Below are 117657 nucleotides of genomic sequence, written 5' to 3'. Positions count from 1 at the left end.
TATAATTTCTCTTCCTTCACCAATTGAAAGCTATCATTTCATGGTCACTATGCCCAAGACAGCCTCTGACCACCAGATCACCTCCAGTCCCTCTCTATTCATAAACAGCAGGTTGAGTGAGGTCTTCCCTCACTGGCTCTCACACACAGTCTGTGTGAGGAAATTGTCTTCTATGTGGTTCAGCAACCTCCCAGAATGCCTCTTCTCTGCTGTGCTGAGTTTCCAGCAGAGATCCAGCAAGTTAAAGCAAAGTCTCTCACAACAGATCACTGGCTCTTGTTAGATCCCACTAACAAGAGCCAGTGATCATGAGATATCCTCCAGCTGCCTGTAGAATGCTTTGTCTGCCTCTTCATCCTGGTTAGGTGGTCTTGAGCAGGCTACCACCAGGATATCTGCCTTGATGGCCATCCCCATGCTTCCTATTCATCAGGACTCAAACTTATGATATCACTATCCTTGAGCTCTGTACAGTTGAAACACTCCCTACTGTACAAAGACACCCCACCACCTCTCCCTCCTCGCCTAATGAGATGAAATATGAGACCAAAACTGTATTTTGGCAGACACTTGAAATGTGCTTTTATTTATAGTAGTGGAATACAAGATACTTACATGAGTAGAGTACCCACTCAGATTGTTAATTAAGGAAATACTACAGAAAAATATAGAAACATAATTAATTTCCTACTATTACACATTCTTGTGTCACTCCAGAAGATGTACAAAACACTTCATCTTTTCTTAAAAACCCAGTGTGTCCAATATACAACCAATCTGAACCAAAGGATCAGGCAGAAAGCCAAAATAAAAATTTCCATGTAAGAGGTTTAAATCTGATTAATACAAATTTGATCCAGAAAGCTTCTGACGCAGGGAGCCCAATATTTAAAAACGAGAAAACAAATGGCCACCTAATGCTAATAATAAAAATCTCAATTCTAATGTATGTTCTTCTCAGCAAATGATTATTTGTATAATTAACTCCTAAACACAGTGAGAGTTCCTCAATAAAACACAGTTCTAATGAACCATCCTTACTGCAAAGTTTTAAATATCTTTCAGCTGCATGTTCACTTCTATTTTAAGCAGCAAAATTAAAAGAATGGAAGCAGTATACAAAAGTGTACAACAACATCTAGTCATTCCTTATAATTTGCAGTAACGTGATGAACACTAGTGTAAAGTATCTGGGCTTGTCTATTTTTATGTATTATACCTTCCAGATAAGAAAGGTAAGGTGACTTTACCAATTTATTCCAGATTTCAGTGGATCTGTCTACATAAATAAGACAATGGGATTTGACTGTATTGAATATTTGGCTGTTATAATTTGCATTATATTATGTATAACCTCTAGTTATTTGATTTTTTCAAGAGTCCTGAGCATCTCTGCATCCAATGCATTTAATATAATAAGCAAGTACTAGACAGGTCTGGAAATTAAAACACAAGTGCTTATTGAGTCCTTAATTTCTGAAGAACTTTTATATTAAAATTACCATTGACTTTGACAAGAGCAGAATTTTGGGCAAAGACTTCAATAAAGCTGTAGTTAACAGTCCATATTTTGAAGTAATACCTCAGTATTAATTTTGAATTATATAAATTTGACCTATATTATTGAAATAAATTGATCCTTTTACCTCTCTCAAGATAATGTCTGTCCCTATCTCAAACAATCAGTATCTTGGTGACACTAGTGAAAAGCCAGGACAAAAACTGGGAGGCCATGCTTTTCTTTATGCTAATTAGAGACAGAAACTCTTTTAGGCCAAGCTTTTAAAAGAGCAGCTTCTCTGTTTCAAGTTTTTCACATATATTGTAACTGAAAATAGTCTGACTAGTAGTTTTTTTCCCCCTTCAACATTAGAACCATCCATCTCCAATAACACATTCCATAAACACTATGCAGTATGAAGCTAAGGGCTATTTGAAGCCAATTGAATGGTTTATCTCCATAAAGTAGTATTTCTTCCTCGTTATGAGAGATAATAAATAGAGGTTAAAAGGATGCAACTGTTCTTCAGATGTGTCCCATATGAACACTGCCTACATTACATTTCTTCTCTTGAAGGAAAGTCATGGTATACATCTTCTCCAAAATATTACACATCTGAATTCTAAGTGTACTAATCTTCTGCCACCCATGAAGTAACAGCAAGTTACTCACTGTTCGAAATTAAAAAAAAAAATAAAAATACTAACTCTTAATGACAATAAACTGTTTAGATTAAAAAGAAATTATGTTGAAGGAATTATGAACTAAACATTCAGTACCAAGTGAATAATTGGATGCTTCTCTCTACCCTACTCTTTTCTCTATAAAGTGAAATTTCTGTGTTTTTCCTAAAAGTAGCCTTGCCAACTTGTGAACATAAAGCATATTAAATTTGAAATAAGGAGACCAGACAACTGGCACGATATCAGGATCTTGCACATTCTTAAATATAAGCAGATCTCAGTTTAATGCTGTTTCGTTTCATTGCCAATTTTATTTGCTTTAGCCCTTTTTTCTTTACAAAATCTGTATTGGCACCAACTTATGCCAATCCCCCCCCCTTTTTAATTACTAGATTAATTTAGAAACTTGGCATATCCAAGTGCAGTGAAGAAAACTGTTTTTGTAAGGATTTTCTGCAAGTTTTGCCCATCAACGTGCACAGTACAGTTTTTGAAAGTATGTGTATCTTTGTGAACTCAGTGATGATACTTGCTGTGAACTTGGTCATTCAGGGTACTGAGGGAGCTGGCAGAAGAGATTGCTAAGCCATTCTCTATCACTTATCATCAATCCTGGCTAACTGGAGACATTCCAGTTGACTGGAGGTTGCCAAATGTGAAGCTCATCCATAAGAAGGGCCAGAAGAAGGATCCAGGGAACTAAAGGTGTCTCAGCCTGACCTTGGTGCCCAGCAAGGTCATGGAGGTGATCATCTAATGTGTCATCAGACAGCACACACGGGACAGCCAAGGGATGAGGCCCAGCCGGCACAGGTCAAGGAAAGGCAGGTCCTGCCTGAGCAACACCAAGCTGGGAGGTGTTCAAGAATTTACTGGACATGGAACTTTGCTCTGATTGTCAAGGTGGTGATCAAAAGTTGGATCCTATGATCTCAGAAGTTTTTTCCAGCATAAAGGATTCTGTGATTCTGTAATTATTACAAAGTGTCTCAAAAGAAATAGGCAAAACATCCTCAAAACACAAGCACCAGGCCTCCTGTTTAGGAAATACTCCCCCCCAATTCTCACAAAACAAAGGTATCTTACTACACTATAGCAATGTTGCCAGAAATAGGTAAAGACAAGTTTCTTGGAAATATTTTTTAAATTATGATGGCTATTGTGTATGCATTTAAAACACTTTGAGAGACACCGAAAAGCACAATGGGTTTTTTCCTTCATAATGTGTGACACATCTGCCAATGTTATAAAATGAAAACTAGCGATGTGCAATACTGAGGATAAACTGTTTCTTATTTGGCTGACAATTGTTTATAATTGAATGACATACCTACCTTTTCATTAAAAACTTCCTCCTTGATCAACAGTAGGGCATAGAGAGGAGGTACTTGATCATCTGTTTTTCTTTGCATAGCTGAGTTACAGTTGTCTTCACTTATACTGCAAGGGTAGTCCCATGTCAGCATGAAGATGATCAGAAGGATGCTTTCTCTAAGCAAGATGACCTTCCTGGGAAAGCTGTGCCTTTAATGGAGCATAGGGCTCATTGCCTTCACACCAGGGTTATCCATCCCAGAGGTGTTAAAATCTAAGGATGGCTGAAGGTTGCAGCCTAAGGTAGATCCCTGTTAGGAAGCCTTCCTTGGATGACCTCTGTAAAAATCTTCTAAAGTATTCACATTATACCAGCTCTTGTGCACATCTCTTGTGTAATTAACAGTGCTGTAATTATTTGCATGTGTAAGTCATATATCTGTAAGTCTGGATAAAACATCTTGCTATAAATATTTCCATTTTTGTAAGCTTCACCAAAAGTAAGCTCCTTTGCTCACTACTAAAATTCAATTGTTTTTTGTTGCTTTTTGCTATTTTTATTAGTTTTTTGTTATCATTAAATGCTTTCCATAGCCAAGGACATTTCAGTGTCCCATGCTCAGATGGACAAGAGGCTGGGGGAGCATGGCCAGAAGAGCTGACCCAAACTGGCCAAAGTTCCACATACAGAACGACATGGCCAGAATGTGAACTGGGGGGAGCTGTCTGGGAGGTATTGATTGTTGCTGCAGGATGACAGGCTAGAAATCTGTCATTGGGTGGTGAGGAACTACATTTGAGCATCTCTTGCCTTTCTGGGGTTTTATTCCTTTCTCTCTCTCTCTCTGTTTCATTATTGTTGTTGATGATGAAGATATTATTGATATCATTATAATTTGTATTATTATATTTTATTTTATTTCAATAATTAAACTGTTCTTATCTCCATCTACAATTTTGCTTTTTTTTCCAGACTTTTCTCCCTACCTGGGGAAAATGAGCAGGCAGTTGCACAGTATTTAGATGCCAGCTGAGTTAAACCATGACAAACAACTAGGAGATTTTAAACTTACTCAGAACATCCATTCTCTGTTGAAATAAAATTCTCAAATCGATAGCATCTGCACAACAAGAAACGTGATTATGAGTAGTAAGTGATATGCCTAATACACAGATGAGGTTCCTTTCATCCTCCCCTCTGAAAGCTCAAAGAATATGCATTGGTGGGAGATAGTGCCTTGTATTTTTATAATATTTCTTTTCCAGTAAGTTGAACACTGCTGTGACATGGTCGGTCATCCTTGACATCATATTATTAGGGTGGTTCCCATGTGTTTCATGATCAGCAGCCTTCCTTTTCATTACCCTTTATGTTACTAAGTTCAACTGTCCACCTAGAACAGTTGGTCTCTGACAGAAGTAGAAGTTTTGGCTGCAGAGATATATGCAGGTCTGGAGATAAATTCTGTGTTCTGGATAGAAGTTCTGTGCTTCTTGGTGGTTTTAGTGTCAAGCAAACATCCCTGAGCATATTTAATTTACTAGCACAGATACAGCCAAAAAAAGGTCTAAGACCAGCTCCATTTCCTGAACAAGCAGGCTTTGCTTTTTTTTCCTTATGCCTACAGAAAGGTCTATTTGGGGACATTACTCTAGGGCTTTGGGCAATGGTTTGCTGGAAGAGTGTGGACTGAAGTAAAAAAGTAGCACCATATCCACACGACCCAGACACTAACTAAGACTACAAACATGCTTATGGTAATGTCTGATCATCATGTGTCACTATGTTCATGACAGCATACACTAAGAGTGCAGGAAGCAAAAGACTAAATTTTGCCTTTCTTTAGGAGTGATGGAGAAAAAATTGCTAAAGATCAAGAGATTTTTTTCTAGAGCTTCTGTCCTCTTTGTCTTAAAATTCCCCATCTATAACTGCTCAGTTTCATTGCATTGTTGGGGTTTTTTGTTTCAGGTTTTTTATAACTAATTTTAGTAATTTCCACTATCTTTACTGTTTCAATTAATTGGAACAATTTTTTGTTTGATATTAAATCAGATGATAAAATATAGCCAAAACATGTATATAATGCATCATCTCCCATTACTTCATAAAGTACTGTTTAGGCAGATTTTTGTCCCATCTTCTTGATTCCAATACAAGAGAAAGGACGCCTTGAAATACAGAACTCCATAGGTTTTAAAATGCATGGTAGCTATGGAAAACTGCATCTGCATTGATGCAATTATTTGATTTTCTCTGTATATGCAGGTGTATTTTCTTCTGCCATGTCTAATTCTGAGTCCTTGTAAAGTAGAAAGAGCAATTTCACCTTGCCTTTCTATTCAGGGAGGCAGGGCAGAGGGCAGAAAAACACTTGTGATAGTACTGGGCTCCAGAAGAAGCTCCACACCAACGCCATACCAGACTCCACCAAAGTACACGATTTTGTTTCCAAGTTACATTTTATAAGCATTTCAGGTTCTCATCCCTGTTTCTGGAGAAAAACTGAGAAAGCAGTGATGCAACTGAGGAAGCAGTAATGCAATCACATCCCTGCTCCTTTCCATTTCCATTAAAAACAATTCTAGCCAGGTAATTCACCATCCTCACTCTTTATCTTGATCTGCACTCAGTAAAAATCACTGGGAGGTAAAACATCTTGTAACAGCATAGAATACAAGTGCATTATAGATATTACAATCCAACCCTCACTGTGATACAGGATCACAGCAGTTCTTTTCAAACCTTCAAGATCCAGACTTTTTTCCTTTTCTTTATCTTAAGTATTGGAATTTGCAAATATTTGTATGTTTTTCTGTACAGCTATAATTTCCAAGTACAAAACTAAATCCCAGTGAAAATTCTTTTTGCTGTTATGCTTTAGAATCCAGTGATTTTTATTTTCCTTGCAGCCCCCTGTCCACAGCTCTGAGCACTAGTTTCTCCAGAATACTTGCTGCACCTTATATGGCAGCTCTGGAAAACACATCATGACCTGCGTGATAGAGCTATGAGCTCATACTATTTTATCAAAGAGTACTGAATTAATAATAAAAAACTCAGTTTTTAAAAATAATTTAAAAACTCAGTTCTAAATCTGATAAAATATATTAACTAGCAAATTAACAATATATTTTTCTGTAAAATTGCACACAATTGAAAAGCTTAATCATGTTAAATAGTTAAATGACTCTGAAGTAATCTACTTCAGGAGTTAGGAAATAGGTACTTGCATCCAAATTGGAGAGCATTTCTATTAATAAAATGTATATAGTAGCAAATATGTACTTTCCTGAACTGAGATTTTTTTTCCTGCTGCATTTTCTGTGCAATTTTATTGATAAGACAAACGGGCCTGTGTATATGTTACACATTCCGAGTTCATGAGAAGCTATTTGCCTTACCCAACCTGATGCTCAAGAGAATAGGGAACTGTATTTGTTTTTTTAGAGGGAACAAAACTTAGGCTAAGTAGTGTTAGTGGGTTATAATGGCATTCTGGATCAGTCTGAGGGTTGAAAAGATTAAATCTGCTTTCTTAATTTTTGAGTGGAAAGGATCAGCTCTTTCTTCTGAATGTTTGAGCATGTGCAGTGTGCCCTGACATAGCTCACCTGTCTGTTGCTGACCATTTTTACTAGGTAACTTCAAAAAACACGAAGTCTGATCAGGCAACAGAGGTTGAGGTACTGATGAAGCTGCCAGTGACTGTGATAACTTTCCTAAAATATGTGTTTCTGCAAAGATTTGCATGATTTTTATGTTGTCAGCATTCTACTCCAGGTACATTGAAAGCAGTATGACTACATTGTAGCTGCTGTGTAGTTTGAAGGCATATGAGCAGCTTGAGTATTGGAATTATATTAGACTCAGCAGTGCAGCATTTCATTTACTCTGTTTCTCAGGGCAACAGGTGCCAGCAGAATGAGTTGAGCATTGTAGAACTCTCCTGCTCCAGTACCTAAACTAGCTTGAGATCTCTACACTGTCTCCAAACCAAACTTAGGATGCATCCAAAGCAGCCATTCACTTTGTGTACAGCCTTGAGCCTCCCCAATGCCCCATACGGGACGCAGCCTGGGGCACCACTGCCTGTGAGTGTTTCTGTGACACACACCACCCCTCCAGCAGAGCAATATTCAATATAGCAAGTATGGCCATTGAAATTTGACCAGAAGCAGGAACTTGTGAATCCAAAATTAAAAGCATCAGTCTTTATAGCCTGGGACAACGGAATCAAACTAAAGACTGCCCAACCCAACTTTACGCATAGAGGGACAAAAAAATGCCACTAAGAGAACAGGAAGAGTATGGCCAGCAGGTCAAAGAAGGTTGATCCTTTCCCTTTACTTGGCCCTTGTGAGGCTACATCTAGAGAATAGTGCTCAGTTCTGGGCTCCTCAGTACAAAAAAGACAAGGAGTACCAGAGAGCATCCAGTGAAGTGCAACAAAGATGATGAGGGGACTGGAGCATCTCTCTAATGAGGGGAGACTACAGGATCTGGGCCTGTTCAGTCTAGAGAAGACTGAGAGGAGATCTTATTGATGTGTATAAATATCTCCAAGGCAGATGCCAACGGGATGGTGCCAGACTTTTTTCAGTGGTGCCCAGCAACAGGACAAGATGTAATGACCATAAATTAAAAGAAAAAATTCCACCTAAACATGAGGAAGAACTTTACATTGAGGGTGGCAGTGCACTGGAACAGGCTGCCCAGGGAAGTCATGGAGTCTCTGTCTAGAGACATTGAACACCCACCCTGTGGCAGGGGTTTGGACCAAGGAATCTCCTGAAGTCCCTTCCAAGTCTGACAATGCTGTGATTCTGTAAAAAGGAGTAGATATAACTTGCATGTAACAGACATGGCACGTTTTAGATAAAAACACTGCAAACTAAATTTTACTTTCTCTGTTTGCCAGAGCAACCAACGCACACGAGAAAGGCTGAAGGCTTTGGAGTTCTGTTTCATGTTCCTGATACTTATGGCGTGGTGGTCAGCGTGACGCCAGCTCTCCTGCACACGAGCACCTGGTACCGAGGTGACACGGCCGGGTCCGCTCACGCTCGGCGCTCCCGGCCCGGGGCGTCCCAGACACCGGGCTCCGCCGGGCGCTGAGCGCTCCGCCGGCTGCTCCAGCAGCCACCCCGCCGGCGGGGCGGGCGCCCTCTCCGGGCGGGGCCGGGCTGGGGCGGGCCGAGCGCCGTCGCCGGCCGGGGCGGCGCCGCCAGAGGAGGGTCCCGGCGGGTCCCCGGCGCTCTCTGCCCCGCCTCCGCCGCCCCGCCCGGCCCGGCCCGGCCCGTCCCGTCCCGGTCCCCCCGCGCCCGCACGGACGGTCCGGCGGGCCCGCTGCCGCCATTGGCTCACGGCGCCATCCGGGCACTCGGCGCGGCGCCGCCGCTCGGCCCCATCGTCCCAATATGGCGGAGGTGAGCGGGCAGAGCGGGCCGGGCGCGGGGCTCGCCCGGCGCCCCGCGGGGCCCCGCGCCCGCAGCGCCTCCGCGCCGCCCCGGCACCCCCGGGAGGTGCCTCCGCGGCTGCTCGGCGGCACCGACGGGGGCGGCGGGGCCGGGGCGGTGGGGCCTGTGCGACCAGGCCGCGGGACGGGCGCGGTGCCGGTGCGCGGCCCGCGGGCGGCGGAGGGGCCGCGGGACGGGCCGGTGGCGTCGCCGCTGCGGCGCGGGCCATGGAGAACCTCCCGGAGGGAGGGAGGAGGAGCGAGCCGCGGGCTGGGAGCGCGGACGAGGCGGCGGCCGGTCCAGTCCGTGACACGTCCCGCCTGGCCGGGGCCGGAGGGAGCGGGAGCGCCGGCCGGGCCTGGCGCGGCCCCGGGGGGGGCCTTGTGCCAGAGGAGGAGGAGGGACGGAGAGCGGCAGGCGGGAGCGAGGGAAGAAGGGATGGGCGAGGGTGAGCGGGATGGAGCGGTCAGCAGGGCGGGACGCTGGTGCTGAGGCTGGAGCGGAGCGGGGCAAAGCAGGGTGGCGGGGAAACGGGGCAGCTCCGACGGCTGCGTGGAATGAAGGGCCCTGCCTGCTGCCGGGCCGCAGGGAGCCCGCTCTTATCTCGCTCTCTCTTTTCCCTGCAGGCTTCCTTTGGGAGTTCGAGCCCAGGTTCGTCCTCGCCCACCTTCTGCATCGACACCCGGCCTGTCGCCCGCACACCGTTCTCTCCTTGCTGCTCCTTCCCAAATTTATCCCCTCGTAGTTTTCCTAAGGCTTCGTGTGCACGCTGTTAACCGCCTACCAGGTTTTCAAGAGGAGATGTGCGCTACGGAATCCTTCACTTAAGCCCAGTTGCAGTTAGAAATTGGCTCCTCAGAACCAAAAATGATATCAAAGTTGTGTAGCACTTTTAAGTCAGCATCTCAGTAAAGCCAGATAGCCTGGAGAGAGACATCTTGTCTTGTTGCTGATAACTACAGGCTTGTCTAAATTTTTGACTTCTTGGTAATAACAGAAAATATTTAAAATCATAACAAGTAATTTTAAAGGCTGTAACTAAATGCTCTTAAGGTTCTTCGGAATACATTATATAACCAAGCATAATTAACATCAGCAGGGCTATTCTCAAATATTTGGGAAACATACTTGCTTCTATGTAAATGCATTCTGCAGTGTTTGTCATAATTTTTAACTATAGTGAAATTTGTTGAGCTTGTATTTTTCAGTATAGTTTTGAATATTTTAAATGGTGTACTGAGCATTCAGAACTACAGGAGAAGTGTGACTTTTTAATGTAAAGTCTGTGGAACAGAACTTCCCCTTGAGTTAAATAGAAAATGAGTTAGAAAGGCAATTATAAGAAATAATCTTGATCACAGCCTTATAAGTGCATGTTAGATTAAGGCACTTGATATTTTCTTAAAATTTGAGCAGGATGTGATACCCAGCAGCAGGACGATTAAACACATAATGTCATTATTGGAACTGTAGTAGTGTTGTCAGCTATGCTGAAATTTCTGTGAGACCATAATATGAATAGCATGGGAATAAAAAGCATTTTTGTCCTGAGTGTTTCTCTACAGTATGATATTACAAACTTCGTCAGCTTTGTCTTAGGCAAGCTGAACAAAGTTCAATTACCTGCATGTACAGAATGAATACTTAGCATAACTGATGAAAAGTTGCATTAAGTTTCAGAAGTGTTGGTATATACAGCTGTCTCAAGGCTGAAAACAGTGCAAAGAGGAATATTTTATTACTTTTTGAAGAGGGTTGAAAATTTGTAGTTACTTCTTTCAAAACTTTTGAAGAAGTTCCGTGATAGAAATAATTCTTGATAAACCTTTTATTTGATGCTTGAAAGCTAAGGATTGCAACAGACCACTAGTATATAAGGGGAAACCAGAAGTGAAAGAGAAATATACTAGTCTTTTTCCTCCAACCTGAAAGCCATAAAGAAGTGAACATTAAAGAGCAAAGCAACCCTGTAATTTGGTGATTCTTGACAATAGAACACTGACTACTGATGCAGAATATTTTAGTCTTGAAAACTGATTTACTCTAGTGATAATCTTCCACATGACAAAGTGCATTTAAAATAATAGTACTTTTTTGATTACTGAGTATTGTCTTCAGTAATTAAAAAGTGTCTGTTGGACTACAGAGATATCACACTGGGTTGTTAATTAATGTGATCCATTAGGAGCATTTTGTTATTTTTAGTGTATTTTCCATAGTATCTCTTGAAATTCTGCTGTTTATTTTTCTAGATCTAGTGCTACAAATTAATTTATTAGAAGATCCATTTGTGAGGCTAAAGCAATTGGAAGCGAGTCTCACTTTATTTTGCTATTAGTAGGATATGAATTCATAGCCTAAGTTACCTGTTTGCCAGTCAAAAAGAATGCTTGTTACCATATAAATCAGATCAATAAAATCAGAGTCTATAGATGACAGTCTTGCAGCTTCTGATATCTTTTGATCTGTGTGCTTTGTATCTTAATGACGATTTCAAGAGTGTTTTGAACGTCTTTTATTCAGTAAAATATTAGTTTGGGATTGTATTTCCTGCAACTTAGTTTTGCTCATTTAGGTTCTTCTCCCTGCTATTCTGTTTGTAGCAAGAGAGAAAGTGGTCCTTATTACTTAAAAATATGAAAAGGAAAGGTCATCTAAAGCAGCTGAATTTGTCAAGTAGTTACAAATTTGTTACTTCACTGAGATTTCTGATCTTGTTTGTAAGAGAATTAATGCAAATTTTTTGCTGGGATTTAATTTCTTATGTTGGTATAAGGGAAAAAAATCTCAAATTAAGTTTTTTTCTTGATAGTTGGCTCTTTATCATCTGAGGATCATGACTTTGACCCATCTGCTGAAATGCTGGTACATGATTATGATGATGAGCGAACTCTTGAAGAAGAGGAAATGATGGAAGAAAGCAAAAATTTCAGCTCTGAAATTGAAGATTTAGAAAAGGTAAGAGAGATTCTCTCCCTTGTGGATGTACATACTGTACTTTTCTATACATATTTGACTTTTCATATACACTGTAACTTTTCTAGTGAAAAGACCCTTCAACCTGCCCTTCAGTTTGTATTATATAGGGCAGTTTTCTGCAAAAATGCATTTGCAGCTAGTTTGAAAGACTGTCAGGTTAGGATGTAGCAGTGCATCATCACAGAAAAGGCTGAACGTAGCTTCTTGATGGTATTCTTAATGGTATTTTTTTTATTTAGTAGCACATTTGCTTTGGTAGAGAAATCACTGACATAGGTTTTAGAGGCCTGTTGTCTAAAGTCACTTGTACGTTGAAACTGTACATTTTGCATACTATTAAAATGACATTTAGCTGTGTTTCATTATGTCAGTCAGGTTTTACTTTTCCAGTATGCAAACAATCCTGGTTTAGGCATAATGGGTCCCATTGATTTGCTATATAAATGGTATTTCTAGATCTTAGTTTAATCAGTTTAGCATTCAGTGGATGTACAAAATGATCAGTGTGCTCTTTGGCTTTTCCTATTCCATTTTACACTTCTTAATAAGAAGTTTTTCCTATTTACACCTCTTGTTCATTTGTGGCAGTGTAGCATGCATTCTAAATGCCCACTGAATGCTGAACACCCAGAAATTGATGCTATTTGCATTACTGTTTGGAAACCCACTTACACCACTTAGCATAACTGCAGGTTTTGGTCAACATACTTCCAAAAAAGTGTGTTTTTTAGCATCAAATACAAGGCTGTATTTATGTAGTCCATGTAAAAACAAGTTTTCTTCATGTGGAGTTTACAGTGTTTGTACTCCTGATTTTTTTTTTCTTGTCTTACTACCTTTACAATTATATTTGGCTGATTATGAGCTTGCTGTTGTAGTAGTGAAGCAGTTTGCCAGGTCTAATGGTTAAAATGGAGTTTTTACTCCACAAAATTCTCTTACTGCTTCTGTAATAGAAGAAAGAAGAACTGAGAGACACTCATCTTAAACACTTTATTACTTTAATTCCTTATCCTGGAAAGACTTGGACCTGAGTTTCTGTTTACCCATTTTGAAAAGTCTTTGCAGGACTGAAACCTTGCCTGGCTAAAGAAAAAAAGGAATTTGATCAGTGTGTGAGTTCAGCAGTAAATTTTTAGAGGTATAACTTCTAAAGTTGTAAATATTTGAAAATATTTTTCATACTCTGATGTCTTGAACCAGGTAATGAAAAGAAATCTTCACTACTTTTATTGTTTTATTAATTGTATTAGGATGCAAGTATGATGATAGTTACTAGAATCACTTGATCAAAAGCTGTTGGAAAACACAAGTTAAAAATCAAGCCTTTCTCTTGATTTTTGCCTTTTCTTGGCTATCTCTCTCTTGCTACATTCTCAATGGTTAATATAAAATACATTGTGCAGGAGATGAAAGGAAGGGCTTAGAAATTGTTGTATTGGTTTACTTCTGTGGGGGTTTTCACGTGTGCAGCTGTAGCTATGTAGGAATGAAATCTTCAAGGTTTTCTATATTTCTCTTAAAGAAATATTGACAAATCATGTTCTACGGTATCAATCAGATAACGAGCAAATTTTTAATACTTTTTAGCTGCATCCAGTAAAATGTCTTCCCCAGCAGCTTGACAGAATTTCACTATATGCCAAGATACATGTTTATGAATTATTGTTATCATAGAATCACAGTATTTTAAACCTTTAATCATTCCTGTTTTTAGCTTAGTTTTTCTTTGTTTTTTATTTCTGTTCTTCAAAATATGTCTTATTCTCTTAGGCCTGAACTGTTTACAAATAATTGGCAATATGTTGAAGTATTATAACTCTTCTTGCATTAGGAAGGAAACATGCCATTGGAAGATTTACTAGCATTCTATGGCTATGAACCCACGATTCCAGTTATGCCAGGTTCCAGTGCAAATAGCTCTCCAAGTGAACTGGCAGATGAACTTCCAGATATGACTCTAGATAAGGTAAGTCAGAATCATTTTCACCTGAATTGTTTAAAAGCAGAAATCCAGGTGGCTTTAAATTACATGTCATAATCTCTTGATGTTACAAAATACATATTTTTGTTAATTTTGATATATATTGTCACTCTGGGATCTTACTTTTCAAGGATACTGGGCATCTGGTTCTAATAATGATGCACAGCAACTTTAGTGTCACTATATTAGTACAAAAGAAAACTAAATATGTCAATAGTTCTAAAACACATGCAAACTTTTAAGTAGGAGGTTTGTTAGTTGTTTTGTTTTTTTAGTTAAGAAGTGGGATTTTTTGATAATAAATGCAATGTCCAGAAATAACTTTGACTTCCACCACACATCAAGTACCAAAAAATGGTATGAAAATAACTTGAAAATGTACTCTTGAATGCTTTGGAATTTTATTTTCAAATGCATATCTTTTAGAAAGGTATCAGCCATGAGAGATTGTTTTATGTGTAGCGACTATATGTGTTGCATTGCTGATACAAAACCCTGAAACTTCAGCTTTTGTGGTTTGCAAGTTAACTTAAAATTCTGAGATTTTATTCTGATTTTTGGCCACAAAGCATGTGCAGCTTGTAGTTGAGCTTAAAAAGTATGCAAGTAATAAGTATATGTCTTTGTTTTTCCTGTGAGTATGATGTAATGATAAACTCCACAGAAAGAAGGATATAATGATGGCTCTGCACATCTGATTCTCATTAGGATTCACGATTGTGTTGAGGCTACAAAAATGTAGTTGGCTTGTTGTCTAATACAGTTCTTTCCCTTCCAGATCTCTGTTAGAGGGGTTCAAACATGTCTGCGAGCAGAGGAAGTGTGCCTTTTCTTTCTTAATATTTTTTCTTTAACCTATGAAAACGTCAGAGCTAACTTCTCAGCAAAAGTCTACAAAAAACTGGGCCGGGTTTTTTTTTTTTGTGGGATTTTTTTGGTTTTTGTTGTTGTTGTTGGTTTTTTTTTTTTTGGTTTTTTTTTTTTTTTTTTTTTTTGTTGGTTGGCTTTTCCCCCAGAGTTTAGGAGGCAGTAGTAGGCTTTTAAAGCTTCAGTATATCTGTCATGCAAAGAATGACAGAATGCTAAATACATGAGGCAGTTTACGTTGGTGTTTCTTACTGGAAGCAGTTGAAGGAACATCTGAGATTGATACTTGCAGAAGTTAATTCTTGTGCATTTGTTTTAATAGAAGACAGGGGAACCACTATGTTTGACTCTGAAATGAAAGGTTATATTCTTACAGTTAATAGTAGCAAACCAGCTTTTTATTTAAAGGGGTGTGGTCCGCTGAATTTTCTTATGGGAAGGTAATTCATTTTAATTAATGAGGCTTACAATTGGCTGAATCTAAGTGCTTACCAGTCTATATTTTATAGTCACTCTGAGGTTTCATTTTTTTTTAATTTTAATTATACAGGAAGAAATCGCTAAAGACCTCTTGTCGGGTGATGATGAAGAAACACAGTCCTCTGCTGATGACTTGACACCATCAGTTACTTCACATGAGGCTACTGACTTCTTTCCTCGGCCACTAAGATGTAGGAAACCTAATTTTATAATAGTACTCAAAAAGTTGTAGCATTATGTATAGCTTTGTAGCTTAAAATACCAAAATTGAGGAGTACAACTCACTGTACCAGGAGTTGAGAAACAGTGCTGTGCAGGATGTTGTACATGAACGTTGCCTTTGGTTGGCATTACTGAGTACCTAAAAGACTTACATTTGGTTCTCTGCTCAAAGCACAAGTAAAATTCATGTCTCTATAAATACAATGACTTCATAGGCAATGGTAAATACAGTATTGAGGAACACTCTTCATGATTTTCGATATGTTAGTGAATTATATGAACATGTAACCCATTCTTTTAAATTAGTGTTTCTGTACTAAAATTTTTGCTGCTGCTTTTAAGCCAGTGACTCCTCCGTGCAGCCTGTGGATGTGAACTGGGACGCAGTGTCTTTGTGATTATTTCCCTTCACACATTCAACACTTTTCCATAGGACTTCATGGGGTGAGCCAAAGTAGTTTTATATGGGATGGGGCCTGTAAACCCATGACCACCAAAATTTCACTATCCATGGAGCTGTGATGGGAAAGAACCAGTGGTTCAGTTATCCAACCTGGATGAGATATTCCTTATTGCCTGTTGCATCTCATTTGTTCACTGGTGTCCTAGAGTTAGAGCAGTGTGGAGGACTTATATCACAGTTCTAATTTGGCAAATATCTTAAGGTATTCCATGGGGGATTTCATTTTTGTAGAGGAGGGGGGAATAAAGGGATTGAGCTGCCTCAGTCACCAGCAATCATAACCCTTTGCATGCTGCTGTCTGATAAATGCAGGACATTTTTATTGAAAGAGAGATACAAAAACCTTAAAAATTGTAATGCCCCTTTTTCAGTTAAACTCCAAAACATGCTGGCACTTGGGAACTGTTAATGAATATGACATTTTAAGTGTGGCAGTTTCATAGAGAAATATGTTTAGCCCCTCATCTGTACTGAGGATTAGGAAACAGTCATCTTTGTTCTCAGCTGTCATGGTTTTCTTTCAAAATCTTACTTATTAGAACATTAAGCTGGACATTTTAAGATCAAGTATCCACCATTTCAGGGAAGGAGATGTCAGTTCTCTGTGCTGTTGGCAGTTCCATCTTTTTTCTGGTCTATGTCCATTTCCCAGATTCTAAGATAATGTTAAGTTTTAAGATATGCATTATCTAATACATAACACAGACTGTTTCCTTAAGTTTACATTAATTGGGCAAAATAATTGCCTGATTGTCCAAGCATATTGTTCCATTCAATCAGATTAGCTCCTTGCTTGCTACTTGTAAAACCAAAAAGAGATAGACTCGTGATTTTAGTAATTACTATGGAAGAAGACCCTCAGTCCATTCAGTCTTGGATATTGTATCTGATATTAATGGTGTTTTAGCTGTGATGAAGCTAAAATTTCAGCCCAATTTATGAGTATGTTTTTTCTGAAGTTGGAGAATACAATATATGTGTAATTGTGTCCCAAATGTAGATTCCCTTTTGCTGGAGATTATACAACTATAAAAATAGAACTGCTTCAGAACCCAGTGCCACAGCGTTCCAGATTCTAAAATATTAGTTATTCTATGGAGTAATGTATTTGAATTGTTTGGAGGGCTCTGCTGTATTTCTTCCTAAGGGAAAGAAAAAAAAATCTATAATAGGAATAAGGAGTCTTTTGCTCTCTTTTACTTACTCCATTTTGTATGTCTCTCCTGTATCTTCATTCTGTGCTAAGACAGCCTGGTTTAAAGGAATGTTGTGAATGCCCATTAAAACTTCTGTTGAAAGGTTTTAGCAGGTAATAAAGGCATGCCTTCAGCTTTACTCTCTTTGTAATTAACCTGAGGCTGTGTCACAGCCTTGGAAGTTTTCTGTTTTTTCTCTATGTGTAAGCTTTTACTGAGAAAATCAACCAAAAAAAAGTCGTTTCCTTTTGACAGTTGAAAATATAATAGATTGTGTCATTTGCAATGATGATAAATGTTTCAGTTCTGCAGTATATAAATAACAGTGTGTTCTGACTTCATTCTGGTTTGGTTTTCATATAAATCTGGATCAAAAGACACATAAAAAGTGTCTCCCTGAATAAAAGCAGGTGCTACTTTAAAAAGTAAATGATAATTTGTACTTCTGTGCTTGAACAGAAAATTCTTCATAGCTAAAAGCAAACTTCTTTGTTTCTGAAGCAAACACCACATGTGATGGAGATAAGGAATCTGATGGTGAAGATGTAGAGGCAGACAATGGTAATTCATCTGAAGACTTGAGAAAGGTAATATTTTTTTAAAGTTAGAACTTTGCTGTTAAAAAAAAAATCCAGTGAGATTTTTAGTATGTATCTAAAATTGTACCTTCATTCAGGAATTCTATGTCACATGCCAGGTTAATGATGTTTTTTATACTTGCGTACACAAAATATTGTTGATCACTTTTTCTCTTCATTTTTATTCCATTTTCAGGAAATAATGGTTGGTTCACAGTACCAGGCTGAAATTCCAGCTTACCTTGGCAGATGCATTGATGATGAAAAGGGTATGTTCTTCTAATTGTTTTACTTCTTATTTTTTGTTTATACATAGCTCTTGATGGAAAAATGTTATTTAAATTTGTAAGGTCAATTCAATTACCTAGCTAAAGTCTCAGAAACTATTAAAAATCGTACTAGAAAGTTGAAGTAGCAAACTGTATACTTATATCTCAGAAGTGTGACTCTCCAACATGGAGAGGACATTCTTAGGACAAAATTAGATGCTTAACTCTGAAGTGTCCAGTAATACCAGGTTTCAACTAACTGCAGGAGTTAGGAGTTACTTTTGTTGGAGAACCGTAGCTGGTCTATGAGCATGTAACTTAGCTTACACTGAAGTTGTTCAAAACAGTCTCTCCTTGCTTGTTTTTTTTTTTTTGGCAGGTGAAACCATGTGAGTTACAAAATTGGTGTGGAAAACAAAGCAATAAGCTATTTTAAATTTCCTTGTATAGGTCCTGTAATACTGTGTCTTAAAAATTAAGTGTTTTAAGTATAATGTTACTCCAGTGCAGATTTAGGTTAAAAACTGCAGTTGGGCTAGAGTGGAGAAAAAAAGCCTTATTTAATAGAGTTTTGTTTCTTTAGAAACATAGTACATATAGCTATGAAATTAAAAAGGCAAGTAATGCAAAAACATTAGCTCATGGGTGGAACAGCTGTGAAATTTAAAAATGGGTGGGGTGATGTAATAATAAATGAAGGGCATTCTGTGTTTTTTTCTGTAAATTTTTGATATTCTGTAAGTTTCTTTAACATTTAAGGGCGATGTTATTTTAGTGAATTGTATTAAATCTTTTCAACAATGCCACCTGCTCTTTTGATGAAAAAATCCTTTGCAAGAGAGAAGAAGAATGTTTGGTAGGGATGGAGCTGGAAGTGTTAGGAAGTGAGTATCTTTGTGTTGTTTAAGACCTAGGAAAGTCTCCAGTTTTTTAAGATTCAAGCATGGTGCTAATCGGTTGCAAGAAGTGGAGGAGGAAGGACTGGATTTATGTGGGTAGTTCTTTTACTATTTCCACATCTTGACTTATCCTTAGCCAAGAACTAAGGAAGTTCTTATAACCAGCAGATGACCAAAGTGGGGTTATTCTGCTGGTTTTCTCTGTAATGAACTGGTAGTAGAAAGAACCAATGAAAGTGTTGTCTGATAGCATGGCCAAGAGCAGAGGGGTAGCTGCCAGATCAGAGAGCTCAAGGAGCATCTTTTGAAGTCATTAGTAATGGACTCCAGTGAAAAGCTCTGCGATATCTTGGTGATAAAGAAAACTGAATAGGAGTATCACCAGCACTCTGGAAGGCTGGGCTTGGTAGTAGGGCTGGAGGGTTCTGTGAAAGCCTTTTCTGCACGCCTGGCAGAACTGTGATGGCAAATAGGGGCTTACATTTGTGCTATGTAGTCCAGCTACCAGAATTGAGCTAGAAAGCAGTTCCCGTACTCCTATAAACTTTATACTGGGAACATGTCTGACTGAAAGCTTATCTGTGTTGATAAGCCATTAAAGAACTCTCAAAGGTGTAGTTTTATTCTTCATCTTAGCCTAATGTTGTTTCCTGCATTTTTAGGCGAGCTTTGAGCATCTCCATCTTTTCTGCTGTAACAGCCATTAGAATTCTATGTTTGAATTAAGTAACTCAAATTCTATATTGCCAAGAGAGTACATGAAACATGATGTGCAATGGTATTCACATCTATTGATCAGAGTGAAGGATTTATAGTTTAATCTCGTATTGAAACATATGCACAGACTGACAAAGGTTCAGGTCAGCTCTTGTGTGTTGTATTGTCCTTGAAGTAAGCTATCTGAGAATTGCAGATGTCATTTCAATGTACTGTGGAGGACTGTACATCCTAATCACTTAAAGCATTCAACATACCAAGTTCTTAACAGCATTCAGTTGCTACCGAATGAAAAAAAAAAAAGCACCACATTGCCATATAGATTGCCATTTTGTTACATAATTTTTTGGCTAATTTTTCTTGAAAATTACTAAATAGCCAAAGTGATCTGCTGTTTAAAAGTGGTATGGCTTGATTTGATTATTTCTGTGTTCCTGTTCTTCGTATTTGTGAAATAGCTTTTAGTGTTATAGCCTTAAAAATGTTATACATGGCATGAATGTATTTCTGTTTTATCAGCTTATGAAAATGAAGACCATTTACTTTGGAAACCTGATGTGATCTCAGAAAGTAAAGTTAAAGAATACCTTTTTGAAACCTCCTTAAGAACAGGAAATGAAAAAATGATTGGCAGAATTCCTGAAGGACTACATACACGGGACAATGAACAAGTAGGTTTTATATCCTGTTCCATTTGTGACACAACACTCTGTAATTAACATGTGGTCTCTTTCTCTGCTTTGTATTATAAATGCAATACTACTCAATGTTGGCTATTATGGGGTCAAGATGTTACTTAAATTTTTTAAGTACATGCTTAAAAATCTTGAGTATTTGAATGTTGGCAGCCTTGTGATCTGTGATGTTTCTGATTGTCATACTGTTGATAAATTCAGCCTTTTTAATAATTGCATATAGTGTTTTACATTTTTTTAGGTAAATCTTGCCTCAGCTTTTGAATGGCTTTGGTTTTGGCTCTTATTTTTAAATTTTCATAATATGTAAAGATAAAGCCTCTATTTTTTTTACACTAGATATGTTCACTGGAAGATTCGTTTTGGAGGTCTAGATTGGATATTAGAAAACTTTGACTTTTTCTAAAGACTTTTTTTTTATTTTGTAGGCACTGTATGAACTTCTTAAAAGTAGCCATAATGTTAAAGAAGCAATTGAGAGATACTGCTCAAATGGAAAGGCATCTCAGGGTAAGAGAATCCCTGTTTTTTCAGGAAAGTGTGGTTTAAAAAAATAGTTGTGTGGAAAATCCTTGAGTAGGAATCACATTATCAAGCACATCCCCGTCATAATGATTTTAGCACAAATTAGGTATAATCTGACAGTTGGCCAATTGAAGGTTCTGCTATAGAAGTTTACAGTTTGTAGAAAGGTTGAGGGTATGAGTTTGATCTTCCCTTCTTTCATCCACAGGTGTTGTAACAATGAAACAGATTGAGGAGAAGAGTGGGGAGAGATGTGATTCTGCTGCTATAAAGCAGTTCTCACCCACTATTTAGTATCTCTTTGAGATAGTGATTGATTACAGTCTGATGGCATTTGTACCAAAATCAGGAAAATATAGGTGGGTATATAAATATGCCCCCACTCTGTGCTAATATTTTTGCTATGCCAGCCCTTAATGGGCTCTATTGTATAGTTCCATAGGGCATGGAGAGCTTTCCTTGAGTCTGCATTGTAAAATGAGCTTCCATCTTGATTGTCCTTAATATTTATTAATCCTTAAATGAAAACCAGAGTCTTGTCATTTAACAAAGATGGGATTTTGTCTTTTATTTTTGTATATGTATTGTGTGAAGCCACTGGGTTATGAGCTCTGCTATAAGTTGATGTTCTGGCAGATAGCCCTCTACTTAGAAGTGGATCCAAAGAGAAGTTGAGTGTATGCAATTTAGGTGCTGTGAGAGACAGGTGTCTTAAGTGGTTGAACGCCGGCTGGCAACTTAAATACCACACAGCTGCTCACTCACTACTGCTCCACCACTTCCTTTCCTGGTGGAGATGAGAATTAGAGGAAAAAAGTAGAACTTTGGGGCTGAGCTAAGAACAGTTTAATAATTGAAACAAAAAAAGAATATAGTATGAATACTAGTGATACTGATGACAATAATAATTGCAATGAAAGGGAAAGACAGAGGAATAAAACCCCAGGGAGGCGAGTGATGCACAGTGAGGCGGGTGCTCAGCACCTGCTGACCGATGCCCAGCCCGTCCCCCAGCAGCTCCTGGCCCCTCCCAGCCAGCTCGCCCCATTTCATCCTGGCCATGTCAGTCTGTGTATGGAACATCCCTTTGGCCAGGTCAGGTCAGCTCTCCTGGCCACGCTCCCCCAGCCTCTGGGGCACCTGATCAATGCAGAGCACAAGACACTGAAATGTCCTCAATTGCACAGTTTGGCACCAACTAAAACATCAGTGTGTTATCAATATTTTCATATGGGATCCAAAACACAGTGCTTTACCAGCTACTAGAAAGAAAATTATCTCAACCAAAATCAGGACACTAAGGTCAAGCTTAAGAGGGCAATAAGGACTATAAGAAGAATGCTTTAAAAACCTCATGTACAAGAAGAGATTGTGTAGACCTTAAAGTATCAGCTGCAGGGCTGTATCCTAAATCCAGTACCTCTCTGGAATTTAGGTTCCTCTTTCAGGATTGAAGAATACCTCTGTTCATTTGTGGCTTTGATGCCTCGTGAAGGCTGACCTAGAACAGAGGCTAGACAGAGTTAAAGAATAAAGTAGGGATTTATTAAAAGGCCTCACTGGATACACCTTGGGCAGTACAAGAGCCCAGCCAGGGCTACACACAAGATGAACCCAAAATGGTCACAAAATGCACGACCAGTCACAAGGTCTCTCACTTTTACAAGTTCTGGTCCATTTGCATATTGGAGTTAATTGTCCAATTATAGCTTTAGGTTATGAAGTCTTTCATCTTTCACATGAAAACATCTTTCATGTTTTTCTCTCTTCATTCTGCCATTGTTTATGCTCTTCGGTCTAGATTTGGCTTAGCTATCCTTGGTCCCCAGCTAGGAAAGGAATTGTTTTATCTGCCTACTCTGTGAAGAGAGCTTACCATCCCTTAATATGAAGCTCAGAATTACACACTAAAGCAGCACAGAATCTGTAAAATATAAAAGCTAAAACCTGAGGCATCAGCTTAGAGGCCAAAATTCCATCCTAAGGACTAGTAGTCCTTACCTATACCCCATCCCCTGTTCAAATGGAATTGTTATACCCTCATTAAAATGGTAAGGGATAGATGGAGGAGTAAGGCCTGGTAGATGAGGGAGAGGCTGTAGATGTTGCCTACCTAGACTTCAGTAAAGCCTTTGACACCATTTTCCTCAGCATTCTCCTGCAGATTCTGACAGCCCATGGCTTGGACAGGGGCGCACTCTTTGATGGGGTAAAGCTGTCTGGATGGCCAGGCCTAGAGAATGGTGGTAAACGGAATTACACCCAGCTGATGTGTTCCCCAGGGCTCAGTATTGGGGGCAGTTCTGTTTAATATCTTTATCAATGATCTGGATCAAGTGCACTCTCAGTCCATTTGGAGGCAAAACCAATTTGGGTTGGAGTGTTGATCTGCTGGAGGGCAGGAAGGCTTTGCCAAGGGATCTGGACAGGCTGCATCGATGGGCTGAGGCCAGTGGTGTGAGGTTCAACAAGGCCAAGTGCCAGGTCCTGCCCTTGGGTCACAACAGCCCCAGGCAGCTCCACAGGCTGGGACAGAGTGGCTGGAAAGGACCTGGGGGTGCTGGTGACAGCAGCTGAGCATGAGCCAGGGTGTGCCCAGGTGGCCAAGAAGGCCAATGGCATCCTGGCCTGGATCAGCAATGGTGTGGCCAGCAGAAGCAGGGCAGGGATTGTCCCCCTGTGCTGGGCACTGGTGAGGCCACACCTCCAGTGCTGTGTCCAGCTCTGGGCCCTCACTGCAGGAAAGACACTGAGGAGCTGGAGTGAGTCCAGAGAAGGGCAATGGAGATGGGGAAGGGTCTGGAGCATAAGTCCTGTGAGGAGCAGCCGAGGGAGCTGAGAATGTTTGTCCTGGAGAAAAGGAAGCTCAGGAGAGACCTTATTACTCTTACAACTGTGTGAAGGGCGATTGTGGCAAGGTGGGGATTGCCTTCTCCCAGGAAGCCAGTGACAGGATGAGAGGAAATGGCGTCAAGCTGCACCAGGGGAAGTTTATATTAGACATTGCAAAGAATTTCATGGACTGGCTTGTTAAACATTGGAATGGGTTTTCCAGGAAGGTGGTGGAATCACCATCCTTGGGGGTGTTTAAGAAACAACTGGATATAAGGCATTTAGTGCTGTGGTCTAGTTGACATGGTGGTGTTTGATCAAAGGTTGGACTTCATGATTTTGGAGGTCTTTTCCAACCTTAATGATTCTATGACTCTGTAATGCTGTCAGTGCCTGTCTCTTCAAGTAGCCATTATACTGTGATCTGCTCTACCCACTGAAGCTCACTACTGTTCTCAGTATGGAAATCAAAAAATACACCACTCCAAGGCGAGTTTCTTAGCAGTGAGACTTTACATGGGGCTATTTTCTCCTCTTCAAAGGCTGTGAATTCTGTAGTAAGGAATGCAAAATTAATGGGGCTAAGAAAGAAAAAAACAGCTCTACAGTGGAGTGATTATCACTTTTCATCTGGGAGCAGAAAGGTCTGGTTTTCAGTGTCTGGTTCCAGAGATATTTTGAAATAAGTGAATGCGTTTTCCCCCACTGGCTTTAAATTTTAGTTGAGTGAAAACTTTTTACATTATGAATGTAAGATATCTGAAAAAAATCTCTCCTTATTTATATATATATACTTACAAAGTTACAATCAAGATAGGAAATTAATAAGAGTCTTGAATTATGATTGTTGTTGTTTGTCAAACCAAAATCAGTTTTAGAAAATGTAGGCTTAATTATTAAAAAAAAAATTGAGAAAATAAATTTGCAGTTTCTGCTTAAGAGATCTGAAGGGGTTAGAAGAGATCTGTGGCCCTTTAGGACTAGGTAGTTATTTGGGTTTTTTTCTGGATTCCCTGATATCCCTTATTTTTCAAAAGCCTGGATCATGTTAACTTTAGTCCCAGTCAGTTTGTCCTGTATGGCTTTTTGACCTAGGCTTAGTGCTGAGGCCCTCCTCCGTGGTGCATTATGCCTTTTCCAGGAGTGCACTACCTCACCAGGGAGTTTATGATATCAGGCAAGGTGCTGTATGTTCTGGGCAGTCTGTCTCATGCTGCATCCCTTTGGCTGTCAGTGTCAGGTTGGAATTGCTCTCCTGATGACAGTTCATCTCACCCTGTGTCTCAGCTGTGATTTACAGTGCCATGCATCAAGGCTGGCATCCAGGCTGGTAGTTAGCTCCTGGGTAAGACGTGGCCTAGAATGCTGAGTGCCTGGGAGGGTATGGGCCCAGCACTGTGGTTTGCATAGCAGGGCTGAGCTCTGTCAGGCCTTCATGTCTGTGATGCTCACTCAGTCAAAACAGGGCCATCCGTCAAAACAGGATTTTCCTTTGCTCTTTTTTCCAACAACCACCTTTCCTTATGTCCTATGTAACAAGAAATATTGAGAAAAATTACCACACTTATCACCTCAGTGATGTTTATCAAACACTTATTTTTTGATGACAAACATATTAAGAACAATAAACGTTTGAAATATCCTTTGCCTTCAAAGATGAACGATTTCTGAAATCAAACTCTTCTGGATCATTATTTGTAAAAAAGAACGTTAAATTTCAGGTAGGATAGTTTCTCAGTAGGAGAAATAAAATAGATCTAAATAACCGAATTACTTTTTTTTAGAATGTATTTGGATATTCATTAGGAACAAAATTTTTATTCTTTGTAAAAGGTTAATGAGTGAAATCAAGTTTCTCATGCTACTTTTATAATTATCTAGAAGAGATGACAGCATGGACAGAAGAAGAATGCAGAAGCTTTGAAAATGCACTTCTGATGTATGGAAAAGACTTTCATCTCATACAGAAAAACAAGGTTAGTATTCTACAGTTAAATGGAAGAGTTGGTAAATATATGATACTATGTGAAGGCAATATGTTTGTCAGCAGCCATACAGATGAGGGAAATAAGAACTATATTAAAATAAATTTGGCATTTTTGAACTAATTTTTCGTTTCTTTGCACTAATATTTCCAAATGTCATTGCAAATACTAGGCATTGTGAGATGAGTTAATATATTATATCTGAAATCAGCTTAAGTTGACATTACTTCTATTCATGCATGTGCATTACAATTCAATTTAAATTCATGCCTTTCCTAGAAGTGAACAGTATTTCTGTACCATGGCTATAGGAGGGGAGAATGCATCTTTGCCGAATTTATTCTGTCACCAGGAAGGTGCAAGTTTACAGAATCAGGCTGAGTTCTGTGTTTTTATAAGGTATAGTCATCCATAATACTCTCTTTTCTGAGCCATGAGTTCTAATCTTGGTCTGGATTGCTTCTGATTGACTTCTCCGTGCCTGACGAATAGGCAGGCCTTTTTGTTACTTTTATCAAAAACAATAGTTAACAAATCAATGTTTCCAAATTTCTTGTATACCTCCTTTATACTTTTTTTCGTTAGGAGTCTGGTGTTTTTATTGTATTTCAGGTGAACTTTGTAGTGTTGTGGTTGCTTTTCAACTACAGTCTGCTGGTCTTGCCCAATACCTGCCCAATACCATCCTAAATAATTTGGATAGTTCAGATTTTAAATGGACTTTAACAATAAACATTAATACATCAGAGATTTAAAATATATTTTCCAACATGGAACAAAACACGTGTTGATGTGTCTGTCACTATGGACCAGAATTTGTCTAAGAAAATCTACTGGGTTTTTTCCCAGGCAAAAGGCAAGAAAGTTTAGGGCAAGTTCTGGGATCCAGCCTAAGGTGATGTCACTTGTATACAGCAGGTATCAGCTAGACAAGATTTAGTGTGCGAAGGAGCTTAACTAGATGTGTTTCCTTATCACTGCAGTGCACAGCTTTGTTAACTGGGACTTCATGCATTAGCATATGGCCATCTGTTAATTTCCTCCCCTTCCTGGTATGTCTGTACCTAAACTAGCAAGGTTTACTACTGCCCTCAAGGCATTTTGCATTCGCCACTGATGTTTCTGTATGTTTGAAAACACTCAAATATATTTTACTGCCAGACTGTATTGGATAGAGTTGTAAAACTGGAACTGTGGGTGATGTGATCATGATGTGAAATGTTTCTTTATCAAAAAGTACATAAAAGTGGAAGTAATGACTTTTTCTCCAAGAATCTAACTTCACATAGCACCTCCATTTTAGGGAAAGAGACAAACAATGAGTGGTAGATCAAAATAAGTCTTTTCAGTCCTTACTACCTTCTCAACAAGACTACGGTTTTATTTTGTTTTAAGCATTTATTGCTGTTCTGGTTTGACAATTCTGTTGCCAAAGCCTCCGCAATTCTGGACTTTCCCCAAAGGAATACATACCCAGAGTCTTTGGTTCTTCATTCTTCTTAGATCACTCATTTGGCTTTTTTCATCGTAAGAAAAGTTATATCTTACAGTTTTAAAAATGTTTATATATATGTGTCTAAATACTTCGGATGTAGATAGAGTTTCAACCTAGTTTAAAGAAAATCCAGTAATGCAATGAGTAGAACAAATGTGACACTTAAACTATAGGTCAGTTTGAAGTCTGCAAAGATTTGTTCCAGAACAATAAAAACTAACAATATTGCAGGAGTGGGAATTGGGAAGATGACAAAACCTAAGTCTTTGCATTAATCTTGTCAATTTTTCTTATTGTCCTTTAGGTAAGAACCAGAACAGTTGCTGAGTGTGTGGCTTTCTACTACATGTGGAAGAAGTCGGAACGTTATGATTACTTTGCTCAGCAAACAAGATTTGGAAAGAAGAAATATAACCATCATCCAGGAGTTACGTAAGTAAAATGTTCTTGGAATGTGTTTCTGTTGCAGATTGTAAATGCAGAAGACTTCCCCCCCACCCCACTTCTGTCATTGCAATGTAAAGCTTCAGTGGCTATGGCAACTGAAATTAAATCTATCATCATTTATAGGTCTTGTTTTCTAGTTAAATAATACATTATGGATGCAATATTATTTTAGGGACTACATGGATCGTTTGGTAGATGAAGCAGAATCCCTTGGAGGAGCAGTGCATTCTTCAGCCTTAACATCTAATAGTCGAACTGAAACCATTCCTGATCAACAGCTAAGCATTCTTAACTCTATCACTGCCAATGAGTTGACAGGTAAATCAAGGAAAAAACAATATCTTTGTTGGAACTACGCAAACAACTGTTTAATTTACATTTGTGTTCATCTGTTTTCCAGCACTGACAAACAGCGTAGCTACCGTCTGCCACACTTCAGATGTGAACTGCCTGGATGACGCTTTTCCTCCCATGGACAGCTTACCCCGAGCACCAGTTAATCATGTGCCTGTTGGAACAGAAGAATTGCTTAACTTGCCTAGCAATGGTGAAAGTGATTGTTTTAATTTATTTGAGACTGGGTTTTATCATTCAGAGCTAAACCAAATGAACATGTGCAGTGAGGAGGCAGAAAGACCTGCGAAGAGATTGAAAATGGGGATTGCTGTCCCAGAATCTTTCATGAATGATGTCTCTGTAAATAACCTTGGTGTGGACTTTGAGAGCCACACACACCACATTACCAATGCCAAAATGGCTGTTTCAGTGGCTGACTTCAGCAGTCTATCTGCAAATGAGACAAATGGTTTTATCAATACCCACACTCTCCACCAACATGCTGCCCTTCATTCAGAATGACTGTGGAAAACTAAACGAATAGTGGGTACTTTATGCAGTAGTAGTAAACTTGATGGGAGCTATCAGGTTTGCTTAGTCTTTCACTGGAAGTTTGAACTTTATGACATCAGTGATGTCTTTGTATGTACAGAACTATATCTTGATTTATCAAGAGTAATTTCTTTTTTCAGTCCATAAATGTGGAAATGTCATAGGATATGTGGCAGAGTTTGGAACTAAGAGAACTCTGTGATGCAGCTTTAAGCTCTGCTTCAGTTTTTTTTTTCCTAAAGCCTGTAGACGGAGGCCACCGTTTCAAAACCAGCACAGAAGTTCTGAACGTATTGGAGTGGCTTTTTTAGTGTAAGTTACATTTGCTGTAATGGATGCAGTGGAATAACAATGTTTACAGGTACTGATCCTGATCCCTGCTCAATGTAGCATTTCCCCCCCCCCCCCCTTATAAAGGCAGGGATGAGTTTGTTTATTTTAAACTGCACAAACATACAAGGATGTTTTTTAAATGGAACCTTCTCTCATGTGATACTAAACTAAAGCACTTCAGTTTACAAAGCAGCAAATTCATGTTGGTGGAAGCTAGCACAAGGGACTTAAGATGAGTAAAGTGAAGATCTACACTTGAATGCTGTTGCAAAATTAAAGATCATGGCTACCTTACACAGAAGTAATCATGCTGCCATAGACATCTGTGTACTTCAAACTTACTGGCTCAAACAGATGAGTTTTAGGCTATATTGTATTTGGAAGGGGTTTGTCCACAACTTTGGAGAGTGATGCAGTCGTGTACCTTAACTTTCCTAAGGCAGCTGATGTTAAAAGCTACAGTCTGCACAGCTTAGGATTTACCACTAAACAGTCTACATTTGGAAGACATCTTAAGTTGTTTGGAGCACTGCAGTTCTAAGTGTTACAGTTTTGAGGGAATATCTAGTTTATATAGTAATAGTAGAACCTTGAAGTACAAGCTTGAAAGTTTTTATTTAGCGTGGATTGCATTTACTTGTTTTGGCAAGTCATTGGATTCAAAATGGCACTGCACTTCTTTGGTCAAATAGGAATGGATGAGTGAAAATGCATACCATAAAAGCAACTATTTAACTTCATTACATTTTTTAAATTTTGAACCTTGAGTGCAATTTAGCCATCCAGGATTTTTGTCTTGCAAATGTTTGCTCCAATTACTGCAGGAACCAAGCATAGTATTGGCTTGTAACATAACATAGCATACAACTTGCAGGGTGTTCTAATGGAAGCCTGAACCTTCCTTCAGTAGGATTACTCCTGTCCCTCCATACTTTTTCTTTGCACTGTTTGTATTACAAGTTTAATTGCCACTAATTTGTTCTCATTATTCAAGCAATTAAGTTTGCATTGTTGATATTTTCAATAGTTGCTTCAAGGTTGTGCTGAGTAATTAGAAAGTAGTGACTTTAATATTTGAAAGGGAAGAGGGTATTTATTACGCATACTGTGAACTGCATTGATATCCCAAGTTTCAGATGCAGCATATGGAGTTTTCTTTACAACATTTTAATGAAGATTGCTTTGAAGTGTTTATGCAATAGCACATTTATCCTATTAAAAACAAATTAGTTTAGCACAGTGGACAAAGTAGATATGATTTTGTAATCAGTTCTTAACTTAAACATCTGAAATAATTAACTTTAGTAAGTACACAGTAAATAACGGGTAGCCTTGGCCCTGTGTTGTACTCTTGACATTTTTAGCCAAGTTCTCAGCTTGTTACTGCTGTGTTTTGTGCTGAACTTTGTACCTTGTTTCCTTTGTTTATGAATCAACCCATCTTAAGTAATTTTGTAGAATTCTGGCCATAATCCTCCATTGTTATACATTCAGGTTTATCTATGGGTTTGCAGTGAGTGGCTGGTCTGTATAAAAATCATACAAAGATGACTGAATGCTTATACCAGTTGCACTTAAATGAACATGCCCATTTTCATTAGTTGATGCAGTAATATACTCAGTTTATCTATGCATTGCTGGGCTCTTAATGTAGGCAGAGACTTGTCTAAGGTTTGGGTTGTCAGCAAGTTGAATGGACACTTTAGTTATTTAATAAAGACTTTGACCAAAATTCAGAAAATTATACGAGAAAAATGATTTCCGGGTAGTCTAATATAAATGCTGATCTTATTTAGCCTGTTGGCTAGCTGGCTGGTATAGTTTACTTTTAATTCCTTGTTAAAATGAGGCAATAATTTGCAAGATTTCGTAAATATGTAAATTCTTCATATCTTTTTAGATATCTCTTTCAATATTTTCTGACTACTTCTGTGTATAGTAACATTTTTGTGCATGCTTGATGTGACATCCATAAATTTGTACCACTATGACTTTATCCATGCAAAATAGATATTTATTGAACTTTACTTTTAAAAGCTGGACTTACTTTTTTTCTCTCAGTTTAAAACATTTAAATGGAGAACTTGTTACTGTTTATTAAAAGAATTGTGTTTTGAAAGTCAGCATGGAGATAACTGAATTGCAACCATGTGAAGAAATTACAATGCCTTGGCTATTACACAGTGAAGCACAATTCTTGTAACAAACTGTGATGAGTTCTTTGTCCTTTGCCACGTGTTTTCTTCATACAAACAAACCAAAAAAATCCATAATGGGCAATTGCAGTGTTGGTAAATGTATCCTTTTTATGTACAGGGAATCTGAAGAGGGTAGCAGATTCATGTAGAAGTGTAACTGGTGCTGTGATTATAGCAATACCACAGTTGGTCACACATCATCTTCCCATGCTAGGTTCTTAAATGTTTAGTCTTCCTCTTGTAATGGTCAAACTGCTGAATTTACTTGAAGGATGTACAATACTGTTTTAAGAATATGAAATTGTGTACAATTAGGTCAGTGAATTGTGCAATTGAAACTGAGAGTCAAAAATATAGGAAAACTTCAGTTCAAGTAGGACACAGTGATACTACTTAATTTAACCAAAGTCTCTAATGAGTATTTCAACTTTGAATGTAAACTAATGAATAAACTGACCAACAGGGATGCCATTTGCCCAGCATTACAAGCACATTGTCTACAGACAGGGAAATGAAAATACAGTTATTTGTAAGATAATGACAAGGTTACTATTTTTATTATTCCTATTTTTCATTGAAAGAAGGAGGAAGATGCTGTCAGTTGTACAATAAAGTAGTAATGGTTATAGTCTTCCTAATAAAACAGAGATACCAGTTATTCTCAGTTCAAAGTAACTACCCTGTGCATAACAACAAATCAAGTGACAATCGGAACATGTTTAAGTATCAGATGTTCAAGAGGAAGTTGCTGTTGTTGAATTGGTTTTAATATTTGTACATAAACACTGATTTTTTTTTTTGAGCATTATTTTGTATTTGTTGTACTTTAATACCTGGTGTACAGTTCCAGAAATAAATGTCTGGAAACCTTTCTTTATTTGTAAAGCTCTCCATGCATCTGCACTGTGTTTGCTACTTCATTTCCAGGGATATTTAACAGTTACTTTGAATGCACTTTTAAGAACTCTGCACATGCTACCATCTATGTAGAGGTACACAGAGGAGTGAAAAATGCAGCAGTTGCTCCTCATATGGCTTTCCCTCCAGAATCTTCAACGTCCTCATGGCCCTCCTCTGGATCTTCTCTAGTAGTTTAATGTCTTCTATTGTGGCACCCAAAAGTGCCTCAGCACTTGAGGTGAGGCTGCCCCAGAGCAGAGCAGAGCAGGACAATCCCGTCCCTTGCCCACCTGATGCCCCCAGGACACCCTTGGCCCTCCTGGCTGCCAGGGCACTGCTGGCTCATGTTCAGCTTGCCATGGACCAGAACCCCAGGGCCCTTTCCATGGCACTGCTCTCCAGCCTCTCATTGCCCAGTCTGTCTGTACATCCAGGGCTGCCCTATCCCAGGTGCAAAATTCGGCACTTTCCTTTGTTAAACTTCATATGGTTGGTGATTGCCCATCTTTCTAATTTTTTAAGGTCTCTCTGCCCTCAAGGGAGGCAACAGCTCCTCCACGTTTAGGGTGATCAGCAAACTTAGTATCCTGTTCATCCTTTGTCCAAGTCATGTATGAACATGTCAAAGAGCACAGGCCTGATGACAGAGCCCTGTGGAACCCCCATAGAGACAGGTCCCCAGTCTGATGTCACCCCTTTCACTGTAACCCTTTGTGCCCAGCCCGTGAGCCAGTTCTCACCCATCCCATGATGTATTAGTCCAGGCGTGAGCTGGATGTTTTTTCCAGAAAGATGCAGTGAGAGAGAGCAATGGAAGCTTTACGGAAATCCAAAAAGATCACATCAATTGGCTTCCCTACATGTGCTACCTTGTCATAAATGGAAATCAGGTTCAATAAGCAGGATTTTCCCTCGCATGAAGCTGTGCTGGCTGTGACCAGTGACTAAATTGTCCTCCAGCTGTTTTTCAATACTTCCCAGAATAGTCTTTTCCATGATTTTACTTGGCACTGAAGTGAGACTGACAGGCCTGTGTTTTCTAGGGTCCTCCTTCTTTCCCTTCTTGAAAATCAGGACATTTGCCAGCTTCCAGTCAGATGGAACATCTCCAAATCCCAAGACTATTCAAAAATCATCAAGAGAAGTTTTGCAACATCACTCAGCTCTTTTAGGATTCTCTGATTAATGAATCCTATCCATCCTGATAGGATGAATCCTATCATACCCCATAGATTTGTAGGGATGCAGCTGGAGCATCAGCTCAGGGTCAGCTGGGAGCTGATTATTCTCAAAGTCATGGTCCTTCAGCTCAGGGCACTGAGACTCCCTTGGTCCTATCAATATTATTCTTTGTTACTGTAAGAATCAAAGAAATCACTACCTGTACTCCTGATCCTTCAGACTCCCAATTGTCCCAAGGACCTGAAGGCTCTTTTGATGGGCCTCAGACTTCTCTTTGTTTTTTTTTGTCTCTGCCAGTTTGAACAACCAATAGCAGATAGTAATCAAATAGCCTGACTAGACTGGAGAGCTTTCCCATAACATCCTTTATCTGAGCCCCTGGGAGCCAGCAGACTTCCCTGTGCATTGGGTCCGATTGCATATTGGCCCTCTGTTCTCCTTAGAAGGGAGTCTCCTATTAAAACTACCCCTTTTTCTCTTAAAAGACATGGTTGTGATGTGGAGTACAGGTGGTGGTGTTTTACAAGGCCCCAGAAGGATCTTCACCCACCTCATCTGTTGTCTGGACTTCCAGTTCCAGGACCTCATACCTGTTGAAATAGGTGCTAGTCAATTGTTTTCAGGAGGAGGAACCTTCTTCGGGGTACATGCAGTGACTTGCTTTCAGCCTTCATCTTCAACAGACCCTTGGCTAATTACCTTGCAGGATTCTGAGTCCATCAGCTTCTCCACTACCATGGAGGTTTGAGACTCCTGAGAGTCTTGAGAGTGTAGCATCTCTGTAAATAACTGGTCAATCACTCATTCACTCAAATACTACTTAACTTGTTCATTTCTTCCTCTGCTCCTTCATCCAGTTACACATCTCTTCAACCACAGCACACCTTCTGCAAAAGAACTGTTTGTTGGCACAGCCTGAGAGGCATCAGACACTTCTGGAGAGATACATCTGTCATCAGCAGGTCTGCTGTCCAGCTGGAGGCCTCTGACATGGCTGGGTCAGTGACTCCAGCAGCTGCAGGGAAATGAGCTCTGTAGTGCAGCAACACTACAACTGAAGCTTATGCTAATATTAGCTTAGGTTAATAAGACTGAGGCTGAAAGGATCTTTTCATGGCTCTTCACCACCAGATACTGAATCTGTTTATCTGTCTCTATTGGCTCCTTCCAGATGGTCAAAGGAGCCCTTCCTGGTCACCCTGCTGTATCATGTTCCTGTTCACTGCACTCTGGGTTGCTGATGCTCCTTAGAGCTGATTAAATCTGCTGCACTGTTCCTGGCAAAGTGGCTGACTGGCTTCCCAGGGCTTCTGGGTGCAGAAAGGGCTTGGGGCTGCTGCTCAAGTGCTGCTGATCTTGGGAATCCCATGAACAGCATGACCTAACCCTCCAAATCTACCCAACCAGTCACTACTGCTGCCTCACCAACTGACTTGTTTTGTCCACAAGTTGCAAGGCAGCAAACACTACAAGCATAAAGCCTGGCTGTCAGTTTGATAAAACACTTCCTCTACTAGCTCTTGGATTTCTCTTCCCTCTCTGTAGCGGAAAGTAATTTTAAGCTCCCAGTTAGGTCTTGTCCCTCTGAGAGGGGAGGAGGGCAGGATGCCCCAGCAGAAATGTGCTTTCCTGCTCCCTTCACTGTCCTGTGCCATGGGCCCACTCCTGCCCTGCAGCATGGCTTCTTATCCCCACCTGCTCCTTTGCTGTGGCTGACACACACCTGCCTGCTGTGCCAAAAGGCTGACATGCACAGTTCTTTAAGGTGGCAGAACATCACCACTCCCTCCTGCTGCAGTTTCTGGTTTCCTGTGTTGCCAGGTGAGCACCAGAACGGGCACGGGGAGGAGAATGCAGTGGGGAGCTGAGCAGCCTGAAAGGTAGTGAGACCTCAAGCAAGTACAGCATCACCTTTATATGCAAAACAGAATTGTCTGAAAGCACAGCTTTGTAAGACCCAGGGAGTCAAATCAGCTACTCTGACACCACCTATGGGCTTCCTGCTCTCTGGGTCACTCTGGCCCTTCTATAAGCTGTTTTCTATGAGCTGTTTCAGCTCACTGCAATAGAAGAGAACAAAACAGCACAGAGAGCATGGGGTGGTGGTGGTGATGGTAGTGGTCTTACTGTGCTTAGCAAGTCAGATCAGCACATGGGAGGGTCTGACAAGCAGTGGCCAAGAAAGAACAGCAGCTTTAAGAGCAAAAGGACAAATAAGCAGCAGCATACCCACACACACCCATACCCCTCTTTTCCTGCTCTCCTTCCAGAGTGCCATGGAAGCTGCCTGGGAAACCACACCCCCTACACTAGGAATACTGCAATACCCTTGACATCCAGCTTTCTCCACAGATCAAGAGGTCCCCATAACCTCACAGAGAGCTGAGAAGAGTCAGCTCAGGAGAGAAGGGATCCTCAGAGTGATGGAGGATGAATTCCCTCTTCAGCAGAACGCTGATCACTGCTCTGATCCCTTACCAAGCAGTGAGGACACAAAGAATGTCACTAGAAGTTGCCCTGAGCATCATCATGAATCTCGCACAAACCATGCTGAGCCTGATGCCACTATCTCAGAACTCTGCTGGTTACCTCCTACTGAAATAGCCAGCCTCCTCTGGCAGTGAAAATTTCCAAATGAATGCGACAGGCAAGGTTCAGGCTTGGAAGCAGACCACGTAATGCAAACGCCACAAAGCTTTGTATTCTGAAAAGGAGATGATGCCTCAGCAGCTAAGCAGGGCACCCTGGCTGCCCCAACCACTACCCAATTTGTAACAGCACAGTGCTTCCCAGCTCCTCCTCTCTCATGAGCTTATGCCAGCCACAAATTCATTGGGAGGCTTGCTTGGACTTCTCCAGTTAAATACTGGTTTCCTCTTTCTGAAAGCAGCTTGCAGACAGCAGCAAAAATTAACATGGGAATAGCTGGCCCTGTTTATACCAGCAATTGATTAATGAAGTCCACTTGCAGAATAAAAGCAATGGAAGTTGCCACATGCCAGGACACTTGTCATGAATCACTGGAATCAGGACTGGAGGAGGCTTAAAGGCACACAGGACTGGCACAGCTAAAGCCAGTGGCTCAAGATGGCCTCAAGATGACAGTGCACTGTGCAGGTACAGCTGGGGGGCCCATCAGCATGGTTCCAAAATGGGCTTCATGCAAGATTAGGACAACTGCCTGCACTACCGTGTTTTTTAACAGCAAGCTGATACCAAAGGGGTCAACTTCAAGAAATCCAAAAAAAGACCTAGTAACTACTGATAACTATGATGATTAGCATTATATATATTGTTATACAATTCAAGAGGATAGTCATTCTTACAAGCTGTGTCCATTTTAAGCACAGGAAATTAATCTTTACCTGTGCATCACATGCAGATTATTTTCAGAGAAATTCAAGTCTACAGCTTTGCTCTCTGGGTGGTAAAACTACAGCTCTCCCTTACACAAAAATGATGATGAAGCTTGGAGTACAGGCACCACATATATTTTATTTCAGATGTCTTCAGTTTTGAATCTATTAATTCAGCTGACAACAGTGTAGTAATTTGAAAAAAGTTCTTCTCCTTCCTTGATGTCTCTGAGAGTGACAAGAACTACACACCTTAAGTGGCTGTAAAAGAAGAAGCAAAACGTGAAAGTGAACAGTTATATTTTCCTTTGAACTGTTTTCAGTTCATTTCAAGAAGCTAAACCAGTGCCTCATGCAGATTAGTTTTGAGTAATATGTGTAATGCAGGGCAGGGAACATGGGAAAACAACACTGGAATACAGACAGCAAATATAAGCAAAACCAATATAATTAAAAAACTCACAGCCTATGTGGGTATGCAAAAACTGTTTCCACTCAATTGTTCCACACAATCATTCAGAGATGAAAAGAATTAGTCAAGACTGCAAGAGACACACTTACTCAGACAGGAACAGAAGCTACAGCAAAGTTCTTGCAGAAGTCACTCCTGTGGACACATCTGTCCACAGGTGCCAGCTGGCTAAAGCGTCTCTCCTAAGGCCTACCACTACCCAGGAAGATGGCTCCTAACTGCACCAGAGACCTGCTGCCATCTGCAGAGATGGGTCAATTATCACAGAATCACTAGGTTGGCAAAGACCTTTAAGACCATGAGTCCAACCCATGTCCTAAACACCTCAACTGAACCATGCCACCAATCCAGTCTTTTTATAAACACACCCAGGGATGGTGACTCCACCACCTCCCTGGGCAGACAATTCCAGTTCTTTATCATTCTTTCAGTGATAAACTTTTTCCTAATATCCAACCTATATTTCCCTTGGCACAGCTTAAGACTGTGTCCTCTGGTTCTGTCAGTTGCTGCCTGGAGAAAGAGACCAACCCCACCTGACTACAGCCACCTTTCAGGGAGTTGTAGAGAGTGATAAGGTCACCTCTGGGTCTCCTTTTGTCCAGGCTAACAACTCCAGCTCCCTCAGTCAGCTGAAATCAGGGGCTGGCAGGCAGTTTCTCACACAGAAATGTAGAAATCCACCCCTCTAAACTTCCTTTTAGTGAACGACCATGCCCTAAAACTGAAGTATGTGTTCTGGGAAGGAGAGTGCTTTGCATACTGATGAACCAGGGAGTGGGAAACAGCATCAAGTCTCCACTATTCAAAATTTAGTGTGAGGCCATTTTGAAACATATGCAACAACAAGGTAAATAAGTACTGAGAACTGTTTCATAAGACATAAAAAGATCTAGAAAACAGATAATCTATGTTGTCACTATGGTATACATCAGTATCGAAAAAAGCACCTAGAAGCAGATGGGATTTTTTGCCTAGTGGTAGCACACTGGGAGAAAGGATGACCAGAAGACTGTATTTTCTTGGACAGGTTCCAAGCAAGAGCAAAATTCCCCCTTCCTCAAGCAGTCTATAGTTTATGCACTTTCACACTTCAAGTACAGTATCCAGGCTTCCTGAGAATTTAGTTCTACTGCTTATTTTATTAGCACTTTTTAAATTATCTGCAGATTCCAAATGCATCTTTAACCTTCACTCAACCAACTCTAAGTATAATCAGAAAAGATGTTTTTCCAATATGCACCACGACTTTCTCCAATGAAATTTGAGTACTTAAATAACTCCAGAATTATACTAAAAGTTCAGATATCTGCTCTAAAATGTTTATACATCCTTGAAATGAAGAGAATTATCTGAGAAATATTTGCAAGTATTTTAATTTCTGAAAAAAATGTGGACTTTCAAGTCATAAAGAGGATGTTGTAATTTTACTAACTGTACTGTAACTATATGCCCTTGTATAGCACACTATTTCACTTGTCTCAGTACAATTTTAGGTTTCTTCTTGCAAATTCACCTGCTTATTTGTCATATAAGCAGAAGGCACAGAGAACAGAGAGTAAGAAGCCTAAATCTGAATTATCTCAGAAGGGCTTTGGTCAAGGCTGAAACAGATTTGTGATACGTACTGAAAAGCCTCAGTACTGTAATACAAAGTACAACTACTGCTTTATGGGATTCAGAAGAACTGCACTATAGTGCAACACTGATTGTAAAACTGTGTCTTCAGAGATATGCTTATTTCATGTGTGAACACGTGGAAAAAAGAATGAGGCATCTTGTAATTAAAATTAAGTCTATTCAGAGAGGTAAGTCTCCCATTGCACACTTTTGTGCAACTCATCTTCATATGGTTTGTTATTTTTCAACCATGTCTGTCTTTTCTTTACACATGCAGTATGCTTTGTATCACACAAATCTACGAGCTCTTTCATTAGCTGCCAACCTCTCTATGTCATGGCTGTAGACGATGTTTGGAAGATATTGTTTCAATTCTACTGGAAAATGTCCTGGCACGTCAAACTCTTGGTAACACACGTTTGCTGTTTTTTCTAGGAATAAAAAAAAAGTTATTTGACAGGGCTTAGAGATGTGTAAAAACATCAAATGTACTGCTACAGAAGAACCAGATGCTTCACCAAGTCTGAAAACCATTCCTCTGCTGGGAGGTACTGCACTCCTCTGAAGGCCTATTTTGAATTACACAAGAGGTACACAATCAACTATAGGAGCTTTGCCCAGTTATCAACATGTCAATGAAGAGGCACATCTTGTTTAATGCCAGGGGTAGCTTACAGGACTGCTAAATGTTACAAATACACAGAGTTTGCATTTACAATTAAAAAAATTTGGAAAATATTTTTGCCTGGTGGCAAAACATGTCAGAAATACAGGCAGGGAGAAAATCACCACTTACATAGACAGGACCTGGAAGAAACAGTTTCATGGAACAGCCCTGTATCTCTGTGCCAATCCTCATGTTGCTCTTCCAGCAACCTTTCTGAATGCTACTTGGAGGCAGAGAATCTTTAGTGTAACACAGGCTATGAAAGCCACTTAGAATCTGAGTGAACTGATTACAACAGCAGTTTTCTAGATTTTGTGCATAAATGTAAGGAAGTCTAAAAAAAGGTCTTACAGTTCAAAGTGAGCAGTGACAGAACCTTACTGTACATGTCACTGTGTGTAGTTTTCTCAGGAAGCCTCCTAGAACAATACTGGGGAACTTGTTATGCAACTCTCTACTGTCTTAGTCTGGTGGTACTTTGCCAGATATCCTTTCCCACCATCTCACTTTTGGGGTGTGTGCCTTTCATTCTACATACCAGGAGGAAAACTGGAGCATCAGTGAGAAAAAGTGTATTTGAAGTGTTGCTGCATGGAAGGATTCTAACACTCAGTTGTGACAAAAAACCTAAGAAAAGTTTTACTCCCTAAGTGCTTGTTTTAAACAGTGCTACTGCCCCCCAAGATCAAATTCCTATTCTCTGTGTCACCTTCAAAATAATTTATACCCATAAAGCCAAACTCATACTTCGAAAATTTACCTGGCAACTTACCATGTGAGCAGTTGTTGACATACTGTCCTACTGCCAGTGGGTTTTGCAGGGTGGCTGTGAGCCAGCTCTCATCACTCATTTGAAAAGGGCCAAGTTGATCTCTTCTGCTGCAAGACCTGAAATGCCCAACCGTATTAGCATGGATCATGCTCCTCTGTCTAATAGGTTATCTTACTTCCTCTGGAGGAATGGCCACAGTCACTGCATAAACTTACAGGGAGGGCATGTGCATAGACCAACAGCTCCCACTACTCTGTGGTGTCCTTCAGACTCTGGTGGAAGGATCTGCACAAAACTACCACACACTCTTCCACAAATCAACACCTAATGTTACCATTACAGAAGTGTCAACACCTTTCACTCATCTCTTAAAATGCAAAGACTCATTACAATATTAGCTTTCAACCCATTCCAGAAATTAAAATCTGGCATTAGTGGGTATTACTATTCAAACTAGGTATTATATCAACCTCCTAGTTCTTTTCACATCATATTTACACACAAATTGCAACAAATTATATTTTAAGGTAAATCAACCAGTTAGGTGTGTCAGGTGAAGTTCAGACTGGACATTATGAAAAGATTCTTAACTGAAAGGGTGGCCAGCCACAGGGCTCCTCTGGGAAGTGGTCACAGCACCAAGTCTGTCACAGTTCAAGAACGTGTGCATGATGCTCTTAGTCACACGGTTCAGTTTTAGGTAGTCTTGCGTGGAGTAGGGACTTGGACTTAATGAAGTAAGTAGGTTTGAGGAACAGCTCAGAAGCATTTCAATACTTTTACACTACATCCTGCTCTAGTACAACTATCTTTTGTACCAGAAAGTCTTCTACATCAAAATGCATCTCACTGGTGTTACAGATCAGTGACAGAAGTACATAATGGATCACATCCAACATCTCTCAATCTTGTGCTGTTTGCATTATGAGCAATGCACAGGTGGATGACAATCAGGGTAAGAAACAGGGAACTAGGATGAGGAGTATCCCTGTTTTAAATCAGACGAGTGACAATCCTTTATTTCTTCTGCTTACCTATATACTGATCTTGACAGTCCTTTATCGTTCCCATCAATAAGGACACCATCAATGCACCTAAAAATAAAGGGATTGCCAAGGGACTGGAAAAAGATGGGCTCATGCTTTCTGTATACTGTACCTGTTGCAAGACAGATATTATTTCAGAAGTAAGTTAACTGTCAGAATGGGCTTTCAATCTCCTCCACAAAGAAACTCAAAGGAGAGACAGTGGGTAGGAGAGAAGTCCCCTCTCACTTAGTGACACTGACATCTGTAAACCTACAAGCTTCCAGACACAACTTTTTGGGATGTAAAAAATTCCCTCTCAACTAAATGAGCTGATATATTCCAAAGAGAGAAGCCTCACAGGAAATCATAGAAGGCCTGAACCAAATATCTTTGGGAGAGGTAAATAAAGCCTTACAGCCAACCAGTGTGCTTCAGAGATGAAAACTTCAGGTCATATCTGTTCAGGAAAGCACAGCTTAAGATACTAAGCTGTTTTATTACTACTGTGTTACAGGACCCTGAAAAACACACACAGATTCAGCAAAGAATCTGAAACACCTAGCTCCATTACCCCAGGAATTTTGTTTGGTCCAGGAGATGGAAAATGACAAATCAAGGACAAACTATTTCAGCAGACTGTTTCCCAAGTCTGAGAAGAGGATTTAACCTGCCCTGAATTCCAAGCACAGAAGTGCATCCAGCAAGCTGACTGGCTTGCCATTTTTCATTAAATCGTTGTCCTGCATCCCTCACACCCACTACATCTTCAGCACGTCTCTGCAGAAATCCTGCACTGTAATCTCACAAGGAGCCAGGCAAAGGCTACAGGCAGGCTACAGTCCCTGTACACAGGTCCCATTCCCAGCCTGGAGGTCATTACCCTGAGAAAGCATTTCAAGAGCCCATCCTCTTGTGTTTTGCTAGAAGAGCTATTACAGGAGACTCTGAATGAGCCTACGTTCATATCTAGCATGTGCCTGAAATTTGAAGTGAGCTGCAGAAGTGGCAGGCTCTCTCGCTGTCACTCAGCAACTAGTCAGTTCACGGGTAATCAATGGCAATGGCCAGGTACTTAAAAAAATGCACTCCACTGCCCAGTGAATGCTGGGGCTGCTCCCCATCCTGCATTGCTGGCATAAGCCAGAGACCACAGGGGATGATTCTGCTTGCAGATGAAACATAAATAAACACAAAGCAACTCAGCAGAGCTGCTAACTTAGCCATACTGATACAATTACAAACCTTTTAAGTACTGTATGCAAATACAATTCCAAGAAATGAGGAAGACAGAAGTGCTGATTTTTCCAAATACGCTTCATAAAATAATGTTCTGCTAAATTAAGGTTTTATTTTCATTCTCCATTTTGTACTTCTGTACTTGGAAGAAACTAATGAAATTGTCCACTGACCTCTGTGGAGATCTCAAACCTCATTTTTCAAATCCTGAACCAAAATGGAAACCCCAAGGAATTAAACTGTTCTGTTCATCTACTTTAAATTTCTCCTGTGCATTTACATTTAAAGAATCTGGAACAAATTTTGCAGCTGCAAGAAAATCAGGCTTTAAGTACTAAAATTTTTTTATAAACAAAATTATCCTTCCCAATATTGTTTTTTTGTATTTCCAAAATAACTCTCGATAGTTTATAAATATTCTCATGCAGCCTAACTGATGATTTTGTTAAGAAATGACAGAAAGAAAACCCACAGAATAAAAATTAGCGTAGATCTGGGGCATTCCATAATCGGATGGTTAGAAGTCCCATGTAACTTAATCAAAAATAAGAACATTCCATTACCAGGATACATAGACACAACCGTCCCTTTCGGTACAAAACCTTTGGTAACAAAGACTCCAGTACCAGCAGACACCAGCGAACTCCTGTCTCTGCTAATAGTGAACCCAAGTGTGTTAAACAAAACTTCCTCAGGACTAAATACGTGCTGACCCTGATGGTTACAAGAATTTACTTTCGACCGCTTCTGCTCCACAGTAAGTAATTCCAGATATTGGCACTTGACTTCTGGAAGTAAGGCCAGAATATCTGCTTGTCTACTGATGTCATTTATGAACAGAGCTTTAAATGTTTTCAGTAGTGTTTCAAAGACATCTTCATCAGCAATAATTTTGTCTCGAGAGCTTTCAGGAACATATCGAAGGGTCCTGTAAAGAAAAAAAAATTAAAATTAGAAACATATATTACTTTTTCTTCTGTATAGAGAAGAGCCATTTTGCAGCATCAGTAATTTTGACACACTGTTGTTTTTGAAAACCCCAAGCTTTTTTCATGCTTGTTCAAGCTAAAACCACCGTTCTTAAAATACTAAAAGACTGTTTAGTAAAAACCAGTACATGTTCTACTACAAATCATCATCTCTGACTATTTACCACAAGTAGGTTAAACCCTACTGAGCTCTAAGAGACAAAAGCACCAAAAATAAAACATAATTATCATGTTCATTAAAAAAAAAAACCAAATAGTTCAGTACATTTTAAATGAGGTAAAACAAATATTGCATGGGCAATATTTTGTTACTTATAACCATGTCATAGTAATTTAAATGCAAACACTACTTTCACTATTAGAATAAGGCATACACATCTTACCAACAAGAAATATCTATCTATCTATCCTTCAACGTTAAACACCATTTTTAGGTGTCTCACTAAGAACTTCATGACAGCCAAGGGGCGACCAAGGCCGAAGAACTTCTGAGTGACAAACCCGAGTGAGCTCCTGCGGCGCCCCAGATCATCCCGACGAGGGGCAGCGGGGTGTGGACTAGCGCCCGGGACCTTTCCCTGCGCCTCACCTGCGCTGGCGGCGGAGGTTGAGGGCGAGCCAGGGCACGAAGCGGTACTTATAGGATCGCCAGCGCCGCCGCAGCTCCCGCAGCATGGCGACCTCTCCCTCACGGCTCCGCCCCCCCGCCGAGCCGCGCCCGCACGAATTGCACCAACCAATCCGCGCTCCGGACACACGCCGGCGCGTTTGTGTCCTGAGCTGCCATTGGCGGCGGGCGGGCCGTGACGGGGGAGCCGCCGGGGCCGAGGCTGAGGGCCCGGCTGGCGCTCCCCGCGCGGGTGACGCCGCGGCACAGCCAGAGCGGGGAGAGCTGCGGGCACCGGGAAAGAAAACGCATAGCTCCTGGGTGCACACCTACAGACGAAAATACACACAGTTCTCTCGGAACAATGTTACATTGCACCTTCTGTGTTGTACTGAACAATCCAAAAAGACAAGATCAGAGGAAAAGGTGGTTTTAAAATTATCTAGAAGCGGCCGTTAAAGACCACTCCTTACGCTGTCAGATCACCTCCAAAATCATCCAGTGCCTGATTCTGATGCTAAGGGCCGTTAGTGCCTCAGATGGACACAGAATGAATTAGGTTGGAAAAGACCTCAGATCGAGTCCAACCTATGACCAAACACCACTCTATCATTGTTCAATCTTCCCTTAAACTTCTCCAGGGACAGTGACTCCATCACCTCCCTGGGCAGCCCATTCCAATGTCTAATCATCCTCCCTGCCAAGAAATTCCTCCCGATACCAAACCTGAACCTCCCACGCAGCAGCTTAAGGCCACATCCTCACATCCTGTTTCCTGGGAGAAGAGGCCAACTCGCACCTGGCTCCAACCTCCTTTGAAGCAGGTTACATCCGAACTCTTTTCTCCAGGCTGAGCCCCACCACCCCCACTCGAGCTCCCTCAGCTGCTCCTCGTGAGACTTGTCCTCCAGAGTTGTGATCCATGTCATAAAAAGAGCGTCTCAGTTATAGACTTAAGTCTATAATTAGTCTTTTAGCTAGTATGTGGCTGTGGTAACAAGGAGACGTGTACTTTGTAACATCATAAGCTACTGTAGATTTAAAGGTGCTTCCCACTGACTTATGTACAGCAAGCAGCAGCATCGAAGTACAGAGATTGAAGGGCTATATTACAAATCACAAGCATTTACAAACAGGGGAATAAGCCCTTTTGTTGCCACGTTCTACCATCACTTACCTCTAAGCTAATTTTAAAAAATCTAGTGAGGAAAACAATTGCTCAGCGATTGGTCTTCAGAAATTAGCAATGGCCCCCAAATCTACATACCACCACAGGTGTAAAGCTAAGGGTACTGCTATAATTTTTGGCCACTGTTGTATTTTGGCTGCTTGGATACCTAGTTTCACAAAACTTTTATCTTTGGATGCTGCTCCTTATCTTCAGTTTTAGTTTAACACTGCCAATGAGCTGGGAAAAGAAGAACACCTATGCATGTACTTTATTCAGAAAGCAGTTTTAAAAATGTGGCGCATTTGAGAGTTGGTTTTGGAGTAAACAGAGAAATCAGACCGTAAAACACTCTAAGGGGTTAAACGACTCCTTCCTCTGGACCTGAAATTTTGACAAGGGTTTGGGAATTTGAGACAGGCCCATCAAAGCAATGTAACTATCAGAATTAACTTACCATCTCAGAACTTTACAAATATTTAAAGTTGTGCCTTGATTTATTCCACAATCACTTCAATTCAGCCGTTGGCCTACCTCATCTTTTCCAAGAACAGGAGCTGATCGAAGGGCTCTTGGGAACTGAAGGAATTGAGGGAAAACGCAGGAAAGGGCACAGTGGCTGCCGCAAAGTGCTTCCCTGCCATCTCCTGGCCTTCCTCGGTAATCACAGGGAAGAAAGGTCTCACTTCTGCAACTCTGGTTTCAGCAGCTGTGTGCTATAACCAGAAAACAACACACATGTTCACCACATCACATGGATATTGTGGCTCTTAAAAGTCAGGCAGTGACAGCGTGATTCAGGTCATTAAGGAAGACAACGCAATGACTGAAAAGTTAGGAAGAGAAATGGAGAGCTTTGGGAGGTGGGCTGTCAGGTCATAACAGCCATGCACACAAGCTGCCCACTTTCATGTAATGAAAGGACATATGTGACATTCCAACATGTTCTGGAGGCAGTCCTTAGCCTCGAATGAGAACTTGCAAAGATGAAACACCATCAGACTTCAACCTGTGACCAAAATGCAGAAATGTGATTTTATTCCCACCGGAGAGGTCGTACCAGGCATAGAGCTTACCCTTTGCCTGTGAAAGAAGTGAACGTGCCCTGTGCACATACTTGATTCCCAAAGTAGGTGTCTTTGGAATTTACTGCCATCTGCTGGGCACCAGTGATCTCTGCCATCCTTCATTCCTGAAAAGAAGGCTGCAACATCACAAATTGGACACAGTACTGCAGGATTCAGAGCCTCTCTAGTAAATCAGATAAAGATACGTTACAGTAAGTTTATCTCCTACTTAAAATCCTTGCCATGTATTTTCCTTTCTCACATTTCAGGTAGTACATTTTTCTGATTTGAGAAATCAGGTATTAGGCTTTATTTGAAGATTTCTGCTGCCAGTTTTTTCTGAATTGATACACTTGTATCTGTCTGCAGAAAGTCTCATAGCTAATAAAAATGATAAAAAGTGCAGTCCTTCAAAATATAGAATTTATAGTCACAAGAAAGCCTATAGCTGAAACCTATTTCCATAAAAAAAAATATTAGTTTTTAAAATTTAAAAAATATCTGGAGAAAGACAAGAACTGAAATAAGCCCTAGTTTGCAATATATGGATTGCCTGAATAAGAAAAGGCTTATGTTTGCTATTAAAATCTCCAGCAACAGAATCATTTCACTAGAAACATAAAACAACCCATTAACTTCCAACACACACTTCAATGGCTCCAGAACTGACCTAACCAGCTCACTTGAATAGGTAATTGTTACATTTGCAGTAATTCAAAATTTAGACAATTCTTGGCTTAAAGGCGTAATCAAGTGAGATTCTTAGATAACAGTGCTGTCATAAGAAAGTTCCTTTCTTTATCATTTAAAATAGAATAGTCATTGTTGCTGCCCTTTATTAGAAACTAAGTCTTGATATGTCAAATGTATGAAATTGTGTATGAGCAGTAAAGTGTACCAGAAATATTTTATTTCCATCAGTTAAAGGTATGTGTTTGTCTTACAGTAAGCAAAGGACAAAGTTTGTTCAAAAACTTTTATTTACTATAAAGACAAAAAACACCAAAATACATACAAATTATACTATATAAAATTGGTTCAATGGGGTAAAAACTTTTAATTAAAATATCTTGATATATTTAAAATAACATAGGATACAATGAAGCCAAATTTCTTAACCCAGAGATTTCTGTAAAATTTGCTTGCACAGTAAGGTGCTAATAGAAGTTAGCCCTTAAGCCCTGGAAATCTTAGGAATCAGTCACATAGCAAATATAATTTCATTGTGAAAGTGAACTTTGGTAGAAGAAACTCTATAGGACACCTGAGGTAGTAGAAACTGGAATAAACAGCAGTAGACGTTATTTACAACTTAAGTACCAAATAACATTAAGAACACAAAAAATAATTACACATTACAATTTTCAGTCCAGCTTTGATCCAAAGAAAATAAGAATATTACATCACATCTCCATTTTAAAAACACCACAATTACCAGCAAGCCGAGGGAAATGCAAACTCAAACAAACGCATTTGGACACCTAAGAGGCAGTTTGAGTTTGAAATGTGGTAGGCATGGTGATCTACATAGTAATACTGATTAGCTGAGGTTCATCAGTTTATATAGTTTACATTTCTGCCAGAAACAGTATTAATCTGAAAACTGATCTTCCAGTACTTGAATTGGCAAGAGTGCATCCTTTAAAGCTTGCACATAAGAAAGACTTGGAAACAATCTTATTAGAATGAGAAATTCTAAAGTGGTCAAAAAAGAGTCAAGTACAAAACAGAGCTACCAAACTTCACATTTCCATATTATCTTTTTAACTCTTCAAAGTCTGCCAATCTTCAAAAACAAAGGAATGTAAAATTTCCAAAAGAAACACATTCACAACTAATGACATGGTTTGTTTTTTTTTTTATTAGTATGAGCACTATCATTCATGTAAACTTATCTTTAAGATGTCTTGCTTCCAATTTGTATTATACACTTTAAAGGTACTATAGCTTATTTAGTTTGTCCTGAGTCTTTGAAAATAACCAATTCTATTTGAGTCCAACAATCCAACTGGCTTCTGAAGAGTTATAACATGAACAGTATTTTTTTTCAAAATGGATTAAACACAATCATTATTAGATTAAAAAAGATCCCCATTTTTAAAAAAGCAAAAGAAAAAGCTGCCATTTTCCTTCAGAATTACATGCATCAGAATCTAAAAACCTGCCTTTAAAATAATTTTAAAAACCTATTAAAAAAAAAACTCCACATCTCCTAAAAACCAACAAGTTTTACACTACAGGTGAAGCTTTACTTCACATTTTACTTTATCTTGATCTTCAAGTCCAAGTTTGTTTCTTGTTAAAATAAATACCTTTCTTATGGTAATATTTTTAACATTTTCAAATTAAATTACCACTAATGGCTACAGTAAATAGATGATGTACGGCAGAAGGAAAACAGCAGGTAAACTTGTTATCAGTAGAGAATGTAACCTCAGTTTCTTTACACGAAGAATGAGATTTGCTCATTTGGCACCTGTTCACACTGAAGTGACATGCCAAAGTCTCCCATAAAAACTTTAATGGAAGCTGTGTTTGGGGGGCCCTTGACATGAAACTTCTCTACACCATTTGCCAGAAGAAACTGCTATATGAAAAAAAAGGCTCAACAACTTCTAGCATGGTTCAGACTAAGTTGCTTTATACAGAACAATCTTGTTTATTAAATAACCTATACTATCAGAGCCTTCAACATATCCTTGTTGAAGGTGGCATTTTATCCCAGATTTCCAGCAAATCTGGTTTTAAAACTCTTGTGTCAGGAAAATATTCCATGACACAGCTTGCATCTTTTTTTCTAAAGACTATTTTAAAATATCCCCTTTTCATGAAAGTTAAAAATACAAAAATTTCAAAAGAAATTACATGGCCAGCAGTAAATGCACAGTGAACCATGAGTGCCTGCTCTTACTTTATAGGAAGGCAAATGCTTTTTTTAAAGTTTCCATCAATATTTGGATTTGTTACTCAGACAGCATCATGTAATTAAAAGGGACAGATACAGAATGTCCTTTTAACCAGTATTGAAAATTTACTAATTGCAGAGCATCTACATGTGAAATTGAACAATGATTGCAATATTAAAATAGATCTTGAGCCTCTCAGCTTCTAATACTGCTGAAAAAGTGCTCCAAATAAAATAAAAATCACTTACCTGCTAAATAATCATGCAGATTTAAGGAAAAATGTTTTTATGTTAACATAGAGCCAGATGTTTGAAAAGGCACAGTTTATAAATCTCTGCATGAATTGTCAAATGTTGCATACTGAGCTTAGGTAAATATCTTGATTTGTCAATCACATACTTAACTTAGGTAGGGTCCTCCACTGGCCTTATGTTCTCGATGTATCTATCATTGAGGCCAGCAGCATAATATAATTTGCTGCATGTAACTGCACTGCATGACAGTAGCATTTTCTTCAGTATTTCAGCCTTACAAATAAGTAGCTACCATGTAGTACGGAAGACTGGGTGTTTCAGCAGCTCCCTTGAAGGTGGTCTGTCCTGAGGTTGAAGTTCTAAACACCGAAGAGTCACATCTTTCAAGCCTGGAGACAGATGTGTAGGGATTGATGGAGCAGTAGTTGCACTAGCAATCTGAACAAGGGGAAATAACTTTTTAGAAAACAGTGATTATGCCCACCTCTCCTAGCCTAAAAACAAACATTCTACAAACTGATAATTTCAGCTGGTGAGTTAGATTTATGAACTTCACTCCATTCAGCATGTTTCCTACTGCAGATTGAAGATTACATTACTACTTTCAGTTTATTGTCCTTATGCCTATTGCTTTTTAGTCTGATACTTTTTAGTCTGATACTTTTCTCTAGAAGTTCTCACAGCAAGATCTTGCAGTGACATGTCAGAGCAGGCCACAGGAGAAGCTCCTACAGCACACATGGACATTCTTTAGTCTACTAGCTGTCTTCACTGTTAACTGGCATGAGTCACCATAGAGAGAGATTAAGCTGTGCGATGTTACACTACAAGTTAAACTGGGTGTGCTTTCTTACACTGCCTTTACTGTATTTCTGCTACTACCCCAAAGGCAAATATTTCTCAGAAAGACAGATCCCTCCCAACCAAATTAATTTTAATTTTATCTAGCTGGATTAAAGCAGGATGACTGGGAACACTAGAGTGGCAGCACCAGATTCACAGCAATGCAGAACCAAGACAATTATATCTCTTAGTACAAGTGATTTTACTTAAAACATATCTGAGTACTGCCGTGCAATGTCTGTTTTCTGCAAAAAACTTCTACTTGCAGCAGTATTTTCTTCATTCATGCCTACAGTTAAACTGGACCTTTAGAATTAAATATAACTAACTGATTTTAGTAAGAAACATGAATGCCAAGATGAATGATCTAGCAAGCAAAAGAAGGGGCAAAAATCATATATAGCATGGCATAATGGAAAATATCTTCCAGCAAAATCTGATCGTGGAACATTAGGCTTTTATTGAAAGGACTTTCCCCACTGTGAAATATGAATACTTACACAAATGGTTTATGGAAAAAAAAGCTTCTGTATTTTACAGGATTGTAAGAAAAAGTTAACATCCCAATCTTCTGCCTAATTTAAGATCAACTTTATTCCTATTTTTTTTAGCCTGTTACACTGTATTTTTATATCTTAGATCAGACATTTCTGAAAAACCGGGTCTAGTGGAAGGTGCCCCAGCACATGGTGGGGAAGAACTAGATTATCTTTAAGGTCCTTTCCAACACAAACCATTCTATAGTGATTTTGAATATCATGTATTAGTATCTTTTTTTTTTTTTTTTTGGTATCAGACTTTTTTTTTTTTTAAGAAGCAAGTATGATTATATTGGTGACAGTATTGCTTCTGTACTAACAGCGCCAACATAAAAAAAAGCTATTGCAACAATCCCTGCTACATGCACACTTTTCTAAAATTCACATTGCTGTATACAAGATTACTTGTCATCTTTTGTAGTATATTGGTAATAACAAAATACCTTACCTTAAATATCAGAGCAAGATGATTGGAGTGTTTCTCTGCATTCCAAGGAGGTTTAGCACAAGCCATTTCTATGACAACACAGCCAACGCTCCACACATCACAGCTCCTTCCATATTGCTGACCTCTCAGAACCTGAACAGACAAACACCAAAAATCAGATTATATAATTCGAAGTATCTTAGCCCTAAGTTATTTAGAAGTAAATCTCAACACACCATCAAACAAGTGTATTCTGATTAACATTGCAGGTTAAGAGAGTGACCAGTGATGTAAATACCACAAGATTTACACAGGTCTTGAGATCTAGTAAATAAAATACTTGACCAAGTGGCAAGCAAAGTACCTTGCAATAGTTAGTTTTTGAGCAAATGGTCATTTGGGCATTAGTAACAAAACTTGTGATAACTGTATCTTGTAGCAAACTACTTGAAACAATGACAGCAAGAAAGAAACATTATCATCACCATGTTGGAAAAATTCCTAATCTTTAGAACAAAGGCATTTAAAACACATTTCAAGCATATACAGCAATTTTCTGTTATTTGGCTGCATCAATTAGCTTAAAGAGCTCAAACAAACTTTTTGAAGTAACTTTAAAAATTGTTTTCTTACCTCCGGTGCCATAAATGCAATAGTTCCCAACAACTGTCCCTGAAACTCCCCAGCACCAGTTCCTTTTGATGCCAACCTGGCTGCAGCTCCAAAATCAGCAATTCTTAATCTATGACCTGTGCTGTCAATTAGCAAATTGGCACCTGTCAACAGTACAATAAAAATACTACTAGTTGGTTTTCTATTAAAGGCAAAAGGATGAACAGACACTTAATACTTTTCCTCCCTGCACTTCAAAATTATAAAACAGTTTGACATTCCCCACCTCAGTATCAAGGAAATCTAAAAATCAAGGATACGGTCTAATAACCTCACTTTTCTCTTATGCCTGAATGATACTGCACACAGCTTGAGGCTGTTCGAGAGATTTCCAGAGGCAATCAAAATTTCAAAGTAGGGCAAACACACAGGATTCTGGAACAACGCCTGGAGATGGTATAATGGAAGAAAATGGTGACCCAAAGGCCCGGAGGCTTTCATTGCCTGCAGCTCCTCATGAAATTTAAAGTTATTTCATAATCAAGCAATCCTCAGTTGCTTTAAAGATAATTACAAGCAATTTAAAGTTTTACTGTTTCAAAAAGAATTAGTAAAGACACATTTGCCATCAATATGTTCTACTTATATAAATATACCTCCAGTTCATGGACAGCTATAGTGCCATTAAAGGGAAAAGTTCAGTAAGACTGGTATTTCCCAGTTAAGTTCACATGTTACTCAGAGTACAACTGTATTTATGTTCATTTAAGATGAAGGAAGAAAACTCATCACCACACGTTAGAAATCTGGCCTTGTTATCTTGGTTTGTTCACAGATTTTAGTATCATTTCAGTGTAAACATTTACATTCATTTAAGTAACAACAGTTTTAAAACTGTATGGCAGCTTTCTATCTTGTTTTAGCCATCTCAGAAAGACAATTCTTCTAAACTATTAGTACAGGTAGCAAATACCCACAAGCTTGCCACAAACATTTTGATTATGTCAGCAGCATTTTGATTAATTTCAGCAATAGAGTTTCTTATAAATGATCAGACAATCCCAGCAGAAATAACACTCCTGAAATGGCATTTGAGAGAATGAACATGTCTCAGGCCAAAGCATATGCTGCTTTCTGAATACTCCTTTTAAAAGAATTTATCAGGTTTACCTTTAACATCTCTATGGATTATCTGATTCTCATGGAGGTAAGAAAGGCCACGTAAAAGTTGTTCTGTGTAATTAATAATAACCGATTCTTTGAAGGCTCCGTATTTGCTTAACAAATGAGCAACCGAACCCCCTAAAAGACAAAATAGTACATTCTATCAACACTTACAAATTCTGTAATAGAGTGCAACACTGAATCCTAAAACTGGAACTTGGTATTACTATTTCTAATTAATATTCCTCCTTCTCCTACCCCCAAAAATTAAAATCATTTCATAGGCAAAAAGTGATTGTAGTTCATTCCTCAATTACTTTCTAAATGGAATTGTAAACATTAAGGACAAAAGTCTTCATGCTTACTAATGATTTTTTACTTCCTTAAAAACAGCACTTTATCCACACTTCACATTAACGTGTAAACAGCAGAACATGAACTGTTTTTTGAGGCAATAGGTTAAGTACAACCTCCAGCAAGTATTCCCTCTTAATACCTTAATTTACGTTTGTTATCATCCAGTACATAGAACTTCGCAGACAAGCAAGGAAAAGCAGTATCTTACTCTGTTCTCAAAAACTGGTAACAGATTATCAAGATTTTGGATTTCAAATTTTTCTCTCAAAGTATTGTAATATAGCCTGGGCTTGAATGAGGTAAACCCAATTCCTGACATTTAACTATCTAAATAATAATATTTCAGAAAAAAAATACACTTAAAAGGTTTAGCACTCCAAATGTTGAGAAAATACTTCTTGCAATACTTCTTGTAACGACACATACTTGAGGGCTTTGCAAGTTAACACTCTGACCATAATTTAAGGTGCAATGCTTTAATTTACAGCAAATAAGGATGTATAAAACATCACTTAGTAACTGGACAGCAGCAACATATAATCACATTCATAAAATTAATAAAACTACTTCTCAAAATAAAGACAGATTTTCTTGTGCCTGCTCTATACAATTATGAAAATATTTCAAATTTTTTTACTAGATTAACAGTTAAGAAAGTTAAAGTTTGAAATAATTCTTCCAAAAGCACTACTTACTATTTATTATTTGAAACTTACTTTAAATTTTCTTAAATGCCTCTGCATGTCATCTGACAAAATTTTTATGAAAAACCTCAGGACAAAAATAAATGACAGGTATTCCAAACTTTCTAGCAAATTTATTAAAAATAATAACCTATAGCTACAAAGATACACTGAAAATGCAACAGTTTGAGAGACAGTCACTTCAGCTGGAAATAAATCAAAATTTATAACTTCTCACTTGGAGTCAGAAACAGAAGGAAAAGTCAGGGTTTCCAACTGCTTTAACTGTATGACAGATTAGGTATGGAAGATTCCAAATCACAAAAGGATGCACCATTAAGAATATTGCTATGAACACTTCAGCTGTTCTGTAAGTACATCTTTATACTGACTGCAAACACAGCAATGAAAATATAAATCCACAACCTATAGCGATGCAACACTATGTATTTCAAGACTCAAATAGTATTGTCACCACTTGTTTACCTGCCATCCATTCAATAAAGAGGTTATAGTTGCTCTTCTCACATGTAGCACCCAACATTCGAATAATGTTAGGATGGTTCAGATGACTCATCATCCTTATTTCTTCCCTCAGTGCTTCAACCACCTCTTCTTGCTCAGATGATGTGTTCCTGACGTATGTCACCTGTTTTGAAATATGGTATTCAGACTTACTAATTTAAGTACAAGTCCTGTAATCACCTTTCAGTACAGCAACAAGAGTGGATGGTTTTCACCATCTGGAACTACTTTTTCACCTCAAACCCCATCAGCTGAGAACATATCTCCATGTGAGACAGTAATAGAAAATTAAGAGTGATCTTCCACGTACAAACAAAAACTTTTCCAAGTAGAGTGGGGAAACATCCCTCTTTTCACCTTTGCTTAAATTAGGAAAAAAACCTTGGTTTCCAAATATTGAGGAAAAGGAAGAAAGAAAAGGCCTGAAATGGGATCCTGAGTATCACTTATAAAGTTTTACCAGTTAAATGATCAAATGTTTCATAACTAAAGCTCTTACAGAAATTCAACATGACAGATCAGAAGTAATGGTATTGGAGTCAATCTCAGATGTGATCCATACTAAATAGGATATAATGGTATACTGCAGGGAATTTCCCCAGGCATCACCATCCTCATCTCTCCAGGACCACATGGACAGTCTCACTTTTTCACAAGCAAAAGAGTTCAAAGGGGGAAAGGTGGCACAAACTTTTTCCTTGTGCAACTTCAAAACATTTTATCTATTTCATAGCTGTAAGTTCATTGTAGAACTGGTAAGAGTGTTGGGACTAAAATTCCCTCTATTTTGTTACTACTGATTCAGCCCTAGGGCAGCTCTAGTGTGAACAATTTACCCACACCTGAAACCTTCAAAAATCTTGACTGAAGCATGTGCCCTCCTCTCAGCCATAGATACAACTTCTGTATCTATTAATTTAAATAGTAAGAATACTTGCCTACAAATTGCCTTTAGTTAGTTAGCAAAGTTGAATCAGAGGAAACAAATATTAAACTATATTTCCTCAATTTAAAGTTATAGGAAAAATATCCTTGACAAGTGAGGAGAAATTATCTTATATAGCTATCTTGTAAATAGGGCATTAATTTGGAATCAAGTTATCTGGGTTCTATTCTTAACTCAGCCACCATTTTATGAACTTGATTGAAGCAAAAATGCACTTGAAGAACTATGGAAGAAAATGGGCACAGAACAAATGACTTTTCACTCTAAGAAGAATTGAAAAAGCTTGTATATATTAAGTTAATTCATGCACATAAAGGTTTTTTTAAATTACGTATTATGTCAGAACACATGACAGGGAGTAGAAGCAGGAACACAAGAGGTCTGAAAGAGAAAACACAAGGAAGTGAGGTACTTTCCTGAAGTATTTACCTGTTTTACAGCCATTAATGTCCCTGTTCCCACATCTTGAGCTTGGTAACAGGAAGAGAAAGCTCCAAGACCAATTTGCTGACCTTTAAGCCATTCTGCATCTTCTCTATAATGATGTTTCGCTTTGGTATGTCCAGGCAGGGTTTCTGGTGTCTGCAAATTCAAATTCAAAATCAATTCCAAGTTTACTAACATGCATCTAAAATACAGACATTCTAAAGTGTTAGAAAATATCCAAGTTTATATGCCTCTCCTCTCCCTCACACTTCCTTGAACTGCTTGTTATATAGGTCTCAGCTAAGATGAGAGCACCAGAGTATTCTGTAACCCACATACTCTACTACATGAAACAGAGCTTCCTCTGTGTTACTATGTGAAGGTGAAAGGCAAGATTAGAGGACACAAGTAGGAGCACAACTTTTTTTAGTATTCCTTGTCTCACATCTAGTTAAGGTTTTAGCTTGAACCTACAGTAAACAGAACCAAAATCAGGTTGTTTTCTATTTAATTTATCCCTCCAATTTTATGCTTTACATGTTACCTCAAAGGATCACAAATATAATACCCCTTTTCTCTATTATTATTTCTTGTGCTTTTTGTCTATTTGCAAATATATATGTATTTTTTTCTGACTAATAAAGTATCTCTTATCTTCTCTCAAGATAGGAAGACAAGATCTTTTCCCATTCTTTCTTTCAAAAATTAGTTTGCTAATGTACAATTGCCTTCAAAGTAAATCAGCATTAGGACTCAATACAGTTCTACTCCTGCTTAAAATTTTTGGTTTATTTCCTGGTTTCCTCAGTTTTACACTTTCTTTTTTGTTACTTTAAATGTTGATACATGATATAGTTCTCTTGCAAACACCTTCTCTAGATTATTAATAACATGGGAGGATTCTGTTAGTATCCTCAAATTTATATTTGATTTCCTATGAAAGGGTACTGAACACCTTCATGTTTTCTATCACTTTTGAAATATAACAGCACTGCTTTATAATTTCAGTGACCCTCAGCTGAGACTTAACCTAAATTCTCATATGCATACTTACATCCTGCTGAATGATTATGATATCTTCACCATTTTCAACCTGTAGTTGGGGAATCACTGGCAAGGCATCTTGGGATGCTGACATTGCCATAGCAATAGCTAAAGCTTCCTCCTCTTCAGCTTCCATCTTTTCCTTGCATTTTTGATTATGATTGACATCATCTTTGTAAGTATCATCATTTTCTGCCCGCTCAGGAGAAAGAACTGCAACTTCAGACTTGAATGTAACTGTGCCATCACTCGTTGGCATGGAGGCCTCAAGTAGGTCCTCAATACTGGAATTGAGCTCTGCATTAACATCCAGCCGGCACTTCTCATCTACTGGTGTGAACACTGTCTCTTCACTTGGTATAACTGCACTGCTATTGCCATCACACTGTGAAATATCATTCAGGTCAAGTGTCATGCTGCTTTTTAAGGTTTCTCCTTGCTTGTTCATATCACTTGGGGTGGGTCGTGATGGCTTTGGCTTATGTACGTGACTGGATGGCAATGGCCTGGCTTGGGTAAAAACTGGAGAAAGTTTCTCAGATTCTTTATTTTCAGAACAGTTTCGCTGAAACTGGAGAGAAAGTTTCCTCCGTGTTTGAGGAGAAGGTGACGGGATTTTGCAGGGAACAAATCCCTGAGGTCTGAGTTTGGAGACATCTGTTACAGTGCCAGCTGGTAGAGATGGGTTTGATGGAGACAGAAGTGTTGGGAATAGTGACTGGGAATGACTGGATGAGGGAGAAGAGTTCACACACTGACTGTGGGGTTTTCCTTTTGTTTGAATGGCTGGTTTTGGTTGCTCAGTGGTTACTGATGAAACAGGAAGTCCCACAGCAAGACCAGCTATCATCTGAGAAATGTCATCTGGACTGGCACTCAGTTTTCTGTCACCTAAACCTTTCCCACTCTTCCCTGATAACTGGACAGTATTATTAGGAGTATTATTTTCTGTAGTTTCTGGAGAGTTATCTGGCACAGGTAGGTGTAAAAAGTCTTCATGTCGGCATTCCCCCGAGTGCATTTCTTCCATGCCTAGCTGAATAGCTTCTGCAATTTCCATTTCATCTGCTATTGCCATCAGACGTCGACGCATCCTTGCATAGTGAGTTGAGCTTGTCACACTCAACATATCTAACAGCTTTACAAAAATATGGGGCACTCTTGCTACCATTCTTGCTGCACTCAAAAATATTCTCCGTGACAGCTTGCCAACCATTGAGTGGGAATTGTCAATTGACTGCAAGGCGAAAGTTAAGAGGGAGAGAAGTTTCTTATACCTAAAAAAAGAAAAGAGGTCTTTTATAAACTGACATGCTCTAGTTAACTAGTATCAAAAAAGTAGTTTCAAGATAATGTATTTAGTTGTCAGTTCTGAAGTACGAAGGAGATTTATGGAAGCACTGGTGCTTCAAAAATGCCTCACAGGTCAGAAGTTTTTAGAAAGACAACTACTCACTCTGTAAAGCAAGCACACTTTGCATATAAACATATGTTATTTGTTTACAGGAATTAAAACAACTACTTCTTTCATGAAATCACCAATAAATTCAACTACAAAGAGTAACATTCACATAGAGTACAAAAAAGTACCTGTCAGCTATGATATCAGCCTGCAAGACATCTCCACAGACAATGTGGGGATAAAATTCACTGGGAAATTCCAACAGAAGTCTGTCTATTAGACAAAGTCGCCCCAGCAGTGCTTGCCAGTTGCTAGATTCTATTTCGTTTCCAAGAATACAGTTTAAGACATAATCAACACCTCCAATACCAATGGATCCTATAAAAAAGTTGATAAAATGAAGATTATGTATTATATTCAGAGTCCACACAAAGATCAGATCTGTATCATACAGAATTACTCATCGTTTGCCCAAATTAGACCCCTTCCAAACTGCTGACAGGACTACTGTTCTCTTTGCTGTGCTTATACTTGGTAAATTCCAGTATTATTTGCTTGTATAATTTAACTGTACATGAAGAGTTATTACCAGATTTAAGTATTTCTCTCCCAACTGCCAGCTCCCCTGCTTGACCTTTACACATCTCCAATAGCGTTGAGACTGAAAGTTGACTTGTTCGACTGTAAGAAAGTAAAACCAAAAAAAGAACTCCTTTAGCAAATGCTTTCAAGGAAAAACATCCTATTTGTTATACTTAAAAAAACATCACCTAGGAATTATGTGTAAAATGATTTCACACCACCTTATTCCAGTAAATTTCTATAACCCACTCTTTGTAAGCTTACCTGTGGTTGTGACATTTTTACAAACACACTTCCAGAAATGTAATGCCTATCACTAATGTACAAACAAACCCCCAAATTGCCTTGTTCTCTTGCAAAATGTGGCCAAATGCATAATATCAGTTCTATTTCACTTACTACTTTAGATATTCTCTTGCTAGACTGTTGCTGGGGGATCTCTAGCTGCAGTTTCAGAAAAAAATGCTGCTTAGAAACTAAACCTTGAGAGACAAAACTCAAGCTGGTGGAGTTCAGCATCTAGTTTACAGTACAGAAGAAATGGTTGGCCTGGAAGAACAAACAGGGTAGCCTAGGACAGGAAGACTCAAGCCAAGGGCAGTTCACCCTAAATAGTATCTCCTACCATTACACTCTGAACTACTAATCAGAAGTGTTATGTTACTGCTACTACTTCATGGCAAGGATGTGTTACAACTTCTGCTGAATTAGGAAGAATACTGAGGAGTACTTGCTAATAGCTCTAAGGAGAGTCATGAGAAATAGGCCAAAGCAATAAAAACAGAGATAGAAGGGATGGATTCATGACTGCACATAACATTTTCCTTTACTTTAAGCAGAGGGGGAAAAGCCCTTACAAAAGCAAAGTATACAATCACTTGCCTTTAAAACCTACATATTTCCAGCCAGAAGTTTGCCAGCAGCAGTTAGGCTAGCAAAACAATGATATATATTTACAATGATATATATTTACAATCTGCACATTTTATTTTAACACCAACTAGTTACACATGAATAGCAACAAATGAAGCTTTAAGATATTTCGGTAATAATCCAAAATTGTGTTCATAAGACATCATACCTGTTAGCATCTGCACATTTAATTAATATCGTCTCTACAACTGGCTTGAGAAGTCGCTGTAGTTTAGTCCTCTCTGCCAAAGTATGACAGGGAGTGTACACTAGCATGGCTCTTAAAGTTTTCTAAGAAAAAGGAAAAAAAACAATGTATATGAAATCCAACTAGCTACACAATGTTAGTTTTTTTAAAGATATGTAAATAAGCATTAAAAAGTTGTAAATTCAGTTCTACATCAATAGTGTGCAAAATGTCAGTGAAACTTTTAAAGGATAAATAGCTTGCTACATATTCCCTGCTAGAACTAGTCAACTCCTCTTTGAGAGTGAAAAGACAATACTGTCAATACTTAGCACTGTGGCAAATGCCAGGGAAATCATATCCTTTCACTTATGATGAGTATTTTGATCACCCCACTTTCAAAGTGTAGTTAAAAGTCACCAATGGTGCTCAACAAGTACTAGGATTCCTGATTTCACATATCTTCTCCCATTCCCTCCTTCTTCCAAAATGAAGTAACCGCAAAATTAGTAGAATACAACAAGTAAACAACTACTTACTAAAGCAGCAACATACACTTTGTAGACAGGGTCAGCACAGACCATGGACAGCACACTGCAGCAGGATTCTACCACCACATCTCCTGAGATACTGGTCTGAGATGACCCACTAGCAGCTCCCAGAGCTCCAGCACTTGTGCTGTTTCCATTGCTGCTTCCAGAGTTTCCAGTGCTTTCACCATTAGCCAGTAACAGAGCACCACTAACATCATGGGAAAGACGTCTGAGTGCCATCTCTCGTATATTCCAGTTTCGAGAAAACAAGCAGCCAACTAGCTCCATCCCAAATACCTGCCAAGGAAGAGGGCAACATTACAGGAGTCAAAATGAATAATGCTGCAACTTAAGTACCTGACAAGAGCAATCAAAAAGAGGAAAGATATTTCTAGTTAAAAATCATTAAGGCTGACAGCAAAAATATGTCTGAAGGTACAGGGTCTTAAAAAGGATTCTGTGATAGAAATAAAATATCATAAATAATATTCTACTTGGCTGTGTAAAAACTCTGTTAAGTGAATTTTAACTATTAAGTATGAAGTTGGTTTCCAGACATTGATATTAACAGTCATGAAATCAAGGTCTGGCTATACCAGATGAAAATAATGGCAGAAATAAAGGAAATTAAAGTTCTCATTTTTAAGTGTGTGACCCCATGTTTAGCTGAACCCACCTCTACATTCTAAAGCCTATTAGGTCTTTCACAAAAGAGAATTACCTGAATCCATGGCTCAGCTGAATCTTTATACGTAGAAGGGATCTGCTGGACTCCATAATGAGTAAGGTTAAAATTGCTATCTTGTGCTCTTCTCTGTGATCCAACTGGGGACTGCTGCTGAGAATGTTGCTGAACCACACGGAGAACAGAAGAATCCACAGGGCTTGGCAATTCATGACTACAGATCAAGAACAAAACAGATTAACAAATTAAACATTTGAGGTAAATAATGCAGCATATACAGAAATATCAATTAAAGATCCAGAAACAGATAGTTTATTGTGCACCAACTGAATGCTTACCTATAGAAATCATGAGATCTCCATTTAGATCTACAAAGTGGACAGATGAGTGGCTCTCTGTTTCTTCTGCATTCTTCTGCCCCTGGAATACAGCAACATGATCATATGCTCTGAAGTTTTACAGTGTACAGAAACAGAACATGGCATAACTACTTCTAAGTTTTACTGAAGAACATTAGTTTCATAGTTAACACTTCTGAACTGAGTCACTTTCAACAGCCTGAGCATTAAAATATGGGTACTTAAACATATGTTTTCTGCATGAAGAAATGCTTCACTTCAATACTACAATCAGTATTTTAATTTATGAACTGAAATTCAGGTCCTTTTGTACCTCAAATATAGGAAAAAAGTAATTGTTAATGCAAACTGCAAATATTTATATCTTTTAGCTGATGTATTATATAAACATACTTCATAATTCATTGTATCACCCTAGCTACCTATATATGACTTTTATACATTCTAATGACAATTTATAGGAAGCTGAAAGTCTGTTCCTAACCTTGCTCTAATTAGACAGTCTTTTCACTCAGGTTAAGACAGGCTTAAACCTCTATACCTGCAGGTAACTTCTTTATCAGACTATCAAATTACAAACTCAATTTGTGAATAACTGATAAAATAAGATGTATCAATAGTACCTGAATGATACCAAATTTTCAAAGTTACCAGTCATCATTTACGAGCAGATTTCTCAAAACCATACTAAGCTATAATAGTTTTGCAGATTTAGTCACCAGAACTTGACAAAACAAAGATAACATACATATTGACATGCAGTGGTGGTGTAATTTGTTTCTGCAGCCATCTTCACACACTGTGAGACTCTCTTCATCCAGCATGCCTAACAAACAAATGGGGCACATCTGTTCTTCTTCATCCTTCATACTATAAAAAGAGACATTTGTGATTGTAGAATAGGCATATCAGAATCCAGAGCAGGCTTTAACAGTGCAAAAATGTTAACTTCCGGTTTCAAACAGTCACTTCTGGATAACTATATGTATTAATGAATCATTCTCCTAAACCTTGGTCTGAATAAGTAAGCAACCAGATTTTTAGAATCACTGGCTACAGACAACACTTTGTTAAAGTGAAAGGGAAAGTCACAAAACACATGACATCTTTACAAACTAGGTCAGATACCAATTAGAGATTGAAAGGCCTAGCTTTGGGCACTTAACATCTTTTTTCCTAAGGCTTCTTTAAACAAACCAACCTTCACTTTTTAATTTATCATTTGGGTTTGAAAAACTAAGGAATTTTTATATTTTTAAAACTATTCACGTTCTTTTTCATCACATTCCTTTCAAAGTATGGAGTCACAAGGCAGTCTTTAGCCTTCTACAAGAAACTGTAAATACTCTTTGATGAGCATAGTAAAACTCAAAAAATAAACAGCTACTCAAGAATTTTCCACTACTAACAGAAACTGATGGAATAGAGTCACATAAACACTAACATACATGTCATACACAGATATTTTAAGAAAGTCCTATTTTCTCTTGTTTGCTGTTTCTATTTTATTTTTCTCTAATTTTTAAATGGATAACCAGAGATTTACTCAAAAACTTATTCTAAACATAAACAACATGCAATGAAAAGCACAGATTTTTAATCTTCCGCAATACTGTTTAAATGTGCAAAACTCTAATTACTCATTCCAAAAAATTTAAATTATAGTTGGTGTGCATATAAAACTTTGCAGGCATCCTGCATTTGTTCACCAACAATATATTTTTAAAAGAAAATTAACTTGTACATGCATTATTCCTATACACATGTATTCCTTTCTATTTCTCTGCAAATGTTTACAAAGGTATTTATTCCTTGAAAAGTTCCTCAAATGTAAGCTTACAATGAAAAATATTCCCCACACGTGTGTGTATATATATAAACTTATTCTTGACAAATTAACAGTAAGCAAAACATAACTGCAAGTCACAGGAATTATCAGAACTGAGTAAACCTCTATGTCAAATGAATCTGATACTCAGTGTTCTTCAATACCTATAGCATACTAATTTTAGACTTGGACAGAACAGTAGCTTCTCTCATTGAATCAGTATTGCAGGGTGAATCAGTATCACCAGGTGCACTGGCAAACAACTGAAAATCTTTCGTCCTGTAAGAAGTGATAACTAATGCAGCAAAGTTCACAATCCTGTGGAAAAAAAAGACATTCCTACACAAAGTATCAACAGAAAAGGAACTGGCTTGCCAGATAAGTAGTTCCAGAGTAATTATGTACTTAACTTTGTTTATGCAACTTATTTACAGAAACAGAGTTTGGAAAACTAAGTAAAAGATGAAGTGAGATTAAGGTCACAGTCTGTATATCAGAATTATAAACCTGTCTGAAAATATTCATCTTACTATATGCTCATTATCACAAAGTAACATATCAAGGTACTCCTTAAGTTAGATTCCACTTCATAGAAAACAAAGCCTTAATTAGGGTTGCTGTTTTTGGTCTGATCTCTCTAAATGAAGTACAGTTTACCCACTAAATAATGCAAGCACAAATCATTTGTTTAAAAAAATTAATCAGTATCTTTTCAAAATCATGGAAAAGTATGTACAAAAAGCTGAAGTAGAAGCAGTCAGGGAAAAAAATATGAAAGAATAACACATCACTGGAAATTCATAGACAAGGCATCAGTTCATAGATAAGGCATAACTAATATGTTAGTAGCTCTCAAAATAATTTAATCGCCCATTTTTAATTAAGTAGTTTTAAAAATATATGCTTGCTTCTGTTTTTATATTTATGTATGTGTTTTTTATATAATGTTTATAGAGTGCATAAACATTTTTCAGTGTATTGTCAGAGGCACAAACTTTTCTCCAAAGCAGGACAGGATACAAAAAATAATGTTTATTATTTTGCTAACATTTGCACAAGTGCCATATTAAAAAAAAGATGAACAAAATAGGCTTCCGAAGTTGATGTATGCTTCGGTCTTGCACATGAGATCTCAAATGTTTGTTTTGCAAAATTCATATAGAGTAAAAAAAAATATTTTCACAACTCTACTTAACATTTTCCAAGCAGAAGTTACAAAACAAATATGCCCACTTGGTACCACAGTGACTAATGGATGCTTGACTTGATTGCTTGCAAATGCAGAGACTTAACGTGGCTTGAAATGAAAGCAGCTTTGAACAAAAAGAATGTAGGTGATTCTGAAACTACAGAATAAAGCTTTTAATTCCTTTAAAAAATACTAACCTGTTTTCTGAACTAGATGTAGAAGTACTAGATGATGACAATGTATGAGAATTTGACATGCGTGAGACAAACTTCTGGATGGTGTTACGAGATGGAGCTTTGATCCTCGAGCTACGCCTACTGTGATATTTCTGGAACAAACTCTCAACCTAACATCAGAAAAAGATAGCAACAGTCTTATTTATGCTATGAATATCTTGTAATTAGAAGTCATATTACTGAAGTGTAAACTACTGCTAACAGGAAAAATTTATTCACCTTCACAATAATGCATTAGCAGTCGCAGCAACAATTTCAGAAGTCTTACTACTAAAAAGATCACAAGAAACATTTTACACCAAAAACTTATCTGCTTATTGAAAATAAGTAACAGCTTCAAGTATATACACAATTACTTCAAAATACCCACATTTTTTCATCCTTTTAGCAAATCAGTGAGACATAGCTATAAATTTTAATAGAAAATCCCATCATCAAACTACAGCTCTCTATTATTTATGCAGTTATGTCTTATATTTACAGGTATTCTTTTCCAATTACAGAACTCCTGATACTGAATTAAAGATATAATTATAAACATATATTCTTGTTGATTTTAAATGTAACAGTTTTCAGCATGTTTAAGATAGTGTCTTAAAGATATTATGGAGTGTATTGTAGATCATCATTACATCTATTAGAAATTGATTACCTCAAAGTTCTTCAGCGTCTTCCTCCAGAGCATTGGGTCTGAGGACTCAAGCTGAAAGACCCTCAGCATAACAAACAGCAGATGAATACAAAACGTCCCACGGCCACAGCTACAAGTCTGCAAAGAAGAGTACATCCTAAGGTTCTACTGACTTGGTAATTTTGCCACATTTAAGTGTATCATAGAACATACCCACTCCTGAACAAAAATAAGTATTTCATATATAAGCATAAATGTTCTCTGGCATTCTTGCATAGCCTTACAAAAAAAAAAAAGAATTCCTAAAATATTACTCAGAAATGCACACATGATTGCATAAAATTACAACACCAGTTTTCAACTTATTTTCTCCCCCACCCCCCCATTTTTTTTAAATCAACTGAAGCTATTTTTATGCTTCATACTGGAAGTATGACATCACAACATGATATCAATCAAACTTAAATGAGATGCTTCTGTTCACCCAACCTGAATGTGTCCCAATACTACATCACATTAGTACCAAGAAAGCCTAGGAAAAGGATTTCATTATGGGTATGAATGAAATTATCACACTATTACAGGAGTTATGTACTTGTCATTTATACACATCCCATGAATAGAGGAATTAAGTGACCAAATTTTAGCCAAGAATATGTAAGACATGTAATTCAGAGCCACTTCTGGGAATGAGTCTTTTTTCTTTTACAAAAGAGAAACTGTAGATAAATGTAATCTACAAATTACAAACTGATTTTGGTATTACATGAGTACAGATTACAACTTTTAAACATTACTTTATAGAAGAGTGATCACCAATTGAACTAATCTGGCTTTGAACAGTTTTGAGAGATTAACTATGAACTGATAAAAGCTACAGACAAGACAAAAATGTTCCCTACCTGGGGCCCAATAAACACTCTGTATTTATTATCAGGGCTGTCGCCTCCAATTAAGAAAGAGTTGGGTCCTATCTGCTGCAGCAAGTATAGCCTGGCTCGCATCACTTTGTTGACACGGCGATTTGTCTCCTCAGGGCTGTACGGAGAGAAGCCATCTGGAGATGGGGCTCGTCGAGGTGGTGTTATCCGTCCGCTCTGAAACTACAGAATTGCCTCCGTCATGAGCATTCAAAGGACAGAAAAATGTTTAAATAGGTATGGTTTATTTATTTATTTACAGAATAAGAGTCCCCAAAATCTGGAACTATTATAATCTCTTTGACTATATGATTTAAAAGGATTACTTTTCTCCCATGCCCAGTAGTCAAAGGCAGAAGAAAACTGAAATTCTGCAGCTGAAATTTGTCTGACATTGGGACACAAAAGGAGTCTTTCGAATTGGTTCTTATTTTCATGTAGTCATTGGTTGCCTTACCATATTACTACTGAATTATCATTTATAATTTCATCCAAAGATAATCAGGGACTTATTCCTCTAAAGGATATTATTCCATATAGCTGTAACACTAATATATTTCATAGATGAAAAAATGCTATGACTATAGTTTTAAAAAGGGAATATAAGTTCAACAAAGATCAAAAGTTTAAGAAAATGCCAAAGAAAAGAAAAAAAAAAATACAGCTTTCTCCCTTTTCCACGATGTAAGCAACTTTTAGATGAGGATGCTTTGGGGTTTTTTAATATTGTTTCCCCATAATCAAAAAGTCAAAGGCCCAAATATTTTAGTAAGATTGTCTTCATTTAAATTCTTCTCATTTCTAACATTATGAGATGCATTAATGGTTCCATTCTATTTCAGATCTTCTGCTTTTATTTGTATGCACTGAATTCTATGTTAGGATGAAAGTAATATTGAATTCACTGTCCATCATATAAGTAAAATATAAACTGGACTTTTAATGTTTTTAACATGAAAAGTTACTATAAAACAAAAACCCCAATCAAGTAAAAATGGTTGTTTTCTTTTTTTTAACCTTTCAATTTCTCTTGTCAAGAGAAAAAGGACCAGTGCTGCTGTGCTGTCATTTCTGATACTTGCCTCTAGTACATATTTTCAGTGATACTGGAGAAACTTGTTTAGAACAACTGGAAAATAAAACCAATTAGATCTTATTTATCCTCTAATTGCACTGTGAATTTAACTGTTGAGGAGCATTTTTACAACCAGCCAGAGTGTTAGATATTATTGCTCAAAATATACCCTTGGATCTTCTTTAATTTTTGATCTTCTTCTTTAAGCCAGTTACTCTTACTCAAAACATTCTATTCTAGATGTTCTCTAGAATGCAGTGATAGTAACTTTAGACTTCTAACAATGTACATACATAAATCTTCCCTAATCTGTACATAAAAGTAAGTTCTGAAATAGAGGATCAGTACAGCATACCAGTAAGACTTTTCTACAGGAATTTTCATCTCATCCACAGTCCTAACCTTAATGGAATATACCTGCCCCAAAAACTGAAAGGCAGGAGAAATTAACTACAGTTATTAAAAAAAAAAAAGGAAGAAGACAAGAAAAAAAACCCACCAACCAACCAAAAAAATCCAAACAAAATAAGAAAAAAAAAATAAACCACCCGACCAACAAAAAACTACCAGCACTTCTTCCTGCTAATCAAACTAAGAGGATATACATGCATTCATGATTGAGTACCTATTTTTCTTCATTTATTTCCGAGAAATAAATTAAAGTAGGACTGAAGGAAAAAGAAAACTCACATGAGAAATACCACATGAGATATGTATGTCACTCAAATGATATCCTGTAATAACCTCTTTATATCAGCACTTTGCTCTACAGAGGGAGGACCAACTGCCCCTATAAGCAAAAGATTGTAGAATATAGCCAAATTGAAAATTACATCACAGCTTGCAACTTACAGGCACTGGAGATACCCTTTTTCTTCTAACACCTGGTGACTCAGATTTAACTGTCCTAGCAGATGATGAAGAGGAACTGCTAGGAGAAGGACTTCGTCTTCCTTTTTGTGTAGGTGAAGAAGCAGTGTTATGTCCTTCAGCTTGAGGATCTAGACAGAGTTTGTTCATTTCTGATCCATCTACTTTTCCAGGGATAGGTTTCACCACCTTGCAAGAATTAAATCACATGTTAAAATGATTAATTAGTAATTTCAAATTAAAGCAACGCAAATAAATAGATAATTCTTTTGCTGTAATTAAGCCATTATACAGATATCCAAATACTTCTTAGGCCATAGTACTAACATTTGAGAGGGATTAGCTTACTGATCTATACGCAACACAATAGCAAGAACCTTTCTTCCTGTCTGTTTGTGCAGCTTATGTTAGTTGTGCAAGCAACTGATTTGATTCTCAAAGTACTCCTGTAACTATCAGTCATGATACCTCAAAAAATACTGTTTCCCCATCTGGACAGTAGAAGCCACACGAATTTTCTTCTCTACAGGTACTGTGCTTATTAAGAGCTATAAATACTGGAGCCATGCATTCCACATGGCACCAGCTGAAAAATAGCAGGGTTACTCTTTCTTTAACACAACACTTTTGCAAAATAAAGACTTCAAACATGGAGGTAATCCAGGAAAATTAGGTGTGCCGTTCTTTGTAAAAACCACAGCCAGGTTTTTTTCTGCCATACAAGCAAATTAGCTACATCACATCTGGTATCTGAGCTAACCACTATGCATGGTGCTGCACAATGTAGATAGAAGGGGTGCTCAAGCAAAGTACATACACAATAGTACTTTGTTGCATCAACACTAAATTTTGACATTAAGAATTGGACTTCAAGATAACTTTCAGCTTTCTGTCAGTCAGACCCACATAACGCATAAGAAGAGTAACAATCCTGAGAATCAACAGTTACATTGGGAAGATTCCGTTTTAGTTCTTAATTTCTCAAAGTCTCAGAGGCTTGACTCAACACTGGAAGGAAGTTCCAAACAGCAACTCAGAAAAACAGAGCAGGTCTCTCTTAGAAAAGTTCCAGAGGTCTCTTTAAGTCAAAAACTGAAAGGAGCTTTCCCCCCTCAGGGTAGTAAGAGATACATAGACTCAGTGCCCAGTTACAAAAGTGAACAGGACAAAAAAAGAGCAGTGAAAACCCTTTTCCCCCTCCTACCAATTAATTCAGTAATATCAAAAGCAGTAATGCCTCTCCTTGACTGGAAGATCAAAATGCAAATTCATGTACCTATGGACAAACTACTTGTGCCTGAAAACATCAAAAATGTCAAATTATAGTAACTGAGAATCTGGAGTACCAAATGTTGTATTAACACACCCACAAACCTCAAGGGAAGTGGGCTGAGCAAGGAAATAATTTCAAGCTATTCAGTAACCAAAAAACATTTACATTTTTGAAGTTAAATTGTGTTATTTGTCCCTTTGAGATAATGAGGTTTGGTGCGCTTTTAAGTATTTTCAACATTATTTCTCACAACAGAACCAACAGAACCTTCTTATTTCTGTTCCAGAAAAGCTGTCTCCAAACACCTGCCTACTGCATCAGATGACCTTAACTTTACACTAGTGGTACATGGGAGTCATATCAACCAATTGCAACTATGTTCATAGGTAAGTAATGGCTATTAATTAACCAGCATTACGCTGAATAGAATTGGAATTAATCTTTAATATTTCAGGTTTGATCTACCTATGTTTCTTAAAAGCACTTCCAAGTCATTTATGCCGAAGCAGTACCCAAAAGGCTAACAGAACACTGTCATGCAAACTTCATCAGAGCTGAGAGCTGGCTGAAGGAATAGACAAGTTTCTGTTTGACCCCGGTTTCCGCAGGTTTCCACCTGGCGGGCAGCGCTCCCTCGGTCGCTGGATGGCAGCAGTGCCGCAGCCGTGTGCGACGGCTCACTGATCAGCACCGCGATAACGCCTTCGCTTAAAAATAAACAGCAAGAACCGCGGGACATGGAATTCAGTCAGCCACGCTGTTCTGCTAAACACCGCGTAAGAAACAGACAGGAGCACCATAATCAAGAGCAGAAAAATTGTTAAGAAAAAGAGGTTTCTAATAGAAAGACATTTAAGTGATTTTTATTTGTAATAGCTGTTACAGATACTGTCCTTCCATCAGTGCCACTTACCACAGGGCCTCTTCTGCTTCTTCTTTCCAGCCATTCATGCTTCCAGGCTGGCATACATGTTGCCTTGAGTTTCTCCCTGATCATGCGCTCTTCTGGGCGGTCATCCATCTTCTGCAACCCCCTAAGGGTTTCTTTATTCTCCATGTCACGACTACAGCAAAGAAAAAAAAGTCAGAAACACAATTAATTTCAGTTGAAATATAATGCACAGAGTATTCTCAAACTTTGTGCCACCCTATTCTCCCTCTCCTTACAATGCAGCTGCTAAAACATTATTTCCACAAGACTGCAAGAAGCCTTTTAAGAGTTATAGCTAACCTCTTATTCTGTGATTTGAAGCAGAATACCTGTTTAGAGGGATATTTCTTTAAAATGCATGCACTGCTTGTAGCACTGAACACCCAGTAAAAATGAAGATCTTGGCAAATACAAAACCAAAACAAAAATTACCTTCTAAGTAATGTCATGCCATTCATCAAAGGTTTCACAAATGTTGCAATGGTTCATGCATTCCTTTCTCCATTTTAAAATAATTTACAAAATTAATACAGATTAAAGATAAAAATTTCCCATAATCATAGGATGCACAAGCATGAAACTATGTATCTAGTGCCTCTTTATAAATTAACTCTACTCAAAAACAGACAACTCATAATCTAATACACAGTAAGTATCAGAGAATAATAAAATGGCCTGGGTTGGAAGAACCCTTAAAGATCATCTAGTTCTGAGCCTCTCACTGTGGGCAGGGTCACCTCCCACCAGACCAGGGTGCCCCATCCAACCTGGCCTAAGATATATTTAACTAGACACAGAAGTCACAAAATTAAGGCTAGCGGCCTTCCAAGTGACTAATGACTCAAGACCTCTTAAAATCAGTAACAGCAAAATTCACAGCATGTTCATATCTGTAAAATGAAAATTTGATCCATCTGGGCTTGTACTTTTTCACCTACAGCAAAGTAGTTCCTTGTGATTGCTGGCAACAACAAAAAGGCAAGAAATACTGTCAGACACTGAAAAACAAATATGAACAGTCTGGAAGATTTCCTGATTCTGTTGAGCTATCTGCTAAATCACCAAGAAAACCACATTCTTAAGCAGTAGCACATGATCCCCACCCATCTTCTTGAAGCCAGTGCTCTTTCAAAATAAGCAAGCTTGATTAAGCCAACTGTCAGAATGAGATTTTATTCCAAAAATAATGTCACAACTTAAAGAGGGAGAGTATATAATAATTTAGCTACAAGCACTGCTTTCTTCCATGCAATCTCATCTTCTAAAACATTTAACCATGCAGTCAGAACTGCATTTATGTATTGTATGATGACCTAAAAATATATTGCCTGCAATATTCATTGCAATAAATTGATGTTAAAATTACAATTCCTATCTTCAGCAGCATTGTATTACTGAGGTCATTTATCACAAATAAATGCACTTTAAAGAAAATGAGAAGTTTTTGCAGGTCAGAAGGAGAGTACTGTTTTTTTTTTTTTCTCCTCTCATTGTAGAGACAAAGGAAACAAAGGATTCTGAGGCAGGAAATAATACTTCCTGTTCAGTGCTGAAATGTAATAAGCAGATGGACACTGTAAAGAAAATGTATTTTCTTTCAAGCTAACTTATAAATCTACTGCTAATAACTGATTTTAGATATGCAGAACTGTGTGATTAAGGACTTAAAAATGCTTATAAGTAGAAACACAATCCACCTAAGAATTAATGTTTTTTCAGAGGTTAAGCATTCATGCTTGCTTAATTTTAAAAGTAATGCAAATGAATTCCATAACATTGCCTTCTAGATAGACAAAAGTAGTCTATGTAACCAAACATAATGAAAACATTAATGAAAACTAAAGATATTATAGCAGTAGGTAGAGTCCAAATGAAAAAATGTGCCCAAAAATTTCAAATGTGTAAAAAGAGTAAACTTTAAATTTTTTCCCCTCAGTCAAAAAAATCTGTACAAGGACAAAAAATATTTGATAAGAACATAGCTCTGAACTAATACAGGTGCAAGTTAAAACATTATTTCTTTTATATTAGTTATTTCATGGCATGAACCATCTCAGTTGCATCAATACTTCATATACTAGACAGAAAACACCACACCAGCAGTGAAAGAATGACAGTATTTCATTTGTTCATATAACCATGATTAACTTCCCAACTGATACAAAAAAAGTCTTTTAGAGGCCCTTGGACTCGAATTCATGAACAATGTAATACAACAGTAGAGGCTTTACAATCTCTGCTTGTTCTTTAAAAAGCAGAAGCAGCTATCTTCCTCTCATGTGACAGCTAAACCAATCTACTCTTTTCTGCACAAAGAACTCTTGTGCTTTCTCTACACGCAGGTGGGAATGACCAACTGTGTCTGAAAGCTTTTGCTTAGTAGATCAGTTATCTCATGCAGAATTTAAGTTGTATGTATATCCATATATATTTCTTTTTACTTATAGAACACAACTTTAGTGATCAAAACAGCTTATTTTATATTTTAACTCAAGCCTTGGCTAAAATAGTCATTAGAATATTTGTACCTGCTGGATCTGTGGAAAAAATATTTTTCCCATGACTGCACCAAACTCCTACATACTGCAAGAGACCCTCACCTTGTGACCCTGAACCTGCACAGTTCAGGGTTTGTTTTTTTTGTTTGTTTTTTACATCTTAAGCAAACTCCCTCATCTGTTCCAGGAAGCTGATGTTTTTCTACACAGCAATGTCTAGATTGCCAGTATCTAGATCACTGTACCTCAGCACAAAGTAAAAACAAGAAATCCAGAGTATATTCCACACCTCCACTTCATCCTGCAGTGTACAGAGTATTTTGATCTTCACAGAGCAGCATCTATTTTTGACAGCCACATACTTGAGTGACTCTCAGGTAGTGTTTCATTTGAATCACAGTGCAAAGCTAATGAGCAAACTAAAACTTCAGAGAACATGCTTGAACCAGGACAGCCTTACATTGCTCAACAGCCCACCCTCTGCTTCATTAGGAAGCAAGGATTTTGCTCTTAAATGTTTCAGCTTCTCATGAGTCAAAGAAAAAATTATAAAATACACTTTTTTTTTCTGATAAATTTTAACTTTTTAACTTTGCCTCCCTCCTCCTTAAGACAACTCCAAGTATCTTCTGAAATCTTTGTATTGGTATTTTCAAACCAACAGACACCAGCTGCTGGATTAATAGTCAAGAAGTTCCAAAGAAATGCGTGTAAACTGAGTTCTAGAGTACTGAGCAAGGTCAACAGTTTAATGGAGTTTAATGCATAAGATCACTGATCTACACTTTAGTAATTCCATTACTATGGATTATTTGCTTCATGAACTACAAAACTCAACACAGTAAGATTAACACACTGCATGGAAACAATCACTGCAACATCTTACACACCAGAGAAAGCAAAATGTCCTTCGTTTCTGTATCTTAATTTTGAAAACCTGCAAACAGCAATTGAGTAGCTAGATCATTAACAACTTGTTTTCTATGGATCACTGACTCAGTATTTTATACTGAGGTATGCATTCCACATGCTATTTTCATGAACTATGGTGAAGTACATAAGCAAACTTTACTTCTAAGAGCTTAGTGAATTCAGTACTAATTCTCTGCAAATATTTTTCTTACAAAAGTATATAATGGCATATGAAAGCTCAATTATAGCCCCAGTTCATTTGTCAATTGTACATTTTGTTGTACTTCTCAACAATTAGATGTCTTGGCTTCTCTGCTATCTTATATGGGTAAAAAAGCTTTATCCAATAGCCAGACTGGACCACATTTTATTAGCAGCAAAAGTAACTTGCATATGAGCAGTGGTCAAACCATGGGGAACCAGAAGAAACATTATGAATAAAAGAGGTCACAAAACAGCTGTGTCAAAACAATCAATGGAGTTAGCAACAGGTGTGATGGAAGAGCACCAGATGAGAAAGAACAAATACAGCAGACATTTTATAACCTGTCCAATAAAAATGCTATCTATTGTAACAATCACAACTGGAAGTGACCTTAGATGGGATATAAAGATCTCATTTTGAGGATCTTAAGCAAGAATTAAAAATATGGTCACCCAGCTAAATGCAATCCAAGCCTCAACAGGTCCCAAGAACACTAGGCTAGTTGGCCACCAGCAAGGATGCATGGCACATAGGAGCAGTGCTCAGTGTGAAGAACAGGGACAAAAGAGTTAGCCATTCCCTGAACTGAGGTTAGCTACTAGTATGTTGGGTAAATTCTTGCCACAGTTCCAGCACTGCTCACAGTTTCTCTTTTGCCATTAAGTACTTCTAATAAAATCAAGATTAGTAAATAAAAGCCAGAGCAAGACGTACAAGCCATGGTCTGACCTCCTGTCAAGTCTCTTGTTCCTTCTCCTGATGATGTGCTACTGCTGACATCCATCATCTAACCATATGTATCCATTCTAACAAATCAAAAGGTATGGCACATATGATGAAAAACTTCACAGGGAACTTTCTCAACCTGGTAATAAATGGCAGTAACGGCCACTTAACAGAATTGAAGGTGCTACTTCCTAGAGACAAAGGTACTTGGCTTCCTAAAATAGTTACAGAGACTTTAGCTGGATGTTATAGAAGTGTGAAATTTACTTGTATTATTCTGTTAAGAGTACTCCCTTGAAGGCTGGTATGTCAAAAGGTGTGATTGTCAAAGAGAGTATTTTACTGCTAACAGGACAATATTCACAATCAAAGCTCTAACTACACAGACTGAGCCATTCCCTTCAGCGGAACTTCACAGGCCCTGGTCAGGAAGGCTCATCCTTCCTCTGAGCCTCAGTGATGAAGGCTCAAAACTCCAAAGAGGGATGTCAAAACATACAGGGGTAGATTTCCTGCACAGATTTTCTAGCTCCTATGAAGTAAAATTCATCTATGTAAAACATTTCTTTTATTTCTTGATCTGAAACCACCTAGCTAATCCTTTGAGATACATTACTCAGTAGCCATGGAAAATGAGTCCTCCTACAAAACAAGAAACAACAGCCTCCGTTTGTATTGATACTTGCTACAAAGCTAATGAAATGGGCTTCGCTTCTGTGTATTTCTTAAAAAAGCTATCAGACATCTCTCACCAGTATAACAGAAAGTTCCTAGGGCTCTCTAATTCTTTCTATCATCATTTAGTCAGCCAGTCGCAGTCCAGATTGATCAGGGTGTACACACAGGTGTTTTCAAAACAGCAGTAGTGTTACATGATCTCTCGGACTCTACATTTCCATACTAAATGCTTTACAAAGAGAAGCTGGTACTTTATCTCTAAAACCCTTAAAGTTTATGCCATTATTGAACAGAATTTCTAGGACTTCCAGGAGGTAGATAATTTATATTGATACAAGAGACCCAAAGGAAATACTAATTATGTAGTTCAATTATTTTAATTATGAATTTTGCTTAATATACCCAAAATGAGATGATAAAGGTTCATATACTTATTACTATATGACAAACTTCAGCATCCCAGCAGAGAGCAGAACCCAGTATGCCCAGTTCATATTATGCCAGCTGAAGAGAACACACAAGCCTTGTCCCCAACGTGGTGCAACATAGCACTGGGTCTTACTTCAAAAACAGCAGTAAAGTCATTACAAAGACTGAACAGAAGTGCTCACTGACAGCTATATGATTAATCTGCACCAAGTTATAGGATCTCACACATAGTTGTTAGGGATTCTTTCCCCCAGGTTAGCCCACCAGAGCCATCCTCTAGCTCTTACTTAAGTGAAAGAACAAGTTTTTACTTGTTATATATCATGTAAGTCAACTCCCTTTTTAACATAAACAAATTCTTCACTTCTAGAATGAAGTTTAATCTCTTAGGCACCAAACTGATCTGTCACCACAGATTCATCAAGGCTGTCCTAGCTCAAATTAGGAGTACTAGTTGAAATGTGATTGGCCAACACATAGAGAGGATCAGGTCAGAGAAGATACGGCCCTTGCTGATGCAAAAGTCAGAAGCCATTAACAGAAAGAATTAAAGGTAGGGTAAAACCCAAAATACAAGTCCTTAAACAAAGTTCTCAATGGAAATTATTTTTATATGTCAGTATGTCAGGTACATATCCTACTGCTTCAAGTGTCTGTCCTATTTTTCCAAGTTAAAAATTCTTATTTTATATAAGGTGACTGTCAGAGAGGAGTAAAACATGACCACACATAATGCACTCTGGGATTAAGAGTTTCTTAGCCAATTTTACTCCCCTGTTGCCAGCAGAGAACATCAGATATTTCATACCAAAAAAATTATGCTTTGAATCAGCTTAAGATATTAGGGTTAAGCAGATAAACCTGCACGCTACATTCTCCACCTTCAATGAAAATGGTGGAAATAAGATAGGATACAAACAAGTAACTTGGACAGGATAAGCTTTGTGGAATTTAAAAGCTACAACTTACTAAATTATTTCTGTAATAGTTATAAATAAGAAAAAATTTAGAATGTCTTGGTGCTGTTCAAAATGGCAGAATTATCAGCAGATAACAAATGTTCAGAGATTACTGCTGGAAAAGTTCTCAGCAAAATATGATCATAAAAATAAACAATGAAAGAAAGCAAATAAATAAACTGAAGGCTTATATATATATTATTTCTAGAAAACAAACATAACATCCTCTATAAATTTTAGGTCTTAATGACTGGTTAGTCTAGCCTCACAGAAGGAGACCAGGGATGCAGAAAGAAATTTAACAGGACTCCTCCTGCTCTCTTCTGAAGAATTATCTGACTGACATGCTTTCATGATAACCATTATTTCTCACCAGGGTTATATTTGTTTTTTAGCATACACTGCTGACAATTACAAACAATTATCATTGTTATCAATTAGTTATACTGAAGTGGCAATCAGAAATCATGAAGCAGGCCCCTGGTATTCTAAGCATCCCAATTTGGTTGTTTAATTTATGTTCTGTTACTTGGTACTCATTTTTTAAAGTTTAAGCTTTATTTTTTTTTTCCTCTTTTCATATTTCTTGTCTATATACTTATCAGTCCAAGTCACACTGGGAAGTTATATCATTAGTACGATATGATATAAAAATAGTATGCTATGCTAAACAGGCACTGAACTTGCTAAAGAGAGATATGTCTTGCTCACTGACAGTCAGACCCATTCAAAAAGGCCTAGTGCTCTGAAGATTCATGCATACACTGAATTTTGCTCAAAAGGCCAAAGTGGACTAAATGTTTCCACAGAGATTACTGACTGTCACAAGAAGTTTTCCTACAATGCAGAAATAACATAAATTCCTTGCAAGCCTATTCTGAGTAACTGCTGGGTGAAAAAAATACAACCCTAGCAACCACAAACCACTTATGGTAGATACATATTGAAGAGCATTATCTTCTCTCATCAGAGAGCTACAGGAGACCTGGCTCTCACCATGAAGATCCAGATTTAGGTTCTGTAAATCCTTAATGCTCACATACACAGTGGTTTTGCAGGTATGGAGTGCTCTGTGCTGACCAGGGTAGTTTCCTTTGGAACAACGAGACCTTTTGGTGGTACCTGACAGCTAACCTAAGCACAGGCCAACTATACAGTAAATACAGCCACTTTAACAACAGCAGCAACTATATTGCAAATGTTGATTTTTTAAGACAACAACAAGCTACTATGACCAAAAAAAAAAAAAAAAAAAAAAAAAAACAACAAAAAAAAAAAAAAAACCAGAGGAAAAGACATTCAAAACTTCTGTGAGCATATGGCTTAAAATGACATAGCCTCATAAACTCCTGTTTTGTCTTCTTTAAAATCTACAGAATAAAGAGAAAGTAAGTACAAGAGTCTTAGCAGATGAGGAAGAGAGTGTTAATGAGACAATTTGTAAAAATTATAAAAATAAAAAAACTGTGCAGTTAGCAAGCAATAAAAATATTTTTCCGTAATAACGAATCAGGGCTCTATAACAAAACAAGAAAGTCAATATAGGACAGCAAATATACTCCTTAAAAATATATCATTGCTTCTTATAATCTTCAGTGGGTTCCTGAGATTTTATTTTAAAACTTTGCTGCTTTCCGACCTTACTTATAACAACGTATTTAAGTTTTTAATTTATAGCAATGCATGCTCCTTACGAAATGTAAATCTTGATGCTAACTAGAAATTACATATTATTGGAGTAATAATGTAATGAGCTCATTTCCATATGATATGGGTCTGGGTAAAGGAAATGGGTATCTTCAGTATTTCTTAAAAATTTAGTTACAAATTGCAGACTCATTCACATTGCAGTGTGAAAGCATAACACAAGAGAAGCATTACTTTATGAGAATTCCAGCTTGTCATCAGTGCCTTGAGGAAAGACACTGTTCCATGCAAGTCACATTTGATCAGAAAGAAAGCCTTTGCATTCAAATTTTCAGATTAACCATTTAATCCCAGGCTCCTAGGCACAATACATTCTAGTGTGCACAAGCGACTGCTAATAACAGTATCATAAAACATGGGCACCCCTCCATAAACAGAGAAAAATAACATTACATTGATCTAGAAAGATGTATCATAATCTAATTATATAGATAAATACTGCACTTACACAAAACATACTAGTATATGAAAAAGAATAGTCTGATTTCATAAAGACACACCATACAAGAGGAATTTGAAACAGTAAGAAGCTTTATACAGTACTTGAAGGATGATGTAAAAGCAAGAGCTATTAGGTCAGCTGGTATCAGTTTTCCTATCTGTGAAAGTCTTAAAAAATGAAACCAGCAAAACTAATTCATTTTTCTCTAGTGACATATACGTGCTCCTTCTAAGACCAGGTTCATGAAGTATTTGAGATGAAGTGCTTAGTCCTAAAGAGACCCTAGTGATGAACAGAGATGCCTTAATTATGTTCAGATTTCAGTTAGCACACTGACTGCCAGCAGACTATTCCCAACCTGAAAGTTCTGTGGGCCACCAAAAACTGTTATCCCTCTGCTTATAAAAACCGGTGCTCAGAACGTACAGGTCTACACACTGACTTTCTGCACCCCACTCTGACCACCATCCTGAGTTCTCTAAACCTATGGCTCTGTTAATTACAGAAAAAGAAGAAAGTGGAAACTGGGGGCAGGGGGGGAGGGGGAAAGTAAATTGCACTTCATGCAAAACATCATCAGATAGCATTCACTTAATGTGAATTCAAAATGTTGTGGAGGAAGCTGCGGGTGGCACCTTCACTTTTGCCTTTCAGCAGTCCACCAGAAAATGCTTTGTCTACTAGTAATTTCTTGCATTTATTTTGGCAATTTTTGACTCAAACACTTTTTAGTGTTCCCATGCTTGCCAGCTTTAAGAAATATTATCTCTCCTCCAGGATTGTGTGGAGTGATTGTTTAGCAAAAATTCTTAACATACCATCAGTTTACTGATTACACCACAACTCTGCACACTGAAAGCCACTCAATGCATAAGGCAGTACAAAAAGATTAAAATGACCTATTGGAATAAATAAACCACACTGTGGAGCAATCCCAGATATACACTGATATTTAATCATCTCCCATTACTGCTTTATTCAAACATTCTGCTTTGTACTTACAGTGTAGCTGGAACTACAGCGTAGGTATATTTGGTACTACAAGGTTGTTGTAGTTGGAACTACAGTGTAGATGGAACTACAATGTAGTTGGAACAAATCTGTCTATGACCTCATAAAGGACTTTGAAATCGCAAAATATATTGACTATAAATAGCAATATTTTAAAACAAGTAATGAACACTAAGTAACATGAGTAACCTCTATGTCACCTGTATGTACAGTTTGCAGAATGCTGAACAATTTCCTGCTGCTGTTAAAAACACTTTTGAAGAAGAATGGAGGAAGGCTTTTTAGAACTGGATTGTTAATATTTTACTGTCCTCTGTAATTAGCACCACAACTGAGCAAGAGTAATTACTGCTCATTACTACATTCTGAGATCTCCTCCCAAAGGTAACTTGGGAGCATGGGGTTTGGCTAGGAAGGAGTTACAATAATAACTTAAACTTTCATACATTATTGATTAATCAGAGTAGCTAAATTTACCTTTTCTTTTTATTCATCCAAAAGAATCAGAGAAGGAGGAAAAAAAGTTGTGAAAAATGTGAAACATATAAAAAAGAATAAACACAGGCAATCATGGAACACAAGTCTTGTGGGCATACAAAGGAGTTCAAACAACTATAAAAAGTTAAACAATTGAACTGAAGAAAATCTCTAAAATACTGATTTAAAAAATACTAACAGCAGCACTCACTGCTTGCTTTATTACCATGCATAGGTATTACATTAATGTAACTTTACAAAAGCTTCTTCATTTATCCTAACCCACAGGCACATAAGAAGAAATAATCTTTGTCTTTGAAGGAGAAACCTCACATTGCTGAAGCTACAAAGAAGTATGGTTACAAAAGAGCTCATTTACTTTCTCCTTGAGAAAACTACTGCACTGTTTATAAGACAAGCACCAAAGGTATTTTCAGTGTGTTTCATGACAATCCAATTATTTGGAGCACAGGAATATACAGATATATATACACTTCAGGCAGAGGAAGCATGTTTTCAATTATAAATATCTTTCATCTATTTACCCTTAAAAAAAGAACTTAAGAAGCAGAAAAATTATGCACTTTAGCTTCACCTGGGATTTGATCTAAATATTTAATATTGGCAGTCATCATAAATGCAGTAATTAGTACTGCAAATAGTGCATGATGACTGATCCTTCTTTATAACTATCTGCCCATTAAACTTCTTGCTTCGTCAGAAATTGACTGTGAACATTCAAGACAAAAGGTTTTGATTTTCTTTACGTTATTGGCAAGTTAAGATACCAGTTACCATTTAAGATGTATTTTTCTTTAGTCACTTAAAACCAACAACTACTCAAATCATCTTTCAGGTAACTGGCAGCAAGTCTGTGCCCATCCAAACTTTTCAACAATAAAGTTGAAAGACTTGACTTTCAAGACTTTCAAGTTGCAAGAAAAGACTTCAAGCCACGAACCAGCAACCAAGAAATTGTTCATTAAGAATTGCCATGAAATTAATCCATGGTAAAGGACCCTGAAAAGTTGTAGACAAGAAGCAGTTAGTAACCATTTGTGAAGTACCCTCAAGCACTGCTTCAGCTGAGATAGCAGCACTCTGTGAAGTTCATGGCTTTAAAGGAAAAAAAACCCCATTAACACACAAGTGTATTTTCAGATTTTTAAACTGCTCTCCCACATAGCCCAAAAGATAAACATTGTGCTTATTCTGCAATATTATACTCTAGGCTTTTGTGGACTACTCATGTAAGCTCATCAATGCAACCTTCAAATATCCATCTCCTGTTCACAGTTGTGTTTGACCTCTACCCCATCTAAATTAATTGAACTGATGGAGCAGTTCTGTGAAATTTACACATTATTATTAAGCTTCCATTTTGAATACTAAAATTATAAAAGCAAAATCCTTTCATGAGTATTCTGAATATATGAAGAATGCTGGGATGCTCCCATATGAGGTTCACAATGTCTAAATATTCATGCACTGTAATGACAACATTTCCTTGCTTCACTACTGCCTCCACATCCAAAAGAATTAACTTAAAATTTTGATATAAAACATGTGGTTAGCTCATGAAACACTAAGGCTTACCTGAACTTTACAGTGACAGTGTAGTACTTCTGTAAGACCAGAAAAGCTGAATGTACTAAAGCTTTTATAACATTAACTCTACTAATAAATTTAAGGTATGCATAAAAAGCAAACTTTCTCCAATATGCCAAAATTAAAATAATTACAAACATTTTTGATTGGTTGAAACATCACAACCTCACAAACAAACAAAAAAGTTCCAGGGTTTTCTCAAAATTCTCATGACATGTATTTGAGAAACTTATATAAACAAACATCTCTCTGGAAGATGACATTTCACTATTACACATAAGAAGTATGGTCATACTGAAATTAGAATTTCAAGTAAGTAAATCTGGACTTGTTAAGAAAGCCTTCTAAAGTAATTTTACAGCATGGTTTTCAACTGTCTTTCTTTGCAGACATTATTTCAAAACTGTACCTTTGTACAGAGAAGCCCTGCCTTTCTTATTTTAGTTCCATTTGTTAACCAAGCTGTTAATCCTGGAGAAATATGCAGGTTCATGGTTCAGAAGTACCTGTTCCACAACAGAATCTAATCAAGTCATATATCAACTTTCACCTTTTTTTCCTTTATTTTTAAAGATGTCTTCCCCCACTGTGCAGATTTGGAGACTACTAGTGTAATTCATGTGGCTGCATTTTATTCACTTATATTTGGCCCTTCATACCTTTAGCTCAGAAGTCAACTCGCAGAAACATCCTCAACTGAAAGCACTTCATTATCTCAACTACAATTTTTTTACAGTTCTCAGCATGCCTCATTAAAAAACCAATATGCCCAGTCTACCATCCATTTGAAATAAGCAATCCAAAACAAGGAAAAGTCAAATTACAAATACTTTGGTTTTATTCCACCAAATGATTAACAACAATCATTATTAGGAATTAGTGAGTATGATACAGGCAGCAGTGGAAATGAAAACATGTCTGTAATTTACTTAAAATAGTTCAAAAGAAACTTCTGTCCTGAATAGCACATGCTTTATTCAAATTGTCCCAGCATGCTTTTGTTTTTGTCAAGAAATATCAGAACTTTGATTTTCAATTTTACATGTACTGTACTTGGAATATTTTGGGATTTTTGTGTTTGTTTTTTATTGGAGGTGGTGGTGGTTGTTAAGGAAGAAAATAACTTTCAGGACAAGTTAAAGCTGTACGGGAAAAGCATGTGTGCTTTGTCAATCCCTGGTATAAGAGTCTCATTTATGAAAGGATCATGAACAAAAGTATTTCATATTCTGTTTTGTTGCTACCAATATATAAAGCATTTTAAAAATCAACATGTTAAGCAGAAAACCTGCTACACAAAGCTCTATGTACAGGACAGTATTTTCATAGTTATTTTAAGTTATAAAGCAAGATGAAAGAACTTTTTATGCTGCTGCAAGCATATCATATATATTCCTCCCTACGAGGAAACTTTAACATGAGTACTGCTTTAATGCACAGATATGTTTTACCCGTTACCTGGATCTTCCTGTGTCCTAACCTTTAATGCTGCCCTCCAGCAATGTTGGATTTCAGACAATTTCCATTCAATTAATTCATGATAAACACTTTAACGACAAAAAGAAAGAAAATGTGGTCTTGTTTATGGACACATCTACCTGCTCTAGAGGGATATAGCACAATTGCAACCCTCATCTCCTAGAGCATCTCCTGGTTTTTAATTTACCACCTAACATGGTCACTGCAACCAGTGTGACCAAATTCACACTGGATAGAACACACAAACCACAGACTGGAGGCCATGCTGCTGCCAAGTGCCACACTTAAATGTAGTCCAGGTGTTTGTGAGAAAATGCCCTTACAGCAGTGTGATGTGCATCTAGACTCATGAAGACTGCTGTGCTCCCCTTCTCAGGGCAGGGCACACTTAGACTTGACATATAAAGCTAGCGTAAGATTTCAAACTGAAGCCGCGATTGAAAGCTTTGTTTTCTATGCAGTTAACTTCAAAATAACTACTTTCTGAGGTCAATTTTTAAAATTCATTTTCCTAAAATTAAACATACTATGAAATATTGAAAAGCTATTAAGAAAAAAAACTGTTTAATTAATCTTTTAAAATCTGTCATGCATAAAAAATTGCAACATTTTCCCTAGTTAGCTCACTTGAAAACACAATATTAAGTAGGAATACTGAATTTTGTCTCAAGAACTCAAGTACAGCTGACAATTTTCTTGTGAATATTTCAACTCAATCATGTACTCATACAATAAAGGGGGAATTCGACACTAAGTCTACCCTATAGACCAGAATTGAATTAGATCACAAAACAGAAAAATCAGAACTACATTTTTCTGCCAGATAAAGCAGCTTCCAGCAGGTTGCAACAAAGTTCTTAGACTTTCCTATTTACAAGCAGAATGTGACAGAGCTATTAAAGTATTTCTAGCATTATAATGTAGTCTTTAAAAAAAAAGCTGAAATTAGTCTCAGGGGATGTTATCAAACTGAATGTCACATGGAACATGTGTAAATTGGAGGTTCTAAGAGGTTACTGAGAGTTTACTCCAGCTGACAACACAGAAAGAGTAAAAATTGCAAGTTTTTTATTTCTTTACCAAGCAGCTTTCAAAAATTTGTGGAATGAAAAGCAAAAAAGTTAAACCGGTTTTTCAGAGTATTCATTTTAAAGCAAATCTACTTAAGGAACATACCCAAATTTAATTTCTTCTTACATCCTTCTCTGCTGGCCTGTATCAATTAAAGAAAAGCCAAGGTGCTGGGTGTACTTTGTCAGTTTGGTCATGGATCTCAACCTCAGACATAAACATTTAAGATTTATAGATTAAGATTATTTAAAGCATTAAAAAACATACCAAGCTTTTAAAAAACAATAATTAAATGGAGTACCTACAATATTTATATGCAAGTAGAATCTTGAATTTGCTGGTAGAGTACTCTTACATCAAGTACTAACATTAGAACTAGAGTGGTAACAAGCTTAGAAACCTTAGATAATACCCAGGCTCTGAAAAACAGCTATTTATGCCAATCCAAAGGAAGAAGGGGCCAGAAGCCATCCTAACTTGGGTAGGTAATCTGTTGAAACAGTTCCATATACCATCTCGGCAGACATAAGGTCAGTTTAAGGAGTTCCTATTCCCTACCTAAGTTATTTATTTCTATTTATCCCTATTGACACTGATCTGACTACAGAACCAAACCCAAAATATTACCACACATTTTGAAACTTTAAGCTGGAGACAAGAAAACGGAAAACTGTTGGTCTGGATTTGATCTCCAACCTAATTCATGTGGTTCTCCAACAATTTCCCAGGAAAACAAAAGAGGATGACACTTCTGACAAACAAGTTTTTTTTACAGTACACATGCACTGTAAGACAGATTTATTCCAGTGGAGAAGATCCCCCACATGCAGAAATAAGATCTACCATACTAAAGACTACAGTTCTGTAGGATGAAGAAAGTCTTATTACTAAAATAAAGCTGCCAGAGCAGAAACGACAGTCCTCAAAAGCAGAAATTTGTTCTCCTCAAACCAGCAAGACAGTACAAGTTATGACCTTCAGCCATGAGATTAAATGTATTACAAAGTCTAACACTAAAAGCAAGTCATACTAACATTTTTTCTTGTTTTCTATTCAAGAAGTTACCCCCAAAAGTAACAACTTCTTTTGTTTCTAATTTATTATAGGAAGAAAACGCTACATTTCCAGGACAGAAAGGAAACATGTCAGTATGAGTAAGCACAAGAATAGAGCTTACAGAGAACTGCAGACCTTGTGCATTCACAAGGCTCCCAGCTGCACCGTCTGTCACTCCACGGGATCTCCCCACAGAAGCATCTTTGTAAATCCAAGCTGCAAGTCCATCCAGCCCAGCATCCTATGTCAAACTGCAACTATCTGTGTGTGCTGTGATAAAATCACAGTACAAACTCTGAGCAACTCCTCCCACTAGATTCATCCCCACTTTCACTAGCCAATACGTGGCTTCAGCGATGAACAAGAGGAGGATACCTCCACATCAATTTGTCTGATTTTTTTATCTGCTGTTTCATCTGTTGTTTTATATGTAGATTGCAGTCTAGAAACTGAAGGCATGCCATGTGAAATGACCCAAGAGGTTTAAAAGATGCTGAGCTGACCTCAGAGAAAAAGTAAAAATTGTGTTCACTTACCACACAACAAAACTGAAAAAAAACCCTAGTTGAAAATAACTGCAGTACAGAAAAATGTTAAGATACATGTTAGAGGTAAATGTCCATTGTTTATTTGAATATATATGCCACCTCTGTGTACCAATGTAGGTCAGGGAACAAACCCCCACTGTTATAAATCAGAAAGACTGTAGGCAGGGGAATACAGTAACTTAAGAAAATTACCATTAAGACACACACAGGCTTTGAGCTTCCTGCTTCTTCTAAAATCTTCATGCAAATATTAAAAGAGTTGTAACCATGAAAACTGCTCCTGCAGGCAAGTCAAAAGAGAGGAGAGTGCTCCGGTATCCTCCTGAGGTATTGAGAAAACGCATTCATCCACAGGTACAGGCTTTGCTTTCCTTATTTTTGCTTTGACTAAGTTTCTCTTGAAAAGGTCTTTGACTTCTCTAGGCAGAAGATATTCCATGTCTTTGACTTCATGCCATACGATCAGCATTATTAGACAAGAAACATGCAAGAAATTCCACTGTTTCAATGTTCAGAAAATGTTAAACCAGAAATGCCATTATATGCTACTGAATTTAAACTACACTAAGAATTATCCAATGAATTATTCAGTGAGTAAGTCCCACTCAAATCAAACTGGCAGAGAGAAAAACCCGAGTGACCTACTTGACCTTTTGGGGATAGAAAAAGGAGAAACTGTAGAACTACAGTTTATGTTAAAATTCTAAAGAAAGCTGTCTGTGCCAGCAGACATTCAACACATTCATCTGTCAGTGTTATCATGTATATACAACTCAGAAGAGAAGAAAGGCAAGTTCCACTTTATGAAGGTTTTCCCTTGGGCAACTATACTAGCAAAAAAATCTTAAAAATAAGGTCAATTTGCACCATGGCATGTTAAAAAATTATTTCTAATTTATACAAGAAGAAATCAGAAGATGTTCATAATTACTAAAAACTATAAAAACAACAAAAACCCAAAACAAAACAAAAACAAAGCCACCACCACCACCAAAAAAACAAACCAAAACAAAACCCAAATGAAAACCCCTCCAAAAAACCCAAACAAGTGTCCAGTTAGTTTCCTCCCAAACAGTAAAGTTAAAACAGAAACATTTTGTGTCCTGGAGCATGTTCCTTGGAATCTCAGTAGCTTTTCCTGCGGTAGGCATTGAAGTTTCTGAAAGAGTAAGAAGTTTGTAATTTCCTGCTTTGCAAAATATCAAAACAACTGTCACTTTTTCAGCATTTAACAAGCAGGCAGAAACAGATCACTGTACTCAGATGGTGCTAGTGTTTATTATCACACTGGAAATGGAACCTCAGCTATGAAGGGAAGCTGACAGCAGAATTAAAGATAAACAAAACCAAAAGAAACCCCACAGATTTCTGAAGGAATCTACAATAAAAAGGCAGTCTCATCCCAAAGCCTAGAGAGAACATGACCAGACACGGATCAAGAAAGATGCATTCTCATAATCTCTCAACAGAAAAGTCAATACACATATTTAAGTGGTATTTGTCATAACAGAGACAGCATTAAGACAAAGAAAATTACTAATTAAAGTTTAAGAAAGCTTCATGAGGACTCCTCTTGCAAAGCGAGGGAACAAAAAAGCATTTTGACGAAGTCAGCTACATGGTTTCGGTTTCTCTTATCTGACTAAGAAAAAAGCCCTTCTCTCTTCTTGCATTGCAGCTTGCAAAAAATTCTATGAAAAACAGTTATTGACAGGCAGATATCTGAAAAACAGAAGTTAATTTCAAGCAATGTTAAAATATCTGAACATATTTTACAAAGCAATTTGATCACATTAAAAAAACTAAAATGGCCAAAGTAAAACTACAGCAGTTTGTTTCAAAAACTAGAAGAGGGAAATGTGTGTGTGTGACTTCGTCTTATATGACTTCGTCTTATATGACTTTTGCACTGAATTGTTCCAAATAGCACAGTGTAGCAGTTGACTTGAAGCACATCATCATTAAATGAGCTTGAAAGGTTATGATCAGCACAGAACTGAATTTTACTATACGATGTCACAGTTCAGCTTCTCCTTAGATGGCTTGTTTAAGTAATAAACAATTTACTATAACAGAGCTGTTAAGAACACAACAGGAAGTGTTTCACTGGAGATGAGGACTTTGTTTTCTTGCACTGCAGAATACTCTCACTGGGACTGCTCTCTGTGTTATCTCTTGGCTTTGCATCAAGTCAAAAGCAAACTCACCATCTGCTAAAGATTCAACTGCATGAGGTGAGCTAAAAATAGTGCAACATACTTGTTACCTGTAATTCATCTCAGAAAAATTTTATACCAGTAATTTTAAAGATTCATCTAGGAGAAAAAACACCCCTTAGATCTGCCTTCTTTTTTTAGGGAAAGTTGTTTTCCAGTTCACAAAATGCAAATATTGATCCTCTACAGTTATTACCCTTACAGCAAAAGAAAACTTGTGTCATTCACATGTAATACATTCAGCTGAAAGTGGTATAGTAAAGAAAACATAGTCTAATTTATGAGATGTTACTCTGCAACTAGCAGCTGGATGTTCGCTTAACAACTTATTTCTAGTTTCACGGTGCATTAGAAAGTAAGCTACTTATCCATATCTTTCATCCATAGCACAGCATATCATACTCTCTTCTCAGTACAGGACCCAATAAGCAGAGAGGTGCTCACATTTATGTAACAGCATAGATTTAAAACCAATGTTCTTACTAAGAAGAAAAAAGATCATGAAATCTAGCCCATGAATGAAAGTGCTGTCAAAAAAAAATTATCAATGTGGGAAGCAAGTTATCTGAACTTTTTAATATAATTTTATTTAAAACACAAATGCACAAGTGCCACTAGTGTCTGGGGGATGAGGCAGAGGAGCAGAGAAGAAAATGTTATCTTTGCCTGAATTTTTTTCTCATTCCATATATTCATCAATTATTTATTACAATTTTAAGTAAATTATGATATTCTAATGTATACTCCCTCACTACTAGATTTGATTATTAAAATCACAATTTCTAGTGTGAAACATTGTTAAGTTGTCATAAAATCAAAATATATTAGAGCTATTCTGGTATTAATGTTGGTATTTAAGAATGTGTGTACTTCCCAGGACCTCCTTGGTAACAGACATTATTAAAGACAATTCAATAAATTTAATTAAGTTTTAAACTGAGACATAGGTGTAATTAGGAAAGATTATGCACTTAATTTTAAATCTTCTATTTGAAAGTTATCTATACAATTTTGCACCTACAAGAACAACTTTATTTAAACTAGCATAGCACGAGTGTCTGAGCTTTCAGGTAAGAAGCCAGAATCATAAGCCCACCTCCCAAAATCTAGTACAGAACCTAACTGCAGAAATATTTTGTCCCTCCTCTTCTCCCTACTGTTTAGTGCAGTGAAGAAAAGCAAATGGAAAACACCTGAAATACCAACAAAGGCCAACACAGAAGAGGCCACAAATGATGTTGCTGAAGAGGTCCAGAGTTTCAGGAAGGTCAAGCCCCAACTCTTTTCCTTTCCACATCCCGCTGGCAGATACAAATCTTTACCAACACAGACCACAATTTTCAAGGCTGTCTGAGAAACCTTCTTGTCTTACAAAAAGTCCAGCAGATTGATGGTTTGCAAGTGTTGTCATTTCACTTCACAACTAACCTAAAAGTTCTAAGCCTAGTAACTTCACAGCACTTAATTCACTGAGATACTCTTTCTGCATTATAGTTTTAACAGGAATTTCTGAAACTAATGCATATCAGTGAGTTTTTACTTCAATTCATTATCAGTTTCTCATGAAATCTCATCTAGATTTGACCACCACAATACACAGTAAAATTAGAGAGGCAGTAAGTGAATTTTGTGCTTTCAAGGGTGTTTTATTCTGGTTTTCAGAGCTTTTCCATTTCATTTTATTTCAGGGTTCTAAGGGAAGGTTAAATTAACATTGACTAAATTTTCTATTTCTGTTTAAAAACCAACTCATAAATTCTTCACTCAACAACAGATTCTGATCCATTAAAAAAAAAAAAAAGCAAAACACCAAAACTTATTGGCTCAAATGCTCAAATTGGTGGATGAAAGACAGCTCTCATCACAGATTTTTAACCAAAAGCATCTCAAGCAAGATATGTATTTTGAGAAAAGCAAATTTTTTTCATTATTCTTGGAAGATTCTTAACTACTTCCAACTTCAAAGTAATTATGTAAATAACATTTAATAATGTGTACTCATTCCTTAACAAGTCGAAATAAACCACATCACTTGGAGAAACTGGCTGATAAAGTTACTCTTCTGGTGCTTTGTTCCCACTGTCAACTTTGAAAAAAAAGAGCACTATGTTTCTGAAAAAGTTGCAAGACTACTAGTGACTATTTTCCTGTATGGTTCCCTTCCCTGCCTTCACACTAAAATAGCTTTCCAATTCCTATCAAAGTATCTGAGGAGCAGTTTCATTTTATAAAAACTGTAAAGCCTCCCAAAGCCGTTTCCAAAATTAGGCTTCACATTTAAATAACTCAAATCTGCATTTCAGTTGTATTCAAAACCAACCTTCACTTTCAGCATAAGCAATTCTAATTAAAGACAGCAGAGTAAAGAAAAAAGAACAGAAGAGGCATTTCTTTCCAGAGAACACATAAATCAAGTACCAACATGAGAAATTCAGAACTATTAAAATGTAAATATAAAATAAAAATTAATTTTTCAAAAAAATATTTGAGTAACTAAAATGAGGTTTCTGTCCTGTATGAACATTTAGAACATTTAGACAGAAGTGTATCAACCCACAAAGCAGCAATACAAGACAATAACATGTTTTAAAACTCCATTATTAAAAAAAAAAACACCAAAACCAAATTGCTGCATAAGGGCTATGACAGTTACTTTGGAAAAAAGTTCCCAGTAAAAATGAGACTGCAATGAATGAGAATCCATCTGGATATTAAAAAAATTAAAAAAAAAAAAAAAACCCAAAAAAAACACACAAAGCAAGAAGAATTTGCTAGTTTGAAGTTTTGGTATGGTTTCTGAGCCTTTTTCAAGTGCCAGCAAGTACTTAAGCCACAGCCCAGCTCATTTAATCCGTTTTTGATTTGATGAAGCCAAACTCATCCAGAACTGATTTCTGTAATTCTCTAGATCCACAATTATGTTAAAGTATCTTCAGAAAGTAAAAATCTAAATTGCACAGTTCAAAACCGTATTTATCCTTGTGCTTTATTATTTAATTCCTTCTGAAGCAAATCTTTCACTCTTTGTGTTAGATTAATTTGACCAATCTACAGATTTTAAAGTGACTTCATGCATTTGCCAGCAGTCATAACTGCCTTTTTTCAAAATTAAGTGAAAGGAAAATGGAGAGCTAATTATGTTCAAGAACATTAAGTTTTATTTGGAAAGATGAGATTGTCCCCATCTCCCTTAATAACGTTTTCCTTCAAGTTTCATGGGTGTTTTTTGCACAATCATAGGTGAAATCTCAGTTTTGTGTTGTCTATATTTCTACAATCTGTTGGAGGATTTAATATCAGAATCCATACAAAAAAATCAGTATAGCCTAAGCCACAGTTTTGGTTTTTAAAGCAACATATTTAAACATAGGAAGCACAAACTAGGACTTGAAGTGATAGTAATGGAAATCATAAAAATATGGGAAATAAAAGCCCAAGATTTCATTGGACCAACTTAAAGGGTAAATCATGCTACTCGTTGTAGAGGAAGTATCTTTCACTCAAAGGAAATCAGTAACAACAACTAAATCTGAATTCCCTGAGGTGCTAGCAAGAAACTCATCAGCACTGATTCAGCACATGAAATGGTAAACAGCAACAAATTAAACAAGATTACCAAGAAGTCTGAGCATCATGGCAGCTTTATGAGTTAAGAGTTCCACTTGTGATCACCCCACTGCGTTATGACCTCTCTAAAAGGACTTTCAACTTCAGCTGAAATAACTTGACAAAGTCAACTTCAGTTGAAACAACTTGACATAGTAATATTTCTATTCCAGAATTTGTCTGATTATTACAATTTCATAACCCCATTTAATTTTATTTACTTTTCTACACCATGTAAGTTTTTTTCCCTTTAAAGGAAAAAAAGTGGGGGAAAGATGTCCATGCCTCTTGCAACTAAGAGGTGCTCCAGTTTAATGGCATTTCCACATATTCAGAGTTTACAAAAGGACTCACGTAAAATCAATGCATGATCAGACATCTTAAAAGTTTAACCACCACCACTGAAACACATTTGCAATACGCTCATTTTACAGCCAAAATAATACTATTCTGAAAGACCTTTACAAGACAAATGCCTAAGAACAAGACAACAAAAAAGCATTTTCTATAGCACACAGATAACTTATTAAATTTTAATAAAATATTCAGAGATTAGGCAAACATTTGTGATCACTAAAGATGTCACACTAATTTTATTTCTTACCATGAAAACTTGTATGGCAGCAGCAGCGTCTCAAATATGGGACAGTAACTGGCTTTCCCAGTCTCGCTTCTTTAAGGAGGTGTGCAAGTGCTTTTCAAATCATTATGAAACCACAATAATATATAAAAGTCCAGAAATAAAAACTAGTTTCCAGAACACACTGGTGTAACTATAGCAGGGGGAAAGTCTGCATGTGAAACGAAGTTGTGACCTTGTGACTTACTAATGGACTGTTTATGGAAATACTTTTCTCAACAAGTTAATTTTTTACTAGGTACTGGAGTGACCTGACTGTGAACTAGAAGCTGAAGACTCATGTCACCCATTGAATTAATTGCTACATTAAAATGTCAGGCAACCTGGGACAAGCAAAGGGTGACAGAGTCCCAAGCCCACGCAGACATCAGAAAGAAAACATGCCTTTGAAACATTTTGAACAAGGCTGACTGCAGCCCAGAATCAGTGAAGAACACACTGTCACGTAATCCTCTCCTGGAAAACCAAAAAGCATTTGCGTAGACAGCCTGTATCACTCTGAATACTCTCCACAGGAAAGAAGGTCACCACTTTCAGAAGACATACTTCCCATACTTGCTTAGTATGCCTGGGTTAAGCATTAGCCAGCCAGTCATGCACCAACACAAAATTATAAACAAGCTGCTGTATGAATATGGAAGAGCAGAGTTCTCAATTCTTACTCCTTGGCTGCCCACTCACAACTACTGAAGGACCAATGCAGTTACACAGAAAGGGTTAAGAATTTTAAATCCTGTCATTATAGATTATTTTAGCAAGTGCAAATAAGTATACAGTAGCCCAACAAACCCTTATCAAAAATCACCATGGTAAGAAATAACCACTTCCCTTGTGAGAGCCAGCTTCATCCCCTCCCAGTTATAAAAACATGCCATTTATTTGAACATGGAAAGGGAGTAACAGTGCTAGACCCATATTGTCTCATTTCCTATTTCCTTTAAGTACCAAAATGCAAGTCTTTTCACAATGAGATTCAGAAATGCAATGAAGCATACACTGGGCCTTCAGGAGATAAAGTGAAATGTTGGTTCTCTAAAATGAACTTAATGGGGGAAAAAGAACAAGGTCTAGAGAGTTTTTTTCCTCCCCCAAAGTGGTTATAAAGAAACATGAAGAAAGATTGGACAGACTGACAGTTTAAAAAATGCCAAAACTTTGCCCAATAATAACTACCCTGAAAAACTTTGACTGCATAATTATATGTGGTTTCAAGCAAAATCCAGTAGTTTAAAAAATGTTAATAGCACAAAATCCATATGCCTATTCTGTACCTCCACCAAATCAGAAATTTGTCATCATGTCTGATGCAGAAACATTTTGACATCTGGAGGCATCTCTTCTCAACCAGAGATTAACTGACAATACTTAATGAAAACAAGGGCCTGCGCTTCCTAAGGCATCACCTCCCATAACACAAGCTGTGTTCTCCCCACAGAGGGGAGACAGAATACAGTTGGTCCTAAGTAGTGTAACCAGTTGAGCTCTTTCACACAAATGACACATCACGCCTCTGAAAATGCTGCTATAGTATAAATCAGTCCTGCACCTGTTTTTGGCGTTGTTTCAATCAAGTTTGCCTACTTACTAGTTGTGCAAATCAGAGCTTTAGCACTTTTGGCTCTATGATCAGAGAAACTTGATATAGGTTTTGTACCAATGTTAACCAGAGAAGGTAAATTTGTTCAGTAGTCTTTCCCCTCACATTAATGGAACAGATCTGAATTATTTCCCAATAAGCTGGATGAAACAAACGGAGTATTTTTTTCAAAATCTTACAGCTCTATAAGTATAACTATATCTACAGGTCCTAGGTACATCAAAGAAACAGTCATTGTCTTACTTTTGACCACTTGCACCATTCTATCCTTTCAATCCAGATTTTAATCATGACAAACCCGTGAGTTTCAGATATTTAACAAATCAGTATGCACAAAAAACTATCAGCATAGCCTAGGCAAAATCAACTTAAGCATGCTAATTGAAACACACATTTCTATGTAGAGATTCTGTTACAGCCAGGAGGTCTTGCAGTTTGTAGCACATACTACATAACCAGATCTTGCATCCTTCTTTTACCCCCTCAAAGTTCTACCAGAGGTACATAGTGCCTGAAGCATCAGAGGCAGTCCAGCTTGCTAACTTTACAAGTCCTAGAAAAAGTTTTATGTAGCTGTGTGCCACAAGGTGCAGAGAACTTACCTAGCCACTGTGAGTACAACAGATATGGCAGCTTTATCCTGCTGCCAGCTGCTATACATAGCTGATAAGCAGAGAAAGCTCACTCAGAACCCTGATAGAGTCACGTGTAACTCCAAGGTGGGCATAATGGTAAATTCAGGTGCTGGCTTTCCTCTGAAGTGGAATTTATGTTTTGAACAAAACCCACATTAGTTAGTCATGTACTTAGTGATAAATGCCTTGCTTTATTTCAGGCTAAGGTAGCAATATTACAAATATGGTAGATACACATGAAGTGAACACTTGCTCACAAAGAATACCAATAAAGCCTATAAGGCTCCACCAGTGTTTAAGGTTTTTCCTAGAGGCTCATTCACAAGATTAAAATCTGAGGTTTTGTCTAAGTCCTAGCTATTTATGGCTATTTTGGTCTCAACTACTTATGTACATGCAAATACATTAAATACAGTTGAAATACTAATGCATACAGCCAAGCTGCTTCCTGGGAAGAAATACTTTCAAAAAATTATTTGTCAAATAAGAAAAAGTGAAAGACCTATTTTGATGAAGCTTCTATGGAACTTTGCATACATGCTAGAAACTGGCAGATTTCCTACTAGTTCCCCTTGCTAGTTACTCAACAGTCTACCCGGTAGGCTGAAAGGAAGCCAAAAATCTAAAAGTTCTGGCTGTGCTCTCCCCTGCAGTCTTGATTCCCAGGGTCTTCAAGTGGTTTGCCCTGGCACTGGACCTCTATTCTCATTTGCAGTCAATTTTAAAATAAAGGAATGCAATTTATATGTAGCTGATTTCAAAGTGTCAAAGCAATTCTCCTTCTCCACTTGGCTTTGCCGGGCATCCTCACGAGCAGCAGCAGAACTGTAAAATGCTGTCACAAACATGCAACTCAGAGCAGGTCAGAACAAGCCAACAGAAGAGCATACTAATTTACTGCTGAGACACCAGGGAGAATTAAATACTTCAGCACATTTACCAGGACAAGACAGTTTACCGTTGTACCTGAACGTGCTGGAACTTAACTACATGCTTAAAAAACAAATCTTACAATACAGTAGCACTGTTCTTCTTACCATACATACACTTAGCTTTTCATAAAAGAGCTAATCTATACTTCAGAGTTTTCAACATAAATAAGAATTACAAGATCAAGTATAACTACTTCAAGTGAGTTCAGAAAGACAAACAGTAAGCAGTTTCATTAGTTTACTACCATAGTTTACCATAGTTCATAGTTTCATTAATTTACTACCATACTCAGCTTAGTTAAAAGACACTGTTTTCCTGAGAAATGCCACTTTTCACAAAGGTTTACGACATTATTAGTTAACTGTATCCCAAAGAGCAACAGCCAAGGAAACTTGCGGTCACTGTTTTATTTGGAATACAGCAAACATTTGAAAGAGATGTCATCAAGACCTTTTTCATGGACATGTCAATGGGCAAAGTTCAGATCAAACCCTTCCAGCAATTTTTTTTTTTTCCTTCAGAAAGGGAAGTCCCATCTTCTACTGTAGTAAAGAGACAGGAATCGCAGAACAGTCTAGGAGTCTGCAAATCCTGACTTCTCTCCTTTTGTGGAATAAAAAAACCCCTCAGACTGAGAAATTCTTTTTGGCTAAAATAATGAGCATTTCTCAGGTACAGGGAACACTTGATATTTTATGATATTATACTCTGGTACTTTCTAAGCCCTTTTCCTTTATTTTCCATTCCTAAGATAATCGACTTTGACCCCTTGGGCTTTGAAGTATCTATACAAGAAAAAAACATTATTTTTCAGAATTGAATCCTTTGCTACCAGTAATATAGCAGAAATGAGCGACAACAGTAACCCCATTGAACAGAGGATGCTGGCATGCAGCATAAGCAAAATGCAATGACCAGGCACAAATCTCCCAAGTTGAGCACCTTGCCAATCCATACCTTTCCTCACTCAGCTTGCTGAGTGTGTCAGTATATGCTGGTTTACAATGCTGAACACATCCTTACATGAAAACACCTTACAACTTTGAAAAGATGGAAGACATCTTAGTTTAATCACAAGTATTTATTATTTTATTATGTGCCCTCTCACCACAAAAAAGGGCACTCAGTCTGCATGGTAATCTTCACACTGAGAGAAACCAAGCAGTTCAAACTTTTCCATATTGGTTTGGCATAATGCATTTCTAAAATGACAGCCCTGAAGGCCACCTACTTTGCTCTCTGCCAGAGCTCTGCATGGCTTAAGGTGTCTCATTTTATGCTTTCTTGTCCACAAGGCTGGAGGGAAGGTGAAGCAGGAAGCTTCTTCTCCCTCTTTTTGTACTACTGGCTTAAAGTAAATGCAGGACAATCTGCATGTCCTTAAGATCTCTCTACCACACACCCCTGCTCTTCCTCCCAAGAGCCTCTGGGAAGGGTAAGAAACATGCAGTTGCAACTCAGAGTAAATCCTTCTCCAGGGAACAAACTCCAACTTTTAGTTAATTTTAGGAAGATGTTTGAGGAAGTGTGTAAACAGGGCTGTGTGAAGCAGAACGTACGAGGCCACCAGTTCTAGCCCTAACCTTGGAGGTTCAAAGAGAAAGCAAATGATCCTGGTTATTGTGACCCTGCCAGAAACCAGGACCCACCCCTGGCAGGCAGAAACTGAAAAGCTTGGCTGCATTTACTGGGCATTATAGAAATAGTTTCCATGCCACGGAAAACCTAATAGAAATCCCAAAGCCCTCGCACTTTCTACAGGCTGGGACATTCGATTTGTCTGCAGAGATCAGGAGACCTACTGTAATAAGCTGTTCATTACAAATCAATGCTGAATTTACAGTTAAAAACCCCAAAAATCAATGTTAATTCTGTCTTTACAGGAGAAGCTATTTTCTGGATCTATATGGAGGCATTACTGATTATCTTTTTAAAAATAAACTTATGCATATTAGTACAGTTTTAAGAATAACTCCATCCAGCTTCACACAATTAAAACCTCTTCACTCTTCCATATCAAGTATGAACTGTGAAAGAACTTCACCCAACTACAGAAGCCATTGCCTATGTTTTATTTATATGAATAATCTATCAAAATAGTATGCAAAACACATCCTTAATATGAAAGAACCTTTCCAAGTTTTTAGGAATACATTAACACTGTCTCAGCAAGCTCCCATGCTAATCAAAACTGCAATAATTTCTTACATTAAGCAAAGAAATCTGTAACCCTGTAGCCTAGAGCTCTCTAGAGGCATTTTCTTTAGTGAAATAACAAACATCTCATATATTTACTTATGGAAATATTTAAGACAGTAATTATAGATCTAATGCTAAAGTTAAAACCTGCAACCAGAGAAAAAAGATTGAAAAGACTATTAATATCAAACCTTGCAACTCCACCTAAAACTATAAAAGAAGTAACAAAAAAACATTATAAACAGAAACTGTCACTGACTACACAAGAATTTTCAAACTATATACACAGCAACCAGAAATTAAAAGTACGGTCATAATTCAAAGCAATAACAATACTGTCTTAGCCATGGTGGCAAACAAACACTAGCCTGTTAAGAGTGTCTTAATCTGACAAGCTCAATAAACTGTACATGAACTGCAAAGTGGATGTCACTGCAAGCTTCACCACACCTTTGACAGATACTTCCATTTCTGCATACATCTCCAAATGCAGAGCACTTACACATTATCTGAAGGCAAAATATCATCCACTGAGCTTAGAAGCCTCCATTTTAAAGAATACTAAGAATTACTAAAATAATATTGTGCAGACATTTTATTTGTAGTAGAACGGGAGGTAAAACAAACAATTAGTATAAAAAAACCCCAAAACTGTTTCTCAATTTGTTATGACAAATTAGGGTTAGGGTTTTTTTTTCCTCCTTCAGCATTTTAAATATTTAGACCAAGCTCTTTCAGCATCCAAAAAGAATAGTCCTGGAGATAGAAACACAACGGTTATACAGTAATTCAAAAATCATCAGGCTATAAGACGGTATTTCAGAGAAATAACTATTGAAATGAAACATATATGTGCACACCTTTGAGGGTGAACTGCCAGCTCCCAAAAGTACCTGATCATCACTGCTGACAGCTGAGTAAGAACTCATTTCAGTTTGCTCAAAAGCAAGATGACTGGAGGCTCTAGAAGAGGATGGGGAAGAGCTCAAAAAACAAGATGTCAGATGTGGCCAGATGTCAGTGAGGTCAAGCAGATGCCAATCACTTCCCAGCACTCTATTTTCACTTTCCACAGTGACCTTGGGTAAGTTACAAGGATCTGCACTACCAAGAGCAGGATTGGAAATACTAGGAAAGAACTGAAGTCGTCCAGCATAATAATCATATTAGCAGTCATATAACCATACCAATTAGAACACTAGGACAAGAGAGATGAGAACAGACATAACTACACTATATTTCCATGAACAATTTGAATAGTTTACATTTCAGGGACACAAATGAAATATATGGAGACAGTGTGAAACAAAGGTAGACTGTCTTGAATTAAAGTTTAATCTCACAAATAGGAATACTCCAAGAAATTTTAAGTTTAAAGGAAAAAAAAAAAACACTTTCTGCAAACATCTTAAAAATCTTAAAAACATCTTAAACATCTTAAAAATCATCACATGCTGAACACCATCAAAACAACTGGACATTAATAAGCCAAAAAAGAGAGAGAGTGATGCCTCTATCACCTTTTATTAAGACAATTTGAAAACTGTTTCATCCATTTCCAGACAGAAGGTAAATAATTTCCAATTTCAAATTGCTCTTAGGTAGCAAATAAATAGAGCTGCTGTGTTTTCAGGACATTTTACAGCCAAGGTTCAACAAAACTGATCTTCTAAAAGCACACCAACAAACAAACAACTGCAACAAAATAAAGCAAACAAACCCCCAAAACTCAACAAAAATAAAAAACCCAAAAGCTACAATCCAAGAAACAGACCAAAAAAACCCCAACCACAAAACCCACAACCCCTCCCCCCACCAAAAACAATCCAAACCAAAACCCCCTCAAAACTCCAAACATACAGGAAAAAAAATAGTCAAGACACTTCAGCACCAACCAGAACACTCCAGTTCTACTTGTGCAGTGTGAGACTGGAAAGCGGAAGCAACCCTGCAGGCAATACACTCAGCCTTTGGGTAAAGATAAAAAGGGATGGTAAGCAACAGAAAGCAGCTCTCCACTTAACCACGTTCTCCTAGTCATTACAGAGACAAGTAATGAAGCCCTTTAAAAGGCTTTCTGTCCACTCTGCCTTAAGAAAAAGAAGGAACTGTAATTCTAGAGCTTTAAGTGAGCGCACAGCAGATAAGAAGTAAATTAAGATGACCCTCGGGTCTCTGCAGAGAATCCTCTGAGAACACTCAGATTAGCCTTAGAAACTCAGAACTCAAACCAGATCCGTCCTCTTATCACCACTTCTGCTGAAAACTAGCTTTACAAGTTTGTTTAAAAAACAGCTACATGGCAACGTGTAATTTGTATTTTAAACAAGCTTAAGCCAAGTTTCACCAGTACAAGAAGCCAGTGAAAGCCAACAGAAGCATTCCCACAGCCATTCCACCCCCAGATGCTTGTTTCTGCTCCTGCCTCATGCTTCCCTGCAGCAGCATAAATCTCTGCACAGCTGCACCATTACTTTTTAAAGACACCAAAAGGTCTTGTGAAGTTCAAATCCATCACAGAGAAGGAAAAACTGGTCTTCAAATCTTGTGCTCTACATGTTTGGCCTTTGGGTAAGATATGACTGCACACGTCTACACACAGGTATTGCACAAAGCAGTACTTAGACTCCACTGAGTGACAGTAGAGACTGAACCTTTAGTATCACTAAATCCAATGAGACAGAAAGCTCCAGATTAGTTAGTTACAATCTATTTACTTTGCACAGGAACAAAGCAACTGCCATACCAGATCAGACCATTTAAGCAGAACCCTACCACTTGCAATAACTAAGAGTGATAAAAATCAGACATGGTAGAGGGTGACCCTCTTCCAAAAGTACTCCCAAGCCACAGAGCACAGAAGAGGTAGAAAGACAATCTTCTCTCACCATGGCCTCTGCTCAAACCGGAGGCAAAAAATTTGGTAGCTTATTTACACAGATGGTTATAAACATCAAGCATTAGAGACTTGGATAAAATACAAAATTATCTTTTACCTTAGCTGGGAATAGCCAAGATCAATAATAAGCTATTTTTTTTACCTTATCTACAATCTGACAGGACTAGAGAAAGTTCGCATTTCAGTGACAAAAAAATCCTTGGCCATGCTGTGCAGCCACTGTAGATGCTCTCCTGCTCCCACTACAACTCACAATGCTCTGTTTAAAGCATTCATGTCCTCCTTTGAAAGTCATCAAAGGTGGTACAAATTGATAAACAGAGCTGAAACTGATGAGCTTTTACTAGCACACTTGTACATATAGACAAAACTTCAGTTTTACAGCGTGACTTGTGTGTCTCTAGCATGTGTCAAACAGCAACTGCAGAAAAACACAGTATAAACATCTACAAGGGTTGCCTTGCAGCTGAACTATCTAGCACATGCCTTTTCAAACACCTAATTTTCATGGAAGTCACAAAGTATGTGGTTACAGCACACAGATGAACTGCACCATTCATTTCCTTTCATTTTTATAAAAACATGATTACAGCAATATAAACTAATGCTGTACTTGAGAAGTAATAAGGCATCTACACCAATTTCAGACACAAACATCACTTTAAGATCTGGATGTTTTAAAAGCATATTGCTAAACTCACAGAGAAGGAAGTGCACTTTACCTCCATGGATTTTCCTCATGCTACAGGAAATCACACTACAGTTATCAATGAATTCACTATTTGGATCTTGTTATAAACAAAAACAATATACTGACAGTAAACAATATATATGGGATAAGAGATCTAAAGTGCTTTATCACGTTGAAGCTGCAATTCCTACGAAAACAGCTCCCTTCTTCTCTTACAGTGATATAAGATAGCTTATAGTGAAAATATTCACTCTATTGCGTGACATGCAGAATGCTTGAGAGCTTGAAGGAAAAAAGTAATATCTACATCTATAATTTAACAGCAGTCAGTTTCCCTTCTCAGGTTCATTTTGAGGCTCAAGAAGGTCTTCCAGCATAAACAGAAACAGAGAATCTATTTAAAAGGAAGTAACTGTAATACCAAAGAGACTGATAGGGGGACTTTGGAGCAAGCATAGTATCTTGTAACTAATAGTAGATCCTTACAGGAAAGTACAACTAACTGCATTCAAAGCCTCCCCATTCTTTAAATTTTACCTTTAAGTTTGTCTTTTAATAAATATCTGGGCAACAGCTGGCCAGACAAATTTAATGTGTATTACTATTACTCACAAATAAATTAGCCTCTCTCCTCCAGCTGAAACAAGTCAAAATGAGGCCATATAGATGTTTTAATTTTTTTAAACAGCTTGATAAAGTACTACTTGATCTAATATCTGTTTATTGGCAATACAGCACACAGAATTACTGAGATACTCTACATGAGCATGTATGGGTATTTCTGAAGGACAATCATTGTTAAAGTTGTCATGTATTTTCAACTGCCCTTATAATAAACTCAAACTCATTGAAATACTGAAGAGAAAAGCTTTTGGCATTCAGTATTTTTTAAGATTTGTTAACATTCCTAGTCAAATAGCACAAAGCGCTTGCAAGTATTTTAAATTGTATACACACTCAATATATTCATTAGGTCAAATGCAGGTACCTAAAAGTAAGCAAAATTGTCTGTGTGAAAAGGAAAAAAAATTCCACAGCTGCTTTGTCATTGCTGCTGGGACCAACTACCAAGGATGGATGCAGCACTTCAGCACTGATGCGACACACATTGACCTTCCTGCACCTCTAACACTGAGCCTGACTCCCACTTGCTATCGCCATCAGACTCAACCTCTTTAAACATATTCTGACATTCTTTTATTTTTTCTTGAAAGCCATGAAACTTGATATAACTGTATTACAATATACAGTACATTATAATATCATGACTTTATAAAAACAAAGATGGTGCTAAGAGTTTATAAAAAGACAAGGCACTCACTAAAACTTCTACATAATTACCCTTCCCCAAAACATTTACAATTTCCTGCTAATCCTTCTGTAAGTACAGAGCCATTTCTTATCTGCACAACCACACCATAACAAATATTTTTACACTGCCCTAGGAACAGGCCAAAATCTACCTGAATTGCTGAGAATACATATAAACAAGACACTGGTCTAGAAAACGGTTCTTATTACAGTACTCCCATGGTAATTCAACCTTTAAAAATATTCCTGAGGTTTGACTGATGTAAGACACAACTAAAAAGAACACACAAGTCATATGTCCAAACAGGAATTATATTTTTATGAGGTTTAAATGATTAGCCAAACTGTAAGACATCACTAAAAGAGGTCCCTGGATGTTTATACGAAGTTCTTAAACTGGAGTCCGCATCAGATAAAACCTTACAAGGGATCCAGGTGAAATTGTCATTTTTACACCAAAATTAAATGGCCATACTGCAGTGCGAGTACATGCTAAAGCTAAAATGTGTTTTAAAGTACTTAAACTGCTTCACCACGGGCATAAGTTCTCTTTCAACCTGAATACTTGCACACATGTTAAACAGGCAAAATACTGGCAGTGTACAAGAAAATGGACTTATCAATTAATACACACAGAAGGCAAATACAGACTGCAAACACCAGGGCGCTGAATACAACCACTGAAATTTATCACCTAGACGAAGCCACGTCAAAATTACTTTCTGCTAGAAAAAGAGTGAGAATATTTATGCTTCAAAGTCTTTCCTCTTCTTACTAAAAGAAATATGTTCTGCATTATCGCGAAAGAGCAAATTAAAATATGACTTCGGAGAAGTCGAGGGGTAGGGTGGGGGGAGGAAGGGGAGAATAAATATATAATAAAGTCGATTACTCAGTTTTGCAGCAAAGTAGTCGGGCAGCCTGGGGAGCCCGCAAGGCAGGCGCTCAGCCGCCGCCCGCAGCCCGGCCCTGGCCCTGGCCCCGCGGGCAGCACCGCGCTCGCTCTGCCCGAGCCTCAATGGCTGCTGACACATCCGGCCCCGCCACCGCCCCGAGCCCACACTTCAAAGCCTTTCGAGACTCCGGCAGAAGTCAATCACTGACGCACCCCGCAGCCAGACGGGCCACCCCCTGCAACTCCGCTCCCGCGCAGCCCCGCACCGCTGACAGCTGCGGCCGGCGGGGCAGCCCGGCCCGGGCCGGCCGTGCCCCTCCCTCAGCCCCGTACCAGGTGCCCCGGAGGAAGGCGGGCGAGCTCTGCTCGCCGCGCCCCAGCGCTGCGCTCCGCGGCTGCTCCGCCGCCCCCGCATCCGCTACCGGCGCACGGCCAGGGGGGAACGGGGCGGCGGAGCCCGCCCCGAGCCCCGTCAGCGGGAACAGCCCCGACGCCGTCGCTGTCACACAGCGCCCTCCAGAACCAACCCCTGCCCGCCCCTCCAGCCGTCGGCGCCCCTCACCTCGCGGCGGGGGACGGCTCCATCCTCCGCTCCGCGGCGCGGTCCGTCTCCGGCGGGCTCCCCGCCCGCAGTGGCTCCAGGAGCTCGGCGCAGCGGCTGGGGGAGACAGCCGGGCTGGCGGGGCTGGAGCGCGGCGGCCCGGGCAGGTAGTGGAGCAGCAGCGTCTCGGGGGGCTCCGGCGAGGAGGAGGAGGAAGAGGAGGAGGCGGCCGGGGCGGCGGCGAGGAAGAGGGGCGCCTCCGGCAGCCGGTCCAGCTCCACGCTCCGCACTTTGCGCAGCTGCTTCCGTCTCCAGTCAGAGCGCTGCTCTCGGCTGCCGCCGCCCGCCTCCCGCAAGAGACCCCCGCCGCTCCCGGCGACGCTCCCCGCTACCGCGCCGCCTTTCAGGCTCCCGCAGGCGGCGGCGGCGGCGGCCGCCTCCGCGCCGCCGCCCGAGGATAATCCCGATGACGAGGCGCGATCCCCCGCCGCCGCCGCCATTTTCTCTGTCGGGTCACATCGGGCTCCCGAGCACCGGGGGCCGCCGGCGGACAGCACGCTGCGCAAACGGCGCCGCCTGCGCAAACGGCGTAGGGCAGGGGCGGACGGCGGGCGCGGATTGGCGGCGGCGGGCGCCGGGGGCGGGGCCGCGCCCGTAGGTGCCGCGGGGCCGCGCCCCGCCCGCCCCCGCGCAGGTGTCGGCGCGGGGCGGGAGCCGCGCCGGAGCCGCCCCTGCCGCCGTCGCCGCTGCTCCGCGGGGCTGGGGCCGGGCCTGCGGCCGGAGCTGGAGCCGGACGGGGTTCGTCCGTGCGGCCGAGCCGAGCCCGGGAGCCGGTCAAGGCGCCAAGAGGGGAGCGCGGCCCCGCCCCCACGCGGCCCTCCCCACGTGCGGGAGAGCGGCGGAGGCTCCGGCGGCCCCGGGGCGGGGTACGGCACGGCCGACCGGGCGGGCTGGGCTCCCCCGTGCGAGTCGCGGAGAAGCCTTTCCCGGATCTCGCATCCCCGTAATCTGAGCCTCTCCTCTCCCCAGCATTTCCCTGGCAGCCGGCGAGGGGCCAGGAGGAGCAGAGAGCCCGCGGTGCCTCGCTGCGTACAGCCGAGGAATCGCCTCTCCAATGTGCCCCAGCTCACCTGGTTGTCCCTCTCTGGAGTCAGTAGGAAATTAAATGCACATCCTCGCTCGTAGCCACCGCGCGTCTTTCTCCGGGCTGCCCTCAGTTGGCCGGCGCCGCTCCCCCCGTCCTCAGGTACTTCTCCATGTCTGCAAACGACGGAGAAGCGTTAATGTCTCCTCGGAGCACACCCGTCTCCATGTGTGCGCAGGAATGCCCATGTAGGAAAGGTTATATCCTGCCACGCACACCTACCGCTGCGGCTGTTTCCTGAGAGGCTGCGAGAGAGAAGAAAGGCAGGAGACATCACATGACCAGAAACTTGGGGAGGTTCAAGTAAATTTTCTACTTGTCGGGATTTTCACTCTACCACATCGGGGTGGATTTGCTCTTTGATCTGGGCTGAGAAAAGGAAAACTGAATATTGCTATGCATACAAGGTTGTTTTCAGAATGGTGTGGTTTTTAGATAAAGTAGAAGTCACACATTTCAAAGCACTTAAGCTGAATATTTCAGGCTTATTTCTCAGAATTTGGTGGGTATCCAAGTGTAACATTAACTAAGCATCTCAGTAATGATTATTAGTATGGTCAATTTGCTGGGATCAGTGGTTTGAGCTGAAGCACTAGTTGAGTGAGAATTACCTTCTAACAGAAGCAGATTCTTTCTTGCCTTACATACATGATCAGAGGCTGACCTAAATGTAGAGTCTTTGCTGGAGGATGTGATGAGTAGATAGGAAGAGGTTTTTCCCTCTAGACAACAGCCCGAGGACATTCTTTGTACTCTATATACTTACAGAATAATATCAGTAGGTAAGGCCTTGAGATCACACTGAGTGAATGAATCATTTAGGTGGTCTGTCAAGATGCCACACTACAACCGTCCTTGTGCAAGGTTTTCAGTGAAGGATGCCTTGAGAAGGTCAGTTGCATTCATTGTCATCTTGCAGGTATGGTTTCTTTGGGATAAGCAGACCATCATCTGATATTCTCTTGTAATGTACAACTCAGAGATGTAAATTAATTCTGAGTTTCATAAAGGTAGCATTTGACACTTAATTAAAGGATCTGCTGTAAATTAGAGACAGTATTCTGGAAGATTCCTAGACCAAGCCACATTGTAAAAGTGAGATTATTACTCATGGGAATAAGATAACAAAGTATCCACTTTGTAGACACAACATGAAATTAGTTGCATGCAAATCAGTGCACTGTTATATCTTTTCAAATATTCCTCTCTGCCACAAAATCACATTTACAGAAAAAAGAAAATAACCACACAAACCCCTATGCTTTTAAAGATTTCTAAACAGAACAAGAAGATGACTTTAGGTATTTTATAAATGCTCATAAAATGGAAGAGGAATATCCCTTTGAATAGCAATTGGTCAGAATGTAATACAGAGAAGAAGAAGCATATCTTCAATGAAATTAAATCTAGGAGTTAAGGGTGTATACAATGTGTATGACAGTTCTAGGGGACAGCTCTCTCAGGGTGTCAAGACTCCAACAAGGGAGAAGGAAACAGGAAATTCAAGGAAAATGTCAGAGTGGCAGTGGGGGTACCGAGGAATTCTACACTGTGGTGCATGTGCATGTACACTGAGATGAAATGTTTTCTGGAAAGCAGCTAAGAACAGGGCAAAATATAAAATTCAGGGACAGTGGGAGGCACCACTGTAAGAAACAGCTAAAAGGAGACAGGTGCTGTCACCACTTTTGTTAAGGCATTACTTTACCTTTTGAGTAAGGCCAGTGCTGTCAAGGTTTTGCATTACTTTTGGATAAGATGCAAAGTGGAAAACCCTTACTATTCTGTCATTAAAAATGCATGGCATTCCTAATAATGGTTGTTTATCCTTTGACTACTGGCTGAATTTCAATTCAAATAAATTACATTCTGCCCATAATCCCTATATTCACCTTATTTTTTTCAAATGTGTGTTTCTCCACAATGCCTTGACCAGAGAAGGAAGCACAGTGGATAACAAAACCCACCTTCCATTCCTCACTCTAGAACACTATGTAGTGCACTGCTGGCATGCAACACAGATTTATGCACAATATAAAGGCTCTACCACTTTGAAGTGAGAAATTGAACATGCTGGTTGACATCTGTGTTTTCTCATTTGCTCTTAAAATTTTTTTTGCACTTAAAATAACAAGTTGACCTGATTGGAAAAAAAGTGCAAAACTTACTGAAGAGCTCTGAAAGACATTCAGTTACCTCTTGCACAGATTATTTCTTAGTCTATCTAAAACACAGCTCTAGAAGGTAACCTGAGACTTTTAGCAGTTTTTAGTCACAAGTAACGGCACCCAGGGTTTGTTATGAAACAGAGGCCTTTGGCCTCAAATTAACATCGTGCAATATTTGGAACATCTACCGTTGTACACAAAGAAACTTCTGTTTGGGAACACGCTAAGATTTTGCAAGCCAAGGAGTTTCCTTGTTGCACAAAACTTGTAACAGTGTAATGAATAATCAACAATTTTCAACATGCTAGAGATAGGAATCTGCTGTGCCCCTGAATATATAACCTAGGCATCATCATGCACAAACAGAATAAATATGAGAGATAATACAGTCCATAGTTTCTGGTCTTGACTAAACATGCAAAAAGTGCTTTAATACTGTATACAAACTGGATTGTCCCTGTCTTGTTAGTCTGTGTAGAAAGACTTATCCCCATCTTGATCTTCTATTCATTCTTTCCATTGTGAGAAAGGGAAAACAAACCTGCTCTTAAGCCAAAATCCTTTCCTGTTTACTCCTCTGTGTAATGGAAAAGTCAAGCAACTAAATGAGAACCAATCTGAGAATCTTTTCATGCTACTTTCCTAGGTCCTACTGAAAACTGCTGGCATCACTGTTTTCTGTAGTAATGCTTTGCCATCTTTCTGATGCCATTCTTACTTTATAGCATAACAGATGTACCATTCAGAAGAAATTTCCTTCAGAAAAGCAGGATCCTGTACCACTTCTCAGTAGAGAGAATGTCAAGTAAAACTGGAATCTGTTACAGAAAATTATAGGAGTTTTGCTCACACACTGGGAATGTCTAGTTTACTGCTATTTATAAATTTCCTTCCTTAATGTTTTACTTATGCTTTTCATTATTAATTTAATGGAAAACACCTTTAAATTTTTTTTTCCCCTGACATTTCAGTCCACTTGGAACTGAACTTTTTAAAAAATGTTTTTTGGATCTGTGAAACTGAGGGTGATGTTTTGACCTAGGTTTCAGACACATAGGGTAAGGAAAGAGCTGTACTTAAATCTCTTTGTTCTGCCAAAGCATGTTATAACAATTCCCTGATTATTTTTAAGAAATAATGGTGATGATGCTACTTACAACACTCCTGCATTGTCTAGTTACATTCCTTACACTTAACAATGTTTTTTGCTGTAGCATCTACTCATAAACTGGTGAATCTTTTGGTCTATCAACCATATGATCCAAAACAAAAAGGTGAACTCTTTCCAAAGAGTTTGTAATTTAAGTATTAAAGACAAACAGGCAACAAAGCAATCAGCAAAGTAGAGTGTAGTCCTTATACAGCATATCTGCTGCCTGATTTTTTTTTTAACCACTAGTTTGTCATCTTGCACTAACTACTGAAATCAGCTCAATTTTTGACCTCAGATAGTCTTTAGAATATTGATAGCTTGATGTCTAACTTGGATATTCTTCTTGGGTGTACTACAGAGGATTTTTCTGGCCTTGAATAAATCATGATCCTTTCATGGTTCAATTTTTCCCAGCTGTAACTGTGTAACAAATATATTTACCTAACCTAAGGCATGACACAAGGCTGAGGGATATAATATTATTGAGTTTCAAGATGAACCCTTGCTCAAAAGAAATGTATTAACAAACTGAACAAAACCTGTTAAACCTCTTCTCATGCATCACTTACGAAGATCTACCAAAATTATTGCAGCGATAAGCTCTTTTTCATATACTCTTCCAGACTAGTAAATTGACAGCATAGTTCTCACCTGGATCAACAATTCCATCTATTGCAAACACCACTGCCTGTTCTCTCTCTGGGGGAAAGCAACTCTACCATTTCAGGCTCAGAAAAACAGTGATAACTCAATTTTCCTTCACCCTGCTGCTACCAGTGTTAAATCTCTTTCAGCCTAGGTGTCTGTTATTCCTTCTGTTCTATGAGTCAAAGACACAAATAGAAGCACAGGTTTTAATAAATTGTGGCAGCTTTTTTTTTCCTGGAAGCTCCAGATTTCCAAATTACTGAGAAACAGATGCAAGAATTTCACTTTTATTTTTGTCTCAACAGGATGGAAGAAGGACCATTTCCTCACTCCCACTGAAGAGGACCCTACAGTTATTCATTTCCTCTGCCTGATGCTCATCACCCTTGCTCTGCCAGCAGCAGAATCACACAGTGCTAGCTGCAATTACTAGAGGACAGTAACTTGAAAACAGCATAAACATTCAACTACCAGCAAATATTAAAAGCCTTGTTGGTATATCTCAGCATGGCTGTGGGCTGTAAAACAACAGTCTTGTGTGATTGATATATCCAGCACATACCACACAATCCTTTTGAGCATCCTGTAAAAGAAAAACAGACAAGAGTGACACAATTTGACAGAGACCTCTGGATAAGTGCCTCCCTGAATAATTGCCACATGGACAAGGAACTGGCAGGAGCACTCTTCACAAAGACTCCTGCTTGCTTTCTCCAGAGCCAGTGCATATCTGAATAATGATTTCTGGATGCAGTAATGGCATCCAGCCTGACACATTCTCTCCCTCCTTTTCATTTCTGTTCATTCCACCCTGGCCCACCAGTCATAATGTCTGTATGCTTCCATTCATGATAGCTAGCAGTGATGACAGTGATGTTCCTCTTCCTAAATCCAGCAGGTAGACCTGCCAAGGACCTCACAGCTGTAGGAGGAAATAAAACTCAGCAGCAACATCTGTGCCTAGCTCATTGTATAACCCCTTTATGCCAAGCCTGCCAATATTCTGGCACCATGGTAGAAGTAAATCAAACAGCTATTAGATGTTACAATGGCAGGGGATCCACGGATCTTAGAAATAGTTCTAAGAACCTTTATGTCCAAACAGTTGGATCTTTACCATCACTACCTCTTTACAAAAGGCTGCATGGCTTTTTACTTTTAAAGCTCTGTTATTCCCTCCAGCAATGTAGCTGGCACAACACTACTTTATTGCTTGTGTGCCAGTCACAGTCTCTGAGAACAGTGTTTCCAAAGCCATTTAATCAGTGTCCAAAGTTATCATCTATATTAAACATCTTTGAAAATCATATGATCTGGACTTCAGTAGTAGGCATTTGCCTATCTAATGACAAAGTGTTTTGAACATGGTGTTCCTTCAACCTCTTCTGTGCATAAATAAGTAGCAGTCCAGGAGTCATAAAAAAGTTTCCCATGTGGTTTCTGGAAAGAGAAAATTGCACTGGAGATTTCTGAGGAAAGTAACATTTTAGTTCTAGTATTTGATTAATATTAAAATCAATCATCTTATATTTGTAATTAATGAAAAGCTGTCTCCAAAAGAAATATAAAGAAATAAAATATAATTTTGCAAAACAAATTTCTGACTTTTCTTGAGTTCTACTTTACTGATAAGATATTTTTAAAAAGTATTCTATCTATTCCACAGTAAAAGCATACCTGTTGAATTTGATGGCTGTTACTGAGGTCTGTAATTTAGAGACCTCTAGCTGTTCTACATCATAGCTTCCGTTGCTACACCCAATTAATTTGTAATTTTTATGATGTCTGGATACTAATCCTATCAATAAATCATGAATAGAAAAATCCTTTATTTTCTGCATGCTTATCATCCTTTTGTTAGGCACTAAAATCACAGAAAATTGCTGTTGCATTAGTTGGTGGTCTTCGACATTTGCAAAGTTATTTTTCATGTAATATAAATACATGTAAATACATATAAATAGATGTGTTACATATATATGCTGCTTCTTTAGTGGATTTGGATTAGATTTTGTGGTTTTGCAATTTTCATTTTGATAATTTCATCTCACTCATGTAACGTAAAAATATTATCAGTGTACAAAGCTGAGCTGATTTCAAATGCTGTATGTGTTTGCACTATGAAAGGCTTTGAGAAGCAAGGAATGACCTTGACAGAATATTTTGTGTGGATTTGGGAGGGGACATTAATGCTTGCCAGGTAGGATACACAATTTATTTTGACTGATTGCCTATCTTCCTTGTTCTTTGTGGTTCAAGCCAAAACTTTTCAGATTTTGAATAAAGGTTTACAAGTCTCCAGAGCATAGCTGCTGACTTACAGTTGAAGGTATTATCCATGCAAACCACTTCCAGTTAGTTGTGTAACTGCTTTTCAAGGACGGTGCCTTAACCAAGTTTTCTGTGCATGACACTAACAGTGCAAGCTAGATCAGTTAAAAAACAAATGTCACAGTTTTCTCTTGAACTTCATTAACAAAGGAACAGTACTGAGATGCTGCATTTAGTTTCATTCCTCTACACACAAGACTTGGAAGGTGATTTTGTTCACAAATATTCACCAATTTCATTATATTCATTTCCATAGGTGGTTTCTAACATCTTAACTGTAAGCTGCATGAACAGTCTCCCCTTTAATTTCTATCCAAGATAAGAATGTGTATTAACACATTTCCATATTAGTCATGGAAGTCTTGAGAATATAACTATTTGTTGGCTGTGTTTAACCAGAACAAAGGATCCTTCACAGGGTGGTAACATACCTTTCAGTCTATAGTAAGAACTAGTGCAGTCACTTTCTAATAACTTCTTTCAGCCTCTAGTGAAATATACTCATGTATATATGATGTATGGAGAGATAAAATCGAATGTAGACTGATGACACTAAATAAAGAAAATTATACTCCCTCTTATTTTTGAGTTCCTAAACCCAGAACTTTCTGAGTTTTTCTCAAATTTCTTTGTATATTCTAACTCCTCATGTTTACTATGAATTGTGACAACATATATTCCTTCTTTTTCACAAAGAACTCAGATTTATTTGGATTTACTTCAGTAGAAACACTTGCACATAATTTCAGCAACAAAATAGCATTTTAAATATGAGGAAAGCCTAGTTTTCTATATCCATTAATCTATAGGTGTAAAATCATTAAACCTTAAGAAAAGGTACCTTTTTCTTCATACATGAAAGCACCCTTCTGGTTCAGGTCAATCCTTTATTCTCTTATCCTGCCAACTAAATTTTAGTAGAGGAGATTGCCATTTGCTGCATCTTTAAGCAGTAAATAGCTATCTATTTTTTTCCCCTCTGATCACAGTCCCTTTCTTTTCCAAATTTCTAAAAATCTCCCCAGATTCTTAAGACTTAGATTTGCATTGTGAGAATCTTCAGTTTCAACACAATGGTTCAAGATGACATATAGTTCTGTGGAACACTATACATGTCCACCAGAAGCTGCTTTTTCAGATTTTGAAGGATTTGGGGTAGTATAATACACTACTCCATGAGTGTCTAGGTATCAAAGAACAACACAACTCATCTTTTTACCATATTAAGTTATTTCTTCTTCTTCTTCTTTCTATATATTACTTCTTCAGTGTTTGAAGAAAGCTGAAGATCATCTGAAAAGTATCACCAGAGAAAGTTATGAAAGAAGAATATGGCCAATTGGAAAAGCCTGCAGAAAGTTTAAAAAATCCTATTTTTTAAATGCAGAATTTGCCCTAATAGAAATGGTGTACAACAACTTCTTTATATCTAAAATAAAACAGGACTCTTTCTCTAACTCATGTGAACATGTATGTTAATCAGTCAATAGATACAGAATTATTTATATGTAATCGTTTCTCCTTAGTATTGTCTTTTGTTCTTATTTTTCTTTCTAAAACTGTCACTCACTAATGGCAGCATGTTAAAGAGGTATTTATGATAAACTCCTGACTTCTCCCCCTTCCCTCTTTTTTAAAGTATTGAAAGTAAATAAGTTAAATTCAAATGCATTTTGATGATGTCAAGAAAGCCAAAGTCATAAAGAGAAAATGTTTCTATTTCCTTTGCTCTCAACAAAGCATGAGATAAACTGTTACTTTTTGGAATAACAGTGATTCATATCTGAAACTTAGACTAGCTTTATAAATATGTCAAACAATTTGTTTAAAACCACAACCATAGTATATTTGGTGCAGATGCATGTTACAGAACCATGTGAAGGTATTTGTTTTGGTACATGGAAAGGCATTCCAACCATCTTATTTTAGTAATTGTACACACCAAGGACAAGAAAAGCTGTCCCGAGATTGAAATGTATAATGCTTTCAAAGCATGTTCATTGTGAATATTCAGAAGGTCAGAGGTCTGAATTCCACTGATGTCTCACATTCTAGTCTTGTTGCAGAAGATGGGAAAGTATGAATGAAAATGTTGCTAGTAAGCCTAAGCTTACCATATTGTGAGTATTTTGGCATTCATTGGTCTAGAAGAGGATATACAGAGGCTCAAGAATTAGAGAGACAAAATCTGTCTAGTTCCCCTTTGCAATCTTAGCTAAGCTTTTGCAGAGCACCAGTCATGGCCCTGATGGTTAAACTCCAGGGATGGGGGAAGGATTCTGCTGCCATTCCTGCTCCCTTCACTCCTGGTTCCTAGGCCCAGTGAAGGCAACATCTGTGTCCTCACTTTCCCAAAGCCCAGCTATAATGATTCTGATCATTATGTTACTCCTATGAGAAATTCAGTTTCAGAAGAACCTCTTAAAAATGATAGGTACTTCTGATAAATCAAAATTCTGTGTCATTGTGTTTCAAATGTGTGTGGTATGTTAATAGTGATATGAAGATCTCCTTAAACACACACAGTATTCTTTTAGGTATTAGGTAGAAGTATTAGGTGAACTCTTTAGCTAGCTCTATCCTTTTAACAGTGTAATTCTCTTAATAGCCATGCTGTGTTTGTATAACAACAACTCCTAAAGCACAGACAAATGAAATCACTCAGAAAAGTGCTATCACTCAGAAAAATCATGGCCTAAGCTGGAAATTATATCAGATGAAACCCTCTGCTCTGGACACTAGGCATAGGCCCATTTCCTTATGGAATGTAAAAGGGCTTCCATGTCACATCTTGGCCTTTCTCTTTCCCCCAGCAAGTAATGTTTTGAAGAGAGAGATCTTGTGTTCAGTGTTTCTTAGTGTAAATATCATTGACTACAGTTAAGGCTGTTCTTACTGTTTCTTTTAGATTCAAGCATCAAAGTCCTCTTACAGGAATGCTTATCAACTCATCTAAAGCAGAATGTTTAATTCTCTATGCTGCAAACACATGTACTTACCCCACAAATTACTAGAAAGTAATCTAGGACTGAACTAATTCATCTAGGTCATTACATTCCATGGTACTTAGAATTCTGTCTTTCAGTTACAGCAAAAAAACCCACATGAATATTTTTAAGCTCTAATAATTTTTTTGATAATATGAGTCAGACATGGGGGTTGTGATGGCATTATAGCGAATAACACAGCTCCTCTGCACTTAAAGAACATGCACAAAAGCTACAGCTCCTACCACAAGACACCTTGGGCAATGAATACTCTTCAATTTTAACTAGTTCTGGGTAGCAGAAACTATGACAAGGGACTCAGAAGTCTGCAGAATAAAGAGGCTGCACCGGTCACACCCTCCTCTTTGCCTGCGCTGGGCTCAGCAAAAAGCAAACTGAGCTGGCCAAGAATAAGTTGATTCAGCATGCTTTGCTGAAAAGGCTCTTAAGCTGTTCCAGACAAAACTATGAGGAAGGATGACAGTGACAACACGATCTATCCTTCAGGCTAAGTATCCCCCTCTACCCACTGCTAGGTTTTGAACTGCTGCCAAAATGAATAATCTTTACTTTAAAATACACTAGGAAATTCATGTTAGGCACAGGTTGTTCTTTTTAATTGTCTTCCATGCCTGCACAATCTACTAGAGTTTCAAATATAGTTTATAGTGCACACACAATAATGTGTGATTAACTTCAGGTAAAAAGGCTGGACCTTGTTTGCTGTTATTTGCATGTTCATTTGTACAGTGTGATTGGAAACTAAAACAGGAAGAGGTGAAAGCTAATGACAACTGATTGAGACTGGAGGGCTTGCTTCAGAAAATTTTACCCTACACTGCTTGACCTACAAAGGCATTCCCTTTCCCCTGTACTTACTGCTTCAGGCTTTTTCTTTGGTCTTGTTTGTACCACAGAAGTTGCAATGATTTAACTGAATCAGTTTCTTAAGGAACATATTTGAATCAGAGTAATCTGCTTGTATGAAGATTTGAAGCCCTCTTGAGTAACTTCCAGAGATAAAACCTTTTATTTAGTATCAGCAAATTTTTCAATTAGTTTTTTTCATCAATAGATCTCAAAGCACTTTATAAAGTAGGTTACTGCCATTTGCTCTGTTTTGCAGATCAAGAACATATGAAATTATTTGCTTACTGTGGGCAAGTAGAAAGCTGGGAATAAAAACCTCTCTCTGTCCAATTCAGTGTTTCAGCCACAAAACCACATGGGGTTTCCAGGTTTTTCTGACATGAATGTGCTTTGGGGATCCAATTTCTGCTAACATTTTAACAATATACCAGTGATTTCACGGTAGTCACATTAAACTTAAAAATCCCCCTGAAATAATAGGTCTTATTGGGTGTACTGTAAAGTGATGGGGTATTGTTTTATTTTTAAAATACAATATCAGCTCATCTTTTAGGGTTTGCCATGTGAAAAATATTGGAAACACCTCTAAAATATGTCTAAAATAGAGCCTGTCTTCCTCCATCAAAGTCAGGCAACAGATAATTAATTCCAAAGTTATATTCAGATACAAGTAAACCATCTGAGAGTAAAAATACAGTGCTATAGCAGGATTTAAATCAGCCAAAGCGTGAAGATACAACTGTTTTAACAAGGAGCAAGAAGGAATAAACAAGTTTGTACTGAAATACCACCTCACTTTCCATCTATCTTCAGAAAGTGGAGATAAGCGGAGCTTATATTATCAGTAAGGCTGCCCTAACACTGGGCTATCAGGTGCTGGTCTGCTGGTGGATATTTTTCTATTAAATTTTCTTCTTCTACCACTGGACCTTAGGAATGTAGTCATGCCTTCATCTTTGGAGGTTTCCAAGGCTGGAACAGCCCCATAACTGACCTGATTTAGTGCTGGCAAAAGGCTTACCTTTAGCGGGAGGTTGAACTGCATATTTTCAGAAGAGTCCTTCCAAATAACACTTCAATAGTCCTGATGTGAGTGCAATAGATCTTGCATTTAAACTGGCTGTAGTACCTGATAAAAAACCCTAACCCACCATTGTGAGAATGGATAAAGTCTTGCAGAATTACTGAGTTGGGAAAGTTCTTCATTTCAGAAAAATGGAAACACTCGATTTTCTATGGTACCGTCTCTCTGTTAGGGTAGAAGAGGGATTAAATGTGTTTTTATATTAGCCAGGTCTTGTGTGCAGAAGCATTTTATTAATTGGTCACTGTCATTAACCCAGTTTTACAGATGAATAAGAAACTGAGTTCCTGTTACAAATGATACTTAGCCCCTTTTTAGATCTTGGTATTCTTCTTTTCCTTTGCAATAAAAGAGAGAAAATTGCAGATCAGCATAGTCATTGTTATTTGTAACCTTTTTCTTTGTCTAACTTTTTTGGCCGGGACTTCTAAAGGCTACTTACCTGCAAGAAGGATGTGATTATGGGAAAGGTACCACAGTTTCATTTTATAATCAATGCCTAGCTAAGACAGATACATAATTTGTTCAGGGAAAAAGACAAAGAGAAGTATAAACAAACAGCCATGTTTTATGCTGTGTAGGGAATAGCTAATCTGAAACTATCATTTTCATATATTAAATAGTTTAATTATCATTACTACTAATTAGAACAAGGCAGAAGAAGTTAAGAGAACAATTTGTACCTAAAAATGTGATCACACCTCAAACAGGGTTTGGTATATAGTTTTTGCTCTGACCACAGTACTAAACTTTGGGTAAATGTATTATATTTTTTAAAACATTGAAGTGCTTATGTTTAAGGCCTTTCTTTGGGGATATCTAAAATATATTGGGTTTCACACATCTCTATACATTGCTGTATAACTATGAATAATCTTTTATACTGCTGG

At 38.2% G+C, this 117657-nt stretch overlaps 2 protein-coding genes and 1 long non-coding RNA gene across 21 annotated transcripts; 2 read left to right on the top strand and 1 right to left on the bottom strand.

The window, feature by feature from the left end:
* Positions 1-8695: 8695 nt before the first annotated feature.
* On the top strand, positions 8696-31881 carry MIER3 (MIER family member 3). Of its 4 annotated transcripts, none has more exons than XM_068177289.1 (13): positions 8696-8928; positions 9585-9609; positions 11791-11916; positions 13772-13906; positions 15339-15459; positions 17651-17736; positions 17924-17996; positions 20132-20283; positions 20736-20817; positions 25546-25640; positions 27449-27576; positions 27764-27909; positions 27992-31881. In XM_068177289.1, exons 3-13 carry the CDS (start codon positions 11818-11820, stop codon positions 28447-28449), a joined length of 1575 nt encoding a protein of 524 aa, XP_068033390.1. In that variant the 5' UTR covers positions 8696-8928; positions 9585-9609; positions 11791-11817; the 3' UTR covers positions 28450-31881. The 4 variants fall into 4 exon arrangements, with proteins under 4 accessions (XP_068033390.1, XP_068033389.1, XP_068033388.1 ...); XM_068177288.1 differs by having other exon boundaries at positions 8786-8928; positions 11771-11916; XM_068177287.1 differs by lacking the exon at positions 8696-8928 and adding an exon at positions 9169-9260 and having other exon boundaries at positions 11771-11916; positions 25549-25640.
* Positions 31882-36522: 4641 nt separating this feature from the next.
* On the bottom strand, positions 36523-105652 carry MAP3K1 (mitogen-activated protein kinase kinase kinase 1). Of its 16 annotated transcripts, none has more exons than XM_068177255.1 (25): positions 104404-105014; positions 70396-70546; positions 68192-68398; positions 66247-66447; positions 65366-65482; positions 64675-64823; positions 62209-62330; positions 61440-61521; positions 61138-61315; positions 60423-60713; positions 59866-59987; positions 58792-58883; positions 58391-58580; positions 56811-58077; positions 55760-55912; positions 54346-54508; positions 52826-52957; positions 51677-51819; positions 51065-51196; positions 49527-49672; positions 42986-43171; positions 41014-41073; positions 39980-40095; positions 38866-38971; positions 36523-36709 (listed from the first exon to the last, which is right to left on the bottom strand). In XM_068177255.1, the coding sequence occupies exons 1-25, from the start codon at positions 104880-104882 to the stop codon at positions 36622-36624; spliced, it is 5073 nt and encodes a 1690-aa protein (XP_068033356.1). In that variant the 5' UTR covers positions 104883-105014; the 3' UTR covers positions 36523-36621. The 16 variants fall into 16 exon arrangements, 13 of the variants coding, with proteins under 13 accessions (XP_068033356.1, XP_068033355.1, XP_068033359.1 ...); XM_068177254.1 differs by having other exon boundaries at positions 36524-36709; positions 41014-41137; positions 42957-43171; positions 104404-105012; XM_068177253.1 differs by having other exon boundaries at positions 36527-36709; positions 41014-41137; positions 42807-43171; positions 104404-105008.
* A 2755-nt stretch (positions 105653-108407) lies between these two features.
* Positions 108408-111326, top strand: LOC137465306 (uncharacterized). Its single transcript, XR_010994616.1, has 2 exons — positions 108408-108499; positions 109801-111326. It is a non-coding gene; the product is annotated as an uncharacterized lncRNA (long non-coding RNA).
* The last annotated feature ends 6331 nt before the right edge of the window (positions 111327-117657 follow it).

This window comes from Anomalospiza imberbis, chromosome Z (assembly GCF_031753505.1).
Source record: "Anomalospiza imberbis isolate Cuckoo-Finch-1a 21T00152 chromosome Z, ASM3175350v1, whole genome shotgun sequence".
NCBI lineage: Eukaryota > Metazoa > Chordata > Aves > Passeriformes > Viduidae > Anomalospiza > Anomalospiza imberbis.
This window is presented reverse-complemented; position numbering and strand designations above follow the sequence as displayed.

What these genes read in the sequence shown, in the direction of transcription:
- MIER3 (XM_068177286.1), top strand. Translation starts at nt 9,186, where the DNA reads ATGGAGAACCTCCCGGAGGGAGGGAGGAGGAGCGAGCCGCGGGCTGGG. An exon ending in ATACACGGGACAATGAACAA is followed by an intron (nt 20,284 to 20,735) that starts GTAGGTTTTATA and finishes TTTATTTTGTAG; the next exon opens with GCACTGTATGAACTTCTTAA. An exon ending in AACCATCATCCAGGAGTTAC is followed by an intron (nt 27,577 to 27,763) that starts GTAAGTAAAATG and finishes ATATTATTTTAG; the next exon opens with GGACTACATGGATCGTTTGG.
- MAP3K1 (XM_068177253.1), bottom strand. Translation starts at nt 104,882, where the DNA reads ATGGCGGCGGCGGCGGGGGATCGCGCCTCGTCATCGGGATTATCCTCG. An exon ending in CCAGTCTTCCGTACTACATG is followed by an intron (nt 43,172 to 49,526) that starts GTAGCTACTTAT and finishes TTTTCTTTACAG; the next exon opens with GACCCTTCGATATGTTCCTG. An exon ending in TACAGCCATGACATAGAGAG is followed by an intron (nt 36,710 to 38,865) that starts GTTGGCAGCTAA and finishes CTTCTTTTACAG; the next exon opens with CCACTTAAGGTGTGTAGTTC.